Source organism: Cherax quadricarinatus, unplaced genomic scaffold (assembly GCF_038502225.1).
Source record: "Cherax quadricarinatus isolate ZL_2023a unplaced genomic scaffold, ASM3850222v1 Contig793, whole genome shotgun sequence".
Taxonomy (NCBI): Eukaryota; Metazoa; Arthropoda; class Malacostraca; order Decapoda; family Parastacidae; genus Cherax; species Cherax quadricarinatus.
In genome coordinates this window covers 1,031-131,472 of record NW_027195819.1, presented here as the reverse complement: position 1 = coordinate 131,472, position 130,442 = coordinate 1,031, and the positions used below count along the sequence as shown (strand labels likewise).

At 38.8% G+C, this 130,442-nt stretch overlaps 1 protein-coding gene and 1 long non-coding RNA gene across 2 annotated transcripts; both read left to right on the top strand.

The window, feature by feature from the left end:
• Positions 1–9,204: 9,204 nt before the first annotated feature.
• On the top strand, positions 9,205–112,819 carry LOC138851498 (mediator of RNA polymerase II transcription subunit 12-like protein; the record flags this gene model as incomplete). The annotated part of the gene is made up of 31 exons (XM_070080693.1): positions 9,205–9,329; positions 9,915–10,168; positions 10,332–10,470; positions 11,354–11,505; positions 12,748–12,842; positions 13,998–14,152; positions 17,285–17,603; positions 18,669–18,850; positions 19,115–19,312; positions 32,509–32,629; positions 32,977–33,092; positions 34,234–34,365; positions 43,888–44,014; positions 48,340–48,476; positions 56,143–56,273; positions 58,485–58,666; positions 59,022–59,234; positions 61,197–61,301; positions 63,502–63,623; positions 64,782–64,897; positions 71,738–71,891; positions 72,297–72,395; positions 80,827–81,011; positions 84,116–84,204; positions 93,888–94,198; positions 94,449–94,654; positions 100,203–100,332; positions 108,411–108,566; positions 108,990–109,138; positions 112,392–112,485; positions 112,625–112,819. Coding segments are annotated over 31 exons (4,889 nt in total), but the record flags the coding sequence as incomplete, so codon positions are not given.
• A 2,195-nt stretch (positions 112,820–115,014) lies between these two features.
• On the top strand, positions 115,015–127,149 carry LOC138851499 (uncharacterized). Its single transcript, XR_011391254.1, has 3 exons — positions 115,015–115,954; positions 119,200–119,335; positions 127,117–127,149. It is a non-coding gene; the product is annotated as an uncharacterized lncRNA (long non-coding RNA).
• The last annotated feature ends 3,293 nt before the right edge of the window (positions 127,150–130,442 follow it).

Sequence of the window (130,442 nt, the reverse complement as noted above, 5' to 3'; positions counted from 1 at the left end):
AATCCCTTCACTAAATATTACCCTGCTCACACTCCAACAGATCGTCAGGTCCCAAGTACCATTCGTCTCCATTCACTCCTATCTAACACGCTCACGCACGCTTGCTGGAAGTCCAAGCCCCTTGCCCACAAAACCTCCTTTACCCCCTCTCTCCAACCCTTTCGAGGACGACCCCTACCCCGCCTTCCTTCCCCTATAGATTTATATGCTTTCCATGTCATTCTACTTTGATCCATTCTCTCTAAATGACCAAACCACCTCAACAACCCCTCTTCTGCCCTCTGACTAATACTTTTATTAACTCCACACCTTCTCCTAATTTCCACACTCCGAATTTTCTGCATAATATTTACACCACACATTGCCCTTAAACAGGACATCTCCACTGCCTCCAACCGTCTCCTCGCTGCTGCATTTACCACCCAAGCTTCACACCCATATAAGAGTGTTGGTACTACTATACTTTCATACATTCCCTTCTTTGCCTCCATAGATAACGTTTTTTGACTCCACATATACCTCAATGCACCACTCACCTTTTTTCCCTCATCAATTCTATGATTAACCTCATCCTTCATAAATCCATCCGCCGACACGTCAACTCCCAAATATCTGAAAACATTCACTTCTTCCATACTCCTCCTCCCCAATTTGATATCCAATTTTTCTTTATCTAAATCATTTGACACCCTCATCACCTTACTCTTTTCTATGTTCACTTTCAACTTTCTACCTTTACACACATTCCCAAACTCATCCACTAACCTTTGCAATTTTTCTTTAGAATCTCCCATAAGCACAGTATCATCAGCAAAAAGTAACTGTGTCAATTCCCATTTTGAATTTGATTCCCCATAATTTAATCCCACCCCTCTCCCAAACACCCTAGCATTTACTTCCTTTACAACCCCATCTATAAATATATTAAACAACCATGGTGACATTACACATCCCTGTCTAAGACCTACTTTTACCGGGAAGTAGTCTCCCTCTCTTCTACACACCCTAACCTGAGCCTCACTATCCTCATAAAAACTCTTTACAGCATTTAATAACTTACCACCTATTCCATATACTTGCAACATCTGCCACATTGCTCCTCTATCCACTCTATCATATGCCTTTTCTAAATCCATAAATGCAATAAAAACTTCCCTACCTTTATCTAAATACTGTTCACATATATGCTTCAATGTAAACACTTGATCTACACATCCCCTACCCACTCTGAAACCTCCTTACTCATCCGCAATCCTCCATTCTGTCTTACCTCTAATTCTTTCAATTATAACCCTACCGTACACTTTTCCTGGTATACTCAGTAAGCTTATTCCTCTATAATTTTTACAGTCTCTTTTGTCCCCTTTCCCTTTATATAAAGGGACTATACATGCTCTCCGCCAATCCCTAGGTACCTTCCCCTCTTTCATACATTTATTAAACAGAAGTACCAACCACTCCAACACTATATCCCCCCCTGCTTTTAACATTTCTGTCATGATCCCATCAGTTCCAGCTGCTTTACCCCCTTTCATTTTACGTAATGCCTCACGTACCTCCCCCACACTTACATTCTGCTCTTCTTCACTCCTAAAAGATGGTATACCTCCCTGACCAGTGCATGAAATTACTGCCTCTGTTTCTTCCTTAACATTTAAAAGTTCCTCAAAATATTCTCGCCATCTACCTAATACCTCCATCTCCCCATCTACTAACTCCCCTACTCTGTTTTTAACTGACAAATCCATATTTTCCTTAGGCTTTCTTAACTTGTTTAACTCACTCCAAAATTTTTTCTTATTTTCATTAAAATTTCTTGACAGTGCCTCTCCCACTCTGTCATCTGCTCTCCTTTTGCACTCTCTCACCACTCTCTTTACCTTTCTTTTACTCTCCATATACTCTGCTCTTCTTATAACACTTTTGCTTTGTAAAAACCTCTCATAAGCTACCTTTTTCTCTTTTATCACACCCTTTACTTCATCATTCCACCAATCACTCCTCTTTCCTCCTGCCCCCACCCTCCTACAACCACAAACTTCTGCCCCACATTCTAATACTGCATTTTTAAAACTATTCCAACCCTCTTCAACCCCCCCACTACTCATCTTTGCACTAGCCCACCTTTCTGCCAATAGTCGCTTATATATCACCCGAACTTCCTCCTCCCTTAGTTTATACACTTTCACCTCCCTCTTACTTGTTGTTGCCACCTTCCTCTTTTCCCATCTACCTCTTACTCTAACTGTAGCTACAACTAAATAATGATCCGATATATCCGATATATCCGATATATATATATATTTATATATTTATTTTTTTTTTTTTCAACAAGTCGGTCGTCTCCCACCGAGGCAGGGTGACCCAAAAAAAAAAAGAAAGAAAATCCCCAAAAAGAAAATACTTTCATCATCATTCAACACTTTCACCACACACACACATTATCACTGCTTTTGCAGAGGTGCTCAGAATACAACAGTTTAGAAGCATATACGTATAGAGATACACAACATATCCCTCCAAACTGCCAATATCCCAAACCCCTCCTTCAAAGTGCAGGCATTGTACTTCCCATTTCCAGGACTCAAGTCCGACTATATGAAAATAACCGGTTTCCCTGAATCCCTTCACTAAATATTACTAAATATTAAATATTCAGCAAGTCGGCCGTCTCCCACCAAGGCAGGGTGATATGTTGTGTATCTTTATACGTATATGCTTCTAAACTGTTGTGTTCTGAGCACCTCTGCAAAAACAGTAATTATGTGTGAGTGAGGTGAAAGTGTTGAATGATGATGAAAGTATTTTCTTTTTGGGATTTTCTTTCTTTTTGGGTCACCCTGCCTCGGTGGGAGACGGCCGACTTGTTGAAAAAAAAAAAAATACACACAGTGGACCCTCGCCTAACAAACGCATCGCTTAACGTTAAATCCGCCCAGCGATACATTTTAACTCAAAAATTTCACCTCGGCTAGCGCTAAAAACCTTGCCCAATGCGATTCGTTCCGTTCGAGACGCGTCCACCTGTGGCCTGAGCGCGCCTCACATGTCCTGCGGGTGCCAGTGTTTACAAGCCAGCCACCGCGGTCGCATCCAAACATACAATCGGAACATTTCATATTATCACAGCGTTTTTAGTGATTGCACCTGCAAAATAAGTCACCATGGGCTCCAAGAAAGCTTCTAGTGCCAACTCTACAGCAAAAAGGGTGAGAATTACTATGGATATGAAGAAAGAGATCATTGCTAAGTATGAAAGTGGAGTGCATGTCTTCGAGCTGGCCAGGTTGTACACAAAACCCCAATCAACCATCGCTACTATTGTGGCCAAGAAAACGGCATTCAAGGAAGCTGTTCTTGCCAAAGGTGCAACTTTGTTTTCGAAACAGAGATCGCAAGTGATAGAAGATGTTGAGAGACTGTTATTGGTGTGGATAAACGAAAAACAGATAGCAGGAGATAGCATCTCTCAAGCGATCATATGTGAAAAGGCTAGGAAGTTGCATGACGATTTAATTAGAAAAATTCCTGCAACTAGTGGTGATGCGAGTGAATTTAAGGCCAGCAAAGGTTGGTTTGAGAGATTTAAGAATTGTAGTGGCATACATAGTGTGATAAGGCATGGTGAGGCTGCCAGTTTGGACCAAAAAGCAGCTGAAATATGTGAAGGAATTCAAGGAGTACAGAGACAGTGAAGTATTGAAACCCAGGACATAAGCCTATGAAAGACAGGCGTACTCTGTTGATGTGTGCTAATGCTAGTCGTGATTGCAAAGTGAAGACTTTATTGGTGTATCACTCTGAAACTCCCAGAGTGTTCAGGAAAAACAATGTCCTAAAGGCTAATTTGTGTGTGATGTGGAGGGCAAACAGTAAGGCATGGGTCACTAGAGACCTTTTCTATGACTGGTTACACCATGCATTTGCCCCCACTGTGAAAAATTACCTCCTGGAAAACAAATTGGACCTTAAGTGCATCCTGGTATTAGACAATGCTCCTGGTCATCCTTCAGACATGGCAGAGCGACTTTCTGGGGACATGAACTTCATTAAGGTCAAGTTTTTGCCTCCTAATACTACTACTCTCCTGCAGCCCATGGACCAGCAGGTCATTGCAAACTTCAAAAAACTCTATACAAAAGCTATGTTTGAAAGGTGCTTTGTAGTGACCTCAGAAACTCAATTGACTCTAAGAGAGTTTTGGAGAGATCACTTTAGCATCCTCAGTTGTGTAAACATTATAGGTAATGCTTGGAAGGAAGTGACTAAGAGGACCTTGAACTCTGCTTGGAAGAAACTGTGGCCAGAATGTGTAGACAAAAGGGATTTTGAAGGGTTTGAGGCTAACCCTGGGAATCCTATACCAGTTGAGGAATCCATTGTGGCATTGGGGAAGTCCTTGGGGTTGGAGGTTAGTGGGGAGGATGTGGAAGAGTTGATGGAGGAGGACAATGAAGAACTAACCACTGATGAGCTGCAAGATCATCTTCAACAGCAAGAGGCCAGACCTGAGGAAACTGCTCCGGAGGAGGGGATAGAGAAATTTAGGAAGTTGCCTACTTCAAAGATTAAGGAAATGTGTGCAATGTGGCATAAAGTGCAAACCTTTTTTGATGAAAATCACCCTCACACAGCTATTGCAAGCCGTGCTGGTGACTATTACACTGACAATGTTGTGAAACACTTTAGGAATGTCATAAAGGAATGGGAGGTACAGGCCTCTATGGACAGATATGTTGTGCGGCAGAGGTCCAGTGACTCTGAAGCTGGTCCTAGTGACATTAAAAGAAGAAGGGAAGTAACCCCGGAAAAGGACTTGACACCTCAAGTCCTAATGGAAGGGGATTCCCCTTCTAAACATTAACACCATCCACACTCTCTCATCCTCCCATCCCATCAATCATCACCAGATCTTCAATAAAGGTAAGTGTCATGTAATTGTACATGTCTTCTTCAGTTTGTGCGTATTAAAATTAATATTTCATGTGGTAAAATTTGTTTTTTTTCATACTTTGGGGTGTCAGGAACGGATTAATTTGATTTCCATTATTTCTTAGGGAAAGTTAATTCGGCTAACGATAATTTCGCCTAACGTTGAGCTCTCAGGAACAGATTAATATCGTTAGGCGAGGATCCACTGTATATATATATATACAGTGGTCCCTCACTTGTCGTCCATAATCCATTCCTGGAAGCGGGACTATTATCGAAATAGACGATTTTCAAATCAATTTTCCCATAAGAAATAATGTAAATACAATTAATCCGTTCCTGACACCCAGAAGTATTAAAACAAAAATTTTTTTTTACGTGAAATATAAATGTAGTACATAAACAATACAATGGGACATGATGAATGAAACATTAACAGCATAACACTTACCTTTATTGGCAATTCTTCTTAGTGTATGGAAGACTGGAGGAGGAGAGACATTGAATTACTGTTTCATATATATATGTGACCTAAGTGTAAGTAGAAGTAGCAAGACGTACCTGAAATCTTGCATGTTTATGAAACAGAAAAAAGGACACCAGTAATCCTACCATTGTGTAAAACAATTACAGGCTTTTGTTTCACACTCACTTGGCATGATGGTAGTACCTCCCTGGGCAGTTGCTGTCTACCAACCTACTACCTAGGATTTTTCCTGGTATACTCAGTAAATTTCTTTCTTTCTTTCGACACACAGGCCGTATCCCACCGAGGCAGGGTGGCCCAAAAGGAAAAACGAAAGCTTCTTCTTTTACATTTAGTAATATATATAGGAGAAGGGGTTACTAGCGCCTTGCTCCTGGCATTTTAGTCGCCTCTTACAACACTCATGGCTTACGGAGGAAGAATTCTGTTCCACTTCCCCATGGAGGTAAGAGGAAATAAACAAGAACTAGTAAGAAAATAGAAGAAAACCCAGAGGGGTGTGTACATATATATATGCTTGTACATGTATGTGTAGTGTGACCTAAGTGTAAGTAGAAGTAGCAAGACGTACCTGAAATCTTGCATGTTTATGAAACAGAAAAAAGGACACCAGCAATCCTAACATCGTGTAAAACAATTACAGGCTTTCGTTTCACACTCACTTGGCAGGATGGTAGTACCTCCCTGGGCAGTTGCTGTCTACCAACCTACTACCTAGGATTTTTCCTGGTATACTCAGTAAATTTATTCCTCTATAATATTTATAATCTCTCTTGTCCCTCTTCTCTTTATATAAAGGAATTATACGTGCTCTCTGCCAATCCCTAGGTACCTTCCCCTCTTTCATACATTTATTAAACAAAAATACCAACCACTCCAACATTATATCTCCCCCTGCTTTTAACATTTCTTTCATGATCCCATCAGTTCCAGCTGCTTTACCCTCTTTCATTCTACATAATGCCTCATGCACCTCCTCTCCCACACCTACATCCTGCTCCTCTTCACTCATAAAAGATGTACCTCCCTGTCCAGTGCATGAAATTACTGCCCCCCTTTCTTCATCGACATTTAAAAGTTCCTCAAAATATTCCCACCATCCTCCCAATACCTCCAGCTCCCCATTTATTAACTCCCCTACTGTTTTTAACTGATAAATCCATTTGTTCCCTAGGCTTTCTTAACTTGTTTATCTCACTTCAAAAGTTTTTTCTTATTTTTTTTTTTTTTTTTTTTTTTCAACAAGTTGGCCGTCTCCCACCGAGGCAGGGTGACCCAAAAAAAAGAAAGAAAATCCCCAAAAAGAAAATACTTTCATCATCATTCAACACTTTCACCACACTCACACATTATCACTGCTTTTGCAGAGGTGCTCAGAATACAACAGTTTAGAAGCATATATGTATAGAGATACACAACATATCCCTCCAAACTGCCAATATCCCAAACCCCTCCTTTAAAGTGCAGGCATTGTACTTCCCATTTCCAGGACTCAAGTCCGACTATATGAAAATAACCGGTTTCCCTGAATTTTTTTTTTTTTTTTTTTTTTCAACAAGTCGGCCGTCTCCCACCCTGCTCACACTCCAACAGATCGTCAGGTCCCAAGTATCATTCGTCTCCATTCACTCCTATCTAACACGCTCACGCACGCTTCCTGGAAGTCCAAGCCCCTCACCCACAAAACCTCCTTTACCCCCTCTTTCCAACCCTTTCGAGGACGACCCCTACCCCTCTTTCCTTCCCCTATAGATTTATATGCTTTCCATGTCATTCTACTTTGATCCATTCTCTCTAAATGACCAAACCACCTCAACAACCCCTCTTCTGCCCTCTGACTAATGCTTTTATTAACTCCACACCTTCTCCTAATTTCCACACTCCGAATTTTCTGCATAATATTTACACCACACATTGCCCTTAGACAGGACATCTCCACTGCCTCCAACCGTCTCCTCGCTGCTGCATTTACCACCCAAGCTTCACATCCATATAAGAGTGTTGGTACTACTATACTTTCATACATTCCCTTCTTTGCCTCCATAGATAACGTTTTTTGACTCCACATATACCTCAATGCACCACTCACCTTTTTTCCCTCATCAATTCTATGATTAACCTCATCCTTCATAAATCCATCCGCCGACACATCAACTCCCAAGTATCTGAAAACATTCACTTCTTCCATACTCCTCCTCCCCAATTTGATATCCAATTTTTCTTTATCTAAATCATTTGATACCCTCATCACCTTACTCTTTTCTATGTTCACTTTCAACTTTCTACCTTTACACACATTCTCAAACTCATCCACTAACCTTTGTAATTTTTCTTTAGAATCTCCCATAAGCACAGTATCATCAGCAAAAAGTAACTGTGTCAATTCCCATTTTGAATTTGATTCCCCATAATTTAATCCCACCCCTCTCCCGAACACCCTAGCATTTACTTCTTTTACAACCCCATCTATAAATATATTAAACAACCATGGTGACATTACACATCCCTGTTTAAGACCTACTTTTACCGGGAAGTATTCTCCCTCTCTTCTACACACCCTAACCTGAGCCTCACTATCCTCATAAAAGCTCTTTACAGCATTTAGTAACTTACCACCTATTCCATATACTTGCAACATCTGCCACATTGCTCCTCTATCCACTCTATCATATGCCTTTTCTAAATCCATAAATGCAATAAAAACTTCCCTACCTTTATCTAAATACTGTTCACATATATGTTTCAATGTAAACACTTGATCTACACATCCCCTACCCACTCTGAAGCCTCCTTGCTCGTCCGCAATTCTACATTCTGTCTTACCTCTAATTCTTTCAATTATAACCCTACCGTATACTTTTCCTGGTATACTCAGTAAACTTATTCCTCTATAATTTTTACAATCTCTTTTGTCCCCTTTCCCTTTATATAAAGGGACTATACATGCTCTCCGCCAATCCCTAGGTACCTTCCCCTCTTTCATACATTTATTAAACAAAAGTACCAACCACTCCAACACTATATCCCCCCCTGCTTTTTCTTATATTCAGCAAAATTTCTTGACAGTGCCTCTCCCACTCTATCATCTGCTCTCCTTTTGCACTCTCTCACCTTTCTCTTCACCTTTCTTTTACTCTCCATATACTCTGCTCTTCTTATAACACTTTTGCTTTGTAAAAACCTCTCATAAGCTAACTTTTTCTCTTTTATCACACCCTTTACTTCATCAATCCACCAATCACTCCTCTTTCCTCCTGCACCCACCCTCCTATAGCCACAAACTTCTGCTCCACATTCTAATACTGCATTTTTAAAACTATCCCAATCCTCTTCAACATCGCCTCCCCCACTATTCATACTTGCACTAGTCCACCTTTCCGCCAATAGTTGCTTATATCTCGCCCTAACTTCCTCTTCCTTTAGTTTATACACTTTCATACATACATACATATGTACATAGCCGTGATAAAGTTCAGTTGATAAATTATTCACAGTAAAAGGAGAAGTAGGAATTTTTCACTGATGGGAAGCACTTCCCTGTTACTCTTAGGTTTTGAAGAACTGCCATTATCACTACTTTTGCACTTTGGTGCCATTATTAAGCAAAATTAAGAGTTATTTTCAGGCCATGGTAAACCACAGATAACTGAAACTGCAGAAACTGAACCCATAGATATGAGGTTCTACTGTATGTGCTTGGTATAGGAATGATAACCTAAATGTCCATGGCATCTTGAATTTTTTTAATTTAAAATTTAGTTTGTCCTATTTTTCCCTATTTTCAGGACTCTCCGGTTCTGGGAGTGGAGCACCAGCGGCTACTGGAACAGGACAGCCAACTACTGCACAGCTGACTCATGTTCTTCGTAACTGGAATTACTGTCTTCAGTTAGCACACTTTATGTATCAGGTGCACATCCTGTATTGTGTTATTGAATTTATTGATGAAATTCAAGTTAGCTTAGGAATGAATCATAGCATTCACTTACTGTTGAAAGTGGATAAAAAAGGAAGGAATATTACTTACTGTACCTAAGTAATTACTGTAATGAATTAGAAGTCAGGGACTCATGGATAATCATTTTGCTCTAAACTTTGGAATATCTGTATTTACAAACCACTGATGTTTCTTTTGCAAACATTTTCATATAGTATCAGGCAGTGAACTCCCTGAATTGTATCAGAATAATATGTGCTCTGATTCTATTTGCCTACCAGGATTATAATCGTGGTAATGACAACAGTATTGTTATCTATATCTGTTGGAGCAGGTTTTGGAGAATAAAACTTCAAAATCCTAAGATGCTGTTATTGATAACTAGTGTAAAAAGCAGACTGGGCTTAGGGACCTATGTATGTCTAACATGAAGGAAAATTTTGTGATAACACTACAACACTAATATCCAGAAAGGGGGATGGGACAGCATGAGGTCATGCCAGATATTATTAATATAAAAGTAAGAATTATTCAGTAATTGTTTGTTTGCCATTGTAGGAAGGCTTACTGGATCGTCAGGAACTTTTAGAATGGATTGTGGAAACGTTTGTACGATGGCGAGGAACTGAGCATGACGTTGTTCTTCGTGTTGTGCTGCCTTTACCCTTGCAGTACCTTGATGACATCACACAGTCAGAGTACCTTTCACGTAAACTTGCGTATTATTCAGCGTCTAAACTAGCCCAGTTGTGTCACGACTCTGGATACTCTTCACCCAGGCCACAGTCTCCTGTCAACCACAGCAATAATGGGTAACAGTGTACATATGGCTGTCTCTTTTTTCCTGAATGTAATATATTTAAAATGCTAAAAATTAGTTAATATTTTAGTATTAATAAAAATTTAGACCAAAATCATGTGCAAGCTTCTCTCCTGTATTTTGTGAAAACTTGACAGAATACTTTTACTCTAAAGAATTGGTGTAAGTGGTCAAGGTTCTGGGACCAGTCAGCCATCAGGCCCAACAATAAACCCTCTGGCAGCAACATTCCAGGAGCTACTCTCTTGCCACCAGCATCGTCCAGTTGTCCTGGCTGCATCCTGCTTCATCCAGGTATTTCTTGGAGAAATCAACATACAGTATTGTAAATAGCACTGGTAGAAAAGATGTTTAAAATTTAACAGTGGTCTACTTTTAGGTCACATCTGAATGTTTATTGTAGAAACAAAAAATGGTTCTGATGTTATTGTATTTGTTAGCTATTTTTGCAAGTCAGTTTTTAATATTAAAATGTAAATGATAATTTTTGAGGTCCTGTCTTTCCCTGTATTTTATTTTCTTGTTATTATTAGATGTCTATATATATAATTAGTCTTCTTTCAACAAACCGGCTGTATATATACGGCTGTATCCCACGTTGGTGGAAAACAGCTTAAATGTTAAAAAAAATATATATATTATCATTTTAAGTTTTGTGGAGGGGATGGGATGGAGATGAACTCTAACTCCTGATCCCTTTCTTAACTTTTAATTGTTCAGTTTATAATAGTGTGGAGACAAGTGCTGAAGATAATTGCATGAGGAGAGAGGGTGACTGGTGTGTGGGTAGAGTTAGCCAAGCCATGGTAGGGAGAAGAAAAAGAGGGTGTCACCTGCTAGTCCCTCCATCCTCCCACCATGAACCATCCCACCCATTCCTTACTTTACTTTTCTGCATTGGTTTAAAATCCTTTCTTTTTTCATGACTCTCTAGCACCTTCCACAGTTGTTAAATGATTTCATTTTGAATTTTTCCCTCATCTTAGGATAATCTGTTTGGTTTAACTTTTATTTATGTTGCAGAGCTTTAAATGCAATAGTTTGTTTCTAACAAAAGTCACTGTACTATATTATTATTATAATTTTTATTATTTTATGTACTACTGTCTTTCTTATTTCCAGCAAAAAATAATTGCCATATTAAATAATCTCTAGTGTTACATTTTTTTATTAACAGGCAATTACCCTTGACTGTCCAACTGCACTGGTGTGGAACAATGCTGGTGAGGGTAAAGCTTCCTCTTGGCTGACTGGGTCTCCCCTTGATGTGCTTCCCTGTGCCCCCTCTGATCTGCCTATGCCTCCTCGCTACAACAACCAACATGTCCGGTGAGACAGCGTGATACGCTTTACCATCAATATTTTCTGACTGCGTTACAATAAAGTATTATTTTTTCTGATTTGGTAACTCCCATTCATGTCAAATGAAATAAAATAATATGTAGTTGCATGTGGAGGAATGCACCGGAGATTTTGTATATAGGTTACAGGTAACATACAGGTAATACCCACAAGTACAGATGTAAAGACAATATTCGGAACAAACTTTTATGGGTAATATGCCTTGCTCAGGGTTGAGTTTTGTCTAATCATGGAGTGGATACCTTTTACACGTATATATACTCATGGAGAGTGAGGTAAGAGCAATAAAAAAAAGTATGTCAGGTGCTGATGATACGAATAGTACGACATTGCAGTGAGCCCGCTAGTCAGGTGCTGATGATAGGGGTAGTAGGACATTGCAGTGGGCCTGCTAGTCCAGTATTTTGTATTTCCCATATGGGATAATGAGTGTGCCAAGGGTTTTGCTAGACTGAAGGCCAAACTTATTAAGGAAGGGGAAAATCTACAAAAACCACTTCACTAGAGGCTGCTGCAATTTTGATATCTTATTAATTAAATCATGCTAGCTAAAGCACTTGCCTCCTTCTTGAAAGGTACACAGCAATTACCATCCTTCCACAAATAACCACCCAGAGCAGTGCATGTGCACTGTGTTTGCATTCATCAAGGGATACTATATAAATAAGCAACTATCAACCATGACTCAACCAATATGTGGTTACTTTAAAATCTTGTGCTGACTTACCAGAACTAAAGTGATAGATCAGGCATATTAAATACATAATTGCTTACAGGTAAGAGAATTTGAATCATATTGCAAAAGTTAGCTCAGCTTTTCATAACTGTAAATGTTAATGGGTTTTCATGAGTGATCAAGTCACAGACCAATACACATCACAGGATCTGTCATTACTTCTGCCAAATATATACAGGTGGTATTAAAGTGGCTAGCAGTGCCACCTAGCCTTCACAGGAAATCACCAGAGGAGAGAGCAGTCAGCTCCTGGTATCTTCACATTTCACACCACTCTTTGCAGGGAAATCCTGACAGGATAAACAGGCTTGCCTGGTTTCTTTCCTACTGGAACCCAGGATGTGATCATCCTCTAACACTGGTTTATACAAAGCTTAAAAATGAAGAGCTGTATACACTTTTCTTTTATGAATCATTAATGTAATGTAAATGCTCGGTTTGTCAGTATCATTGGTGAGACTTTGAAATTTCAGGGTTCAGCTGAAAATGATGGAAGAGCACATCAGACAACGGAGTCGAGCTGCAGAGAATCGCTGGTCATTGGATAAATATGCTGTTAATGTAACTGGTAAGATTAAGTCCTGTGCTTTTAAATTGTTTTATAAGTCACTCATGAACAATATTATATGAAACTAGAGAAACCATAGTTACAGGTTTGTCTAAATTGTGGCTTTGATGAATAAATTAATCGTATAGTAGAGTTGAATGTATACAAAAATGTTTTCACTCCACATACATATTATACTCTTGTATTATACAGTAAACCCTGTAACCCCTTTTTCTTTCTGGTGCATGTTAACTCGACTCAGTTTTACTATACATCATCCCACTTCTGTGGCACAGGAAGTTCTTAACAGAATGTTAAGCCAGGGGTAGTTTCCTTTTACTAAGCTACTATTTTCATCTTTGTTACACCAGATAGCATTTGAATGCACTCTTCCTGCCCTTCTTTGCATACTAATTGCTTTATTTATATTGAGGGACAAGTTTTCTGTATCAATATTCATCACTTATACAATTACTTATTTGTGTGTTTCGCTCTGCATATTTCTCAGTCTTTTTCACTGTTTCACTCTCTCTTAAAATTGCTAACGTTGGGTGTGTATGAAGTACTGTATGTTTGGCTGTCAGCTTGAGTCACAATGCAGGCTCTAGGTAGCCTCAACTGCAACTTTGAACTACTAGCACATTCAGAAGCTTGGCATACGTGTTATGAATAATGTATTTTATTTTCTTTCTCTCCACTGAGCCATCAGAACTCATATTGATCATGCAGGCAGGTCATGTGTATATACTGGAACAGTTGTGACCCAAGTTCTCTAATTGCATGCATGACCTCTGCAAAGTAATTCTGATGCCATTACAGGTTGACTTCCACTCTCAATTTTAAAAGGATTTTTACCTTTTAGTGTGTATTTCCCGAAGTTTAGTGTCAATGGTTGACTAAGAGTCTGGTTAAGTCTGTAACAAGCATATATACTATCATATCAATTTCAAAATTAAACTACCCTTACTTTCTTCAGAGTCTTGGAGCATAACCTTATTTTTTCCATGTGTTCTTCAGTTTTTGCAACTATTTTTAAATGCGGCAGTTTTCCGGACTGTAACTACTGCCTTATGTGAGGGTTTGCTGTATTAATTCTTTTTATAGTGACACTTGAATATAAATGATTCTGACTTTATTATGAGATATTAACCCAGTATTCTTATCTTGGTGCTGTAGCATCTGTGCCTCTATCAACAGGATCTACAATAAATAGGGTCTTGGGAGCTCTCGATGCACTAGATCGCCACTGCTTCGATCGTGTAGATTCAAATAACTCTCTTGACACTTTATACAATAAGATTTTTGGCTCTACAAAGGAAGCAAATAATGAGGTAAGTATTTTTATTTTCAAATTTGGTTATTCCTAAAAAGCTTTTTTTAGCACACTGTCCATCTCCTTATTCAGGTAGAGTTTACACGTGTTGAGAATTACAAAAAATGCTTAAAATTAAGCTTCCCAGTTGCTTTTATTTATTAAATCTTCATGAGAGTACTCTGCTGAAAGTACTATAAATATAAATCCCTTCAGTGGGTGCCTTGGTGCTGATGAAGGGATCTTAATCTGAAGAATTGGAGCCACTCTCCACTTTATTGGAACAAGTCTGATTATCCACTACTCATCCCATTCCACAGGTGCTATATGGCCCTTATGTGTTTAGAGCATCCCCTTAAATATAATAATAGTAATAAAATTAATAACTCGTAGTAGTGCTCCAAAAGTAGATCTACATTTTTTTTTTTTTACATATTTTCAAATCTAACAAAAAAAAAAAACGTAGATCAAAGTTTTTTTACACGTTTTCAAAGGTAAAAAAAAAAAGGATCTACTTTTTTTTACATACTATCAAATGTTGAAAAAACGTATATACATATACATTTGGACCGTTTACGGGTTAAACATTGCAATGAGGAGGCAGCTGGAGGCAGTGGAGATATATTGTCTAAGGGCAATATATGGTGTGAATATCATGCAGAGAATTCTTAGTTTAGAGATTATGAGGGGGTGCGAGGTTCTTAAAAGTATTATCCAGAGGACTGAGGAGGGGTTGTTGAGGTGGTTTGGACATTTAGAGAGGATGGATAAAAATAGGATGACTTGGAGGGCATATAACTCTGTAGTGGGAGGAAAGAGGGGTAGGGGTCATTCTAGGAAAGGTTGGTGGGAGGGGGTCATTCTAGGAAAGGTTGGTGGGAAGGGGGTCATTCTAGGAAAAGTTGGTGGGAGTGGGTAAAGGAGCTGCTGTATGCAAGGGGCTTGGACATCCAACAGACTTATGTGAGCATGTTAGATACAAGTGGAGATAAGTGGTTTCTGTGACTTGACATGCTGTTAGTGTGTGAGTGAGGAAACATTTAAGAAAGGATTCAGGGAAAATGGTTAACCTATAGGTAGAAAGTACAATTTCTGCACTCTGAAGGAGGGGTGGGGATATTGCAATTTTTATGGGCATCAGTGCTGTAATGTCTGCGTGTCTGTGGCAAGATGGTGATGGCATGAGTGATGATTAATTTTTCTTCTTTTCAGGTCACTCTACCTTGGTGGGAGATGGCCAGTGTGTTAAAAATTAATAATAATAATAATAATAATTGAAAATACATGGAGCAGGGTTTTTTTCAGAATTTTTCTACTTTAGTCAGATCACATGATGCAATGATTTTTTTTTTTTCATTATTTTCCCATTGATTGTTACTCACTGCATATTTTTTATGTCTTGTACAGTGCTTGCATTCTGAAGAATATTGGAGTTTTGAAGGGTCACTTGATTTGCAGTGTCTATGTGCTTATGGCAAAACAGTGATTTCATGAGTGTTGGTGAGCATATTTCATTCTTTAGGTCATCCTATATTGATGGAAGATGGATTATGTAAATTTTGTGTATTGAGTGCTAATCTTTATGTTGGACTGTATAGTTATTCAAGTTTATTCTGAAGGTCTTCCTCAGAAAATGTATAAGGCTTAACCATTTTTCATCTTTTAGGACTCTTTGTGGAGGGGATGTTGCAGTCTGAATTGTGTATGTCAGCACACTTCTGGCAAATGTTGCAGTCAAAGGTTATTCTGAATTGTGATGCCAACACTTCTGGCAAAATGGCAATTGAGTGAATAATGTTGATTATGTTTTCCCTCATAGGGTCACCCTGCTTTAGCAAATGGTCTTTGAGATAAAAAATAATGACTATTTCTGATGTAATAAATATCATATTGGTAAATATCCTGTAGCAATAATAATGGAATCAACTTTTATGCACATTTGTGCTGTATCTTAAAATTTATTTGAAGAGATTTTGATATATTTTGGTAGACACTTCCAAATTTGAAATTCCTTTATTTGCATAGTTTCTACTCAGATTGGTAAATGTGTGGAACATCAATGAGGTATTTTTTTATGTAATGTTGTCATGTAAGCATGCTTCTGACAAGATAGTGATTAAACAAATGAGGGTGAGGTGCATCTTCTTTTTTATGGGTTACCCTACCTTGGTGGGAGATGGCCAATGTGTTTAAAAAAATTACATAATGTACATAGAGAAAAGGTGCAGGAAAACTCTGCTTTAGCAGTCACCAGTATAATACAGTATGTAATATGAGAAAGAGCATTGACCTTTTTTGTTAGTGCTCAGAGTGAAGTACAGATCTGTATTGTTTGTAAAATAACAGAAAGTTAAATGATAATTTATAAGTGAGGTTAGACTTTACCTTGAAACTGGTCACAGATATATGTATATATATTACAAGTACAGCAGTGTAATGTACTGTATATGTACTGTATATTGTATAATCTTATTGATGATAGAGAAAGTCAAACTACAATATTTTGTGATAGTTATGGTAGAAAAAGTCAAACTGTGGTATTATATACTGCAGTGATGTTAGAGAAAATCAAGTTGTAGTATTGTGTGCTACAGTGAGGGAACAGTAAGTATTGTGCTCAGTAATATAATGTATTGTACTCAGTAATATAATGCATCATTTTCAGTAACACAACATCATAGTTGCAGTGCCATCATATTCATATTCTTAACCATAATTATCTTCAGTGCACTATTACCACGCTTCTTGTCGTATCTCTACTTTTTTGGTATCTCATTTAATATTATGTACTTTATTCAGAATTAATCCACAATTTGGTTAGGAGTTTTTAGATGACTTTTCATTTCATCCTGGCCCATTATCAAGTTGCAAGTGAGGAAAAAAATTGGAGAAAGCCAAAAGACATGTCATGTTGAAGAGGTGAGGAGAATGCCTTAACTTTTGCTGTGCCTCCCCATTTGACCTGTGAATTGGGTTACTTATAAATAGCTCCAGTCATGGCATTGTGACTTCCATTCTTTATGTTCATTATCATTAGAGATTCCTTAATAATATTTTAAAATCTGATTCCTGAAAACCTCATAAAATGGGTGTGATAAACAGTTTGCTAACTAAACAATAATTGTGATCTTATTTTTCTTACTATGTATAGAACCCAAACAGCAACAGCAGCAGTGGTAGCAATACTTATACAATAAATAACGTCAGTGGCAATAATACTAGCAACAATAATGATGAGGCTATTGTGCGGACGCTGTGTGAGTGGGCAGTGTCGGTGCAGCGCTGTGGGGAGCACCGAGCTCTGGTTGTTGCTCGCTTGTTGGAGAAGAGGCAAAATAATGTCACATCAGCTGAAAATGATCTTCCAGATGAGAAAGATTCTGTCACCTCGAATCAAATGGTAACACCAGGCGGGTGCATCTTTCAAAACCTCCTGCTGAAGTTTTTAGATACCCAGGCTCCTGTGTATGGTAAATTCCCTGTGTTTGTTTGTTTGTTGTTAGTGTGCAAGCAGCTATGTAATGTGTTCTGAATATTTTGTGCTTGTTCCCATAATTACAGTGCCTGTTAGAGGTAATGATGGTAGCTTGAGCTTCAGCTTTTGAGTCCACTTCTTGATTGACATTGATTAGTTGAAATCACAATAATTTTTCATGTATTCATATATGAATCCCTGTGTAGAGTCTGGGTCAGCTTTTGTGTTATTTACATTGTTCCCTGCTATTACGTTGTAGAAATGCTTTTTGGTATCTGACTCATTTGGCTGTTCAGTTTTCATTCATGTCCTCCTGTTCTACATCATTCCCTCTAAAGTGCTCAGTTTCTGCCTCTGAGCATGTTGTATATTTTGATATCACCATGTGTTGTGCATTCCTTGAGGGCACAAGCTTTAGCTTACTTGGGTTTTTCTTGCAGTTGAAGCCTCACAGTTTCAGCACCAGTCAGGAGGCTTACCTCCTGATTGGTGCTTTTTGTCTTCACTTTCTTTGGTTCAATTTCAGCTGCACACTGGTGAGGCTGACTCGAGGCTTGGTCATGTATGGTAATGAGTGAAAGTTGTCTTTGTTTAAATTTCTTCAGGCTATTCATGTGTTTACTAACCTAGCATGTGCTGTGGTTGTTATCTGTTTATGTGCATTGTAGGGCACAGTATAGAATGTGAATGTATTTTTTGTGGACATTTGTTTTTGTATTTTTTAATATTTTGTATATGAAAATGTTAAAAATATACTTGTCAATTTTGGTAAAGTTTTTTTTAGGAAGAATTGTTCTTTGTTTTCATTAATATATTATAAAAATGACAAGCTCTATTTTTTTGCTTATATGTCAAAATACTTAAAATGCTTATGTGATATATACCATACTGTAGTTGCCATCATAATTTTGCATGTGATCATTAATTACCTTAAAGTCTGAATGCAATAGTTTAGTTAGGTTTAAGGCAGAAAATATGAATTAAATTATATATACAAGTTTTCATTTTTATAGATTATCATCATTGCATTTTGAGACCTCTTTGTATTTTCTGTCAACAGATGAGAATGCTTTATCAGTAAGATCACAGGAATTTGGGAACTTGGTTCTCTTGTTTTCGGAACTGATTCGTCAAGATGTGTTTAGCCATGATACATACATGTGTACTCTCATCTCTCGTGGTGACCTTGCTACAGGCACTCCAGATCTGAAGGCTGATTCTTCCTTTGGAGAAAAGAAAGAAGTAAAGGCTGTTTTTTATTTTAATATATTGCCTTGATACTGTCCAATACATTTGGTACAATTACTATATATATAATGCAATAGTAAAAACAGTAGGTGATGTAAAAATATAAATTTTTCTATGAAATGTGTTTGCAATTTTTTAAAATCTGCATTTCACTGCAAAAATAGAATAACTAAAAATGTAACAGAAGAAAGTATCATAGTTAGTGACTTTTGCAATAAGTAATTAAAAACAATTCAGATCTTAAATATATTGTCTTAGGATGGGACAGACAATATTGATGAAGATCTCGGAAAGATGGTTCAAAAAATTGCCGTAGACACTAGTCTGGAAGAGTCTGGCACGGGAGGAAGAGGAGAGCTTCGAGGAGAAGGTAAACAAAGACCTCCCAGACACTTGGTATACGCACAACATTTCCCTCTGCCACAAGATGATGCTTACATGCATGAGATAAATCAGGTGAGATCATGGCAGACAGTGCCAGATTCTTCTTTCTTTTAATGCACCGGCCGTATCCCACCAAGGCGGGGTGGCCCAATGGAAAGAACGAAAGTTTCTCCTTTTACATTTAGTAATATATACAGGCTAAGCTATGGCAGGAAAAGAGGGAGTATAAATGTATTAATTCAAGGATTATGTGGAGTAAAATAAAGGTTGGATGTGAAAAGTGGGTTATATTAAGTGTATATGCACTAGGAGAAGAGAGAAGTGTAGAGGAGAGAGAGAGAGATTTTGGGAAATGTTGAGTGAATGCATGGGGAGTTTTGAATCAAGTGTGAGAGTACTTGTGGTTGGGGATTTCAATGCTAAAGTGGGTAAAAATTTTGTGGAGGGAATAGTAGGTAAATTTGGGGTGCTAGGGGTAAATGAAAATGGGGGAGCCTTTAATTGAGATATGTGTAGAAAGAGGTTTGGTAATAAGTAATACACATTTTATGAAAAAGAGGATAAATAAATATACAAGGTATGATATAGCACGTAATAAAAGTAGTTTGTTAGATTATGTATTGGTGGATAAATGGTTGATGGGTAGGCTCCAGGATGTACATGTTTATAGAGGGGCAACTGATATATCGGATCATTATTTAGTTTTAGCTACAGTTAGAGTAAGAGGTAGATGGGACAAGAGGAAAATGGCAACAATAAGTAAGAGAGAGGTGAAAGTGTATAAACTAAGGGAGGAGGAAGTTCGGGTGAGATATAAGCAACTATTGGCAGAAAGGTGGACTAGTGCAAGTATGAGTAGTTGGGGGGGGGGGGGGGGGGGGTTGAAGAGGATTGGAATAGTTTTAAAAGTGCAGTATTAGAATGTGGGGCAGAAGTTTGTGGTTATAGAAGGGTGGGTGCAGGAGGAAAGAGGAGTGATTGGTGGAATGATGAAGTAAAGAGTGTGATAAAAGAGAAAAAGGTAGTTTATGAGAGGTTTTTACAAAGCAAAAGTGTTATAAGAAGAGCAGAGTATATGGAGAGTAAAAGAAAGGTGAAGAGAGTGGTGAGAGAGTGCAAAAGGAGAGCAGATGATAGAGTGGGAGAGGCACTGTCAAGAAATTTTAATGAAAATAAGAAAAAAATTTGGAGTGAGTTAAACAAGTTAAGAAAGCCTAGGGAACGAATGGATTTGTCAGTTAAAAACAGAGTGGGGGAGTTAGTTGATGGGGTGCTGGAGGTATTGGGTAGATGGCAAGAATATTTTGAGGAACTTTTAAATGTCGACGAAGAAAGGGAGGCGGTAATTTCGTGCATTGGCCAGGGAGGTTTACCATCTTTTAGGAATGAAAAAGAGCAGGATGTGAGTGTGGGGGAGGTGCGTGAGGCATTTCATAGAATGAAAGGGGGTAAAGCAGCTGGAACTGATGGGATCATGACAGAAATGTTAACCCTTTCAGGGTTTCGGCCGTACTAGTATGGCTTACGAGCCAGGGTTTTTGACGTACTAGTACGCCAAAATTCTAGCGCCCTCAAATCTAGTGAGAGAAAGCTGGTAGGCCTACATATGAAAGAATGGGTCTATGTGGTCAGTGTGCGCAGTATAAAAAAAATCCTGCAGCACACAGTGCGTAATCAGTAAAAAAAAAAAAACTTTGTATTTTTGGATTAAAACAGCGACTTTGCACTATATTTTCGTATGGTATTTATTGTTGTATTCTAGTTTTCCTGGTCTCATTTTATAGAATGGAAGACATATTACAGAAATTGAGGTGAATTTGACTGGTTTTTACAAAGAAAAGTACCTTGAAATTGAGCTCAAAGTAGCAGAAATGTTCGATTTTTACCAAAGTTCAAAAGCAAACAAATCATGCTATGTGTCCAATACACGTCAACTGGTGAGTCTAATATTCTTTCACAAGTGCGCTGATATTATTTATACCATTTCTACATCAATGCAGTAGTCTGCATAACCGTAAATCTTCTATTTTTTTGTGAGAATAAAAATTCAAAGTGGAAAGCAAAAGAATGTAAGAGGGGCATGGAGACATGACTAATGAACAGAAGAAATGTTATTTTACAGCCAAGAATGTATGTCTTGTTTATTCTGGACCCTATTCGGAAATTGGCATATTTTGAAATTTGTGTGAAATTGGCAAAATTGCTAAATTCTGACCACTGTATTGGATAGTTGAAATCGGTAAATGGGTGGTTTCTTGTACTCATTCGATAGAAAAAATGGAGTTCTAGCGAAATAGTTATGATATTTGAAAGAATTAGAGGTAAGACAGAATGTAGGATTGCAAATGAGCAAGGAGGTCTTAGAGTGGGTAGGGGATGTAGATCAAGTGTTTACATTGAAGCATATATGTGAACAGTATTTAGATAAAGGTAGGGGAGTTTTCATTGCATTAATGAATTTAATGAATTTAGGTAGTAGGTTGGTAGACAGCAACCACCCAGGGAGGTACTACCGTCCTACCAAGTGAGTGTAAAACGAAGCCTGTGATTATTTTACATGATGGTAGGATTGCTGATGTCTTTTGTCTGTCTCATAAATATGCAAGATTACAGGCATGTCTTGCTACTTCTACTTACACTTAGGTCACACTACACATACATGTACACATTTATTTATACACACTCATCTGAGTTTTCTTTGATTTTATCTTAATAGTTCTTGGTCTTATTAATTTTCCTTTTATATCCATGGGGAAGTGGAATAAGAATCTTTCCTCCGTAAGCCATGCGTGTTGTAAAAGTCAACTAAAATGCCGGGAACAATGGGCTAGTAACCCCTTTTCCTGTAAAGATTACTAAAAAGAATAAGAAGAAGAAAATTGTCAAAGTGGGAAGTCTGAATGTGCGTGGATGTTGTGCAGATGATAAGAAAGAGATGATTGTGGATGTTATGAATGAGAAAAAGCTGGATGTCCTGGCTTTAAGTGAAACAAAGCTGAAGGGGGTGGGAGAGTTTCAGTGGAGAGGAATAAATGGGATTAGGTCAGGGGTTTCAAATAGAGTTAGAGCTAAAGAAGGAGTAGCAATAATGTTGAAGGATAAGCTATGGCAGGAAAAGAGGGACTATAAATGTATTAATTCAAGGATTATGTGGAGTAAAATAAAGATTGGATGTGAAAAGTGGGTTATAATAAGCGTGTATGCACCTGGAGAAGAGAGAAGTGTAGAGGAGAGAGAGAGATTTTGGGAAATGTTGAGTGAATGCGTGGGGAGTTTTGAATCAAGTGTGAGAGTAATGGTGGTTGGGGATTTTAATGCTAAAGTGGGTAAAAATGTTATGGAGGGAGTAGTAGGTAAATTTGGGGTGCCAGGGGTAAATGTAAATGGGGAGCCTTTAATTGAGCTATGTGTAGAAAGAAATTTGGTAATAAGTAATACATATTTTATGAAAAAGAGGATAAATAAATATACAAGGTATGATGTAGCACGTAATGAAAGTAGTTTATTAGATTATGTATTGGTGGATAAAAGGTTGATGGGTAGGCTCCAGGATGTACATGTTTATAGAGGGGCAACTGATATATCGGATCATTATTTAGTTGTAGCTACAGTTAGAGTAAGAGGTAGATGGGAAAAGAGGAAGGTGGCAACAACAAGTAAGAGGGAGGTGAAAGTGTATAAACTAAGGGAGGAGGAAGTTCGGGTGAGATATAAGCGACTATTGGCAGAAAGGTGGGCTAGTGCAAAGATGAGTAGTGGGGGGGGGTTGAAGAGGGTTGGAATAGTTTTAAAAATGCAGTATTAGAATGTGGGGCAGAAGTTTGTGGTTATAGGAGGGTGGGGGCAGGAGGAAAGAGGAGTGATTGGTGGAATGATGAAGTAAAGGGTGTGATAAAAGAGAAAAAGGTAGCTTATGAGAGGTTTTTACAAAGCAGAAGTGTTATAAGAAGAGCAGAGTATATGGAGAGTAAAAGAAAGGTAAAGAGAGTGGTGAGAGAGTGCAAAAGGAGAGCAGATGATAGAGTGGGAGAGGCACTGTCAAGAAATTTTAATGAAAATAAGAAAAAATTTTGGAGCGAGTTAAACAAGTTAAGAAAGCCTAGGGAAAATATGGATTTGTCAGTTAAAAACAGAGTAGGGGAGTTAGTAGATGGGGAGATGGAGGTATTGGGTAGATGGCGAGAATATTTTGAGGAACTTTTAAATGTTAAGGAAGAAACAGAGGCAGTAATTTCATGCACTGGTCAGGGAGGTATACCATCTTTTAGGAGTGAAGAAGAGCAGAATGTAAGTGTGGGGGAGGTACGTGAGGCATTACGTAAAATGAAAGGGGGTAAAGCAGCTGGAACTGATGGGATCATGACAGAAATGTTAAAAGCAGGGGGGGATATAGTGTTGGAGTGGTTGGTACTTTTGTTTAATAAATGTATGAAAGAGGGGAAGGTACCTAGGGATTGGCAGAGAGCATGTATAGTCCCTTTATATAAAGGGAAAGGGGACAAAAGAGACTGTAAAAATTACAGAGGAATAAGCTTACTGAGTATACCAGGAAAAGTGTACGGTAGGGTTATAATTGAAAGAATTAGAGGTAAGACAGAATGTAGGATTGCGGATGAGCAAGGAGGTTTTAGAGTGGGTAGGGGATGTGTAGATCAGGTGTTTACATTGAAGCATATATGTGAACAGTATTTAGATAAAGATAGGGAAGTTTTTATTGCATTTATGGATTTAGAAAAGGCATATGATAGAGTGGATAGAGGAGCAATGTGGCAGATGTTGCAAGTATATGGAATAGGTGGTAAGTTATTAAATGCTGTAAAGAGTTTTTATGAGGATAGTGAGGCTCAGGTTAGGGTGTGTAGAAGAGAGGGAGACTACTTCCCGGTAAAAGTAGGTCTTAGACAGGGATGTGTAATGTCACCATGGTTGTTTAATATATTTATAGATGGGGTTGTAAAGGAAGTAAATGCTAGGGTGTTTGGGAGAGGGGTGGGATTAAATTATGGGGAATCAAATTCAAAATGGGAATTGACACAGTTACTTTTTGCTGATGATACTGTGCTTATGGGAGATTCTAAAGAAAAATTGCAAAGGTTAGTGGATGAGTTTGGGAATGTGTGTAAAGGTAGAAAGTTGAAAGTGAACATAGAAAAGAGTAAGGTGATGAGGGTGTCAAATGATTTAGATAAAGAAAAATTGGATATCAAATTGGGGAGGAGGAGTATGGAAGAAGTGAATGTTTTCAGATACTTGGGAGTTGACGTGTCGGCGGATGGATTTATGAAGGATGAGGTTAATCATAGAATTGATGAGGGAAAAAAGGTGAGTGGTGCGTTGAGGTATATGTGGAGTCAAAAAACGTTATCTATGGAGGCAAAGAAGGGAATGTATGAAAGTATAGTAGTACCAACACTCTTATATGGGTGTGAAGCTTGGGTGGTAAATGCAGCAGCGAGGAGACGGTTGGAGGCAGCGGAGATGTCCTGTCTAAGGGCAATGTGTGGTGTAAATATTATGCAGAAAATTCGGAGTGTGGAAATTAGGAGAAGGTGTGGAGTTAATAAAAGTATTAGTCAGAGGGCAGAAGAGGGGTTGTTGAGGTGGTTTGGTCATTTAGAGAGAATGGATCACAGTAGAATGACATGGAAAGCATATAAATCTATAGGGGAAGGAAGGCGGGGTAGGGGTCGTCCTCGAAAGGGTTGGAGAGAGGGGGTAAAGGAGGTTTTGTGGGTAAGGGGCTTGGACTTCCAGCAAGCGTGCGTGAGCGTGTTAGATAGGAGTGAATGGAGACGAATGGTACTTGGGACCTGACGATCTGTTGGAGTGTGAGCAGGGTAATATTTAGTGAAGGGATTCAGGGAAACCGGTTATTTTCATATAGTCGGACTTGAGTCCTGGAAATGGGAAGTACAATGCCTGCACTTTAAAGGAGGGGTTTGGGATATTGGCAGTTTGGAGGGATATGTTGTGTATCTTTATATGTGTATGCTTCTAGACTGTTGTATTCTGAGCACCTCTGCAAAAACAGTGATAATGTGCGAGTGTGGTGAAAGTGTTGAATGATGATGAAAGTATTTTCTTTTTGGGGATTTTCTTTCTTTTTTGGGTCACCCTGCCTCGGTGGGAGACGGCCGACTTGTTGAAAAAAAAAAAAAAAAAAAAAAATATATATATATATATATATATATATATATATATATATATATATATATATATATATATATATATATATATTATATTATATATATATATATATGTATACATATATATATTGGAATAGGTAGCAAGTTAATGAATGCTGTAAAGAGTTTATATGAGGATAGTGAGACTCAGGTTAGGGTGTGTAGAAGAGAGGGAGACTACATCCTGGTAAAAGTAGGTCTTAGACAGGGATGTGTAATGTCACCATGGTTGTTTAATATATTTATAGATGGGATTGTGAAAGAAGTAAATGCTAGGGTGTTCGGGAGAGGGGTGGGATTAAATTATGGGGAATCAAATACAAAATGGTAATTGACACAGTTATTTTCTGCTGATGATACTGTGCTTATGGGATGTTCTAAAGAAAAATTGCAAAGGTTAGTGGATGAGTTTGGGAGAGTGTGTAAAGGTAGAAAGTTGAAAGTGAACATAGAAAAGAGTAAGGTGATGAGGGTATCAAATGATTTAGATAAAGAAATATTGGATATCAAATTGGAGAGGTGTATGGAAGAAGTGAATGTTTTCAGATATTTGTGAGTTGACGTGTCAGCGGATGGATTTATGAAGGACGAGGTTAAGCATGGAATTGATGTAGGAAAAAAGGCGAGTGGTGCGTTGAGGTATGTGTGGAGACAAAAAACGTTATCTATGGAGGCAAAGAAGGGAATGTATGAAAGTATAGTGGTACCAACACTCTTATATGGGTTTGAAGGTTGGGTTGTAAATGCTGCAGTGAGGAGATGGTTGGAGGCAGTGGAGATGTTCTGTCTAAGGGCAATGTGTGGTGTAAATATTATGCAGAAAATTTGGAGTGTGGAAATTATTAGTAGGTTTGGAATTAATAAAAGTATTAGTCAGAGGGCTGAAGAGGGGTAGTTGAGGTGGTTTGGTCATTTAGAGAGAATGTATCAAAGTAGAATGACATGGAGAGTGTATAAATCTGTAGGGGAAGGAAGGCGGGGTAGGGGTCGTCCTCGAAAAGTTTTGAGGGAGGGGATAAAGGAGGTTTTGTGGGTGAGGGACTTGGACTTCCAGCAAGTGTGCAGGAGTGTGTTAGATAGGAGTGAATTTAGACGAATGGTATTTGGGACCTGACGAGCTGTTGGAGTGGAGCAGGGTAATATTTAGTTAAGGGATTCAGGGAAACAAAAAACCGGCTTAGAGATCTTTACTATATAGCCGGACTTGAGTCCAATTATCTGGAAATGGGAAGTACGACACTAAGTAGGGACCATCAGCAGATCCTCCACAAAAGTTACAAAACTCCCATACTACTGAATATAAGTTCAGCATAGGAAAAACCCTGACTGTGACAATACACAGAAACCAGTACAAAATTAGGTCAGAAGCTATAGCTAAGGACCTGAGATGTTCAGAGTGTCTAAGCGACACACAACCTCAGTACAACGTCGAAAATCACTAAGTCTATACAATGTTCTGTGAACAGAGTTCTACAGAACTAACAAGAATAATGAGACAGACAATCTGTACAACCACCAAGAGAGTCTTGAGCAGACTGAATACTTCACGAGAGGTGAGGACACCCCCCCCCCTCGATCACGTGATAGCCCAGTGGACAGCACAGCTCAGAAGCCGGCAGTATAACGAGCGACAAGCGATAATTACAGTAGTTTGACAATCAAGACTTGAACTGAGCACATATTATGTATATCCTAACAACATAAGTCAAATAAGAATATAAAGCAATAAATGGATTTGTCAGTTAAAAATAGGAGAGGAGAGTTATTAAATGGAGAGTTAGAGGTATTGGGAAGATGGAGGGAATATTTTGAGGAATTGTTAAATGTTGATGAAGATAGGGAAGCTGTGATTTCGTGTATAGGGCAAGGAGGAATAACATCTTGTAGGAGTGAGGAAGAGCCAGTTGTGAGTGTGGGGGAAGTTCGTGAGGCAGTAGGTAAAATGAAAGGGGGTAAGGCAGCCGGGATTGATGGGATAAAGATAGAAATGTTAAAAGCAGGTGGGGATATAGTTTTGGAGTGGTTGGTGCAATTATTTAATAAATGTATGGAAGAGGGTAAGGTACCTAGGGATTGGCAGAGAGCATGCATAGTTCCTTTGTATAAAGGCAAAGGGGATAAAAGAGAGTGCAAAAATTATAGGGGGATAAGTCTGTTGAGTGTACCTGGTAAAGTGTATGGTAGAGTTATAATTGAAAGAGTTAAGAGTAAGACGGAGAATAGGATAGCAGATGAACAAGGAGGCTTTAGGAAAGGTAGGGGGTGTGTGGACCAGGTGTTTACAGTGAAACATATAAGTGAACAGTATTTAGATAAGGCTAAAGAGGTCTTTGTGGCATTTATGGATTTGGAAAAGGCATATGACAGGGTGGATAGGGGGGCAATGTGGCAGATGTTGCAAGTGTATGGTGTAGGAGGTAGGTTACTGAAAGCAGTGAAGAGTTTTTACGAGGATAGTGAGGCTCAAGTTAGAGTATGTAGAAAAGAGGGAAATTTTTTCCCAGTAAAAGTAGGCCTTAGACAAGGATGTGTGATGTCACCGTGGTTGTTTAATATATTTATAGATGGGGTTGTAAGAGAAGTAAATGCGAGGGTCTTGGCAAGAGGCGTGGAGTTAAAAGATAAAGAATCACACACAGGGTGGGAGTTGTCACAGCTGCTCTTTGCTGATGACACTGTGCTCTTGGGAGATTCTGAAGAGAAGCTGCAGAGATTGGTGGATGAATTTGGTAGGGTGTGCAAAAGAAGAAAATTAAAGGTGAATACAGGAAAGAGTAAGGTTATGAGGATAACAAAAAGATTAGGTGATGAAAGATTGAATATCAGATTGGAGGGAGAGAGTATGGAGGAGGTGAACGTATTCAGATATTTGGGAGTGGACGTGTCAGCGGATGGGTCTATGAAAGATGAGGTGAATCATAGAATTGATGAGGGAAAAAGAGTGAGTGGTGCACTTAGGAGTCTGTGGAGACAGAGAACTTTGTCCTTGGAGGCAAAGAGGGGAATGTATGAGAGTATAGTTTTACCAACGCTCTTATATGGGTGTGAAGCATGGGTGATGAATGTTGCAGCGAGGAGAAGGCTGGAGGCAGTGGAGATGTCATGTCTGAGGGCAATGTGTGGTGTGAATATAATGCAGAGAATTCGTAGTTTGGAAGTTAGGAGGAGGTGCGGGATTACCAAAACTGTTGTCCAGAGGGCTGAGGAAGGGTTGTTGAGGTGGTTCGGACATGTAGAGAGAATGGAGCGAAACAGAATAACTTCAAGAGTGTATCAGTCTGTAGTGGAAGGAAGGCGGGGTAGGGGTCGGCCTAGGAAGGGTTGGAGGGAGGGGGTAAAGGAGGTTTTGTGTGCGAGGGGCTTGGACTTCCAGCAGGCATGCGTGAGCGTGTTTGATAGGAGTGAATGGAGACAAATGGTTTTTAATACTTGACGTGCTGTTGGAGTGTGAGCAAAGTAACATTTATGAAGGGATTCGGGGAAACCGGCAGGCCGGACTTGAGTCCTGGAGATGGGAAGTACAGTGCCTGCACTCTGAAGGAGGGGTGTTAATGTTGCAGTTTAAAAACTGTAGTGTAAAGCACCCTTCTGGCAAGACAGTGATGGAGTGAATGATGGTGAAAGTTTTTCTTTTTCGGGCCACCCTGCCTTGGTGGGAATCGGCCAGTGTGATAATAATAAAAAAAAAAAATATTTACGATTTAGCTATTATCGCAAATATAAGCAATATAAAATTATATGAAAAGATAATATACATTATATATATACATAATAATCATTGTAACCCATTCAGGGGTTGCAACAGGAAGTACAATGCCTGCACTTTATTAAAGGAGGGGTTTGGGATATTGGCAGTTTGGAGGGATGTGTTGTGTATCTTTATACGTATATTCTTCTAAGCTGTTGTATTCTGAGCACCTCTGCAAAAACAGTGATTATGTGTGAATGAGGTGAGAGTGTTGAATGATGATGAAAGTATTTTATTTTTGAGAATTTTCTTTCTTTTTGGGTCACCCTGCCTCGGTGGGAGATGGCCAACTTGTTACAAAAAAAAAAAAAAATACAGGAGAAGGTGTTACTAGCCTTTTGCTCAGACAGTGCCAGGGGGGCCAAGGAATTTAGGGGGCTGAAGCCCCATCCTTGGCACTGCCCCTGCTGTTTATATGTGTAATGCACATATTCAGTTTCATAAGATTTTGCAACTAATAGTGGTAAATGCTCTCATAACACAGGAGTGTTATGAGAGTATTCTTCACTTTACACAAGTGCCTTATATGAAGTGAAGAACAGTTTTTTTTTAAATATTCTTCTGTATACAGATTAATAGAGTTTATCTTACTTTACATTCTAGTTGTTATTTCTTGTTGATACTGAAATTTGTAGAGTGGGGCGATGTGGCTTTACTGGGCTGGGGTGGATGACTGTAGTTCTTGTGTTGATATGGATGCAGAGTTTTCAGTAGTTGTATTATTATAATAATGGGATACATTGCTGACAACAGTTGGATCAGTACACACACTGAGTAAGGCATGCCATGCTCCTAGAAAGCAACTGTAGGCAGCATGGGAGAGGGAAGGCATTGTGCCTCTTGAGTCCATGGCATAAAAATCTATGGCAGTGACAACCAAGAGTTTGCCCATAACTTAAGGCTTCTATTCCTGCAAGACTTACTGTTACATCATCCTTTTTTTTTTTAAGTTCAATGCAAAAAAAAAAAAGGATATACAGTGGAACCTCAAATATCGAACTTAATCCGTTCCAGGAGCTAGTTCTAAATTTGAAAAGTCTGAAAAGCGAATCATTATTTCCCATAAGAAATAATGGAAATACAATTAATCCGTTCCAGAAACCCAAAAATATTCACAAAAAAATACATTTTATAGATTAATTACAGTTTTACATACGCACAACAAATATAGTGTTCAATTATGTATTAATAAATGTAAATAAACATATAAAATAACATTTTTACTTACCTTTATTGAAGATTGGTGATGGCATCTGGAAGATAGGGAGGAGGAGAGAGGGAGTTGGGGTTAGTGTTTGGAAGGAGAATCCCCCTCCATGAGGACTTCAGGTATCAAAGCCCTCTCTGGGGTTACTTCCCTTCTCTGTCTTTTAATGCCAATAGGACCAGCTTGAGAGTCACTGGACCCCTGTTTATTATTTTTTTTTATTATCACACTGGCCGATTCCCACCAAGGCAGGGTGACCCGAAAAAGAAAAACTTCCACCATCATTCACTCCATCACTGTCTTGCCAGAAGGGTGCTTTACACTGTACTTCCCATCTCCAGGACTCAAGTCCGGCCTGCCAGTTTCCCTGAACCCCTTCATAAATGTTACTTTGCTCACACTCCAACAGCACGTCAAGTATTAAAAACCATTTGTCTCCATTCACTCCTATCAAACACGCTCACGCATGCCTGCTGGAAGTCCAAGCCCCTCGCACACAGAACCTCCTTTACCCCCTCCCTCCAACCTTTCCTAGGCCAACCCCTACCCCGCCTTCCTTCCACTACAGACTGATACACTCTTGAAGTCACTCTGTTTCGCTCCATTCTCTCTACATGTCCGAACCACCTCAACAACCCTTCCTTAGCCCTCTGGACAACAGTTTTGGTAATCCTGCACCTCCTCCTAACTTCCAAACTACGAATTCTCTGCATTATATTCACACCACACATTGCCCTCAGACATGACATCTCCACTGCCTCCAGCCTTCTCCTCACTGCAACATTCATCACCCATGCTTCACACCCATATAAGAGCGTTGGTAAAACTATACTCTCATACATTACCTTCTTTGCCTCCAAGGACAAAGTTCTTTGTCTCCACAGACTCCTAAGTGCACTTCTCACCCTTTTCCCCTCATCAATTCTATGATTCACCTCATCTTTCATAGACCCATCCCCTGTCTCACACAATAATTGTCCACAGTCCTCTGTTTCTGGCACCTCTTTAAGATTTCCCTAAAATGGGGCATGGTTTGTCACTGAACTTGTTGCAAAGTGTATGCCACTATGCTTCTTAAATCTGTCAAACCAGCCTTTGCTAGCCTTAAATTCACTATGAACACTGGTTCCAGGAGTTTTCTGTACCAGATCGGCATGCAACTTCCTTGCCTTTTCGCAAATAATGGTCTCTGAAACACTATCACCTGCCATCTCTTTATCCTTGATCCACACCAGCAACAACTTCTCAACCTGATCGATTGTCTGTGGTCTTTTTTTGGTTAGCATAGTAACACCTTTTGCAACATCAGCTTCCTTGATTTGTTCTTTCTTTGCCAGGATAGAACCGATGATCGACTTGTTTTTCCCATACATCTTGGCAAACTCAAGTCTCACACCACCCTCATACTTCTGTATTATTTTCTTCTTCACATCTATGTTGTTTCTCACTTTCTTTAGCACAGGGGTACCACTAGCAAATTTCTTTGTGCCCATGGTAGCTTATTTCACAGTCCCACAAGCACTAAACACTATGAAATAATCGTAAAATGTTTGAATGAGAGTGCAGATTAGTGTTCACTCAAGCATCAACAAAACCAGACTGGCTCATGGCACCTGTGTGGGGATGTGGACAGAGCAGGCTGCCAGGTAGGTCTGGTACCCGGCATTTGGAAAATAGGGGCGAGTTTGATAATAGGGACAAAGTTGGTTTGAAAAAAGTGTTTGATTTTCGAAGAGTTTGATAAGTGATACGTTCGAAATTTGAGGTTCCACTGTACTAACAGTACTAAAAAAAGTTTAATTATTTTTATAACTAACAATAGTTGATTATTATTTATTATTATTATTACGGTATTCATGGGAAAGCACTGAACCTGAAGAGATTATACATTGTCTGAGGAATGGGAGGTATTCATGTTTGATCCAAGGAATGGGAGAGTAGCTCCAGGTTCTTGTATGAAGCCTTTCACCAGTATCAAAGCACTGCTGTAGAGAGGCACTGAATTCATTTTGACATATATCTTTTTTGTTGGCAAGTACATATTAACTCATAAATTCTTCCAAATGTCTTTTACTTAATGTATTGTATTTTATATATCTGAATGTTGAAGATAAGATACTATTTTCAGCGGTACGTGTTGCTGTATGGTGTAGGCAAGACTAGGGATGAAGCACGAGCTGCAGTGAAGAAGCTTACTAAGGAAATTTGCAAGTTGTTTAGCAAGAAGTACAGCATTGATATTGCTGAAGGTAAACATCAACTGTGCATTGTTGGTTCTTCGAACCTGGGTTGGATGGACATGTTGGGCAGGTTTCCCTACATCTGCTGCTCTATTTACCTAACAGTAGGTAGGAACTTTGGCATTAGGCAACTGTTGAGGTATCTTGGGGAAGAAGACCAAAAGACTGCAAGGAAATAGGCCACACTGATTGATTTTTGTGTTATCCTAGGTTACTAACACTCTGGGTTAATAATCCAAATAGTCATTATCTTTGTCAATTAATAATGGGGAATAGCAGTGAGATTTCTTATGTTCTTCCATCTGATCTTTTTCTTTCTTTTAAATGTTTTTTGTAATGTGTAATATTTTTTTCAGGTGGCAAAGTTAAAAAATCTTCGAGGGGAGACTTCAACTTTGAGGCTATTTTGAGTAAATTTTGTGGTCTTTCTTACTTTGATCAGCATCACATCACTAGTACTGTGGCTTCTCAGGTCAGTCATTAAAACCTCTCCTTTTTTCCTAATACAGTATGACTGAATGATTCTTTGACTTATCATTACTCAGAGTTTTGAGTACATAGATTTCTTTGGATTTTGATGAGTAAAAATGTAAAAAATAGAGATTTTTTTTATTTTCTGAAATAGGTATTTTTGTTTTATTTATGAATTATGGTACTGTACACCGAATATTGAATAATGCAGGGTGTGGTGTGGGGCAAAAATTATGTTTTTGAGGATTAGGGTGGGGAGTACAGGAATACCTCTCATATTGCGGTTAACAGGTGCCGAAAAAGGTTCCATTCTATGCAAAACTGCTCTGTTTAAAAGATTTTTATAATGTGTTAAATAAGTGCACAAATTTATTCATTTTCTTTTATAATTTTGATCCCCAGTAACCTCTTTTTTGAATAAGTTCTTTGATCATCTTCAAGTAGATAATAACTCCTTCAGGAATGCTCAGATTGTATATGCTCTCAAGAATAGAGCTGAGAGATCTCAAATCTCTAAATGGAAAGTACTTGAATGCCAGGTATTTTATCAGCACACTAATGCATTATTATAACAATGCTAACATCTAAGGTTCTTGACTCTTCTATATTCTGCTAGCAAATACAATATAAGAAATAAGAAATAGGCTCAGCATAAATGTAGAAGTCTTCACAAGATAAATTGTACAGTTTTTTGCAGTAGTACCTGATCAGACAGGATGTAATGGTTTTGTAGGCTTGAGGGCCACAGGAAACGACAGCTGACTGATAATTCAGTTACCAGGGAAGTCTTGGTGCAGGCTGTACTATGGGAGTAGAGGAGCTCCTTTAACCTGTTGTGGATATGTCACAGGTCATTATTATCAGTTATAAATGGAAGATTAATAAGTAAATCTACACATTTAGAATAGGAATTGTATTCTATTTTGTTCACCATGAAAATATCTTTTATCTTCATCCAGATTCTCCACTTCATTGGTAGAAGCTATCTGGGCAGTCTTGTCCAATTGAATACAATAAGCTGGATCATTCGCATCAACCTCGAGCCATTATTCAAAATCATCCTTATTTTTTCTTAACAGCTCTCCTAAACTTCTCATTGATCTCATTATAGTATCATACTAATTAGAGGGTATTTTGTCCAGGTTCTCGAGATGTTGTCAGGCTGTGGTTCTGGCATGTCCAACTACCTGCCAACCCATGATCACATTGCCTTCCTGATGGACCTCATGGAAGTGGCACTCAATGTTCATGGTCTCATTGAACTCTGCATTCAGGTCTGTGAGCATTGTTTTCTGTAGATTATCTATTATTAGTTTTTTTTTTTTTTTTAACAAGTCGGCCGTCTTCCACCGAGGCAGGGTGACTCAAAAAGAAAGAAAAAATCCCCAAAAAGAAAATACTTTCATCATCATTCAACACTTTCACCTCGCTCACTCATACATATATATATATATATATTTTTTTCAACAAACCGGCCGTATCCCACCGAGGCAGGGTGGCCCAAAAAGAAAAACAAAAGTTTCTCTTTTCAAATTTAGTAATTTATACAGGAGAAGGGGTTACTAACCCCTTACTCCAGGCATTTTAGTCGCCTCTTACAATACGCATGGCTTACGGAGGAAGAATTCTGTTCCACTTCCCAATGGAGGTAAGAGGAAATAAGGACAAGAACTAGAAAGAAAACCCAGAGGGGTGTGTGTATATATGCTTGTACATGTATGTATAGTGTGACCTAAGTGTAAGTAGAAGTAGCAAGACGTACCTGAAATCTTGCATGTTTATGAGACAGAAAAATGGACACCAGCAATCCTACTATCATGTAAAACAATTACAGGCTTTCATTTTACACTCACTTGGCAGGACGGTAGTACCTCCCTGGGTGGTTGCTGTCTACCAACCTGCTACCTATATCATATATATCTTTCTTTCAACACACCGGCCGTATCCCACCGAGGCGGGGTGGCCCAAAAGGAAAAACGAAAGTTTCTCCTTTTACATTTATTAATATATACAGGAGAAGAGGTTACTAGCCCCTTGCTCCCGGCATTTTAGTTGCCTCTTACAACATGCATGGCTTACGGAGGAAGAATTCTGTTCCACTTCCCCATGGAGATAAGAGGAAATAAACAAGAATAAGAACTAGAAAGAAAATAGAAGAAAACCCAGAAGGGTGTGTATATATGTGCTTGTACATGTATGTGTAGTGTGACCTAAGTGTAAGTAGAAGTAGCAAGACATACCTGAAATCTTGCATGTTCATGAGACAGAAAAATGGACACCAGCAATCCTACCATCATGTAAAACAATTACAGGCTTTCGTTTTACACTCACTTGGCAGGACAGTAGTACTTCTCTGGGCGGTTGCTGTCTACCAACCTACTACCTAGAATTTTTATATCTTCTTTCAACACACTGGCCGTATCCCACCGAGGCGGGGTGGCACAAAAGGAAAAACGAAAGTTTCTCCTTTTACAGTTAGTAATATATACAGGAGAAGAGGTTACTAGCCCCTTGCTCCCGGCATTTTAGTCGCCTCTTACAACACGCATGGCTTACGGAGGAAGAATTCTGTTCCACTTCCCCATGGAGATAAGAGGAAATAAACAAGAATAAGAACTAGAAAGAAAATAGAAGAAAACCCAGAAGGGTGTGTATATATGTGCTTGTACATGTATGTGTAGTGTGACCTAAGTGTAAGTAGAAGTAGCAAGACATACCTGAAATCTTGCATGTTCATGAGACAGAAAAAAGGACACCTGCAATCCTACCATCATGTAAAACAATTACAGGCTTTCATTATACACTCACTTGGCAGGACGGTAGTACCTCTCTGGGCGGTTGCTGTCTACCAACCTACTACCTAGAATATATATATATATATATATATGGGAGCAAGGAGCTAGTAACCCCTTCTCCTGTATATATTACTAAATGTAAAAGGAGAAACTTCCGTTTTTCCTTTTAGACCACCCCGCGTCAGTGGGATACGGCCGGTGTGTTGAAAGAAAGATATATATATATATATATATATATTATATATATATATATATATATATATATATATATATATATATATATATATATATATATATATATATATATATATATATATATATATATATATATATATATATATATAGATAGATAGATAGGTAGTAGGTTGGTAGACAGCAACCACCCAGGGAGGTACTACCGTCCTGCCAAGTGAGTGTAAAACGAAAGCCTGTAATTGTTTTACATGATGGTAGGATTGCTGGTGTCCTTTTTTCTGTCTCATGAACATGCAAGATTTCAGGTACGTCTTGCTACTTCTACTTACACTTAGGTCACACTACACATACATGTACAAGCACATATATACACACCCCTCTGGGTTTTCTTCTATTTTCTTTCTAGTTCTTATTCTTGTTTATTTCCTCTTATCTCCATGGGGAAGTGGAACAGAATTCTTCCTCCGTAAGCCATGCGTGTTGTAAGAGGCAACTAAAATGCCGGGAGCAAGGGGCTAGTAACCTCTTCTCCTGTATATATTACTAAATGTAAAAGGAGAAACTTTCGTTTTTCCTTTTGGGCCACCCCGCCTCGGTGGGATACGGCCGGTGTGTTGAAAGAAGAAAGAAAGATATATATATATATATATATATATATATATATATAGATAGATAGATAGGTAGTAGGTTGGTAGACAGCAACCACCCAGGGAGGTACTACCGTCCTGCCAAGTGAGTGTAAAACGAAGCCTGTGATTGTTTTACATGATGGTAGGATTGCTGATGTCTTTTGTCTGTCTCATAAATATGCAAGATTACAGGCATGTCTTGCTACTTCTACTCACACTTAGGTCACACTACACATACATGTACACATTTATTTATACACACTCATCTGAGTTTTCTTTGATTTTATCTTAATAGTTCTTGGTCTTATTAATTTTCCTTTTATATCCATGGGGAAGTGGAATAAGAATCTTTCCTCCGTAAGCCATGCGTGTTGTAAAAGTCAACTAAAATGCCGGGAACAATGGGCTAGTAACCCCTTTTCCTGTAAAGATTACTAAAAAGAATAAGAAGAAGAAAATTGTCAAAGTGGGAAGTCTGAATGTGCGTGGATGTTGTGCAGATGATAAGAAAGAGATGATTGTGGATGTTATGAATGAGAAGAAGCTGGATGTCCTGGCTTTAAGTGAAACAAAGCTGAAGGGGGTGGGAGAGTTTCAGTGGAGAGGAATAAATGGGATTAGGTCAGGGGTTTCAAATAGAGTTAGAGCTAACGAAGGAGTAGCAATAATGTTGAAGGATAAGCTATGGCAGGAAAAGAGGGACTATAAATGTATTAATTCAAGGATTATGTGGAGTAAAATAAAGATTGGATGTGAAAAGTGGGTTATAATAAGCGTGTATGCACCTGGAGAAGAGAGAAGTGTAGAGGAGAGAGAGAGATTTTGGGAAATGTTGAGTGAATGCGTGGGGAGTTTTGAATCAAGTGTGAGAGTAATGGTGGTTGGGGATTTCAATGCTAAAGTGGGTAAAAATGTTATGGAAGGAGTAGTGGGTAAATTTGGGGTGCCAGGGGTAAATGTAAATGGGGAGCCTTTAATTGAGCTATGTGTAGAAAGAAATTTGGTAATAAGTAATACATATTTTATGAAAAAGAGGATAAATAAATATACAAGGTATGATGTAGCACGTAATGAAAGTAGTTTATTAGATTATGTATTGGTGGATAAAAGGTTGATGGGTAGGCTCCAGGATGTACATGTTTATAGAGGTGCAACTGATATATCGGATCATTATTTAGTTGTAGCTACAGTTAGAGTAAGAGGTAGATGGGAAAAGAGGAAGGTGGCAACAACAAGTAAGAGGGAGGTGAAAGTGTATAAACTAAGGGAGGAGGAAGTTCGGGTGAGATATAAGCGACTATTGGCAGAAAGGTGGGCTAGTGCAAAGATGAGTAGTGGGGGGGGGGGTTGAAGAGGGTTGGAATAGTTTTAAAAATGCAGTATTAGAATGTGGGGCAGAAGTTTGTGGTTATAGGAGGGTGGGGGCAGGAGGAAAGAGGAGTGATTGGTGGAATGATGAAGTAAAGGGTGTGATAAAAGAGAAAAAGGTAGCTTATGAGAGGTTTTTACAAAGCAGAAGTGTTATAAGAAGAGCAGAGTATATGGAGAGTAAAAGAAAGGTAAAGAGAGTGGTGAGAGAGTGCAAAAGGAGAGCAGATGATAGAGTGGGAGAGGCACTGTCAAGAAATTTTAATGAAAATAAGAAAAAATTTTGGAGTGAGTTAAACAAGTTAAGAAAGCCTAGGGAAAATATGGATTTGTCAGTTAAAAACAGAGTAGGGGAGTTAGTAGATGGGGAGATGGAGGTATTGGGTAGATGGCGAGAATATTTTGAGGAACTTTTAAATGTTAAGGAAGAAACAGAGGCAGTAATTTCATGCACTTGTCAGGGAGGTATACCATCTTTTAGGAGTGAAGAAGAGCAGAATGTAAGTGTGGGGGAGGTACGTGAGGCATTACGTAAAATGAAAGGGGGTAAAGCAGCTGGAACTGATGGGATCATGACAGAAATGTTAAAAGCATGGGGGGATATAGTGTTGGAGTGGTTGGTACTTTTGTTTAATAAATGTATGAAAGAGGGGAAGGTACCTAGGGATTGGCAGAGAGCATGTATAGTCCCTTTATATAAAGGGAAAGGGGACAAAAGAGACTGTAAAAATTATAGAGGAATAAGCTTACTGAGTATACCAGGAAAAGTGTACGGTAGGGTTATAATTGAAAGAATTAGAGGTAAGACAGAATGTAGGATTGCGGATGAGCAAGGAGGTTTTAGAGTGGGTAGGGGATGTGTAGATCAGGTGTTTACATTGAAGCATATATGTGAACAGTATTTAGATAAAGATAGGGAAGTTTTTATTGCATTTATGGATTTAGAAAAGGCATATGATAGAGTGGATAGAGGAGCAATGTGGCAGATGTTGCAAGTATATGGAATAGGTGGTAAGTTATTAAATGCTGTAAAGAGTTTTTATGAGGATAGTGAGGCTTAGGTTAGGGTGTGTAGAAGAGAGGGAGACTACTTCCCGGTAAAAGTAGGTCTTAGACAGGGATGTGTAATGTCACCATGGTTGTTTAATATATTTATAGATGGGGTTGTAAAGGAAGTAAATGCTAGGGTGTTTGGGAGAGGGGTGGGATTAAATTATGGGGAATCAAATTCAAAATGGGAATTGACACAGTTACTTTTTGCTGATGATACTGTGCTTATGGGAGATTCTAAAGAAAAATTGCAAAGGTTAGTGGATGAGTTTGGGAATGTGTGTAAAGGTAGAAAGTTGAAAGTGAACATAGAAAAGAGTAAGGTGATGAGGGTGTCAAATAATTTAGATAAAGAAAAATTGGATATCAAATTGGGGAGGAGGAGTATGGAAGAAGTGAATGTTTTCAGATACTTGGGAGTTGACGTGTCGGCGGATGGATTTATGAAGGATGAGGTTAATCATAGAATTGATGAGGGAAAAAAGGTGAGTGGTGCGTTGAGGTATATGTGGAGTCAAAAAACGTTATCTCTGGAGGCAAAGAAGGGAATATATGAAAGTATAGTAGTACCAACACTCTTATATGGGTGTGAAGCTTGGGTGGTAAATGCAGCAGCGAGGAGACGGTTGGAGGCAGTGGAGATGTCCTGTTTAAGGGCAATGTGTGGTGTTAATATTATGCAGAAAATTCGGAGTGTGGAAATTAGGAGAAGGTGTGGAGTTAATAAAAGTATTAGTCAGAGGGCAGAAGAGGGGTTGTTGAGGTTGTTTGGTCATTTAGAGAGAATGGATCAAAGTAGAATGACATGGAAAGCATATAAATCTATAGGGGAAGGAAGGCGGGGTAGGGGTCGTCCTCGAAAGGGTTGGAGAGAGGGGGTAAAGGAGGTTTTGTGGGTAAGGGGCTTGGACTTCCAGCAAGCGTGCGTGAGCGTGTTAGATAGGAGTGAATGGAGACGAATGGTACTTGGGACCTGACGATCTGTTGGAGTGTGAGCAGGGTAATATTTAGTGAAGGGATTCAGGGAAACCGGTTATTTTCATATAGTCGGACTTGAGTCCTGGAAATGGGAAGTACAATGCCTGCACTTTAAAGGAGGGGTTTGGGATATTGGCAGTTTGGAGGGGTATGTTGTGTATCTTTTTATGTGTATGCTTCTAGACTGTTGTATTCTGAGCACCTCTGCAAAAACAGTGATAATGTGCGAGTGTGGTGAAAGTGTTGAATGATGATGAAAGTATTTTATTTTTGGGGATTTTCTTTCTTTTTTGAGTCTCCCTGCCTCGGTGGGAGACGGCCGACTTGTTGAAAAAAAAAAAAATATATATATATATATGCAAAACAACCACTCTGAAAGAATAGAGAAATTCCAAGCGCTTTCGTGACTACTCACATTATCAAGGAACTATGAAAGTAAAGCATCAGAGAAGCTATATAAGGGGTCTGGTCGGCACCTCACTATCAGATCCCACAACGGTTTAAACACGTGACGCGCGGCGAGCCAACTTGGAAAGGTCCTTGGCACAACTCACCCCACAAACTATTCTACCCAAGAAATAAGAAATTTTAAAGATTATTTGTCCAGTGTATTATTAAATTCTTCCCAAATTCTATTAATTATAAATGGATCTAATTTATATAAACCAAAGGAAATATTCATATTATTGTCAAAACTGCTTTTTATGAAACAAGATTCAATTATATTCCTGTCGACCATGGACTTGCTTGATACTACTTTCTCAACTTTTTGAAAATCAATTGGATGGTTAAAATCTCTTACATGAATAAATAGAGCATTGGAATCTTGTCCAGTTCTAATGCTATATTTATGTTGTTTTAATCTTAGTTCGAGATTTTTACCAGTTTGACCGTAATAAACTTTATCGCAAATTTTACAAGGAATCTTATAGACACATCCATCAGCATTTTGGGGGGAATTCTTTATCAAAAGTTTTTTTACTGTATCGAGATTTTTGAATACAACTTTAATATTAAAAGTCTTAAGAAGAGAAGGCATATCAACCAAGTTTTTATGGTAAGGGAGAACTAACATATTTTTATTTGAATAAGGCTGGTTGTCCCTTTTTGGATTGTAAAAAGTATTTCTGGCAACTTTAAAAGATTTATCAATTACATTTCTTGGGTATTTTAAATCATTACCTATTTCATAAATTTTGGATATTTCCTCATCTATGAACTCAGGACTACAAATTCGTAAAGCTCTCAGAAACATTGATGAGAAAACAGACAGTTTGACTCTATCTTGATGCGAGGAATAATAGTGGACATAGGAACAGTTATTAGTAGGTTTTCTGTAAATTTTAAATTTGAATTCATTATTACCCTTAATAATTAAAACATCTAGAAAAGGCAATGAGTTATTTTCTTCAAACTCAACAGTAAATTTTATTGAATGGGCTAAGCTATTTAATCCATCTTTGCCTTACATGTATGGACTAATAAAAACACACAAACCAGGGAATCCAGTCAGACCAATTATTAGCTCCATAGGGTCAGTTTCATATAAATTATCCAAATGGCTTGTTGATATTTTGAGCCCTATTGTTGGCAAAATTTCTAACTTTAATGTTAAAAACAACATAGACTTGGTTGATAAATTAAGCTCCTTGACTGACCTAAATGATTTTAACATGGTTAGTTTTGATGTTACTTCCTTGTTTACGAAAGTTCCTGTTGATGATTTATTAAGTTTCTTATCTGAAGAACTCGTTAACTATGATTTACCATTGCCAGTTCCTACTATCATTAAACTTATTAAACTTTGCATTGTTGATGCAAAATTTGTATTTAATGATAAATTTTACACTCAGAAGTTTGGTATGGCAATGGGAAATCCTCTTTCACCTGTTCTTAGTAACCTATACATGGAATTTTTTGAAACAAGGTTACTTAACACAATCCTCCCTAATAGAGCTAAATGGTTCAGATATGTTGATGATATTTTGTGTCTTATGCCCAAAAATGTAGATATACACCATTTCCTTGGAAAATTAAATAGCTTAGCCCATTCAATAAAATTTACTGTTGAGTTTGAAGAAAATAACTCATTGCCTTTTCTAGATGTTTTAATTATTAAGGGTAATAATGAATTCAAATTTAAAATTTACAGAAAACCTACTAATAACTGTTCCTATGTCCACTATTATTCCTCGCATCAAGATAGAGTCAAACTGTCTGTTTTCTCATCAATGTTTCTGAGGGCTTTACGAATTTGTAGTCCTGAGTTCATAGATGAGGAAATATCCAAAATTTATGAAATAGGTAATGATTTAAAATACCCAAGAAATGTAATTGATAAATCTTTTAAAGTTGCCAGAAATACTTTTTACAATCCAAAAAGGGACAACCAGCCTTATTCAAATAAAAATATGTTAGTTCTCCCTTACCATGAAAACTTGGTTGATATGCCTTCTCTTCTTAAGACTTTTAATATTAAAGTTGTATTCAAAAATCTCGATACAGTAAAAAAACTTTTGATAAAGAATTCCCCCCAAAATGCTGATGGATGTGTCTATAAGATTCCTTGTAAAATTTGCGATAAAGTTTATTACGGTCAAACTGGTAAAAATCTCGAACTAAGATTAAAACAACATAAATATAGCATTAGAACTGGACAAGATTCCAATGCTCTATTTATTCATGTAAGAGATTTTAACCATCCAATTGATTTTCAAAAAGTTGAGAAAGTAGTATCAAGCAAGTCCATGGTCGACAGGAATATAATTGAATCTTGTTTCATAAAAAGCAGTTTTGACAATAATATGAATATTTCCTTTGGTTTATATAAATTAGATCCATTTATAATTAATAGAATTTGGGAAGAATTTAATAATACACTGGACAAATAATCTTTAAAATTTCTTATTTCTTGGGTAGAATAGTTTGTGGGGTGAGTTGTGCCAAGGACCTTTCCAAGTTGGCTCGAAACGCGTCACGTGTTTAAACCGTTGTGGGATCTGATAGTGAGGTGCCGACCAGACCCCTTATATAGCTTCTCTGATGCTTTACTTTCATAGTTCCTTGATAATGTGAGTAGTCACGAAAGCGCTTGGAATTTCTCTATTCTTTCAGAGTGGTTGTTTTGCATATTCTGAAATCACCTGTTTACTGTGATCTTATTGCATATATATATATATATATATATATATATATATATATATATATATATATATATATATATATATATATATATATATATATATATATATATATATATATATATATATATATATATATATATATATATAATGTATATACACCTACCATCCGACTTACGACCTGCTTGACTTACGACCACTCGACTTACAACCGTGTTTTTTATGCCAAATTTCTGGGAAATAAACAACTGTTTGTGTTGTACTCATTGTTTATCCTAATCCTTACAGTATAAAATACAGTACTAACAGCATAAAAAGTAAAGTAAAACATGAAATACCAAAATAAAACAATAAAATAAAGTCATTACAGAAATGTTTTGTTGATATTCAGTAGTAAAGTTCGACTTACGACCATTTCGACTTACGACCGGTTTCTCGGAACCGAACTCGGTCATAAGTCGGATGGTAGGTGTATATATATAAATTTCTTGATGATTGCACGTATCTATTTCCTTGGTAAGGTTACCTTTGTGTTGCGAGTGTGTACTGGTACACAGTATGCAGGAACATATGTACATCTAAGGAATAACGTGAGAGATTCAGAAATAAATATTGTTATCCTGTAATGTTATACATTTCAGATGATCAAAGAGGTTAGTGAAATAGAGGCTCAGCTGGTAGAGCGGGGCTGCTTAGCTGGCTGGTATTGCCCAGCTCTTCTCCTTCATGTTGTTGGTGTTCTCAGGAAGTATCATTGTTGTTTGCTTGGTAAGTCAGTCATTTTTTAAGATTTTTTAAATTAAATTCCATGTGGTGTGAATATTATGCAGAGAATTCAAAGAGTAGAAATTAGAAGAATATGTGGGGTTTGCAGGTATAATTCAGAGGGCTGTGGAGGAGTTGTTGAAATGGTTGGGGCATTTATAGAGAATGGAGGAGAACAGGATGACCTAGAGGGTGTATAAGTCAGTGTTGAAAGGAAGGAGGGGTAGAGGTCTCAGGAATGGTGGGTGAGAGGGGGGGGGGGAAAGAGGCTGAGTTTCAGAGGCTTGATCATCCAGAAGGCTTGTGTGAGTGTGTTAGATAGGAGTGAATGGAGACAGGTGGAAGATAGGAGTGAATGGAGACATGTGTAAGATAGGAGTGAATGGAGACAAGTGGAAGATAGGAGTGAATGGAGACAAGTGGAAGATAGGAGTGAATGGAGACAGGTGGAAGATAGGAGTGAATGGAGACAAGTGGAAGATAGGAGTGAATGGAGACAAGTGGAAGATAGGAATGAACGGAGACAAGTGGAAGATAGGAATGAACGGAGACAAGTGGAAGATAGGAATGAACGGAAACAAGTGGAAGATAGGAATAAACAGAGACAAGTGGATGTTCTGTTGGAGTGTGACCAAGGTAACTTTTGTGAAGGGATTCAGGGTAAACTGATTAACTGGATTGAGTCCTGGAAGTGGGAAGGGCAGAGCCTGCACTCTGAAGGAGGGGTGAGGATGTTGGAGTCAGAGGTGTAATCTAAATTTTGACAGCATGCTTCTGGAGAGACAGTGATTGAGTGAATGATTGTGAATGTGTTTTTTTGCTTGGGTCAACCTGCCTTGGCAGAAATGGTCACTGAGGAAAAAAAAAATATACATTTATATTTTCTTCTTTCTTTCAATGCACCGGCCGTATCTCACCAAGGCAGGGTGGCCCAATTAAAAAAACAAAAGTTTCTCCTTTTACATTTAGTAATATATACAGGAGAATGAGTTACTAGCCCCTTGCTCCTGGCATTTTAGTTGCCTCTTACGACACGCATGGCTTACAGAGGAGGAATTCTGTTCCACTTCCCCATGGAGATAAGTGGACATAAACAAAAACAAGAACTAATAAGAAAAAATAGAAGAAAACCCAGAAGGGTGTGTATATATATGCTTGTTAGGTAAGACACATATTCAACAGTTAGACAACTTTATTCCTGACTAAGGAATTGAACTTCTCCAGGCTGAGGGACTGACAACCTCAAATTCTACGACTTCAAGGGTGATGGACTGATTACGTCGTCTTCACATCTCTACTGTTCCTGCCTACTTTCTGTATTCGACTGAAGAAGCCTACTCTGTAGGTGAAATGTTTCGGAATAAAGTTGTCTAACTGTTGCATACGTGTCTTACCTAACAACCTGTCGGTATTGTATACCATTTTGATGTTCATATATATGCTTGCACAAGCATGTGTAGTGTGGCCTTAATGTAAGTAGAAGTAGCAAGATGTACCTGAAATCTTGCATATGTATGAGACAGAAAAAAAAGACACCAGCAATCCTACCATCATGTAAAACAATTACAGGCTTTCGTTTTACACTCGCTTGGCAGGGCAGTAGTATCTCCTTGGGTGTTTGCTGTCTACCAGCCTACTACCTAGGACATATCTACATACATTTATATCTACATACATAGGTTAAGAGAGTGGTGAAGCAATGTAAAAAGAGAGCAAATGAGAGAGTGGGTGAGATGTTATCAACAAATTTTGTTGAAAATAAGAAAAAGTTTTGGAGTGAGATTAATAAGTTAAGAAAGCCTAGAGAACAAATGGATTTGTCAGTTAAGAATAGGAGAGGAGAGTTATTAAATGGAGAGTTAGAGGTATTGGGAAGATGGAGGGAATATTTTGAGGAATTGTTAAATGTTGATGAAGATAGGGAAGCTGTGATTTTGTGTATAGGGCAAGGAGGAACAACATCTTGTAGGAGTGAGGAAGAGCCAGTTGTGAGTGTGGGGGAAGTTCGTGAGGCAGTAGGTAAAATGAAAGGGGGTAAGGCAGCCGGGATTGATGGGATAAAGATAGAAATGTTAAAAGCAGGTGGGGATATAGTTTTGGAGTGGTTGGTGCAATTATTTAATAAATGTATGGAAGAGGGTAAGGTACCTAGGGATTGGCAGAGAGCATGCATAGTTCCTTTGTATAAAGGCAAAGGGGATAAAAGAGAGTGCAAAAATTATAGGGGGATAAGTCTGTTGAGTATACCTGGCAAAGTGTATGGTAGAGTTATTATTGAAAGAATTAAGAGTAAGACAGAGAATAGGATAGCAGATGAACAAGGAGGCTTGAGGAAAGGTAGGGGGTGTGTGGACCAGGTGTTTACAGTGAAACATATAAGTGAACAGTATTTAGATAAGGCTAAAGAGGTCTTTGTGGCATTTATGGATTTGGAAAAGGCGTATGACAGGGTGGATAGGGGGGCAATGTGGCAGATGTTGCAGGTGTATGGTGTAGGAGGTAGGTTACTGAAAGCAGTGAAGAGTTTTTACGAGGATAGTGAGGCTCAAGTTAGAGTATGTAGGAAAGAGGGAAATTATTTCCCAGTAAAAGTAGGCCTTAGACAAGGATGTGTGATGTCACCGTGGTTGTTTAATATATTTATAGATGGGGTTGTAAGAGAAGTAACTGTGAGGGTCTTGGCAAGAGGCGTGGAATTAAAAGTTAAAGAATCACACATAAAGTGGGAGTTGTCACAGTTGCTCTTTGCTGATGACACTGTGCTCTTGGGAGATTCTGAAGAGAAGTTGCAGAGATTGGTGGATGAATTTGGTAGGGTGTGCAAAAGAAGAAAATTGAAAATGAATACAGGAAAGAGTAAGGTTATGAGGATAAAAAGATTGGGTGATGAAAGATTGGATATCAGATTGGAGGGAGAGAGTATGGAGGAGGTGAATGTATTCAGATATTTGGGAGTGGACGTGTCAGCGGATGGGTCTATGAAAGATGAGGTGAATCATAGAATTGATGAGGGGAAAAGGATGAGCGGTGCACTTAGGAGTCTGTGGAGACAAAGAACTTTGTCCTTGGAGGCAAAGAGGGGAATGTATGAGAGTATAGTTTTACCAACGCTCTTATATGGGTGTGAAGCATGGGTGATGAATGTTGCAGCGAGGAGAAGGCTGGAGGCAGTGGAGATGTCATGTCTGAGAGCAATGTGTGGTGTGAATATAATGCAGAGAATTCGTAGTTTGGAAGTTAGGAGGAGGTGCGGGATTACCAAAACTGTTGTCCAGAGGGCTGAGGAAGGGTTGTTGAGGTGGTTCGGACATGTGGAGAGAATGGAGCGAAACAGAATAACTTCAAGAGTGTATCAGTCTGTAGTGGAAGGAAGGCGGGGTAGGGGTCGGCCTAGGAAAGGTTGGAGGGAGGGGGTAAAGGAGGTTTTGTGTGCGAGGGGCTTGGACTTTCAGCAGGCATGCGAGAGCGTGTTTGATAGGAGTGAATGGAGACAAATGGTTTTTAATACTTGACGTGCTGTTGGAGTGTGAGCAAAGTAACATTTATGAAGGGGTTCAGGGAAACCGGCAGGCCGGACTTGAGTCCTGGAGATGGGAAGTACAGTGCCTGCACTCTGAAGGAGGGGTGTTAATGTTGCAGTTTAAAAACTGTAGTGTAAAGCACCCTTCTGGCAAGACAGTGATGAAGTGAATGATGGTGAAAGTTTTTCTTTTTTGGGCCACCCTGCCTTGGTGGGAATCGGCCAGTGTGATAATAAAAAAAAAATAACAACATTTATATCTACATACATTCAGAACTGGTGGAGGCAGACTCCATACATAGTTTTAAGAATGGGCCCATGAGACTAGGAAAGAGTTAATCTGGCAAGCAGTAAATTGAGAGGTAGGGCCAGGAGTTGAGACTCGGCCCCTGCAACCACACACAGGTAACTTCATATATACATACATGCATAACTACATATATGTGCGGTGAAGACTTTCATGATACAAAAATGAGAAATAATGGTTGTCTATGTATTTTGACCTCCAGCTGAGCTCCTCCTCAGCACATACAAAGGAATGAAGAGAGAGAGACCAGGTATTTATGAGGGTTGCAAGATTAGGTGGTTTCTTGCCTTGCCGGTTAAAAGGAGCATCTTACTTTTGGGGCAGAGCTTCTTGAGTCCTCAAAGTGCCTCTTTTTTTGTGTGTGTGAAATTGTGAGTGTCTGTGTATTTGTTGTGTGTGTCATGAGATAATTTTGAACATAAAAGAATGAAGGAACAATGCAATACAGCATTTGTATGTATAATTTAAACTTTAATATTGCTGATCTTGAACTTTTCTCAGTGTCACAGGAGCAGACTTGTGCTATCTTCGAAGGTTTGTGCCGCCTGGTGAAGGCTAACCCTTCAGACTGTACCTCCCCTGAACGAGTGGTTTTTGCATACCTTTATGAGCTTTATGCTTCATGTTCCTTCCTGAAGGTAAGTTATATGCTATACTGGTCTTCATTTCTTGGAAAATCTAAAGTATAGTATCTTAATTTGTTATTTACCAACCACTTTGAGACATATTTTAGAATTGAGATATATTTTTGAATGTATTAAGTAGCTGTAATTTTAAAGTTCTGCAAGGCTCTTCCTGGAAAGGGCTGCCTTCATACTGGTTAAGGGCTCTTGTATTAATCAATTGGAAATACAGTGGACCCCCGCATAACGATATTATTTCAATCCAGAAGTCTGTTTGGGTGCCGTTATAGACCGAATTTGTTCCCATAAGAGATATTGTGAATTAGATTAGTCCGTTTCAGACCCCCAAAAATACACCTACAAAAGCACTTGCAAAAATACACTTACATAACTGGTCGAGTTGGGAGCTGATCATTATGCGGGGGTCCACTGTACTCTTCCCTTGGATCAAACCTGATCACCTCCTTCCCTAGGTCTGTGTGATCCTGTATGTGTAGTGCTGCCCCTAGATACGACAATTATTTGATCATCACTTTATTTGTACTAGTCCCTTTTATATTTGCTCATTTATTTTACCTAAAAAAAAAAAAAAAAAAAAAAAAAAAAACTACCTTAGCTCATTATTTTACATTTGTTAAATAATTCAGGTGCTATTTTTTAGCTTAAGACTATTTACTTTGTTTTATACTTAATTCTAACTATAGATTCACTACAAATCTTATGATTACAAGCATTGATCCAGATACCAACCTCTTATTTAATGACTTAAATGAATCAAACAGTTACTGTAATTACTACACTGCAGAACAATCAAAGGCACTTCTCAGTGCCAACAACAACATAACTATCTTTAACTACAATATCAGATCTTTAAGCAAGCATTACGATGACCTCATAGCATTACTAAATTCCTTACATGCCAATATGTCCATCATTACACTAACTGAAACCTGGCTAAAGCCTGATACTACAGATGTCTATACCATTCCTGGTTACACAGCCATACACAACTGTAGGCCAGACCAACAAGGGGGTGGCACAGCCATATACTACTCAGACCAACTAGAATGTATCACTAATACTTGCACAAGAGATGAACATGGGGAATATATAATAGCCAAATTCAAATCCAAATACCTACGAAAACCTCTCACATTGATAAACATCTACAGAGTTCCACAGTCAAACATTAGCCAATTTAGTCAAAACCTAGGAAGTATGATAACTGATGCACGCATGAACAAAGATCACTTACTACTCTCAGGTGACTTCAATATAAATCTCCTGCAAGACCAGGACCCACACGTTACTGAATTCACAAACACAATGAGTAACTGTATGTTGCTACCAACAGTAACAAAACCTACAAGAGTTACAGAGACTAGTGTTTCCCTACTTGACCACATCTGGACCAACACCATATCCCCTTTAAAATCAGGCATAATTACAGATAATACCACAGACCACTACCCTACTTTCCTCATAACAACTCTTGGTAAATTACCCCAAGACACTACTAAAGTCACCTTCAGACTTCACAATGAGGCAGCCATTAATAACTTCACAACAGCATTAGCAAACATTGATTGGCACACTGAGCTAGAAATCAATACAGATATTGACGAATGTATTAATAATTTTCTAAAAAAGACTCAATACCTCTATAACAAGCACTGCCCTAAAAAAACTAAGCAGATGACAGCTAAGAGACTGAACAGTCCCTGGCTAACACCCAGCATTCTCAAATCCATAAATACAAAACACCAATATGAAAAACAGTACAGAATGGGTCACATAACCAGAGACCAAACAAAACGTTACTCGTCAATCCTAACCAGCCTGATAAGAAGGGCAAAAAAATTGTATTATGAGAACAGATTATCCAACTTACGAGGTGATATAAAAAAGACCTGGAAAACCCTATCAGAAATTCTGGGAACAAAAAAGATATCACGAAATAGCGAAATAAAATTAGCAAAATCAGATGAACCCCAACTCCCACCAACAGAAACAGCAAACAGACTCAATGATTTCTTCTCCACTATAGGACAAAACCTTGCCAATAAAATCCCAAGCTCAGATACCCCACCAAATGACTACCTCACCGGCAACTACCCGAACACACTGTTCCTAGCTCCGACTAACCCATACGAAGTCTCCCTTATTATCAACGCACTAAAAAACAAGGCAGGAGATTTAAATACCTTACCACCCTTTATATACAAAAAAGTGTCACAAGTGCTATCACCAATCATTGCAACACTCTTTAACAAATCCATTGAATCCTCCACCTTCCCTACAGTACTCAAAATAGCAAGGGTCACCCCGATCCACAAAGGAGGAGACCAAACAGAGTTGAATAACTATAGGCCAATATCCAACTTACACCCTCTCTCAAAAATCTTCGAAAAATTAATTCATAAACGAATCTACTCCTACCTTATCTCCCAAAACATACTCAACCCCTGCCAATTTGGATTCAGGCCTAATAAAAATACTAATGATGCTATTATACACATGCTAGAACATATATACACTGCAATAGAGAAAAAAGAAGTCCCACTGGGGATCTTCATTGACTTACGTAAAGCTTTTGATACAGTTGACCATGACTTGCTCCACATAAAATTATCACACTATGGTATAAGAGGGCACTCCCTCAACTACCTCAAGTCATACCTCAGCAACAGAAGCCAATATGTGTACGCAAATGGGGCAAACTCTTCTGCACAACCAATTACAGTTGGTGTCCCACAGGGAAGTGTCCTTGGCCCTCTTCTCTTTCTCCTATACATAAATGACCTACCAAATGCTTCTCAATTACTCAAACCCACACTATTTGCTGATGACACAACATACGTCTTCTCCCACCCGAGCCCAGTCACGCTAGCCAATACTGTAAATACCGAATTACAGAAAATATCTACCTGGATGAGTACTAACAAACTTACACTAAACATTGACAAAACCTACTTCATTCAGTTTGGTAACAGAGCTACAGATGTCCCTCTTAACATAATGATAAACGGATCACCTATCACAAAGCTAACAGAGGGAAAATTCTTAGGAATCCACCTTGATAATAGACTCAAATTTCATACACATATACAACAAATTTCTAAGAAAATTTCCAAGACTGTAGGCATACTATCGAAGATACGGTACTATGCTCCACAGTCAGCCCTCCTGGCCCTATATCACTCTCTTATTTACCCCTATCTCACCTATGGAATTTGTGCATGGGGCTCAACAACAAGTAACCATCTCAGACCACTAATTACCCAACAAAAGGCTGCAGTTAGAATGATAACAAATTCTCACTACAGGCAGCACACTCCACCAATATTCAATACACTCAACCTACTCACCATACAAAACATCCATACTTATTACTGCACCTATTACATACATAGAACACTCAACTCTGATATTAACCCTCCCCTCAAACATCTCCTTGCCAACCTCAACAGAACACATGACCATAACACAAGGCACAGATCACTCTTTGATATTCCTCGTGTCCATCTCACGCTATGCAAAAACTCAATGCACATAAAAGGCCCTAAAATCTGGAATTCATTACCTGTAAATATAAAAGAAACACTACCTGTTTATAAATTCAAGTCTCTTCTCAAAGATCACTTACTCACCCAAAACCAAATAAATACTGAATAACTGAACCTTATAAATTGTATATCTTAAATGTTTCTCACAATTTATTTATTTATTATCACACCGGCCGATTCCCACCAAGGCAGGGTGGCCCGAAAAAGAAAAACTTTCACCATCATTCACTCCATCACTGTCTTGCCAGAAGGGTGCTTTACACTACAGTTTTTAAACTGCAACATTAACACCCCTCCTTCAGAGTGCAGGCACTGTACTTCCCATCTCCAGGACTCAAGTCCGGCCTGCCGGTTTCCCTGAATCCCTTCATAAATGTTACTTTGCTCACACTCCAACAGCACGTCAAGTATTAAAAACCATTTGTCTCCATTCACTCCTATCAAACACGCTCACGCATGCCTGCTGGAAGTCCAAGCCCCTCGCACACAAAACCTCCTTTACCCCCTCCCTCCAACCCTTCCTAGGCCGACCCCTACCCCGCCTTCCTTCCACTACAGACTGATACACTCTTGAAGTCATTCTGTTTCGCTCCATTCTCTCTACATGTCCGAACCACCTCAACAACCCTTCCTCAGCCCTCTGGACAACAGTTTTGGTAATCCCGCACCTCCTCCTAACTTCCAAACTACGAATTCTCTGCATTATATTCACACCACACATTGCCCTCAGACATGACATCTCCACTGCCTCCAGCCTTCTCCTCGCTGCAACATTCATCACCCACGCTTCACACCCATATAAGAGCGTTGGTAAAACTATACTCTCATACATTCCCCTCTTTGCCTCCAAGGACAAAGTTCTTTGTCTCCACAGACTCCTAAGTGCACCACTCACTCTTTTTCCCTCATCAATTCTATGATTCACCTCATCTTTCATAGACCCATCCGCTGACACGTCCACTCCCAAATATCTGAATACGTTCACCTCCTCCATACTCTCTCCCTCCAATCTGATATTCAATCTTTCATCACCTAATCTTTTTGTTATCCTCATAACCTTACTCTTTCCTGTATTCACCTTTAATTTTCTTCTTTTGCACACCCTACCAAATTCATCCACCAATCTCTGCAACTTCTCTTCAGAATCTCCCAAGAGCACAGTGTCATCGGCAAAGAGCAGCTGTGACAACTCCCACTTTGTGTGTGATTCTTTATCTTTTAACTCCACGCCTCTTGCCAAGACCCTCGCATTTACTTCTCTTACAACCCCATCTATAAATATATTAAACAACCACGGTGACATCACACATCCTTGTCTAAGGCCTACTTTTACTGGGAAAAAATTTCCCTCTTTCCTACATACTCTAACTTGAGCCTCACTATCCTCGTAAAAACTCTTCACTGCTTTCAGTAACCTACCTCCTACACCATACACTTGCAACATCTGCCACATTGCCCCCCTATCCACCCTGTCATACGCCTTTTCCAAATCCATAAATGCCACAAAGACCTCTTTAGCCTTATCTAAATACTGTTCACTTATATGTTTCACTGTAAACACCTGGTCCACACACCCCCTACCTTTCCTAAAGCCTCCTTGTTCATCTGCTATCCTATTCTCCGTCTTACTCTTAATTCTTTCAATTATAACTCTACCATACACTTTACCAGGTACACTCAACAGACTTATCCCCCTATAATTTTTGCACTCTCTTTTATCCCCTTTGCCTTTATACAAAGGAACTATGCATGCTCTCTGCCAATCCCTAGGTACCTTACCCTCTTCCATACATTTATTAAATAATTGCACCAACCACTCCAAAACTATATCCCCACCTGCTTTTAACATTTCTATCTTTATCCCATCAATCCCGGCTGCCTTACCCCCTTTCATTTTACCTACTGCCTCACGAACTTCCCCCACACTCACAACTGGCTCTTCCTCACTCCTACAAGATGTTATTCCTCCTTGCCCTATACACGAAATCACAGCTTCCCTATCTTCATCAACATTTAACAATTCCTCAAAATATTCCTTCCATCTTCCCAATACCTCTACCTCTCCATTTAATAACTCTCCTCTCCTATTTTTAACTGACAAATCCATTTGTTCTCTAGGCTTTCTTAACTTGTTAATCTCACTCCAAAACTTTTTCTTATTTTCAACAAAATTTGTTGATAACATCTCACCCACTCTCTCATTTGCTCTCTTTTTACATTGCTTCACCACTCTCTTAACTTCTCTCTTTTTCTCCATATACTCTTCCCTCCTTGCATCACTTCTACTTTGTAAAAACTTCTCATATGCTAACTTTTTCTCCCTTACTACTCTCTTTACATCATCATTCCACCAATCGCTCCTCTTCCCTCCTGCACCCACTTTCCTGTAACCACAAACTTCTGCTGAACACTCTAACACTACATTTTTAAACCTACCCCATACCTCTTCGACCCCATTGCCTATGCTCTCATTAGCCCATCTATCCTCCAATAGCTGTTTATATCTTACCCTAACTGCCTCCTCTTTTAGTTTATAAACCTTCACCTCTCTCTTCCCTGATGCTTCTATTCTCCTTGTATCCCATCTACCTTTTACTCTCAGTGTAGCTACAACTAGAAAGTGATCTGATATATCTGTGGCCCCTCTATAAACATGTACATCCTGAAGTCTACTCAACAGTCTTTTATCTACCAATACATAATCCAACAAACTACTGTCATTTCGCCCTACATCATATCGTGTATACTTATTTATCCTCTTTTTCTTAAAATATGTATTACCTATAACTAAACCCCTTTCTATACAAAGTTCAATCAAAGGGCTCCCATTATCATTTACACCTGGCACCCCAAACTTACCTACCACACCCTCTCTAAAAGTTTCTCCTACTTTAGCATTCAAGTCCCCTACCACAATTACTCTCTCACTTGGTTCAAAGGCTCCTATACATTCACTTAACATCTCCCAAAATCTCTCTCTCTCCTCTGCATTCCTCTCTTCTCCAGGTGCATACACGCTTATTATGACCCACTTCTCGCATCCAACCTTTACTTTAATCCACATAATTCTTGAATTTACACATTCATATTCTCTTTTCTCCTTCCATAACTGATCATTTAACATTACTGCTACCCCTTCCTTTGCTCTAACTCTCTCAGATACTCCAGATTTAATCCCATTTATTTCCCCCCACTGAAACTCTCCTACCCCCTTCAGCTTTGTTTCGCTTAGGGCCAGGACATCCAACTTCTTTTCATTCATAACAATTTATCACAATTATATCACATAAATGTTAAACCTAAAACCCAATCTAACTTTATTATTTTTTAAATTCACTACCTAACAGAATACTCCATTCTACTGAATTTACAACAATGCATGCAACCATATGACCTGTCTTTGTAATACTCACTTGTGCTTTATAGTAATCAGTTTACATTAATGTTTTTCACTGATTTCATCATTGCTTAGTTAATCTTAAGTTAATTTTAAGCCAGCCCGTAATGCTATGCATAGTATAAGTGGCTTTGGCATGCTGCTCTTATCTGTATTTTTTTTTGTACCTCTGTAAGTGTGCTCAAATTATAAATAAATAAATAAATAAATAAATAAATAAATGATCATAATTACATATAGGCAGTGGCATGGAGACAATTAGTTGAAGTTTGACAGGGTAACTTTTATGAACGGATTCAGGAAAACCAGGTAGTGCCTGCACTTTGAAAGGGGGTGAGGATGTTGATATCGGAAGATACTCTGACTGTGATGTCAGCACACTTCTTGAAAGACAGCAGTTGAGTGAATGTTATTGAATGCATTTTCTTCTTTGGTTCACCCTGCTTTGGCAGGAGATGGCAGTGAGTTAAAAAAGTAATTATAATAATTACAATAATAAGATGGCAGTGAGTTAAAAAAGTAATTATAATAATTACAATAATAATCTGGAAGAGCATTCTTCCATATAATTATGTAATTCATTCCTTATAGCATAGTATATGCAAAAAAAAAAGAAAAAAGTATTTTCTGTTTTAAATCTTTGAGGTTCCTATGAATTGGTAGCCTATTAGTGAAGATATATTTACTGTAGCTAATGTTTACTATTCTATTTTTCCAGTCAAAACATCATGAGCTATTCTCAGTAGTGTACCCAAAAATCAAACAAGCTCTTTATGCTAGTATCAGCCCAGCACAGGGAACATACCGATGGTCTCCACAGTTTATGGAGGAGTACATAAAAAATCCTAAGTAAGTTTTAGAATGGTCTTACATAAATCTTGTCATCAATCCTTATGTAGTTTTTGGAGCTCTTATTACTACACTTGATCACTTTTATAAGCATTCAGGGCCTGGATCTTTCTAAAAAAAAATTATGATCTGATATGAAACAGTGACAGCACATATAAAACTGATTGAAAAATGAAACGTGTTTCCTTACTGCTAGTTTACACGGTTAATTCTTAAAATGGGACTGAATTTGCTCTTTGTTTTATGAAGTATTTGTCTTGAATTATTACAGTTTTTATTTTCACGGTGAACTAGTTTATTAAAATAAGGAATAATTCTATTATAAAGTATGCAGATGTTGCATCATGAATGGGATTTTCCCTTCTATTTTCATATCTGCAACATGGTTTTCTGGCTCATTACATTGATCATACATGTATATGTGCTTTCTAATGTTATCTCTCACCTCATGTTAATTTTTAAGATTGCCTGAAATGCCTGCATAACCAGAAGCTTTCTATATATGCTGTTAAATGGCATTCGGTTTTGTAAAAAAAATGTGCCTTGTGGAAATAAATTATTATTATTAGTTGTAGTAGTGTTTTTATTACACCAACACACCAGTATGGGCATTCCAAGCCTCAGTTCAGATGACTTCTCTACCATTCAAGCACATTTCTCACTACACATGCCATTAAGAAAAAACCTCACAACCTTAATATTAACTCAAAACTTTACACTTCTAGTGCCATTCCTGACCACTCTCCTCCTCCTTCCAGCTTTTCTCCTTTTCCTTTCTCCTCTTTCCCCTTCTTATCCCTCCCTTTCCTCTCCCTCCACTCTTATTCATTCCCTCTATCCTCCCCCCCTCCATAGTCCTCTATATTTTCTATTGATCTGCTATCTCTACGAACAGTTCCTTCAGTCCTCATATTCACACAGCTCATTACCTCATTCTTGATCAACCTCCAATTCAATCCACTACAGTTGCTTCACCCTTTTTTTTTACTTCACTTCACCTCTGATACATTCAACCCTAATCACAAACCCCCTCAGTATTATTCACTCACAGTAAATGTCAATAAATCTGTAATTACTCCCCCATCAAGGAAGGTTCCTTGATGTTGGTAGGGGGCTCTTGATTTAGGGAATTGGATCTGTGCATGCTCCAGTTCCCCGAATTAAGCTTGAATGCCTTCCACATCTACCCCCCCAGGCGCTGTATAATCCTTCGGGTTTAGCGCTTCCCCCTTGATTATAATAATAATAATAATGTAATTACTCCATTATTTGTTAGGTTCACAGTAGTTTGAAATCTTGGTTGCTTTGACAGAGTTTTAGATTACATGTCTAAATCCTTAGCCTAAATTCAAGTGTGGCTGTTTATTGTGTAAAATGTGATTTTATGCAACACTGGAGCCCATCATGACCAATAATATACTGGAATTAAAATCCTTTTCTCAGTACATTGTATACCATCATGGTTTGCCACTTGGCCAACCCTGGTTCATGCTCACATGATTCCTTCTTTACACAATATTTTTTTTTATTTATGTAAAGATGTACTAACAAAACTAAAAAAAAATTATTGTAATATTATTAAATTTTATGAAATTTACAAATGATTTAGTGTCACAACATACAGCTTCCTGGATGAATACTTTATCACATAACATTAACTAACTATAGATCCGTGCTTTCCTATTAATTATACCACTTTTATTTTTTATCGTCTGATGTTGAAATTATCCATTATTTATCATGGATTTGTTTATTACTATTTATTATGTATTTTTTTCTGTTGGATGATATTTTTAGATATGTTAACAAGCAGCATCTGACAAAACTGAAGTATTTATATAGTTTACAATATTCATTGCTCAAAAAAGAGAGAGAAAGAGAGAGAAAAGAAAAAGAAAGCCCTTAGTGTTATGAAACTGCTGTACTTAAGACTTTAAGCCTGTGGATAATTTGCTGATGTGTGGATATTCAGATGCTCTGTAGTGCTGCTGATAGTAAAATGTATTTTGAAATGTTAAATGTTACACCCAATATCTTGACTTCCTCTTTATACAATACCTTTACATCATCACCAGACAGTATTTTCCCATCTGCTTACTGTGGGATTTAAGGTGATGATAATGGCTACAATGACCTTACTCCTACAACTAGGAGGTGGTATATAAGCTACAGTACTTTTTAACAAGATTTACTGTTTATATTTTCTTCCAGGTTAAAAGTTGATTCCAGCATAATCAAACAGCTGTCTGACCCTAGCAACCGGTATAGTTTTGTATGTAATGCAATCATTGATGCTTGTGCCTCCAAAACTTCCAATGAAAAGCTGAATGACATGGCTGTCCTATGTGCAGAACTCACTGCTTCATGTAATGCTCTCTCTGCAGAATGGTTAGGTATGTTCAGACATTTATTATTTTAATGAGACTTAAACATGCATTTATATTTGGACGAGATACACAAATAGCCTGCATATGAGAGAATGAAGCTTATGATGACATTTCTGTCTGACTTGGACCATTGGCTAGTCATGTGGTGTGACCAGTCAATGGTATGACTACTCAATAGTCCAAGTTGGACCGAAACATCGTCATAACCTTCTTTTTCCTATGTGCAGGTTATTTGTGTATTGTTCCAGTCACAATATTGTGTATTTTTGTTCCTTTTGGTTGAGATACTCTTGATACTAGTGAACATTTACTCTTCCACCCCTTCACAGATTGTACTAATTTTTTTATATTGTTTACATAGGGGTTCTGAATGCGCTGTGTTGCTCATCCATGGAGAGTCACGGTTACATTGAAGTTTTGTCACAAGTTGCTCTTCGGGATCCACATTCAACGCCAACTATTCACAGCTCCTTGGCTGTATTCACTGCGATTCTTATTGCTCGCCATTGTTTCACACTTCCTGATTTTCTCAAGTGTGTTGTTCTTCCCTCTCTGATGGCAGCATGGAACTCAGGTTGGATCATATTTTCCTAGCCATATATTCATGTGTTTGCATCTTTGTTCCATCTGAAACTGTCAATGACTGTTTGTCCATGTCTAAAGTTATTGCTTATGTCATAACTTTACAGGCATTGTGGACAATCTTTGCACTACTCATTAATGCATATATTTATAACTAGCAGACACAGTAGTCAGAGAATGGCTTCTTTATATCTTTAAATTCTGTTTTTGGTCTCATTATTGGTTTTACAATTTAAAAACCATTCATCTTTATTTGTTGTAAAATTTAAAAACCATTTATCTCTAAAATTCGAGTACTTGCTTTCAATCAATAGTGTCCCTACTATACTGAAACTTGAGGCACATTACCTTTGTTTAAGCTTGACATTGAACAATAAAATGGTATAAAATACCGACAGGTTGTTAGGTAAGACACATATGCAACAGTTAGGTACCTTTATTTTCAAAACGTTTCGCCTACACAGTAGGCTTCTTCAGTCGAGTACAGAAAAGTTGACAGAAGCAGAAGAGACTTGAAGATGATGTAATCAGTCCATCACCCTTGAAGTTTTGAGGTGGTCAGTCCCTCAGTCTGAAGAGTATTGTTCCATAGTCTGAAACTATATAAGGCTCCATCCTATCACTTCAACTCCATATTGTTTCAGACTATGGAACAATACTCTTCTCCAGACTGAGGGACTGACCACCTCAAAACTTCAAGGGTGATGGACTGATTACATCATCTTCAAGTCTCTTCTGCTTCTATCAACTTTTCTGTACTCGACTGAAGAAGCCTACTGTGTAGGCGAAATGTCTTGAAAATAAAGATACCTAACTGTTGCATATGTGTCTTACCTAACAAGCTTGACATTAAGTTCATGTTGCAATATTATGGTAATTTTTATAATTTTTTTTTTTTTTTTAACAAGTCGGCCGTCTCCCACCGAGGCAGGGTGACCCAAAAAGAAAGAAAATCCCCAATAAGAAAATACTTTCATCATCATTCAACACTTTTGCCTCACTCACACATAATCACTGTTTTTGCAGAGGTGCTCAGAATACAACAGTTTAGAAGTATATACATATAAAAATACACAATACAGTGGACCCCCGCTTAACGATCACCTCCAAATGCGTCCAATTATGTAAGTGTATTTATGTAAGTGCGTTTGTACGTGTATGTTTGGGGGTCTGAAATGGACTAATCTACTTCACAATATTCCTTATGGGAAAAAATTCGGTCAGTACTGGCACCTGAACATACTACTGGAACGAAAAAAGTTCGTTAACCGGGGGTCCACTGTATATCCCTCCAAACTGCCAATATCCCAAACCCCTCCTTAAGAGTGCAGGCATTGTACTTCCCATTTCCAGGACTCAAGTCCAGCTATATAAAATAACCGGTTTCCCTGAATCCCTTCACTAAATATTACCCTGCTCTCACTCCAACAGCTCGTCAGGTCCCAAATACCATTCGTCTTCATTCACTCCTATCTAACATGCTCACGCATGCTTGCTGGAAGTCCAAGCCCCTCACCCACAAAACCTCCTTTATCTCCTCCCTCCAACCTTTTCGAGGACGACCCCTACCCCGCCTTCCTTCCCCTACCGATTTATACGCTCTCCATGTCATTCTACTCTGATCCATTCTCTCTAAATGACCAAAGCACCTCAACAACCCCTCTTCAGCCCTCTGACTAATACTTTTATTAACTCCACTCCTTCTCCTAATTTCCACACTCTGAATTTTCTGCATAATATTTACACCACACATTGCCCTTAGACAGGACATCTCCACTGCCTCCAACTGCCTCCTCGCTGCAGCATTTACAACCCAAGCTTCACACCCATATAAGAGTGTTGGTACTACTATGCTTTCATAAATTCCCTTCTTTGCCTCCATAGATAACATTTTTTGTCTCCACATATACCTCATTGGAGTATTAATTGCTTTTATTGTTCATTTTTTTTACAGGGGAGGGCAATCCAGAAGCAGAGCCAGGCGCACGCTTGACATGTCATCTGTTGCTGCGTATTTTCAAGAGTGTTGACACTCCACAACCAGCACAGTATTCAGCAGGTGAGTTCACCCTGAAAAAATATTTTGTTATTTAAAAGTTAAAATAATTAAAGTAAATGGCTTATACTTTGTCCAATATTATGGTAACCAGGACAAGGACAGGCTGTATTAGTTTAGGAAAAAATGCATTTATGTTTGACAGCTCATACATTAACTGTGGACATGGGAATTGCTTAATTTAATTATATTTCTTTATTACATCAGGAAATGTAAATGTGTTGTAAACTGAGGCATATTTTTTCCTCAACTCACTGGCTGCATCCCACCAAGGCAGGGTGACCCAAGAAGAAAAACAAAAGTTTTTTCCTTTTACATTTAGTAATTTATACAGGAAAAGGGAGTTACTGCATCCTTGCTCCTAGCATTTTAGTTGCCTCCTACAACATACATGGCTTATGGGTAAAGAATTATTTTCCACTTCCCCATGGAAATTAAGAAGAACAAGTGCTATTAAAAAATTGAAAAAACCTAGCTGGGTGTGTGTATATATGTTTGTACATGTATGTGTAGTGTGACCTTAGTGTAAGTAGAAGTGGCAAGACATACCTGAAATCTTGCGTGTTTATGAGACAGGAAAAAAGACACCAGCACTCCTGCCATCATGTAAAACAATTACAGGTTTCCATTTTACACCCACTTGGCAGGACGGTAGTACCTCCCTGGGTGGTTGCTGTCTACCAACCTGCTCCCTATATGAAGCATAAGTCTTTCTTTCTTTCAACACCCCAGCCGTATCCCACCGAGGCGGGGTGGCCCAAAAGGAATAACGAAAGTTTCTCCTTTTCTTTCTTTCTTTCAATACACCGGCCGTATCCCACCGAGGCGGGGTGGCCTAAAAGGAAAAACAAAAGTTTCTCCTTTTACATTTAGTAATATATACAGGAGAAGGGGTTACTAGCCCCTTGCTCCCGGCATTTTAGTCGCCTCTTACAACACGCATGGCTTATGGAGGAAGAATTCTGTTCCACTTCCCCATGGAGATAAGAGGAACTAAACAAGAACAAGAACTAGAAAGAAAATACGTAGAAGAAAACCCAAAGGGGTGTGTATATATATGCTTGTACATGTATGTGTAGTGTGACCTAAGTGTAAGTAGAAGTAGCAAGACGTACCTGAAATCATGCATGTTCATGAGACTGAAAAAAGGACACCAGCAATCCTACCATCAATATAAAACAATTACAGGATATCGTTTTACACTCACTTGGCAGGACAGTAGTACCTCCCTGGGCGGTTGCTGTCTACCAACCTACTACGTAGATGAAGCATAAGTATGTGCACTAAAATTATTACCTACATAGTAGTGTAAGTTCTAAATGAGAGTCATTATTTATTTATGAGTTCAGCATTAGTACAAGTGCTTATGTAAAAAAAAAACATACCACGGGTGGAGTTAGAACCCGCGATCTGAGAGTCATAAAACTCCAGACCGATGCGTTAGCCACTGGGCCAGCTAGCTACAATAAGATTTATCCAACTAGGTATATTTATACACCATAGGAAGGTTAGCATGGGCACCACTGCGACCACAAATGCATTTGTGGTCACAATGTATGGTGTATAGAATTGCATCATGTTATTACAATTTCGTGGGTCAAGTACTTAATGTAATTCTGAAGTTTACTGCTTGGAAAATTTCCAGTGATTAAAGTGTTCATGTGGTATTAACAATGTGTGTGGGAGGTGTGGTGGTAGCGCTGAAAGTCATAATCACACTATTGTGCATTCACACAACCATTGTGTTTGCTGCAATATATCACTCTATGATTACACATCCCATGTGTATCCAAGATGATATTTAAATGTTTTACTGATATTTAAATGTTTTATTGATATTTAAATGTTTTACATCTATACTTCGGCTGCATGTTGGTGATTCTTAAGGAACATAATAAGCAAAGGGAAAAAGAGAAAGCTATTAGGAAATATAGTGTGGTGATGGTGACCTAACCCAGTAGATACCCAGCTATTTTGGAGGAAGGAGAGATTGGCTAAATATTGTTCCCCTGTGTTTACTGAAAACAAATTGGTCCCGCAATATTAAGTTTTATATTGAGTATTTATTAACCATGATTTTTTTGTCACAGATATAGCAAACCTACATAAAACAAAAGATTATTGTACAGTACATGTATTTCTGCACACACATATAAAGACTAAAGTGAAATAATGTTATTGAAATATTGTCTTATATCTGCAGGCTCCTCTCAGAGTGTTCCACCAGGCATGTCTCAAAGGAACATACGTCTTAGCTGTGACCGTCACTTGTTAGCCGCGGCCCACACTGCTATCACCCTCCTTCCCCTCCTTGCTGTTCTTAAGGTAATATTCCACCTACCTACAATATTTGATCATGTATAAAACTATTGTTGTACAGTGTTCAGATAAATTTATATTTTCATTTCATGGTGAATTTTATATAGTATTAATTTTCATAAATAATTTATTTAATTTTTTTTTTCAACTATTACGTTTTCATTTTGGAATAAAAAGCATACCCTAAATAGATTACATTATTAATTACTATTTAGTTTAGTTGTGTCTTGTAGCAATTGATTTGTATATAACTGTGCTACTTGCTATCTGTTTTCATCTTGTATATCTTGCTGATCTTTACCTATGCTCCTGGTGTGTACTCTGTTTCTTATTCCTACTGTCCTCTTCAGTACTTTGGAGAAGCTGGCCAATCTCTTTCTGACAGACTTAGAGAGCACATGAGTAGTGTTAGGCTTGCCGATGCCAACAATGCTCTTTTCTGTCATGTCAGAGATTACAGTCATCCTATTGACTGGTCTTCTGCTAAAGCTGTCTACCCTACTTCCAACTTTTATAGTCGCCATCTGGTTAAATCCTCCCTTATACACAACTTTCCTTGCGTGACTCTTAGTCATGGCTTTGTCTCTGTAGATGCCTTCCTTTCCCACTACATTGTAGAATGTTCCGAACTTCAGAACACCCATGAGTTAACCTGATTCCTTTTTCTTCTTCTCCCTCTTCCCCTTTTCTCTTTTCTCTTTCTCCTTTGGGTTGTCTTTCTTCTGCCTCGGGTATTTGTTGCTTCATTATTTTCCCCCCTCTGTGTTCTTGCTCTTAGCCTCTGTAGGCCCCTAGCTCCCTTTCAGTGCTTCTCTTAGTATTTGACTGGCCCCACCACTACCATTATTACCTCCATCACTACTACCTTCTACCTCCACTACTACTATTACCACCTCCTGGCCTATATATACTCCCTCCCTCCTCTCCTTTTCATTAGTGTGACTTTGTAAATAGTCCAAGTTGGACCGAAACGTCGTTATAAGCTCCTCTCTTCTATGTGTGGGTTATTTGTGTATCGTTCCAGTCACGGTATTGTGTCTTTATTTGTTGTTGATCTTTACCCAGTGATCCTTATGTCTAAATAGCTAGAAGACAGTACACACAGATCTTCCTCAAACATTTTACTTAACATGCATTTTATCTTTTTTTTTTTTTATCTTGCAGGCAATGCTTATTGTTGGTGATGTTTTGAGTGGGCAGACTAAGAGCCAGGCCTCCATATCTGACATACTTGGCACATCTGACATGGGTAGTGGCTCCAATGATTCAGATATGATGGGGTAAGCATAGTTTTGTTTTTATTGAAACATCAGCCATTTCCCACCAAGGCGGGGTGACCCAAAGAAGGAAACACATTCACCATCAATCGTTTTCTAGGTGTTTTCCATAAGTGTATGGACATTACACTTCAAATAATACTCTTAATTGCAACATCCCTATCTGTCCTTCAGAACACTGGTAATGTACTTGTCTTAGCCTTACTTAAGAAATTCATGCATTTCTAAAGTTTAAGCTAATCTTTAGTATGCCATTCCCCGCTGTCTTGGGAAGCATCAACCTCTAAATGAAAAGCTCTTGCATTCTTTGATTGTTGTACTTCTGTACAACCCTTTTTGGAAATAATGCATAAAGTGCAATGGTCCCTCAATAATCGTAAGGCTCGGTAGTCGTAATTTTCGAAAATTGTAACGATATTTTCGTCAAAACATTGGCTCGCTAATTGTAGTTTGACTTGCGAATAGTCATTCGTCTGGGACGCGTACTCACACTCTGAGCTGCCCCAGCCTCCCTTCCCAGCCAGTGTGCCATTGTTTACCAGTGAGCGACGGTCCCCTCACTTGCTCATATGAAATACGTACGTATTTCATAATATTCCATTCATTTTAGTGCTTGCAGCTACTAAATAAGCTACCATGGCTCCAAAGAAAGCTCCTAGTGCCAAGCCTTTGGTAAAGAAGGTGAGAAATATGATTGAATTTAATAAAAACATCATTGAATAGTTTTAAAAATGCAGTATTAGAATGTGGGGCAGAAGTTTGTGGTTATAGGAGGGTGGGGGCAGGAGGAAAGAGGAGTGATTGGTGGAATGATGAAGTAAAGGGTGTGATAAAAGAGAAAAAGGTAGCTTATGAGAGGTTTTTACAAAGCAGAAGTGTTATAAGAAGAGCAGAGTATATGGAGAGTAAAAGAAAGGTAAAGAGAGTGGTGAGAGAGTGCAAAAGGAGAGCAGATGATAGAGTGGGAGAGGCACTGTCAAGAAATTTTAATGAAAATAAGAAAAAATTTTGGAGTGAGTTAAACAAGTTAAGAAAGCCTAGGGAAAATATGGATTTGTCAGTTAAAAACAGAGTAGGGGAGTTAGTAGATGGGGAGATGGAGGTATTGGGTAGATGGCGAGAATATTTTGAGGAACTTTTAAATGTTAAGGAAGAAAGGGAGGCAGTAATTTCATGCACTGGTCAGGGAGGTATACCATCTTTTAGGAGTGAAGAAGAGCAGAATGTAAGTGTGGGGGAGGTACGTGAGGCATTACGTAAAATGAAAGGGGGTAAAGCAGCTGGAACTGATGGGATCATGACAGAAATGTTAAAAGCAGGGGGGGATATAGTGTTGGAGTGGTTGGTACTTTTGTTTAATAAATGTATGAAAGAGGGGAAGGTACCTAGGGATTGGCAGAGAGCATGTATAGTCCCTTTATATAAAGGGAAAGGGGACAAAAGAGACTGTAAAAATTATAGAGGAATAAGCTTACTGAGTATACCAGGAAAAGTGTACGGTAGGGTTATAATTGAAAGAATTAGAGGTAAGACAGAATGTAGGATTGCGGATGAGCAAGGAGGTTTTAGAGTGGGTAGGGGATGTGTAGATCAGGTGTTTACATTGAAGCATATATGTGAACAGTATTTAGATAAAGATAGGGAAGTTTTTATTGCATTTATGGATTTAGAAAAGGCATATGATAGAGTGGATAGAGGAGCAATGTGGCAGATGTTGCAAGTATATGGAATAGGTGGTAAGTTATTAAATGCTGTAAAGAGTTTTTATGAGGATAGTGAGGCTCAGGTTAGGGTGTGTAGAAGAGAGGGAGACTACTTCCCGGTAAAAGTAGGTCTTAGACAGGGATGTGTAATGTCACCATGGTTGTTTAATATATTTATAGATGGGGTTGTAAAGGAAGTAAATGCTAGGGTGTTTGGGAGAGGGGTGGGATTAAATTATGGGGAATCAAATTCAAAATGGGAATTGACACAGTTACTTTTTGCTGATGATACTGTGCTTATGGGAGATTCTAAAGAAAAATTGCAAAGGTTAGTGGATGAGTTTGGGAATGTGTGTAAAGGTAGAAAGTTGAAAGTGAACATAGAAAAGAGTAAGGTGATGAGGGTGTCAAATGATTTAGATAAAGAAAAATTGGATATCAAATTGGGGAGGAGGAGTATGGAAGAAGTGAATGTTTTCAGATACTTGGGAGTTGACGTGTCGGCGGATGGATTTATGAAGGATGAGGTTAATCATAGAATTGATGAGGGAAAAAAGGTGAGTGGTGCGTTGAGGTATATGTGGAGTCAAAAAACGTTATCTATGGAGGCAAAGAAGGGAATGTATGAAAGTATAGTAGTACCAACACTCTTATATGGGTGTGAAGCTTGGGTGGTAAATGCAGCAGCGAGGAGACGGTTGGAGGCAGCGGAGATGTCCTGTTTAAGGGCAATGTGTGGTGTAAATATTATGCAGAAAATTCGGAGTGTGGAAATTAGGAGAAGGTGTGGAGTTAATAAAAGTATTAGTCAGAGGGCAGAAGAGGGGTTGTTGAGGTGGTTTGGTCATTTAGAGAGAATGGATCACAGTAGAATGACATGGAAAGCATATAAATCTATAGGGGAAGGAAGGCGGGGTAGGGGTCGTCCTCGAAAGGGTTGGAGAGAGGGGGTAAAGGAGGTTTTGTGGGTAAGGGGCTTGGACTTCCAGCAAGCGTGCGTGAGCGTGTTAGATAGGAGTGAATGGAGACGAATGGTACTTGGGACCTGACGATCTGTTGGAGTGTGAGCAGGGTAATATTTAGTGAAGGGATTCAGGGAAACCGGTTATTTTCATATAGTCGGACTTGAGTCCTGGAAATGGGAAGTACAATGCCTGCACTTTAAAGGAGGGGTTTGGGATATTGGCAGTTTGGAGGGATATGTTGTGTATCTTTATATGTTTATGCTTCTAGACTGTTGTATTCTGAGCACCTCTGCAAAAACAGTGATAATGTGCGAGTGTGGTGAAAGTGTTGAATGATGATGAAAGTATTTTCTTTTTGGGGATTTTCTTTCTTTTTTGGGTCACCCTGCCTCGGTGGGAGACGGCCGACTTGTTGAAAAAAAAAAAAAAAAAAAAAAAAATCATTGAATAATATGAAATTGGCATACGTGTGGCCGAACTGGCCAGGATGTATAACAAACCCCATACAACCATAGCTTCCATCGTGGCCAAGAAAAAAGAAATCAAGGAAGCTGTTGTTTGCAAAGGGGATAAATATGCTGACAAAAATGAGATCACCAGTACTCGGAGATGTTGAGAAGTTATTATTGGTGTGGGTAAACGAGAAACAATTATCAGGAGATAGTCTTATGACGTCGATTATTTGTGAAAAGGCTAGGCAGTTGCACGACGATCTGGTAAAGAAATTGCCTGCAACGAGTACTGATATTTGTGAATTTAAGGCCAGCAAAGGTTGGTTTGAGAGATTTAAGAACCGTAGTGGCATACACAGTGTGGTAAGGCATGGTGAGGCTGCCAGTTCGGACCAAAAAGCGGCTGAAAAATATGTGCATGAATTCAAGGAGTACATAGAGGCTGAAGGACTGAAACCTGAACAAGTGTTCAGTTGTGACAAAACAGGCCTCTTTTGGAAGAAAATGCCAAAGAGGACCTACATTACTCAGGAGGAAAAGGGACTGCCAGGACACAGGCCTATGAAAGACAGGCTGACGGTCATGTTCTGTGCTAATGCTAGTGGGGATTTCAGAGCGAAGCTGTGAAAATCCCAGAGTGTTCAGGAAAAACAATGTTATGAAGAGTAAATTGTGTGTGTTTTGGAAATCTAATAGTAAGGCATGGGTCACGAGGGAAATTTTCGTCGAGTGGTTCAATGAAGTGTTTGGCCCTAGTGTGAAGAATTACCTCCTGGAAAAGAAATTGGATCTCAAGTGCCTCCTAGTAATGGACAATGCACCTGCTCATCCTCCAAACTTGGATGACCTAATTTTGGAGGAGTTTGGGTTCATCACAGTAAAGTTTTTGCCCCCGAATACCACTCCTCTCCTCCAGCCCATGGACCAGCAGGTCATTGCAAACTTTAAAAAACTTTACACCAAAGCAATGTTTCAAAGGTGCTTTAATGTGACCTCAGACACTCGCTTGACCCTAAGAGATTTTTGGAAAGAACACTTCAGCATCCTCCATTGCATAAGCCTTATAGGTAAGGCTTGGGAGGGAGTGACTACCAGGACTTCGAACTCTGCTTGGAGAAAATTGTGGCCAGATTGTGTCCACAAGAGGGATTTTGAAGGGTTTGTGGCTGACCCTGATGAGCCTATGTCAGTTGTTAAATCCATTGTGGCACTGGGGAGTTCCATGGGGTTGGATGTGAGTTTGGAGAATGTGGAAGAGTTGGTGGAAGACCACAATGAAGAGCTCACCACTGAGGAGCTGCAAGAGCTTCAGCAGGAAGAGCAACAGATCGCAGCTCAGAATCTTGCTGCAGAGGAGGAGGAAGAGAGATGGAAGAAGTTGCCTTCTTCAGAAATTAAGGAGATTTTTGAAATGTTGGGTAAGATGGAAAGATTTATGGAGTAACATCACCCTCACAAGGCTGTTGCAAGCCATGTTGGCAACATGTACAGTGACAAAGTCTTGGCCCATTTTAGGGAGGTGTTAAAGAGACACCAGAAACAGAGCTCTCTGGACAGTTATTTTGCTAGACAGGACTCCAGTGACTCTCAAGCTGGTCCTAGTGGCATTAAGAAACAGAGAAGAGAAGTAACCCCAGAAAAGCACTTGGTACCTGAGGTGTTGATGGAAAGGGATTCCTCTTCCAAAGAGTAACTAATGCAATCTGTCTCCTCCTCCAGTCTTCCATACACTAAGAAGAATTGCCAATAAAGGTAAGTGTTATGCTGTTAATGTTTCATTCATCATGTCCCATTGTACTGTTTATGTACTACATCTATATTTCATGTAAAAAAATTTTTTGTTTTAGTACTTCTGGGTGTCAGGAACGGATTAATTGTATTTACATTATTTCTTATGGGGAAAATTGATTTGAAAATCATAAATTTCGATAATAGTCACACTTCCAGGAACGGATTAATTACGAGAAACGAGGGACCACTGTATGTTATTTACAGAATTGTTCATTACTGACATGATATTGTGTTCAGGCCCCATCCTTGAGTCATGATGGTGGCTTTGAAGCAACTTGAGCTAGAGTACCCCACAGACATGAAGGTGTGGGATTCGTCTGTAAAATTCTGCAATTGCAGTCACAGTGGTTGGTTATGCTAACTTCCCTATGGTGTATAGAAATATACCTAGTTAGATGAATTCTATTAGAACCAGCCGGTCCAGTGGTTATTTCAATAGCCTGGGAGTTTTAGGACTCCCCTGCCATGGTCGCAAACCCCACCCATTCAGTGACTTGTCCATTACTGTTATAGTCCACTGGGTAATTGATTCTGGAAATGACAGCAGTGTTCGTTGTTTACAGAATTGTCCATTATTGTTACAATCACAGCAAAACAATCAGGACTGCTAAATAATCAGCTTAACAGAGCATCATCTTTATCCTCTATTATTCTGGTAAATGGAGATTCACTGTACAGTATTTTATAAGAAGTTTTTATTGTTACTAATTGACTTGTCACATAAATTAGAAATAAAAGTTAGGGAATCCTTATGTGGGAACAAAAGGAGAAGCCTTTCCGGATAAAATAATACTGTATGTTGACTTTACTGGTAAGATTGGATCGAAGGCTTTTAAAGTACATAACCCTTCAAGGGAAAGGGGGGTTCCTTGATGCTAGTGAAAGGTTTTTGATCCAAGGAATTAGGTGCCCTCCTATTCCTTGGAACAGACATGTGTGCATTCTATTTCTCAGATGCTGTATCACCCTTACAGGTTTATCATTTTACAATGAATGTAATATGTGAACATAAGATAGCAAAATTTACAATTTTTTTTTTCCAACAAACTGGCCGTATCCCACCGAAGTAGTGGGGCCCAAAAAGAAAAACGAAAGTTTCTCTTTGTAAATTTAGTAATTTATACAGAAGAAGGGGTTAATAGCCCCTTTCTCCCGACATTTTAGTCGCTTCTTATGACACACATGGCTTACAGAGGAAGAATACTGTTCCACTTCCCCATGGAAATAAGAGGAAATAAACAAGAACAAGACCTAGTAAGAAAATAGAAGAAAACCCAGAGGTGTGTGTATATACAGTGGACCCCCGGTTAACGATATTTTTTCACTCCAGAAGTATGTTCAGGTGCCAGTACTGACCGAATTTGTTCCCATAAGGAATGTTGTGAAATAGATTAGTCCATTTCAGATCCCCAAACATACACTTACAAACGCACTTACATAAATACGCTTACATAATTGGTCGCATTCGGAGGTGATCGTTATGCGGGGGTCCACTGTATATGCTTGCACATATATGTGTAGTGTGACCTAAGTGTAAGTAGAAGTAGCAAGACATACCTGAAATCTTGCATGTTTATGAGGCAGAAAAAAGACACCAGCAATCCTAATATCATGTAAAACAATTACAGGCTTCCGTTTTACATTCATTTGGCAGGACAGCAGTACCTCCCTGGGTGGTTGCTGTCTACCAACTTACTACCTAGGTTACAAATTAATTATGCAAGATAATTTTGCTAAATCAAAATAAGTTTGGGGATTTTGATATTGAACACAGAGAAATGGAAATAAGGAAATAAAATTATGCTGATGAAAGGTTATTAATATAGATACAAATTAGTGCTAAATGGGCTTGTAGATGATAAAAAGCTTTTATTGAAACATAAATTTGTAGAAACAAATATGTATATAAATAACTGTATTTTTCTGTTACAGCAAAGATGCAGACAAGGCAAGTCTGGCAGATTTTGCTCGGTATTCTTTAAGACAAATATGCTCTCAGGAGTGGGTGAGAGAACGATGTCTAAAAATTCCTGAGGAGCTCTGCAGTGCTGAGAATCTCCTAGACAGTGCTATAACTCCTAGACAGGTGACAAGTAGCACTTCACTTCATTACCGATACTGTCATATTTTTACTTTTTAAACATATTTATGTGTAGTTTGCAGCACAGGATATGCAAATCCAAAATACAGTTTCTAGGGTAAAAATTTTTTGTACTATTTGAAATTTTTTGATTAATTTTTGAATGTTAATGGAGAGTCATCATTGTAATGTATCTGTCAATATTCTTCCAGTTCAGCATCTTTAATTTTTATTTTTTTTTAAGAAGCTGATAATAAGAAATTGCCAAAAATTGCACAAAAGTATTGAGACTAAGATTTTGGTGAGCAGCAGAATTCCTCATGAAATGTGAATGTTGAATCGTATAACACATTTTATCTCTAATTCTCAGGCACTTTTGTTATATATTTGTGTGTGTGTGTTGTATTTCAGGCCCAACGACTTCTGCATCAGATATGCCATCCAGACTCTCCTAGTACTCACAATGATGCTTCACAAGATCAGCGAACTATAATTTCCCATATACTTCAGGTTGGATCTGATCTTTTATGTTTAATACTTTTCAGCAAATTTACTAAAATACTGATTCCTTCAGTCAGTCTTCCTGCTCATGACATAAAATTTCTCTTTGGCATTCTCATTCATTTTGTATACTTTTCCTTCTGATTTAATGACTATCCAGTTACCCTTTTTTTTAACCCTTTGACTGTTTCGGTCACACTGTATATATACGTTTTGCAAGCCACCATTTGTGACGTATATATACTCATAAATTCTAGCGGCTTCAAATCAAGCAGGAGAAAGCTGGTAGGCCCACATGTGAGAGAATGGGTCTGTGTGGTCAGTGTGCACCATATAAAAAAAATCCTGCAGCACACAGTGCATAATGAGAAAAAAAAACTCCAACTTTTTTTTTTAATTAAAATGCCGACTTTGTGGTGTATTTTCATATAGTATTTATGGTTGTGTTCTCGTTTTCTTGGTCTCATTTGATAGAATGGAAAAGATATAGAAATAGAGATGATTTTGATTGGTTTTACTATGAAAAGAACCTTGAAATGGAGCTCAAAGTGGGGTAAATGTTTGATTTTTGCCAGTGTTCAAAAGTAAACAAATGATGTCATTTTCCAATAAATGTCCAAGTAGCCATTCTAATATGCAGTCATGAATGGGTTGACATTATTTATACAATCATTACAATATTGCAGTAGTCTGCATAACAGTAAATCTAGTTTTTGTTTGAATAAAAATTCAAAATAGAAAGCAAGAGTAATATCAGAGGGGCCTGGAGACGTGACTGATGAACAATGAAAATGTTATTGTAGAGCCAGGAATGTCTGCATTGTTCATTCTGGACCCTATTTTTAAATTGTCATATTTTTTTTAATTTTTGTGAAATTGGCTAAATTGCAAATTTCTGACCACGTTATTGGGTAGTTGAAATCAGTAAATGGGCAGTTTCTTGTACTCAATCGATAGAAAAAATGGAGTTCTAAAGAAATAGCTATGAATTTGGTCGACTGGAACAATGGAATTAGCCGAAAATAGGGCTCAAAGTGGGCGAAATCGCCGATTCGTAAATATAGCCGAGGTCGCTAACTTTGCAAGAGTGTAATTCCTTCAGTTTTTCATCAAATTTCATTATTTTAGTGTCATTATAATTGAGAAAAGATTCTCTATCATTTCATAAGAATTTTTTTTTTTTTTTTTTTTTTTTTTTTTTTAAATTTTGCAACACCAGGAAGACACCTCAGGATTTGGGGTTGACAGTCAAGGGGTTAATAATGTCTCATTCAGATGCTTTTTGTCCCGTCTTGCCACATAGTTCCCATGGCTGTGTTGCTTAACTCTTTCAGGGTCCGTGCCGTAGATCTACGATTTTACGTTGAGGGTCCAAACCGTAGATCTACGCCAAAATTTTAGCTGCGTCAAATTTAGCGCGAGAAGGCTGGCAGGCCTACATCTGAGAGAATGGGTCTGGGTGGTCAGTGTGCACACTACAGAAAAAATCTGGATGCCCGCATGGCATTGTGGGAACGCTGCCAAATTAGCCTTGTTCATCGTGCCTGGCGGCAAGGAAGCTCTCACTCCCCACTCACTCTCCGTGCGAATTCTGACTCTCCTCTTCACAACTTACAGTTCTAAGACTGATGGAAGTAGAGCTGAAGAGGAATTCTATGGTTTTGAACCATATACAGTGGACCCCCGGTATTCGATAAATCCGGTATTCGATGCATTTTATCGCAAAAATTTTGATTCGGTATCCAATCGAAAACCCGGTATTTAATGCGATTCGTACGAGACGTGCCCACGTGTGGCCTGAACTGCCCCGTGTGTGCCAGTGTTTACAAGCCAGCCAGTGTGTGCGCATCTAAGGATACATTCGGTACATTCCACATTATCATTGTTTTTGGTGCTTGTTTCTGCAAAATAAGTCACCATGGGCCCCAAGAAAGCTTCTAGTGCCAACCCTTCGAGGAAAAAGGTGCTAGTGACTTGAAATGAAGAAAGAGATAATTGCAAAGTACGAAAGTGGAGTGCGTGTGTTGGAGCTGGTCAGGTTGTATAGTAAACCCCAATCAACCATCTCTACTATAGTGACCAGGAAAAGGGCAATCAAGGAAACTGTTCTTGCAAAAGGTGCAACTGTGATTACGAAACAGCGACCGCAAGTGTTAGAAAATGTTGAGAGACTGTTATTGGTGTGGATAAATGAAAAACAGATAGCAGGAGATAGCATCTCTCAAGCGATCATTTGTGAAAAGGCTAGGCAGTTGCATGACGATTTGGTAAAGAAATTGCCTGCAACTAGTGCTGATGTGAGTGAATTTAAGGCCAGCAAAGGTTGGTTTGAAAGATTTAAGAATCATAGTGGCATACATAGTGTGATTAGGGAATTCAAGGATTACACAGACAGTGAAGAATTTAAACCTGAACAAGTGTTTAATTGCAACGAAACAGGCCTGTTTTGGAAGAAAATGCCAAGCAGGACCTACATTACTCAGGAGGAAAAAGCACTCCCAGGACATAAGCCTATGAAAGACAGGCTTACTCTGTTGATGTGTGCCAATGCTAGTGGTGATTGCAAAGTGAAGCCTTTATTGGTGTATCACTCTGAAACTCCCAGAGTGTTCAGGAAAAACAATGTCCTCAAGGCTAATTTGTGTGTGATGTGGAGGGCAAACAGTAAGGCATGGGTCACTAGGGACTTTTTCTATGACTGGTTACACCATGCATTTGCCCCCACTGTGAAAAATTACCTAATTGAAAAGAAATTAGACCTTAAGTGCCTCCTGGTATTAGACAATGCCCTTGGTCATCCTACAGACTTGGCAGAGCGACTTTCTGGGGACATGAGCTTCATTAAGGTCAAGTTTTTGCCTCCTAATATCACTCCTCTCCTGCAGCCCATGGACCAGCAGGTCATTTCCAACTTCAAGAAACTGTACACAAAAGCTATGTTTCAAAAGTCCTTTGTAGTGACCACAGAAACTCAGCTGACTCTAAAAGAGTTTTGGAAGGATCACTTTAATATCCTCAATTGTATAAACCTTATAGGTATGGCTTGGGAGGGAGTGACTAGGAGGACCTTGAACTCTGCTTGGAAAAAACTGTCGCCAGAATGTGTAGACAAAAGGGATTTTGAAGGATTTGAGGCTAACCCTGAGAAGCCTATGCCAGTTGAGGAATCCATTGTGGCATTGGGGAAGTCCTTGGGGTTGGAGGTTAGTGGGGAGGATGTGGAAGAGTTGGTGGAGGAGGACAATGAAGAGCTAACCGCTGATGAGCTGCTAGATCATCTTCAACAGCAAGAGGCCACACCTGAGGAAACTGCTTCGGAGGAGGGGAGAGAGAAATTGAGGAAGTTGCCTACTTCAAAGATTAAGGAAATGTGTGCAGTGTGGCTTAAAGTGCAAACCTTTTTTGATGACAATCACCCTAACACAGCTATTGCAAGCCGTGCTGGTGACTATTACACTGACAATGTTGTGAAACACTTTAGGAATGTCATAAAGGAACGGGAGGTACAGGCCTCTATGGACAGATATGTTGTGCGACAGAAGTCCAGTGACTCTCAAGCTGGTCCTAGTGGCATTAAAAGAAGAAGGGAAGTAACCCTGGAAAAGGACTTGCTACCTGAAGTCCTAATGGAAGGGGATTTCCCTTCTAAACAGTAACACCTCTCCCCTCCTCCCATACCATCAATCATCACCAGATCTTCATTAAAGGTAAGTGTCAATTATTCTATTGCTATTGTTGTTATTGTAATTATTCTATTGCATTAAACTTAATATTTCATGTGGTAAATTTTTTTTTTTCATACTTTTGGGTGTCTTGCATGGATTAATTTGATTTCCATTATTTCTTATGAGGAAAATGGATTCGCTTTTCGATATTTTCGGTATTCGATGAGCTCTCAGGAATGGATTAATATCGAATACCGGGGGTTCACTGTAGTACCATTGTACCATATGGTACAGTTGTACCATATGGTTTTCCTAGGTTTTCCTAGGTTCTCCAAACATATGCTGCTAAGTATGATATTCTATGTAACTTTATTTGTGTATACCTAAATAAACTTACTTACGATGCCACATGCACTTGAGTAAGTTTATTCAGGTGTACAGAAATACAATTACAGGGATTATCATACATAGCAGCATATGTATAAAGTCCTAGGATAACCCAAAAACGTCAGGGTGACTTATTTCCATAGGGATCCCTGTATCTGTACCATATGGTGTCCTGTACTGTATGGTACCCTGTACCATATGGTATCCTGTACCATATGGTACCCTGTACCATATGGTACCCTGTACCATATGGTACCCTGTACCATATGATACCCTGTACCATATGGTACCCTGTACCATATGATACCCTGCACCATATGGTACCCTATACCATATAGTACAATGTACCATATGGTACCCTGTAACATATACCATGCACCATATGGTCAATAGGAAGTGTTGGTGGCAAGACTGAGTGAGTGGCAACGCAAGCTAGTGACTCAGCAGTTTCCAAGACAAAGCGCTTTGTCATCCACCTCAAGGAACATGTCGAGTGGCTGTACATTTGTAAATATATAATAGAACATTACTAATATACAACATTTTTGCATATTTTTGTTGTAAACAATTATTGTAAACGAAATAATGATGAAAATATTAGTGTGTTTATTATGTTGAATACAACAGTACCATATGGTACAATGAACCATATGGTATCATTGTACTGTATGGTACAATGTACCATATGGTACCATTGTACCATATGGTACCATTGTACCATATGGTACCAATAACTAACTTACCACTACTCTCTAAAATCTTTGAAAAATTAATTCATAGACGGATTTATTCCTACCTCGTTTCACACAACATATTAAACCCTTGTCAGTTTGGATTCAGGAATAATAAAAGCACAAATGGCGCTATCATACACATGCTAGAACTAATATATACCGCACTTGAAAAGAAAGAAGTCCTGCTGGGCATTTTCGTTGATTTATGTAAAGCTTTCGATACAGTCGACCATGAACTACTATACTCCAAATTAATGCACTATGGTATCAGAGGCCACTCCCTCAACTACCTAAAGTCATACCTTAGTGACAGAACTCAATATGTGTATGCAAATGATGCAAACTCCTCCACCCAACCAATCACAGTAGGAGTCCCACAAGGAAGCGTCCTTGGACCACTCCTCTTTCTCATCTCTTCAATGATCTACCAAATGCATCACAGCTACTCAAACCCATTTTATTTGCAGATGACACTGCATATGTATTTTCCCAACCAAACGCAGTCATACTAGCAAACAATCAATGCTGAATTACAGAAAATATCTGCCTGGATGATGACTAACAAACTTACCCTGAACACTAATAAAATCTATTTCATTCACTTTGGAAACAAAGCTGCAAATGATCCAATTAACATTACGCTAAATGGATCATCAGTCACAAGACTCACAGAGGGAAAATTCCTAGGTATCCACCTTGACAGTAACCTTAAGTTCCGGACATACATACGACAAATCACCAAGAAAATCTCCAAGACTGTAGGCATACTATCAAAGATAAGGTACTATGTTCCACAATCAGCTCTCCTGGCATTGTACCATTCACTCATATACCCTTATCTTACATATGGAATTTGTGCATGGGGATCAACAACATCCAATCACCTAAAACCCCTAATAACCCAGCAAAAGGCAGCAATAAGAATGATAACAAATTCCCACTCTCGCCAGCATACTCCACCAATTTTCAAAAGTCTGAATCTGCTTATCATTAAGAACATCCATACTTATTCATGTGCCTACTACATACACAGAACAATATAACCCCCCCACTCAAACTTTTCCTCACCAACCTAAACAGGACACATGACCACAACACAAAGACACAGATCTCTTTTTGATATACCTCGTGTCCATATCACACTGTGTAAAAACTCTATGCACATAAAGGGCCCCAAAATATGGAATTCATTACCAGAAGGTATTAAAGTAACCCAGTCTGAAAATCAATTTAAGACTCTTCTCAAAAGCCACTTAATCACCCTAGACTAAATGCTAAATACTCAGTACCCATTTACTCACCTATGTACTCCCACATCATAACTGAAACAATCACATTGAACCTTTTATCCATTGTTGACAGGAATATAATTGAATCATTGTTTTTCACAAAAGCATTTTAGAATAAAAATATATATATCTTTGTATTATACAAATTTTGATTCATTTATAATTAATATTCCTCTGTACAACTATGAAATAATTACTTTCCTGCTGTACAACTATGATATACTACTCCTTAGTATTAAGTAGAATGTAAGCCAATAATGTTAAGTTGGCCCATAATACCAAGGCATAATAGAGGCTCTCTTTGCATTGCAACCCACTATTGTATATACACAATCTCTCTGTACTGTTTGCAAAGACATTTAATAAATAAATAAATAAATAAATAAAATAAATAAATTGTATCATATGGTACCATTGTACCAAATAGTGCCATTGTACCATTCTACCATATGGTACCATTGTATCATATGATACCATTGTATCATGTGCCATTATACCATATGGTACCATTGTACAATATGGTACAATTGTACTATATGGTACCATTTCACCCTATGGCACCATTGTACCATATGGTACCGTTGTATTCAACACAATAACTGCACTAATATTTTCATCATTTTGTTTACAATAAACTTGTAAACAAGTTTTGTAAGCAATATAATGATAAACAAATTAGTGCAGTTATTGTGTTGAATACAATGAGTGTACACTTATGCAATGTTCATTATATTGGTCTCACAGGCTACAAATGTTACTAGAAAAAGAAAAAAAATAGAAAAGAAAAGAAAAAAGTATAATAAACGTAAAATAAAAAAATGCAAATTTGCGGAAGTCACTGATGTTGCCGCCACCCGGTCATTTTGGGTCAACTTCCCGCCACTGTATCTCGGTAAATACTGATCAGAATTTTTTTTTTTGTTTTATTACCTTCACAAAAATATTATCTTTAATTCTTTAATTCAGATTTTGGCCTTGGACCCTGAAAGGGTTACTTATATCAGTTTATTCATTATTAGCCTCTCATTTGTTGACAAAGTATCTTCCTCTGAGATTATCAATCTTCATTATGCTTAATCTCCCAGTGAGGAGTTAACAGTGGTGAGGATGCACTCAACATTTGAACTTTGGTAACTTGTGTGGCCTGCAAACACTATGGTAATGAAATTGATAAATTAATTGTATGTTATATTTCTGCTGCTTTTAATTTTAAATTTTCAGTCTTCTACTTGATCACTTTTATTTTAGCAGGAAATTTGAATCAAGTGTCTCATGCATGTACATCCATAGGCTATGTGATTATAGTGTGTAAATTTCTTACTATGCCATCCTCCAAAATGTCTTTAGTGATGGTATATTTTGCTCATTTATGGTCATTGATGATTTTATTTTTAATCTGGTGAAATTTCACTCATAACTGTTTGATGGTTTAGACACTTGTATAGCTGTTCCCTGTAAAAGTTACTTTGTGTCTAAAATACAGTAATGTAATTTTTATTTTTTTTTTAACACTAGCAATCTCCCACTGAGATAGGGCGACCTGGAGAAGAGGATACACTTTCACCATTCCTCATTCTGTCACTATTTTACCAGAGGCATGTAAACATTACATCTTAGATGCCCCTCCAAACTGCAACATTCCCACCCTTCCTCTAGAGTGCAGGCACTATACTTCTCACCTCCACAACTCAAGCCTGGCTAACCGGTTTTCCTGAACTCCATTATAAATGTTACCTTGCTCACACTCCAACAGCACGTCAAGTCGTACAAATCACATGGGTGCATAAATACTGCCGTATCTACACGCCTCTGGCAAGACAGTAACAGTGTGAATAATAGTGAAAGTGTTTCTTTTTCGGGTCACCCTACCTCAGTGGGAGATAGCCTATGTGTTAAAACGAATGATTTCAGCTTTGAATTTGTTTAGGAACTGCATTGAATTTCTGCATTGCTTTCTATTCACAAAGATAACATTTTAAGAACTATATATTTCCTTGTAGTGTTAGTTTTATCTAAATTTACATTTCTTTATTTGTATAGGGGCTGTGGGTGGCCTGGTGGCTAACGCTCGCGCTTCACATGGCGAGGGCCTGGGTTCGATTCCCAGCCAGAGTAGAAACATTGGGCGTGTTTCTTTCTGCCCATTGTCTATGTTCCCTATCAGTAAAATGGGTACCTGGGTGTTAGTCGTCTGGTGTGGGTCACATCCTGAGACACTGACCTAATTTGCCCGACATGCGGAGCATTACAAGGGGCTTTCTATATAGTAGTATGTCATTGATGTCAGCTAGGCCTGTATACCATGTACATGCACTTGTAGTAAATAAAGATATTATTATTATTATTATTATTATTATTATTATAGGATTTAGATGAATGGAGTTTACGCATCTCTTGGCTGGACCTCCACCTCATGTATGAACAACAGAGAATTTCCACCCAGGAGCTCAATACATGGCTTGATAATGTAGCTCAAGCAGCTATTGAAGTGTTCCATCTTAACCTTGATCCAGATGGATCACCCATGTCACCCTCGCTAACTGGTCACAGGTAATGTTTGGGTCACATCGTAAAAGGCCACGAATTGGAAATGAAAACTGGCCACATTCACAGTGAGCTAAGATGGATCAAAATTTCATCTTTCTTTCATTTCCAATTTATGGGGATATTGCAATTTGCTCCAGCCATATATTGTGTGATTTTTATTCTTATTTAAACAGCACAGAGACAAAGTTTTTTATGTGTATATATAAAGTTTGGGAGTGTGTGTAAAGGTAGAAAGTTGAAAGTGAACATAGAAAAGAATAAGGTGATGAGGGTATCAAATGATTTAGATAAAGAAAAATTGGATATCAAATTGGGAAGGAGGAGTATGGAAGAAGTGAATGTTATCAGATACTTGGGAGTTGATGTGTCGGCGGATAAATTTATGAAGGATGAGGTTAATCATAGAATTGATGAGGGAAAAAAGGTGAGTGGTGCATTGAGGTATATGTGGAGACAAAAAATGTTATCTATGGAGGCAAAGAAGGGAATGTATGAAAGTATAGTAGTACCAACACTCTTATATGGGTGTGAAGCTTGGGTTGTGAATGCAGCAGCGAGGAGGCGGTTGGAGGCAGTGGAGATGTCCTGTCTAAGGGCAATGTGTGGTGTAAATATTATGCAGAAAATTCGGAGTGTGGAAATTAGGCGTAGAGTTAATAAAATTATTAGTCAGAGGACTGAAGAGGGGTTGTTGAGGTGGTTTGGTCATTTAGAGAGAATGGATCAAAGTAGAATGACATGGAGAGCATTTAAATCTGTAGGGGAAGGAAGGCGGGGTAGGAGTCATCCTAAAAAAGGTTGGAAGGAAGGGATAAGGGAGGCTTTGTGGGCGAGGGGCTTGGACTTCCAGCAGGCTTGCATGAGCGTGTTCGATAGGAGTGAATGGAGATGAATGGTATTTAGGACCTGATGATCTGTTGAGTGTGAGCAGGTTAATATTTAGTGAAGGGATTCAGGGAAACCGGTTATTTTTATATAGCCGGACTTGAATCCTGGAAATGGGAAGTACAATGCCTGCACTCTAAAGAAGGGGTTCGGGATATTAGCAGTTTGGAGGGATATGTTGTGTATCTTTATAAGTATATGCTTCTAAACTGTTGTGTTCTGAGCACCTCTGCAAAAAGTGATTATGTATGAGTGAGGTGAAAGTGTTGAATGATGATGAAAGTATTTTCTTTTTGGGGATTTTCTTTCTTTTTGGGTCACCCTGCCTCGGTGGGAGACGGCCGACTTGATGAAAAAAACAAAATGTGAAGTTTGTTCTAGGTAGTAGGTTGGTAGACAGCAACCACCCAGGGAGGTACTACCATCCTGCCAAGTGAGTGTAAAATGAAAGCCTGTAATTGTTTTACATGATGGTAGGATTGCTGGTGTCTTTTTTTTCTGTCTCATAAACATGCAAGATTTTAGGTACATCTTGCTACTTACACTTAGGTCACAATACACATACATGTACAAGCATATATATACACACCCCTCTGGGTTTTCTTCTATTTTCTTTCTAGTTCTTGTTTCTGTTTATTTCCTCTTATCTCCATGGGGAACTGGAACAGAATTCTTCCTCTGTCAGCCATTTGTGTTGTAAGAGGCAACTAAAAAGCAGGGAGCAAGGGGCTAGTAACCCCTTCTGTATAAATTACTAAATTTAAGAGAGAAACTTTCATTTTTCTTTTTGGGCCACCCTGCCTCAGTGGGATACGGCCGGTGTGTTGAAAGAAAGATGATGATTTAACGTTTCTTAAATTTCACAATTGAACACTTTTTTTTTTTTTTTTTTTTTGTGTGTGTGTTTGTGTGTTTTCTCTTTGCTAGTGTATTCCTGTACTTATGTGCATTAAGTTTTCAGCTCCAGGTGTATACCTTACACTTTCTTTAAGGGACGAGTAATAAAGTACTGAAATAATAAAGCTCTCTACATTTATATTGTTCTATTCACTTTACTTGTCTGTTAGCTTATTCTCAAAAAGTTTTAACATGAATCTAAATGAGAGAAAACCTATTACAGATGATTTAGACCAATGCAGGTGTTATCCCAATTAACTTATTACTTTGCTGATACAACTTCTACAGTAGCTAACACCACTGCCACCACCACCACCATCATCATCAGTCATCATCCCCATCCACATCCCCAGACCCTCCTGACATTCATCTTGATATTTTCATCATTGATTCGATTTCTAAGTTTTACCTCCCCCTTTTTTGTTTTTACAAGCTTTTCTGGGTTTCTCCCTATTTTCTTAGTTGTGACTTGAGAATGATGCAGAATGAACCAAAACATCGTCTAAAGTTTCCTCTCCAAAATGTATTGTTATTTGTAAATTGTTTCAAACTTTTATTCTACATAAACAGTGTCTAATATACAAAGTTGACCAGGAAACTGCTTGCATGGACAAATATGTTTGCATTTATGTGGATAACCCCTTTTTTTTTTTTTCTATTTATTTTTTGATAGTGTACACCCAAATTCAAACTACATTTATGCCCACAGATTTTGTATTTCTTTTTGTTTCTCATTTTATTATAGCACTATGCAAAATCCTCTAATATGAGAACCAAGACCACAAGAATGTCCTCAGTTGTTCATTTTAAATATATTTTTGACCAGAAATTCAGTTCCAGCTGAGGTGATCTTGAGAGATGTCTGCACTAGTTTGAGCCTTCAATTATTGTTCTTTCATGATTTTTTGCTTTAGTGTAGAATTTCAGAACTGATCTACATTCTCAGGAACTTTGCTTTATAATAATTGGATAAAATAGTATGGTCATCCTTTCCTTTGGCTTCAGAAAGTGTACAGTTATGTAAAAAATGTAAGGAGGGAGAGAGAAGTCTTTTAGACATAATTAACTCTGTGCACAAATGGAAAAATTTGTAAGTTTTCAACATATATGGAAGATTTTCACTTTAGTTTGTACTACTATGTATTTTTTGGTCAATTATATGATTTATGATGTGAAGACGTTTTTATGTGAAGTTCACTGAATCATCCACTCCATGTAGTTGGAAAGGGATCAGTGATAAAACATTAGAAATAGTATATTCATTATAAATTTACACTTAATATTTATACCAAATGAAATTAAACTGATTTAGTGTGTATTTTCAGACCTCGAAAGCCTCAATCCATATGTTTAGTGGCTCCACTGATTTCAAAACTGCCTAAAGCTGTGCAAGGAAGAGTCTTGAAAGTGGCAGGTAAGTCTTAAGTGTAACTTGTTAAGATAACTTCATATGTCTTGGGTACTGTATTAATTTTCCAAAGAGGGAGCCTCTTTGGTAAGGCATTAAATACCTGTATATTAACCCTTTGAGGGTTTTCGTCGTACTAGTACGTCTTACGCGTAGGGGTTTTTGACGTACTAGTACTCATAAATTCTAGCGACCTCAAATCTAGTGGGAGAAAGCTGGTAGGCCTTCATATGAAAGAATGGGTCTATGTGGTCAGTGTGCACAGTCTAAAAAAAATCCTGCAGCACACGGTGCATAATGAGAAAAAAAAAACTTTTTCCATTTTTTTTTAATAAATCAGCGACTTTGCAGTGTATTTTCGTATAGTATTTATTGTTGTATTCTAGTTTTCTTGGTCTCATTTTATAGAATGGAAGACATATTACTGAAATTGAGATGATTTTGACTGGTTTTACAATGAAAGGTGCCTTGAAATTGAGCTCAAAGTAGCAGAAATGTTCGATTTTTACCAAACTTCAAAAGTAAACAAATCGTGCCAAGCGTGCAATACACGTCAACTGGTGAGTCTAATATTCTTTTACAAGTGCACCAATAATATTTATACCATTTTTTACACTAATGCAGTAGTCTGCATAACAGTAAATCTTATATTTTTTGTGAGAATAAAAATTCAAAGTGGAAAGCAAAAGAATATAAGAGGGGCTTTGAGACGTGACTAATGACTAGAGGAAATGTCATTTTAGTGCCAGGAATGTCTTTCTTGTTTATTCTGGACCCTATTCCGAAATTGGCATCTTTTGAAATTTGTGTGAAATTGGCAAAATTGCTAAATTCTGACCACTGTACTGGATAGTTGAATTTATAAATGGGTGGTTTCTTGCACCCATTCGATAGAAAAAATGGAGTTCTAGCGAAATATTCATGTTTTTTGTCGACTAGTACAGTGAAATTGGCCGAAAATGGGGCTCAAAGTGGGCAAAATCGCCGATCCGTAAACATCACCGAGACCGCTAACTTTGCGAGAGCATAATTCCGTAAGTTTTCTATCAAATTTCAAACTTTTGGTGTCGTTATGATCGGGAAAAGATTCTCTATCTTTTCATAAGAGAAAATAATTTTTTTTTTGTTTTTAAATTTGGCCGACCCTGAGAACGAGTTTCGGAGAGGGCCTGTCGACCCTCAAAGGGTTAAATGATATAAATTGTTTTTTTGTCACATGGTTTCATATATAAAACATATTGGGTGGAACTCATAATTATTGGAGCCATTTTGTGTCTGTTTATTAACAATAAAACATTTACAGAACACTATTAAATTATTTTTTTTATTATTAGTATAGGCAGTAAAGCATTTACAGGGCAATAGTTAGTAAATAAATGCCTGTTTATTTTTTTATTAGTAAAGTGGCAAAGGAAGTTTGAGTGTTAGGGGCTTGAGCATTCAGCACTCTTGTTTGAGCAAATTTGATTGGAGTCAGTGGAGACAAGTAATTTTTTTGGTTTAATATGCTATGGGAGTGTAAGGAAGGTAACATTCATGAAGGGATTCAGGAAAACCAGCGAGGTGGACTAAAGTCCTGGAGGTAGGAAGTACAGTATCTTTCCTCTGAAGGAGGTGTGGGGATGTTGCAGTTCAGAGGGTAATTTGAGTTGTAATGTCTGTGCACTTCTGGCAAGGCCAGGTAATTTGAATGAAGGAATGACAAGGAAGTCTACAAATTGAAGAACATACAATTTAAAGCAGACTACTCGGTGAAAACTGGCAACGCCAGAGTATCTGGTGAAAAAGAGTATACACATCATACACACAATAGGTGAAGAGGTAACATTAGTGGAGATATATCAAAGGCAATGGGACTCGAGAAGGTGCCACCATGGATTATGGGAGGAGCAGAAACATTGTCGGAACCACTAGCTAAAATTTACAAGTCAGTGGACAGAGGATAGTTGCCATAGATCTGGAAGACGGCAAATGTAGTCCATATATTTAAGAAAGGAGACAGGCAGGAAGCAATGAACTGCATACCAGTTTCACACTCATACCATGCAAGGTAATGGAAAATATAATCAGAAACAAATTGGTAGAGCATTTGGAGAGAATATTTATTTTTTTATTATCACACTGGCCAATTCCCACCAAGGCAGGGTGGCCCAAAAAAGAAAAACTTTCACCATCATTCACTCCATCACTGTCTTGCCAGAAGGGTGCTTTACACTACAGTTTTTAAACTGCAACATTAACACCCCTCCTTCAGAGTGCAAGCACTGTACTTCCCATCTCCAGGACTCAAGTCCGGCCTGCCGGTTTCCCTGAACCCCTTCATAAATGTTACTTTGCTCACACTCCAACAGCACGTCAAGTATTAAAAACCATTTGTCACCATTCACTCCTATCAAACATGCTCACGCATGCCTACTGGAAGTCCAAGCCCCTCGCACACAAAACCTCCTTTACCCCCCTCCCTCCAACCTTTCCTAGGCCGACCCCTACCCCACCTTCCTTCCACTACAGACTGATACACTCTTGAAGTCGTTCTATTTCGCTCCATTCTCTCTACATGTCCGAACCACCTCAACAACCTTCCTCAGCCCTCTGGACAACAGTTTTGGTAATCCCGCACCTCCTCCTAACTTCCAAACTATGAATTCTCTGCATTATATTCACACCACACATTGCCCTCAGACATAACATCTCCACTGCCTCCAGCCTTCTCCTCGCTGCAACATTCATCACCCATGCTTCACACCCATATAAGAATGTTGGTAAAACTATACTCTCATACATTCCCCTCTTTTCCTCCAAGGACAAAGTTCTTTGTCTCCACAGACTCCTAAGTACACCACTCACCCTTTTCCCCTCATCAATTCTATGATTCACCTCATCTTTCATAGACCCAACCGCTGACACGTCCACTCCCAAATATCTGAATACATTCACCTCCTCCATACCCTCTCCCTCCAATCTGATATCCAATCTTTCATCACCTAATCTTTTTGTTATCCTCATAACCTTACTCTTTCCTGTATTCACTTTTAGTTTTCTTCTTTTGCATACCCTACCAAATTCATCCACCAATCTCTGCAACTTCTCTTCAGAATCTCCAAAGAGCACAGTGTCATCAGCAAAGAGCAACTGTGACAACTCCCACTTTATGTGTGATTCTTTATCTTTTAACTCCACACCTCTTGCCAAGACCCTCGCATTTACTTCTCTTACAACCCCATCTATAAATATATTAAACAACCACGGTGACATCACACATCCTTGTCTAAGGCCTACTTTTACTGGGAAATAATTTCCCTCTTTCCTACATACTCTAACTTGAGCCTCACTATCCTCGTAAAAACTCTTCACTGCTTTCATACACCTGCAACATCTGCCACATTGCCCCTCTATCCACCCTGTCATATGCCTTTTCCAAATCCATAAATGCCACAAAGACCCTTTAGCCTTATCTAAATACTGTTCACTTATGTGTTTCACTGTAAACACCTGGTCCACACACCCCCTACCTTTCCTAAAGCCTCGTTGTTCATCTGCTATCCTATTCTCCGTCTTACTCTTAATTCTTTCAATAATAACTCTACCATACACTTTACCAGGTACACTCAACAAACTTATCCCCCTATAATTTTTGCACTCTCTTTTGTCCCCTTTGCCTTTATACAAAGGAACTATGCATGCTCTCTGCCAATCCCTAGGTACCTTACCCTCTTCCATACATTTATTAAATAATTGCACCAACCACTCCAAAACTATATCCCCACCTGCTTTTAACATTTCTATCTTTATCCCATCAATCCCGGCTGCCTTACCCCCTTTCATTTTACCTACTGCCTCACGAACTTCCCCCACACTCACAACTGGCTCTTCCTCACTCCTACAAGATGTTATTCCTCCTTGCCCTATACACGAAATCACAGCTTCCCTATCTTAATCAACATTTACCAATTCCTCAAAATATTCCCTCCATCTTCCCAATACCTCTAACTCTCCATTTAATAACTCTCCTCTCCTATTTTTAACTGACAAATCCATTTGTTCTCTAGGCTTCCTTAACTTGTTAATCTCACTCCAAAACTTTTTCTTATTTTCAACAAAATTTGTTGATAACATCTCACCCACTCTCTCATTTGCTCTCTTTTTACATTGCTTCACCACTCTCTTAACCTCTCTCTTTTTCTCCATATACTCTTCCCTCCTTGCATCACTTCTACTTTGTAAAAACTTCTCATATGCTAACTTTTTCTCCCTTACTACTCTCTTTACATCATCATTCCACCAATCGCTCCTCTTCCTTCCCGCACCCACTGAACACTCCAACACTACATTTTTAAACCTACCCCATACCTCTTCGACCCCATTGCCTATGCTCTCATTAGCCCATCTATCCTCCAATAGCTGTTTATATCTTACCCTATCTGCCTCCTCTTTTAGTTTATAAACCTTCACCTCTCTCTTCCCTGATGCTTCTATTCTCCTTGTATCCCATCTACCTTTTACTCTCAGTGTAGCTACAACTAAAAAGTGATCTGATATATCTGTGGCCCCTCTATAAACATGTACATCCTGAAGTCTACTCAACAGTCTTTTATCTACCAATACATAATCCAACAAACTACTGTCATTTCGCCCTACATCATATCTTGTATACTTATTTATCCTCTTTTTCCTAAAATATGTATTACCTATAACTAAACCCCTTTCTATACAAAGTTCAATCAAAGGGCTCCCATTATCATTTATACCTGGCACCCCAAACATACCTACCACACCCTCTCTAAAAGCTTCTCCTACTTTAGCATTCAGGTCCCCTACCACAATTACTCTCTCACTTGGTTCAAAGGTTCCTATACATTCACTTAACATCTCCCAAAATCTCTCTCTCTCCTCTACATTCCTCTCTTCTCCAGGTGCATACACGCTTATTATGACCCACTTTTCGCATCCAACCTTTACTTTAATCCACATAATTCTTGAATTTACACATTCATATTCTCTTTTCTCCTTCCATAACTCATCCTTCAATATTACTGCTACCCCTTCCTTTGCTCTAACTCTCTCAGATACTCCAGATTTAATCCCATTTATTCCCCCTACCGAAACTCCCCTACCCCCTTCAGCTTTGTTTCGCTTAGGTCCAGGACATCCAACTTCTTTTCATTCATAACATCAGCAATCATCTGTTTCTTGTCATCCGCACTACATCCATGCACATTCAAGCATCCCAGTTTTATAAAGTTTTTCTTCTTCTCATTTTTAGTAAATGTCTACAGAAGAAGGGGTTACTAGCCCATTGCTCCCGGCATTTTAGTCGCCTCATACGACACGCATGGCTTATGGAGGAAAGATTCTTTTCCACTTCCCCATGGACAATAGAAGAAATAAAGAAGAACAAGAGCTATTTAGAAAAAGGAGAAAAACCTAGATGTATGTATCAGTGTTCAGTGGTCAGTCGTCACGTGAGGTCACAGACCCTGAGCTGCTTGGGGATTAGCGTGGACGGTTACAAAGCATGGCTTGCTTCTACAGTGTTTTAAAAGCTGAGGTTGGAGAGTTGAAGGAGGAGGTCTTGCTTCTCCAGGAGGAGATTAGGAGGCTGAAGGTCCACCTCAATGGGCCTGGGAGAGAGTGTGAGGTGGTTGGAGATGTGGGGAATGAGGCTTCTAGCAGTGAGGTGCAGTCTGTCTCTCACTGTGAGGAGGCTGTAGGTGGGGTGGTAGCAACGGCTACCAGCAGTGAGGTGCAGCCCAGCACCTGCTACAAGTGGCGAGTTGTTCACAGTAATGGGAGGCGCATCAGAGTAAGGAAAGTTAAGAGTGCAGATCTGAAGGTAGGAAATCGCTTCTCTGTTCTCCAGGATGAATGTACTTCAGTGGCCAGTGAAGGTAAGGGTACTACTGCCCCTGCTAATGAAGGTAAGCGCATTCTTGTGGTTGGTGACTCTCAGGTAAGATATGTTGATCGTGCTTTTTGTAATAGGAATAAGAAGATGAGAGATAGAGTGTGCTTCCCTGGAGCTGGTGTTGGGGACATTGTCAACAGACTGGATAATATCATGTCAGGTAATGGGAACAAGCCCATTATCTGTCTCAGTGCTGGTGGAAATGATATTGGGAAGGGTAGGAGAGAAGAGCTGCTAGATAAGTACAGGTCAGCTATAGATTTCATTAAGTCTAAGGGAGGGATCCCAATCATATGTAGCATCTTGCCTAGAAGGGGAGTAGGAAATGAATGGTTGTCTAGGGCAATTGGTGTAAATTGCTGGCTAGACAGATACTGCAAGGAACATGCAATCCCATTCATTGACAACTGGAACAACTTTTATGGCAAACATGATATGTATGCAAGGGATGGGGTTCATCTCTCTGGGGCAGGGGTGGTAGCACTTGCAGACTCGATTGAGAAGGCCATTGGTGAAATGCCTATGATTTTAAACTGATGGAAGATAGAGGTATGGGTGTGTGTGGGAAACAAGCAGGTTGCAACACTAGGGTTGGAAACAGTAAATGTATAAAAGGCATTCAGCATGAAGTTATAAATAAAGACAATAGAACAGGTCAGCAAACAAAGGGGGACAGCAGAGGGCAGCAAGGGACTAGCTCCCTTAAGGTTTACTATACTAATAGCAGGAGTGTTAGAAATAAGATAGATGAGCTAAGATTAATTGCAAGTGCAGGAAACATAGATATTATTGCTATAACAGAGACCTGGCTCAATCTGAAAGATAGAGAGATGCCCTCTGAATGTCACATACAAGGCTATAAATTATTCCACACTGACAGGGTCAACAGGAAAGGTGGTGGAGTAGCGATGTATGTCAGAGACAATTTAAATTGTTGTGTTATACAAGATATTAAATTAGAAGCGTCAGCCACTGAATCTGTTTGGTTACAGCTTCTCGAGGGCCGAGAAAAACTAATTTTGGGTGTGATTTACAGGGCCCCAAATCTTGATAGGGAGTGCAGTAAACTTCTATGGGACGAAATTCGTAAGGCATCTACATACGAAAATGTTGTGCTAATGGGAGATTTCAACTATAGACAGATTGACTGGAGCAATTTGACAGGAAATTTAGAGTCGGGTGACTTTCTTGATACGATCCAGGATTGTTTTTTAAAACAGTTTGTGACAGAGCCAACTAGGGGAAATAACCTCCTTGACTTGGTTCTTGCCAGTAGGGAAACACTAATTAATAATCTTGAGGTTAATGATGAGCTTGGGGAGAGTGATCACAAATCACTCAGTTTTAACATATCATGGAATTCCCCTAATAATGGCAATCAAGTCTCCGTCCCTGACTTTCGCTTGGCTGATTTCATAGGACTGAAAAATTACTTAGGTGGGCTGAACTGGAATGACCTGACTAGGGGTCAGGTAGGTGGTGATGGTTGCCGATATGATGCTTTCCAGGGCATAGTTCTAGCTGCTCAGTCAAATTATGTTCCAAATAGGGAAATCAGATCAAACAAAAATGATCCTAAATGGATGAACAATAGATTAAAATATCTGATTGGTCAAAAGAGAGGCATATATAGGCAAATCAAAAGAGGAGAGGGGCAATTAAGAAATCGATATATTCAGTTAAAGAGAGAAATAAAAAAGGGAATTAGAAAAGCAAAAAGAGATTATGAGGTTAAAGTTGCAAGAGAATCGAAGACTAACCCAAAAGGATTCTTTCAGGTATACAGAAGTAAGATCAGGGACAAGATAGGCCCACTCAAAAGTTCCTCGGGTCAGCTCACTGACAGTGATAAGGAAATGTGTAGAATTTTTAACACATACTTCCTCTCAGTTTTTACACAGGAGGATACCAGCGATATTCCAGTAATGATAAATTATGTAGAACAGGACGATAATAAACTGTGCACTATTAGGGTCACAAGTGACATGGTCCTTAGGCAAATAGATAAATTAAAACCTAACAAATCCCCAGGCCCTGATGAACTGTATGCAAGGGTTCTAAAGGAATGTAAAAAGGAGCTTAGCACACCTTTGGCTAATCTTTTCAACATATCACTACAAACTGGCATGGTGCCAGATAAGTGGAAAATGGCAAATGTGATACCTATTTTCAAAACAGGTGACAGGTCCTTAGCTTCGAACTATAGACCAATAAGCCTAACCTCCATAGTGGGAAAATTTATGGAATCAATAATTGCCGAGGCAGTTCGTAGCCACCTTGAAAAGCATAAATTAATCAACGAATCTCAGCATGGTTTTACAAAGGGGCGTTCCTGCCTTACGAATTTATTAACTTTTTTCACTAAGGTATTTGAGGAGGTAGATCATGGTAATGAATATGATATTGTGTATATGGACTTCAGTAAGGCTTTTGACAGGGTCCCACATCAGAGACTATTGAGGAAAATTAAAGCACATGGAATAGGAGGAGAAATTTTTTCCTGGATAGAGGCATGGTTGACAAATAGGCAGCAGAGAGTTTGCATAAATGGGGAGAAGTCAGAGTGGGGAGGCGTCACGAGCGGTGTTCCACAGGGGTCAGTGTTGGGCCCCCTGCTGTTCACAATCTACATAAACGACATAGATGAGGGCATAAAGAGCGACATCGGCAAGTTTGCCGATGACACCAAAATAGGCCGTCGAATTCATTCTGACGAGGACATTCGAGCACTCCAGGAGGATTTGAATAGACTGATGCAGTGGTCGGAGAAGTGGCAGATGCAGTTTAATATAGACAAATGCAAAGTTCTAAATGTTGGACAGGACAATAACCATGCCACATATAAACTAAATAATGTAGATCTTAATATTACGGATTGCGAAAAAGATTTAGGAGTTCTGGTTAGCAGTAATCTGAAACCAAGACAACAGTGCATAAGTGTTCGCAATAAAGCTAATAGAATCCTTGGCTTCATATCAAGAAGCATAAATAATAGGAGTCCTCAGGTTGTTCTTCAACTCTATACATCCTTGGTTAGGCCTCATTTAGATTATGCTGCACAGTTTTGGTCACCGTATTACAGAATGGATATAAATTCTCTGGAAAATGTACAAAGGAGGATGACAAAGATGATCCCATGTATCAGAAACCTTCCCTATGAGGATAGACTAAGGGCCCTGAAACTGCACTCTCTAGAAAGACGTAGAATTAGGGGGGATATGATTGAGGTTTATAAGTGGAAGACAGGAATAAATAAAGGGGATGTAAATAGTGTGCTGAAAATATCTAGCCTAGACAGGACTCGCAGCAATGGTTTTAAGTTGGAAAAATTCAGATTCAGGAGGGATATAGGAAAGTACTGGTTTGGTAATAGAGTTGTGGATGAGTGGAACAAACTCCCAAGTACCGTTATAGAGGCCAGAACGTTGTGTAGCTTTAAAAATAGGTTGGATAAATACATGAGTAGATGTGGGTGGGTGTGAGTTGGACCTGACAGCTTGTGCTAACAGGTCGGTTGCCGTGTTCCTCCCTTAAGTCAATGTGACCTGACCTGACTAGGTTGGGTGCATTGGCTTAAGCCGGTAGGGACTTGGACCTGCCTCGCATGGGCCAGTAGGCCTTCTGCAGTGTTCCTTCGTTCTTATGTTCTTATGTTCTTATGTTCTTATTGTATTGCAAAGAACTCTACAAAATTTTGAGTAGAGAAATGAAAATATAATTTAAGATTACAAATATTCAGTATTTAGTATCACATACATTATTAGTAAACATTTGTTTGTTGCAGGTCAAGTTCTTGAGTCAGTGAATTTTGGGGCCTATTCTGGTAATTCCAAGCCAACAGATGATGAGAATGCAACAGGTGAGGGACCTGTAGCAAGTCCTCCACCAAGTCACAGTCAACCCAGTAGTGTGAGTAGCAGTAATGGAATGGAAAATCCTCCTGGAGGAAGATCACTGGGACACTGGCCGCTGGCATCTCACCGGCCATTTCTTCAACTTGTGCTCATGTGCCTTGATGGTCAGGATGATCAGTTAACTGAACTACTTGAATCTCTCAGGACACAGCTCACACAGTCTCTCTTCTCTCCTAAAGAGGTATGACATTGACAATGTACACATATATGTTGTGTTATACTCTTGCAAATTTGTAAACATTTCATCCATTTTTGTGATGGTCAGAATCACTTGCAGATTATTTCATTAAATGTCTGCATAATACTGCAGATTATTTAATTAAATGTCTGCATAATGCTGTTAGTTCTTCCTTACCCAAAAAGGTAGTGATTTTGTATTAAATTATTTAATATTTTACCTGGTTGTATATTAACATTATTTAATTAATTAGGAAAAACCTGGGGCTCTTCAAGTGACATTTCCTGAAGATGGCAGAAGCCGTCAACTGATGCTGGAGGCCTTGAGCCTGAGATTTGCCCTTGTAGGAGGCCTCTTTGACGTGATAACTTCTTCTTATTCAAACTCTATTATAACTGAGTGGGCTCTGCTCCTAGTTAATCTCATTATATTTGCTGTGATTGATCTCTCCAATAATAGGTGAGTAGCATTATAAATAGTTCCACTTGTATTGTACACTACAGGTAGGACATAAGAACTTCAAATCCGTACATAAAAATTAATCTTTTTGGACCATACACAAATAACCCGCACATAGAAGAGAAGAGCTTACGGTGACGTTTCGGTCCGACAGTCACTGTCTGGTTGAATCCTTCCTAATACACAACTTTCCTTGTATGAATCTTAGTCCCGGCTTCGTCTCTGTAGATGCCTTCCTCTCCCACTACATTGTAAAATGCTCCTCCTTTTTTCTTCTTCTCCCTCTTCCCCTTTCCTTTTTGCTCCTTGGGTTGTCTTTCTTCTGCCCTGTGTATTTGTTCTTTCTTTATCTACTTATTTATTTGTTTTCCCCCCTCTGTGTTCTTGCTCTTACACTCTGTGGGCACCAGCTCCCTTGCAGTGCTCCTCTTTCTTAGTACAGTGGACCCCCGCATAACGATCACCTCCGAATGCGACCAATTATGTAAGTGTATTTATGTAAGTGTGTTTGTACGTGTATGTTTGGGGGTCTGAAATGGTCTAATCTACTTCACAATATTTCTTATGGGAACAAATTCGGTCAGTACTGGCACCTGAACATACTTCTGGAGAGAAAAAATATCGTTAACCGGGGGTCCACTGTATTTGATTGGACCCCCTCCTACTCTTACTGCCTCCCTACTACTACTTCCTTCCACCTCCACTACTACCACTACTACTACCACTACCACCTGCCTATATATACCCATACTGCTCTCCTTCTCGTTAGTGTGACTTTGTAAATGGTCCAAGTCAGACCGAAACCTCGTCGTAAGCTCCTCTCTTCTATGTTCGGGTTATTTGTGTATCGTTCCAGTCATGGTATTGTGCCTTTTTATGTTATTCTTTTTGGGCCACCCTGCCTCGGGGAATTACGGCTGGTTTGTTGAAGAAAGGAGTTTCAAAATTTTCTTGTATGACTTTAGTAACTGAATACTGAAGAAGGAGTTTAAAGCCCTTTGCTTCTGGAATTTTGGTCACCTTTTACAACATTCATGGCTTACTGGGAAAGAATTCCAGCACAATACAAGAGGGCCCTGGCTTACAGCACTTCTCTTATTGGCGCTTCACTGATACAGATATTTCAAATTATAACCAAAATTTTTTTTATATGGTTCCTGATTTGCTATCACTGCCTAAGCTCCCAGCTGGGCGTTCACACATCATTTTCTTTCTCTCAGTTTGTTTATATCCTCTGTGAGCTCTGCATCTCTGGATTCTGTCTGGAAACCTTCCAGAGTTTCGAGTGTTTTAAAGTTATTGCGTATTTTATATATACATGCTCTTTTTATGTTAAAATAGCATCTAAGGGTAGTTGTGATAAAAAGAGGAGTCGTCTTACTTTAAGTGCCAAGTTAGAAATGATTATACTCGGTGAGCAAAGTATGTCTGTGGGAGAGATAGTGCTAATAATTGTACTTATGTGTACCTGTACCTAAATAAACTTAAACACTGTAGAGTAGGAGTAGCTATGCCAGGTGAAGAAGTAGCTAAGAGTGTCTCACTGGTGTTGAAGACACAGTAACATAAGGAGCATAATAATAATAATAATACTCCATGGGGAAGTGGAACAGAATTCTTCCTCCGGCAACTAACATGCCGGGAGCAAGGGGCTAGTAACCCCTTCTCCTGTATACATTACTAAAGTTCAAAAGAGAAACTTTTTTTTTTCTTTTCGGTCACCCTGCTTCAGTGGGATGCAGCTGGTGCATTAAAAGAAAGAAGAAGAATAATAATCTCTTTGGAGCACTCTAAATGTCATATATTATGTTAGACATTTTCATTAATCCATCTATGACAATTTTTTCAAAATTATATGAGAAATATGCTATGTATCATATAAACATAATACGTACAACCATACTAGAACAAATTGACATCATTGTGGGGTATGGTATCCTGGCGACTCGTAGGAGTGTATGGCAAAAATTACAATAAGATGTTCTCTATACATGTAGTTCAATACCTCCAGAGAAACTGTTTATTAATAAGGATAACTGAAGAAAAACACTCCTAAGTAGCCTGGAACCTAACCCACTGTGTACTCAGGGCCCTCCTCTGTGTGTGTGTGTGTACTCACCTAGCTGAGGTTGCAGGGGTCGAGTCCAAGCTCCTGGCCCATGTACTCACCTAGTTGTACTCACCTAGTTGAGGTTGCGGGGGTTGAGTCCGAGCTCCTGGCCCCGCCTCTTCACTGATCGCTACTAGGTCACTCTCTCTGAGCCGTGAGCTTTATCATACCTCTGCTTAAAGCTATGTATGGATCCTGCCTCCACTACATCGCTTCCCAAACTATTCCACTTACTGACTACTCTGTGGCTGAAGAAATACTTCCTAACATCCCTGTGATTCATCTGTGTCTTCAGCTTCCAACTGTGTCCCCTTGTTACTGTGTCCAATCTCTGGAACATCCTGTCTTTCTCCACCTTGTCAATTCCTCTCAGTATTTTGTATGTCGTTATCATGTTCCCCCTATCTCTCCTGTCCTCCAATGTCGTCAGGTTGATTTCCCTTAACCTCTCCTCGTAGGACATACCTCTTAGCTCTGGGACTAGTCTTGTTGCAAACCTTTGCACTTTCTCTAGTTTCTTCACGTGCTTGGCTAGGTGTGGGTTCCAAACTGGTGCCGCATACTCCAATATGGGCCTAACGTACACGGTGTACAGGGTCCTGAATGATTCCTTATTAAGATGTCGGAATGCTGTTCTGAGGTTTGCTAGGCGCCCATATGCTGCAGCAGTTATTTGGTTGATGTGCGCTTCAGGAGATGTGCCTGGTGTTATACTCACCCCAAGATCTTTTTCCTTGAGTGAGGTTTGTAGTCTCTGACCCCCTAGACTGTACTCCGTCTGCGGCCTTCTTTGCCCTTCCCCAATCTTCATGACTTTGCACTTGGTGGGATTGAACTCCAGGAGCCAATTGCTGGACCAGGTCTGCAGCCTGTCCAGATCCCTTTGTAGTTCTGCCTGGTCTTTGATCGAGTGAATTCTTCTCATCAACTTCACGTCATCTGCAAACAGGGACACCTCAGAGTCTATTCCTTCCGTCATGTCGTTCACAAATACCAGAAACAGCACTGGTCCTAGGACTGACCCCTGCGGGACCCCGCTGGTCACAGGTGCCCACTCTGACACCTCGCCACGTACCATGACTCGCTGCTGTCTTCCTGACAAGTATTCCCTGATCCATTGTAGTGCCTTCCCTGTTATCCCTGCTTGGTCCTCCAGTTTTTGCACCAATCTCTTGTGTGGAACTGTGTCAAACGCCTTCTTGCAGTCCAAGAAAATGCAATCCATCCACCCCTCTCTCTCTTGTCTTACTGCTGTCACTGTCATAGAACTCCAGTAGGTTTGTGACACAGGATTTCCCATCCCTGAAATCATGTTGGCTGCTGTTGATGAGATCATTCCTTTCTAGGTGTTCCACAACTCTTCTCCTGATAATCTTCTCCATGATTTTGCATACTATACATGTCAGTGACACTGGTCTGTAGTTTAGTGCTTCATGTCTGTCTCCTTTTTTAAAGATTGGGACTACATTTGCTGTCTTCCATGCCTCAGGCAATCTCCCTGTTTCGATAGATGTATTGAATATTGTTGTTAGGGGTACACATAGTGCCTCTGCTCCCTCTCTCAGGACCCATGGGGAGATGTTATTTGGCCCCATTGCCTTTGAGGTATCTAGCTCACTCAGAAGCCTCCTCACTTCTTCCTCGGTTGTGTGCACTGTGTCCAGCACTTGGTGGTGTGCCCCACCTCTGTGTCTTTCTGGAGCCCCTTCTGTCTCCTCTGTGAACACTTCTTTGAATCTCTTGTTGAGTTCCTCACATACTTCACGGTCATTTCTTGTTGTCTCTCCTCCTTCCTTCCTTAGCCTGATTACCTGGTCCTTGACTCTGTGTGTGTGTGTGTGTGTGTGTGTGTGTGTGTGTGTGTGTGTGTGTGTGTGTGTGTGTGTGTGTGTGAGAGAGAGAGTGAGAGAGAGTGAGCATGAGAGAGAGAGTGAAAGTGAGAGTGAGTGTGAGTGAGTGAGTGAGAGAAATGCTGGTGGCTTGATCTTCTTTAATAACCTTTTCAGGGTTGCGACCCCGGCTTTTATACTTGCTCTCAGGGTTACAAAATTTAAAAAAAAAAAATTATTTTCTTATGGAATGGTAGAGAATCTTTTCTGAGGGTATTAAAAAGAAAAAATACTAAATTTGATGGAAAACTTAAGAAATTACGCTCTTGTGAATTTTGCTGTGTCAATGATGTTTACGCATCGGCGATTTTGTCCTTTTTGAAACTGATTTTAGCCCTATTCTTAGCTATTTCACTAGCATGTCTTTCATTCTGTCAACTGAGTACAAGAAACTGCCCATTCAACTGTTTAAACTACCCAGTAAAGTGATCAGAAATTGGTAATTTGACCAATTTCACACAAAAATTAAAAAAGTGCCCGTTTCGAAATAGGGTCCAGAATAAATAATGCAAACATTCCTGGCACCAAAACAAAATTTCTGTGTTCACTGGTCATGTCTCCAGACCCCTCTTATATTACACTTGTTTTCCATTTTGAATTTTTATTCATACAAAAAATAGATTTATTGTTGTGGAGACTACTGCATTGTTGTAATAATTGTATAAATAATGTCAGTTCATTCCTAAATGCACATAAGACTGGCCAGATGGACATGTATTGGACAAGTGATGTCATTTGTGTACTCTGGAATATTGGCAAACATCAAACATTTCCACTACTTTGAGCTCAATTTCAAACTTTCAGTCCTGAAACCAGCCAGAATCATCTCTATTTCTGTAATATATTTTCCATTCTGTCAAATGAGATGAATAAACTGAGAATACAGCCACAAAACCATACAAAAATACACTGCAGTCATTGTTTTAAACTAAAAACACGGTCGCAGTTTTTTATTATTATGCACCGCTTGCTGCAGTATTTTTTTTATATGGTGCACACTTACCGCATAGACCCATTCTCTCATATCTAGGTCCATATTTACTGCTCGCAGGTTATCTGAATGAGCTGAGCTCATGGCATTGTACTATGAGACCAACACAGGCTTCAAAGCTGTGATACAATGGGACTGGCCCTCATCTGAATTCCCAGATGAGACTGGCAAGCATGGGAAACTGGTAATAGCAACACATGTGTGAGCATGGTTAATAAGAATGATTGGAAACGAGTGGTTTTTTATGTTGTGTGAACAAGGTAACTCTTATGAAGGGGTTCAGGGAAAACTGGTTAGCTAGACTTGAGTCGTGGAGGTGGGAAGGGCAGTGCTTGGACTGAAGGAGAGGATGGAGATGTTGCAGAGGGTAATCTGATTATGATGTCAGCACTTCTGGAAAAACAGTGATTGGATGATTGATGATTAATGTGTTCTTTTCTTCGGATCACCCTACCTTGGTGGGAGATGGCTGTTAAATTAAAAAAAAATGTTTTGTGATTTTGTAATTTATGCTAAGTACTATTAAGTCTCTACATTACTGTACATTATTTTTCACAGTGAACTCTTCAACACAGTACTGGACATGTTAGCAACACTAATTCATTCCACTTTAATGTCTGACGGACCATCTGAATCTCGTGAAGAGAACAGAAGACATTACTACAATCTAGTCAAAAAGGTTAAAAAGGTAAGGCAGTGTAAAATTGGTGTAGGTGGGATTTTGCAAAAATTGGTAATGGGTGCAGTTTTTTTTTTTTTATACAGCCCAGAATTCTAGAATGATATTTTGCTCTGATATCTCAGTGTGTTAAGCAACAGAATTTTGGTAGCCCCTATGAGGAATTATCTCTGAGACTTCATATTCCTGTTGATTCCAAAGGTGTGAATGAAGATGCATTTTTTTATTCAGTATATTATGCCATTATATTCCAATACATGTAGAATAATAAAAGTATTAGTCAGAGGGCTGAAGAGGGGTTGTTGAGGTGCTTTGGTCATTTAGAGAGAAGGGATCAAAGTAGAATGACATGGAGAGTGTATAAATCTGTAGGGGAAGGAAGGCGGGGTAGGGGTCATAATCGAAAAAGTTGGAGAGAGGGGGTAAAGGAGGTTTTGTGGGCTAGGGGTTTGGACTTCCAGCAAGCGTGCGTGAGCATGTTAGGAGTGAATGGAGATGAATGGTTTTTGGGACCTGATGAGCTGTTGGAGTGTGAGCAGGGTAATATTTAGTGAAGGGATTCAGGGAAACTGGTTATTTTTATATAGCCGGACTTGAGTAATGGAAATGGGAAGTACAATGTGTGCACTTTAAAGGAGGGGTTTGGGATATTGGCAGTTTGGAGGAATATGTTATAATCTTTATATATGCTTCTAAACTGTTGTATCTGGGCACCTCTGCAAAAACAGTGATTATGTATGAGTGAGGTGAAAGTGTTGAATGATGATGCAAATATTTTTCTTTATGGCGATTTTTGAGTCACCTTGCCTCAGTGGCAGACGGCCAACTTGTTGAAAAAAAAAAAAAGTGTAGAAGAGAGGGAGATTACTTCCTGGTAAAAGTAGGTCTTAGACAGGGATGTGTAATGTCACCATTGTTGTTTAATATATTAATAGGTAGGGTTGTAAAAGAAGTAAATGCTAGGGTGTTGAGGAGAGGGGTGGGATTAAATTATGGGGAATCAAATACAAATTGGGAGTTGACACAATTACTTTTTGCTAATGATACTGTGCTTATGGGAGATTCTAAAGAAAAGTTGCAATGGTTAGTGGACTTTTGGCATGTACAGCCAACTATTATATTCTTTTGTACAACCATGTATCATGACAAAAATTATTATAATTATTATTTTTTTCAACCCATCGGTCGTCTCCCACTGAGGCAGGATGACCCAAAAAGAAAGAAAATCCCCAGAAGGAAATACTTTCAATCATCATTCAACACTTTCACCTCACTCATACATAATCACTGACTTTGCAGAGGCACTCAAATACGACAGTTCAGAAGTCCCTCCAAACTGCCAATATCCCAAACCCCTCGTTTAAAGTGCAGACATTATACTTCCCATTTCCAGGACTCAAGTCCGGCTCACCGGTTTCCCTTAATCCCTTCACAAAATATTACCCTGCTCACACTCCAACAGCTCGTCAGATCCCAAAAACCATTCGTCTCCATTCACTCCTATCTAACACACTCATGCATGCTTGTTGGAAATCCAAGCCCCTCACCCACAAAACCTCCTTTACCCCCCCTCTCCATCCTTTTCGAGGATGACCCCTACCCCGCCATCCTTCCCCGACAGATTTATACGTTCTCCAGGTCATTCTACTTTGATCCATTCGCTCTAAATGACCAAACCACCTCAACAACCCCTCTTCAGCCCTCTAATACTTTTATTAACTCCACACCTCCTAATTTCCACACTCCGAATTCTCTGCATAACATTTACATCACACATTGCCCTTAGATAGGATATATCTGCTGCCTCCAGCTGCCTACTTGTTGCAGCATTTTCAGCCCAAGCTTCACACCCATATAAGAGTGTTGGTACCACTGTGCTTTCATACATTCCCTTCTTTGCCTCCATGGATAACCTTTTTTTGTCTCCACAGATACCTCAATGCATCACTAACCTTTTTTCCTTCATCAATTCTATGGTTAACCTCATCCTTCATAAACCCATCCACTGACAAGTCAACTCCCAAATATCTGAAAGCAATTACTTCTTCCATACTCCCTCTCTCCAGTGTGATATCCAATTTTTCTTTATCTAAATCATTTGATACCCTCATCACCTTACTCTTATCTATGTTTATTTTCAACTTTCTACCTTTACATACCCTCCTAAACTCATCCACTACCCAGATGTTGCACATGTGTCTCAATTTCATCTTGTCGGTATTATATACCATTCTTGTACAACCTGTGAGACACTGCAACATCATGGAATCTTGATTCTGAGGACATGTACTTAACCTTCACGACTACGACAACTACTACTACTACAACTAACCCATCTCTTTGGGTAGGACCTACTTCCACTGGGGAATCCCACCTACCAGTGACTATGCCCTCGTCTGCTACCCATCCCATTTCCACCTAACATTACTATATAAACGTCAGGCGCCTTGCTTCTGCTTCAGAATCTCCACGACTGTGGTGCTCTTCGCACCTACTGCTAGGTTGAGGGACTGATTACCTCATCTTCTGTACATAGTTCTCCTGTCTTCAAGTTATGTCCTGGAATTTGTACTGATAAAGCCACTGGATGGCGAAACATCTACAATAAAGATACCCAGATGTTGCACATGTTTCTCAATTTCATTTTGTCGGTATTATATACCATTCTTGTACAACCTGTGAGACACTGCAACATCACGGAATCTTGATTCTGAGGACATGTACTTAACCTTCACGACTACGACAACTACTACTACTACAACTAACCCATCTCTTTGGGTAGGACCTACTTCCACTGGGGAATCCCACCTACCAGTGACTATGCCCTCGTCTGCTACCCATCCCATTTCCACCTAACATTACTATATAAACGTCAGGCGCCTTGCTTCTGCTTCAGAATCTCCACGACTGTGGTGCTCTTCACACCTACTGCTAGGTTGAGGGACTGATTACCTCATCTTCTGTACATAGTTCTCCTGTCTTCAAGTTATGTCCTGGAATTTGTACTGATAAAGCCACTGGATGGCGAAACATCTACAATAAAGATACCCAGATGTTGCACATGTTTCTCAATTTCATTTTGTCGGTATTATATACCATTCTTGTACAACCTGTCAGACACTGCAACATCATGGAGTCTTGATTCTGAGGACATGTACATAACCTTCACGACTACGACAACTACTACTACAACTAACCCATCTCTTTGGGTAGGACCTACTTCCACTGGGGAATCCCACCTACCAGTGACTATGCCCTCGTCTGCTACCCGTCCCATTTCCACCTGACGTTACTATATAAGCGTCAGGCGCCTTGCTTCTGCTTCAGAATCTCCATGACTGCAGTGCTCTTCGCACCTACTGCTATGTTGAGGGCCTGATTACCTCATCGTCTGTACATAGTTCTCCTGTCTTCAAGTTATGTCCTGGAATTTGTATTGTTAAAGCCACTGGATGCCGAAACATCTACAATAAAGATACCAAATGTTGCACATGTGTCTCAGTTTCATCAATAACTCTACTGTACACTTTATATGGTATACTCAGTAAACTTATTTCCCTATAATTTTTACATTCTCTTTTGTCCCCCTTCTCCTTATATAAAAGAACTATACACACTCTCTGCCAATCCCTAGGTACCTTCCCCTCTTTCATGCATTTATTAAACAAAAATACCAACCACTCCAACACTATATTATCCCCTGCTTTTAACATTTCTGTCATGATCCTGCCAGTTCCAGCTGCTTTACCCCCTTTCATTCTACATAATGCCTTGCACACCTCCCCCACACTCACATCCTGCTCTTCTTCACTCCTAAAAGATGTTGTACCTCCCTAGCCAGTGCATGAAATTACCACCTCCCTTTCTTCATTGACATTTAAGTCCCTCAAAATATTCCTGCTATCTACCCAATACCTCAAGTTCCTTATCAGCTAACTCCCCTACTCTGTTTTTAACTGACAAATCCATTCGTTCCCTAGGCTTTCTCAACTTGTTTATCTCACTCCAAAATTTTTTATTATTTTCATCAAAATTTCTTGACAGTGCCTCTCCCACTCTATCATCTGCTCTTCTTTTGCACTCTCTCACCACTCTTCACCTTTCTTTTATTCTCCATATACTCTGCTCTTCTTATAAGACTTCTGCTTTGTAAAAACCTTTCATAAGCTTCCTTTTTCTCTTTTATCACACCCTTTACTTCATCATTCCACCAATCACTCCTCTTTCCTCCTGCCCCCACCCTCCTATAACCACAACCTTCTGCCCCACATTCTAATACTGCATTTTTAAAACTATCCCAACCCTCTTCAACCCCCTCCCCCTACTGTTCATACTTGCACTAATCCACCTTTCTGCCAGTAATTGCTTATATCTCACTTCCTAGCTTCCTCCTCCCTTAGTTTATACACTTTAACCTCTCTCTTACTTGCTGTTGCCATTTTCCTTATGTCCCATCTACCTCTTACTCTAACTGTAGCTATAACTAAATAATGATCCCATATATCTGTTACCCCTCTATAAACATGTACATCCTGAAGCCTACCCATCAACCTTTTATCCACCAATACATAATCTAACAAACTACTTTCATTACGTGCTATATCATACCTTGTATACTCATTAATCCTTTTTGTCATAAAATATGTACATATTACTCATTACCAAACCTCTTTCTACACATAGCTCAATTAAAGGCTCCCCATTTTCATTTATCCTCTGGCACCCTAAATTTGCCTACTACTCTTCCACAACATTTTTACCCATTTTAGCATTGAGATCCCCAACCACAAGTACTCTCTCACTTGGTTCAAAACTCCCCATGCACTCACTCAACATTTCCCAAAATTTCTCTCTCTCTCCTCTACACTTCTCTCTTCTCCAGGTGCATAATCACTTACTATAACCCACTTTTCACATACCCCCCTTATTTTACACCACATAATCCTTGCATTTATACATTTATATTCCCTCTTTTTCTGCCTTAACTTATCCTTCAACATTATTGCTACTCTGTCTTAAGCTCTAACTCTATTTGAAACCCCTAACTTAATCCCATTTATTTCTCCCCACTGAAACTCTCCTACCCCCTTCAGCTTTGTTTCACTTAACGCCAGAACATCCAGCTTCTTCTCATTCATAACATCCACAATCATCTCTTTCTTATCATTTGCACATCATCTCTGCACATTCAGACATCCCACTTTGATTTAAGAAAAGCTAAAAGGGACTATGAAATTAAAGTTGCTAGGGATTCTAAAACTAACCCAAAAAGTTTTTTCCAGGTATATAGAACAAAAGTCAGAGATAAGATAGGTCCCCTTAAAAATAGCTATGGGCATCTTACTGACAACGAGAATGAAATGTGCTCGATTTTAAATAATTATTTTCTCTCGGTTTTTACACAGGAAGACACTAATAATATTCCGGTAATTAATTTTTATAGTGGGCCAGACGAAGATAAATTATGTAACATCACAGTCACTAGTGAAATGGTTGTGAAGCAGATAGACCGACTGAAGCAAAATAAGTCACCGGGTCCTGATGAGGTTTTTTCAAGGGCTCTTAAGGAATGCAAAATGGAAGTCTGTGAACCATTAACTAATATTTTTAATTTATCTCTTCAAACAGGTGTAGTGTCTGATATGTGGAAGATGGCTAATGTAATTCCTATTTTTAAAACAGGGGACAAGTCGTTACCGTCAAATTACCGCCCAATAAGCCTGACCTCAATTGTAGGCAAATTACTAGAGTCAGTTATAGCTCAGACTCTAAGAAGCCATCTCGATAAGCATAGCTTGATTAATGATACTCAGCATGGATTCACAAGAGGCCGGTCTTGTCTAACTAATTTATTAACTTTCTTCAGTAAAGCTTTTGAGGCTGTTGACCACGATAAAGAATTTGATATTATTTACTTAGATTTTAGTAAGGCATTTGATAGAGTTCCGCACCAAAGACTTGAAGAAAGTAGCAGCTCATGGCATTGGGGGAAGGGTGCTCTCGTGGATCGAATCATGGCTCACAGACAGGAAGCAGAGAGTGTCCATAAATGGGGTTAAATCCGAGTGGGGATCAGTAACAAGTGGCGTTCCACAGGAATCAGTCTTGGGCCCGTTGTTGTTTATAATATATATCAATGATCTTGATGAAGGAATTACTAGTGATATGAGCAAATTCGCCGATGACACAAAGATAGGTAGGATAATTGATTCAAACGTAGATGTTATGGAACTTCAGGAGGATTTAGACAAACTCTATTCTTGGTCAGAAAAGTGGCAGATGCAGTTCAGTATAGATAAATCCAAAGTTCTGACACTCGGGAGTGTCCATAACCCTAGCACTTATAATTTAAATAATGTAGAACTTAGCCATACAGATTGCGAAAAGGACTTGGGGGTTATGGTAAGCAGAAACCTTAAACCAAGACAGCAATGCCTAAGCGTATGTAATAAGGCAAATAGATTACTGGGATTTATATCAAGAAGTGTAAGCAACAGAAGTCCAGAGGTCATACTGCAGCTTTATACATCATTAGTAAGGCCTCACCTAGATTATGCAGCTCAATTCTGGTCTCCATATTACAGAATGGACATAAATTCGTTAGAAAACATTCAGCGTAGGATAACTAAATTAATACATAGCATTAGAAATCTTCCTTATGAAGAAAGATTGAAGACTCTTAAGTTACATTCACTTGTTAGACGAAGAATGAGGGGAGACCTGATCGAAGTGTATAAGTGGAAGATAGGTATTAATAAAGGGGATATTAATAAGGTCTTGAGGATATCTCTCCAAGAGAGAACCCGCAGTAATGGATTTAAATTAGATAAGTTTAGATTTAGAAAGGACACAGGAAAGTATTGGTTTGGAAATAGGGTAGTTGATGAGTGGAACAGTCTACCTAGTTGGGTTATTGAGGCTAGGACTTTGGGTAGTTTCAAATTTAGGTTGGATAAGCACATGAATGGGAGGGGTTGGATTTGAGTGGGATTTGCACATCAGAGCTTATTTCTTGGGTAGCATAGAAAATTGGGTTGGGCAAATGTTTTGTTAGTGGGATGAATTGTAAAGGACCTGCCTAGTATGGGCCAACAGGCCTGCTGCAGTGTTCCTCCTTTCTTATGTTCTTATGTTCTTATGTTCTATTTAGCAAGTTATACGGGAAAAGGGGTTACTAGCCCATTGTTTTCGGCATTTTAGTTGACTTTTAAAACACACATGGTTTACGGAGGAAAGATTCTTATTCCACTTCCCCATGGATATGACAGGAAAAGCAATAAGAAAAAAACTATTAAGATAAAATCAATGAAAACTCAGATGAGTGTAGACACATAAATGTGTACATGTATGTGTAGTGTGACCAAAGTGTAAGTAGAAGTAGCAAGACACACCTGAAATCTTGCATGTTTAGGAGAGAGAAAAAGACACCAGCAATCCTACCATCATGTAAAAGAAATACATACAGGCTTCCTTTTTACACTCACTTGGTAGGATGGTAGTACCTCCCTGTATGGTTGCTGTCTACCAGTGGAAATACTGCCTGTGATCAGTGTATGATATATTTGTTATGCAGAGAACGAGAAATTAAGAAATGAAAATACTGGATGATAGTTTAGTCCTGTAAAAAAATGAAGATAGATTCATTAAGGGGATGTATGTAAGAAGAGATGGTTGTGGAATGGTTGGAAAGAGGTATTTTTAGGTAAAGGACTAAACATCCAACAAGCATATGAAGGAGTTAAGTCAGGTTTAGTGGAGGCGAGTTAAATTTAGGAATTGATTTGCAATCTGAATATTGTTGTATGTAATGGTATTCAAGAAAACTGGTTAGTCAAGACTTAAATTTTATTGTATAATACCTTCACTTGATAAGACAAATGGGGACATTATGGTCAGTGAGTCATCACTGGACCACTATGTTTATGGTCTTCTGGAAAGACAGCTAAGAAACAATAGGCAAATGTTTTCTTTGGGCCACCTTGCCTTGGTGGGAAATGCTATTGCATTAAAGTGATGTTGGTGGGAGACAACAGATGTGTTAAAAAATGAAGTATACAGTATAACAAATATTTCCATTTGTTTCTTAGGAAATTGGGGAGCGTAACAATGTGTCATTGCGCTTGGTGCGACAGTTGATTCCACTGCCTAAGTTGCAGGCAGAGGTCATAACTCTTGAACCCTGGGGATCTGTCACAGACACTAAAGGCAATCGCTTACAAGAATTTGACAAGGACAAGAAACATGTAAGTCTCTAAGAATTAATGTAATATTTGCTAAGAAAGAATGATATATGTAATTATATAACCACATTATTTACATTCACTATAAACTTTCTTTTTTCTTTCCTGTGTGCTTCTTAATAGTACTTATTTCTATATTATTTACTTGCCAATTTAGGAGACCTGGGTCTGAAACTAGGTCATTGGGGTGAAGATTCCTGGAACCCTTAAGGATTAATCCTATCAATGGTTCCTGCTAGCACCACGTATATATACTGTGTATCCTTTAAGCTTCTCCATACATCACTATGAATTAAATATATGTACTAAAGTAAATAATGTAACTTTAAACAAACAAAAAATATATTTTAAAGAACTTGCTTTTAATCTAATAAGGTTTTAACTGTTTACCTGTCACTTTTTTAATGTCACTGAATTGCATTAAAGGGTTTGCAAGCAGCAGAGAAACAAAAGCTTAGTCCATGGGATATTTTAGATGGTCATCGTAATCCTGCTCCTCTGTCATGGGCATGGTTTGGTGCCACTAGACTTGAGCGCAAACCTCTCAAATATGAAGAAGCTCATCGACTACTAAGGTGAGCCATCATTATTTTTTCTTTAATAAGGAGATCTTTCCAGTTATTTGATTTGTAATAAAAACTGTACTACCTTAAGTACAGTAGGTACTTAAGGTAGCTATATTTTTTTGCTATATTCCTCCATTTTAGGTGCCTTAAGTTGAAATCCCCCAGGAGCAAGATGTTGGGTGCAGGAGCTGGAAGATTTTCCACACAGTGGTCAATTTTTAACAGCTGTTCCTGGAATTGCTGGGATGTTGCATCTGGAGGCTTGTAGACTACCACAATGACTAGGTTTTGGTTCTTGACCTTTACTGCTAAAACTTCCACTACATCATTTGAGGCATTAAGCAGTTCGGTACAAACAAGTGACTCTGCAATGTACAGGCCAACCCCCCCCCCCTTTTGCCTGTTCACTCTGTCACATCTGTATAGGTTGTAACCTGGGATCCATATTTCGTTGTCCAAGTGATCCCTTATGTGGGTCTCAGTGAAAGCCGCGAACGTTGCCTTTGCCTCTGCAAGCAGTCCACGGATGAAAGGTATTTTGTTGTTTCTTGCTGGCTTTAGACCCTGTATATTTGCAAAGAAGAATGTCATCGGACTGGTGGTATTGTTGGTACTGGGGGGGGATTTTTTTTCCGGCATTAGTATCTGTATCTGTTGGTTTGGAGTGGAGGCCATCGACTGTGGTTCCACTCCAGGAATGACTGGATTTGGTGTACGATTTCTGCCATTTCCTGCCAGTTTTTTTTTCCTTCCTGGCACTAAAAAACCTCTCCCTCTTGAGTGGCTGTGACTACCCAGGTTTTCCCATGGCCTGGATGTTTTGTATCTTTTTGTCCCCTTTAGATGGTGTGCCTGGCAATTTAAGTTATAGCACAGTCTTTCCTGTACTGAAGAGGTACACAGTTCAGGGTGAAAAAGCTTACAGGAAGGGAGTTTGCATTTTCCTGTTGTCATATGGGCATGGCATTTTCTAGGGTGGTCATAGTTGCACGTCCCGTCTGTTTTTCCAGATTTCCCATGCCTCAACATCCTTTGTTCCAACAAAAGATCATGCACTTCATCAGTTACCAGTGCTGCTTGCTGCTTTACCCACTTGATCAGTCACTTGTGCTGCTTGCTTCTTACCCACTTGTGCTGCTTATTATTTGCATTAATGTGACCACTACTAAATTATTTGCTAAAAATTGGTAAATTATAGTTTTTATAACTATTTTCTCTACTATATTTGCAAGTACAAGGTTTTATAGGCATTTTTAATTATCTTTAATATGACAATAATGTAACCCAGATAAATCCTACAAATCCGTGAAGGAAATAATTGAAGAGACTTTTTACATCTTGCAGAGAGTTTGTCAAACATTTGAACTGTAGTGATTAAATGGTGAATGAATGAATGATGTGCATCTGGAATGACAACATTGACATGATTGATATGATCATCATAAGGCTCACTAGAAATAACAAAAAAAAAGGCACAATACCGTGATTGGAACTATACACAAATAACCCGCACATAGAAGAGAGGAGCTTACGATGACGTTTCGGTCTGACTGGGACCATTTACAAAGTCACACTAACGAGAAGGAGAGCAGGATGGGTATATATAAGCAGGAGGTGGTAGTGGTAGTAGTGGAGGTGGAAGAAAGTAGTAGTGGGGAGGTAGTAAGAGTAGGAGGGGCCAATCAAATACTAAGAAAGAGGAGCACTGCAAGGGAGCTGGTGCCCACAGAGGGTAAGAGCAAGAACACAGAGGGGGGGGGAACAAATAAATAAGTAAATAAAGAAGGAAAGAATACACAGGGCAGAAGAAAGACAACCAAAAGGAGAAAAAGGAAAAAGGAAAGGAGAAGAGGGAGGAGAAGAAAAAAGGAGGAATCAGGTTAGGTCACGAGTGTTCTGAAGTTTGGAGCATTTTACAATGTAACCTGATTCCTGATTCATGATCTAACCTGATTCCTCCTTTTTTCTTCCTCTCCCTCTTCCCCTTTCCTTTTTCCTTTTTCTCCTTTGGGTTGTCTTTCTTCTGCCCTGTGTATTTGTTCCTTCTTTATTTACTTGTTTTTCTTCCCCTTTGTGTTCTTGCTCTTACCCTCTGTGGGCTCCAGCTCCCTTGCAGTGCTCCTCTTTCTTAGTATTTGATTGGCCCCTCCTACTCTTACTACCTCCCCACTACTACTTCTATCCACCTCCACTACTAATACCACTACCACCTCCTGCCTATATATACCCATCCTGCTCTCCTTCTCGTTAGTGTGACTTTGTAAATGGTCCAAGTCGGACTGAAACATTGTCGTAAGCTCCTCTCTTCTATGTGCGGGTTATTTGTGGCTCACTAGATGCATTTTTGATAATAAATGGGCTAGAGATTTCATGATTTTCACCAATTTTAGGAGTTATAGTATATATATATATTTTTTTTGCAGAATTGGCCATTTCTCACTATGAAAGTGAAACCCAAAGAAAGAGAGACATTTCACCATCACTCATTTAATAGCTATTCTGCCAAAAGTGTGCAGATACCACAGTTTGAATGACCTTTTGAATTGCAACATCCCTAAACATCCATCAGGGTAAACCATACCATGGGCGGGATTTGAACCCGCAGTCAGAGAGTCGCTAACGTGATGGTCTGGAGTTTTGAGACTCTCTGACCGTGGGTTCAAATCCCGCCCATGGTATGGTTTGTTTGCAATCGTGTCATTACGATTTCGTGAGTCATCCTTCAGGGTGCAGGCACTATACCTAACATGCTCCAGGACTCAAGTCCAGTTAGCCAGTTTCCCAGTTATTTATACCAGTTTTATTCAATTAAAAGCTCTTATTGTTATATAAAAATTATGTCTGGCTCTTCTTTTCCAGTTCCATGGACAAGGTGGTTAGAGTTATTGCTCTGTAAACCATACATACCATGGTTTTGGTGGGGCCTGAACTTGTGGCAAGTGAGTCATAAAACCCCAGGCCAGCGTGTAAGCCACCTTCTGCAAGTTCAAGCCCCACCCATACCATGGTTTGTTTACAGTTGTCTTATTACGATTTCATGAGTCAAACCATGCAGGTCATAGAATGTGACTCAAATGCTGAGAGCAGTTATCTGAAAATCCTCCCTTTTTTATGCAGTTCCTAATAAAAAAATTAATATTTTGGAAAGTGAGTGTATTTTTTCTCTATGGGTCTCCCTGCCTTTGTAGGAAATAGTCGATGAACTAAATCTTTTTAATCCTTTTTCTTACATTGTATTTTACTTCTGTTTTACATGTTGTAGATTCCATACACATACAGTGACGAAGCCTGTAGCCTTTTACCTTGAACCTCCTCCACTACCTCCAGAAGATTTGGAGCCTGTAACAGACAAGCAGGTAAGTCATTTAAGATCTCTAGATATTACATCATCTTTCATGCATGACTATTCTCGTCACTCTATTTGTGCTTTAAAATTGTTGAGTTTTTATATTTCTTTGGTTAATGTGCTTAAAATTTTTGTTTTTTTTATTATAGCAGGTGAAGGAAGAAGTGAAAGCTCCAGATACCCCTACCTCAGACCAGTCACCACGAGCTGCATCAAAACGTGGAGGCAAAGCGCAGCGTAACAGGCGACGAGCGCCCAGACAAGTGGCCAGTGTCAACAACATGGCTAGTGTAAGTGTTTTTTTTTTTTTAACACACCAGCTGTCTCTCACCAAGACAGGGTGACCTGAAAAAGAAGAAATTCTTTCATAAAATTTTTCTTCTTTTTACATATAGTAATATATTGTACTTATCTTAGCTAAATTGTTTCTTTGGGTACTGTGTGTATATTTTTAGGTGGTTCGAACATGTAGAGAGAATGGAACAAAGCAGAATGACTTCAAGAGTGTATAAATCTGTATTGGAGGGAAGGCAGGGTAGGGGTCAGCCTAGGAAGGGTTGGAGGGAGGGGGTAAAGGAGGTTTTGTGTGCGAGGGGCTTGGACTTCCAGCAAGTGTGCATGAGCGTATTTGATAGGAGTGAATGGAGACAAATAGTTTTTAATACTTGACATGCTGTTGGAGTGTGAGCAAAGTAACATTTATGAAGGGATTCAGGGAAACCGGAAGGCCGGACTTGAGTCCTGGAGATAGGAAGTAGTGTCTGCACTCTGAAGGGTGGGTGTTAATGTTGCAGTTTTATAATTGTAGTGTAAAGCACCCCTCTGGCAAGACAGTGATGGAGTGAATGATGATGAAAGTTTTTCTTTTTTGGGCCACCCTGCCTTGGTGGGAATTGGCCGATGTGTTAACAAAATAATTATATGTGAGAAAAAAATGCAGTTTAGGAAAGAAGGAATGGAGAGTAAAATGGATATGACAGAAAATAGGAAGTTTGTAATATGGAAGAATATTTGGATAAAAAATCACCAGGAATATTAATAAAGCCTGAACATCCCAAGTGGTAATGCCTCCTCCCATTTTTGCCAACTTTCAGTGTTTGGAAACAAATAAAAATTACAAAGTTAACTACACAAATGGGCTCCTCACAGAAGCTAATACACACTTTGTCATGAGCATTCACAAGGGACATTTTGGACAGTGAGGTATGGGTCAAAAATTACGTACAATATTTATATATGTGAGAGAATAAGTAAGTCACAGGGAGGAGTAGGGCTCTGTTAAAGACACACTATGCTGTGCTGAACTGAGTAATTCATCAAATAATACACTAGAAATGCTAGGTATTGAAGTGGAGAACAAAAATCTAATAATTATCTTTGTATAAACCACTGTCAGTAACAGCTAAGGAACTCACAGAGTCCTGAGCACTCTAATCTACACCAGTGCATGGAAAGGTTAAATATAAATTATGTTCCACTGAGCCTACAAAAAAGCTGCAGAATAGAAAGGAAACATAAAGGAAAAAATAGTTATTGAATTGCTTAAAAACAAGAATATACATCACATTGAAGGAACGAGAGATTACTAATAAATAGCAAAAACTTAAACACTCATACCAGATGGAAGAAGCACAAAGAGAACAAAAACTATCCTAGGAATAACAAAAAAAAAAAAAAAAAGCTAAATATTTGTACAAAAATTAACATTTGCTAACGGGAAGTTCATACACTCAAAACGAAAAAGAAATGAGCAAAATCTCAAAAGACCAGTACGACTCAGTGTTCAGCAATACACTTAACAAAAGTGGAGTGAAGCATACATTAAACTTTTTTCATTACCTCTGACTGCCCTATGAATTATATAAATATCTTAAGCACTAATCCCATAGAATTAAAAAAAAAAAGAAATAAAAAATGGGCTGGATTTGGGGAGTTTCTTATTTATGAAGAAGTGTAAAGTACTGTTAGCATGAACACTCGATATTCTTTGAAAAAAAAATGAACTTATATCAATGTAAAATCCCAGAGGCCTTAAAAAAGTGCAGCCATATTTCTCTTAGAGTACTCATGGCTGTGTTCTTTTTCTACTCACTGTCTTGATGTGTGCAAGTAGATGTTTCTAGGACTGCATATTGATTTGATGTAGTTTTTTCATGCATTTAAAAATATTTCATGTTTGCTTTTAAGATTATTGATTTTACTATTTAATAAGAGTACATTTGTACTACAATATGACGAAACAAACCTATGGCATTCAAATGGTGGCTTTTGTATATTACTATTGTATACCAGTATGTGTCATTATTTGAACCCCTTTTGACGTACAACAATTTTACTTTTGCTTTTTATATCTGATAATGATCCCTTAACCCTTAAACGGTCCAAACATATATATATATACGTTCTCTCGCCCAGTGCCCTGAAATATTTAAAAAAATAAAAAAATGTTTTTTTTTTTCCATTGAAACACAGAGAAAAATTTTCTAAGTGTGATAGGATTAAAATAAAAAAAATAGGGTCAGTACTTACTGAGATATGAGGCTGCAAAGTTGGCACTTAATGCTCACCTGACAGCAACATCGAGTCCTGTCCTTTGAGAAAGTGTTGCCAAAATACCATTTTTTCTCATTTTTATATTTTATATAATTTTTATGTTCTGATAATTGCAATTTATTGTATTTCTTGGCATTTCATAAGCAATCTTTGTTCTGACACTAATATTAGGCATTGAAATTGTACTCAAATTGTCACAAACACATTGACAGGTGGACATTTAAACCTGCCTTGGTCATTTACTATTGTCTAGGAATATATACAAAGCATTTATAGGTCCCAGCAATGTTTTGGATACATGGGAGTATAGAAGAAGAAGAAGAAGAAGAAGGAAGAACAAGGAGGAGGAAGGAAGAAGGAAGAAGCTCCCTTGAAGCAATGTGACAAGCATCCGAGAGGGCAGTGATGAGGTATGGGATGACATTTGATGGGTGGGCACCAGCGAGGGTGCAGAGATAAGATGAGATAGTGCAGAGATAAGGGATGACATTTGATGAGCTGGTATCTCTGTCTCTTTGTCTTGTCTCTCTGTCTGCTTGTCTCTCCATCTCTCTGCTTGTCTCTCTCTCTGTCTCAGAGAGAGCCACTGTGAACCAACGGGTATTCACATGCATTATATCTACAAGTACAGTAGAGCACTTTGGATTTTTTTAGGTTATCCTAGGTAATATACACTATGTATAATTGCATTTGAGTGTACCTGTGAGACAGATAAAAAGAGATAGAGAGACAGATAGACAGAGACAGATAGATATAGACAGACAGAGATAAATAGAAAGAGACAGAGATAGACAGACCCTAAACTTGGGGTTAACATCACTTTCCTCTTAAAAGGGGAGTGTTAATATGACATTACATCAGTGAATCCTTGGTGTATGCCACAGTTTGCTCTAGCTGGCACTCAATTTAACTGGCGCTCCCACAAGGTACTAAGTGGTCCCAGATTTTTTAATATGGTGGTGCACACCGAGTGTTAAGACCCATTCTATGCTGACCAGGCATCTCAGGCCAATTGTGCCAAATTTGGAGGTAGGAAAATTAAAATGTATATATACGTTTGGGGCGCTACGCGTAAGAGCGTATATATACGTTTGGACCGTTTAGGGGTTAAATATCCAACTTAATATATTGATAAACAGTTCCCCTGTTACAAGACACACTGAGGGGAAATTTCTAGGTCTTCTTTTTGATTGTAATCTTAAATTTCATTCCCACATCCAGCATATCTCCAAGAAAATTTCCAAATCAGTAGGCATCCTTTCCAAGATACAATACTATGTACCCCAAATGACACTGCTTACCCTATACCACTCTAATATATCCCTATCTCACCTATGGTATTTGTGCCTGGGGATCAGCCACAACCAACCACCTTAAACCTTTAATAACCCAGCAAAAAGCTGCTGTGTGGGTGATTACCAGCTCCTGTGCTAGACAGCACACCCCACCACTTTTCAAAAACCTGAACTTATTAAATATACAAGACATACTACATATACTCATATTATTATGCCTACTACATCTATAACATCTTGTAGGAGTGAGGAAGAGCCAGTTGTGAGTGTGGGGGAAATTCGTGAGGCAGTAGGTAAAATGAAAGGGGGTAAGGCAGCCGGGATTCATGGGATAAAGATAGAAATGTTAAAAGCAGGTGGGGATATAGTTTTGGAGTGGTTGGTGCAATTATTTAATAAATGTATGGAAGAGGGTAAGGTACCTAGGGATTGGCAGAGAGCATGCATAGTTCCTTTGTATAAAGGCAAAGGGGACAAAAGAGAGTGCAAAAATTATAGGGGGATAAGTCTGTTGAGTATACCTGGTAAAGTGTATGGTAGAGTTATTATTGAAAGAATTAAGAGTAAGACAGAGAATAGGATAGCAGATGAACAAGGAGGCTTTAGGAAAGGTATGGGGTGTGTGGACCAGGTGTTTACAGTGAAACATATAAGTGAACAGTATTTAGATAAGGCTAAAGAGGTCTTTGTGGCATTTATGGATTTGGAAAAGGCATATGACAGGGTGGATAGGGGGGCAATGTGGCAGATGTTGCAAGTGTATGGTGTAGGAGGTAGGTTACTGAAAGCAGTGAAGAGTTTTTACGAGGATAGTGAGGCTCAAGTTAGAGTATGTAGGAAAGAGGGAAACTTTTTCCCAGTAAAAGTAGGCCTTAGACAAGGATGTGTGATGTCACCGTGGTTGTTTAATATATTTATAGATGGGGTTGTAAGAGAAGTAAATGCGAGGGTTTTGGCAAAAGGCGTGGAGTTAAAAGATAAAGAATCACACATAAAGTGGGAGTTGTCACAGTTGCTCTTTGCTGATGACACTGTGCTCTTGGGAGATTCTGAAGAGAAGTTGCAGAGATTGGTGGATGAATTTGGTAGGGTGTGCAAAAGAAGAAAATTAAAAGTGAATACAGGAAAGAGTAAGGTTATGAGGATAACAAAAAGATTAGGTGATGAAAGATTGGATATCAGATTGGAGGGAGAGAGTATGGAGGAGGTGAATGTATTCAGATATTTGGGAGTGGACGTGTCAGCGGATGGGTCTATGAAAGATGAGGTGAATCATAGAATTGATGAGGGGAAAAGGATGAGCGGTGCACTTAGGAGTCTGTGGAGACAAAGAACTTTGTCCTTGGAGGCAAAGAGGGGAATGTATGAGAGTATAGTTTTACCAATGCTCTTATATGGGTGTGAAGCATGGGTGATGAATGTTGCAGCGAGGAGAAGGCTGGAGGAAGTGGAGATGTCATGTCTGAGGGCAATGTGTGGTGTGAATATAATGCAGAGAATTCGTAGTTTGGAAGTTAGGAGGAGGTGCGGGATTACCAAAACTGTTGTCCAGAGGGCTGAGGAAGGGTTGTTGAGGTGGTTCGGACATGTAGAGAGAATGGAGCGAAACAGAGTGACTTCAAGAGTGTATCAGTCTGTAGTGGAAGGAAGGCGGGGTAGGGGTCGGCCTAGGAAAGGTTGGAGGGAGGGGGTAAAGGAGGTTTTGTGTGCGAGGGGCTTGGACTTCCAGCAGGCATGCGTGAGCGTGTTTGATAGGAGTGAATGGAGACAAATGGTTTTTAATACTTGACGTGCTGTTGGAGTGTGAGCAAAGTAACATTTATGAAGGGGTTCAGGGAAACCGGCAGGCCGGACTTGAGTCCTGGAGATGGGAAGTACAGTGCCTGCACTCTGAAGGAGGGGTGTTAATGTTGCAGTTTAAAAACTGTAGTGTAAAGCACCCTTCTGGCAAGACAGTGATGGAGTGAATGATGGTGAAAGTTTTTCTTTTTCTGGCCACCCTGCCTTGGTGGGAATCGGCCAGTGTGATAATAATAAAAAAAAAAAAATACTACATTGTGAAAATGCAATGCACATAAAGGACCCGAAGATCTGGAATTCACTACCTGAATTGGTAAAGGATCCCCTGACTGTATTTATAAATTAGGGCCTTGCTTAAAAATCATCTCATCTTTCAGTACCAGCCAAACCAACCGAAACAACTTCTAATCAGTTTGAATCAACTCTCCCAAATATTATACTATATGATCTCTAGTCTATTAAACATCTGCCAATCCATGAAATATTACTGTGTGAACCATTATTTGTAATACTATTGTTTTTATTTTGTGCAACTTCAAGATTATTATTCTTATAAACCTCCACCTTGACTACCTTGCATTAGTATTAAGATTAAATAAAGATTTTAATACAAGTTAACCACTCTTATGTTGTCTAGATTTAAGTAGTTATTATGTACTAGGATTAGTCTGCCCTAAATGCCCTGGCATGATAAAGGCTTTCTTTGTACTTAGCACATTGTAACCTTTACCACTACTCCCTTCTTATTATAACCTTTGCCGCTTCTGCCACCACCACCACCACCATTGCCACCATCATCTTCAGGAGCTAACTCAATTGCTACCTTGCATAAGTGCTTGATAAACCAGGCTGTGATTGATAGGTGAGACAGTTGGCTACCAGTGACAACAGCCTGGTTGACCAGGCAAGCACCAGAAAAGCTTAACCCCTAGGCCAGATTGTAGGAATAGGAACTCAAAACTGGTCATGGGTATACATAAGGACTAGTGAGTATGTGTGAGGGTAGGGGAGAAAAATTTGTACAAATGAGTAGGACACTTGTTAAATTATAGTACTGACAGAATGTATTGCTGCAGCCCACTATGCCAGCTATGACATACCAGAGCCCTGGGTTCAGTGGACCAGCACCAGCACAGTGGGCCTCAGGATTTGGGCAGCAACAGCCACCTCAGCAGCAGCAGCCATTCTACACTCAGCAGCCTTTACCACCAGGTGGGTCTACGCCTTGATGAAACAGAATATACACATTATATCCATTGAGTGTCTGCCTGTGGTAAAAAGTATTTTCAGGTATTTTGACTGCATTGCAAGTACTGTAATAGGTAAGTACTGCATTCAGAATATTTAGAACTCAAAATTAATTTTCCATAATTTTTAATGTTAGATAAGGCGATTTAGTGGCCATGGAACAAAACTTTCCCTAAATTAACTAACATGCATGTTAGGTGGATGCTCTACTTTTTCGAGTAGAGTGTAAAGGTGAAAATATAAGTGCTTGGCACTGTATAACAGTGAACAAATGTTAACCTCTTGCATGATATATACCTTAGTAAGCAGTTGGTGATGAACAAAAATCTTGGCTCAAGCTGATCATAGGTCCTTATGTGGCACAATTAATACCCAAGTTTTATATGATAAACTTTAGCTTACTACCGTTAAGAATTAGTCAGCTCCTTGGTTGGAACAATTAACAACTAAGCCACAAATTGGAAATAAGAACAGGTTAACATTTTAGTCTGTCATGGACTGTTATCGAGTTGCGAATAACAAATAAAGAGGAAGACAATGAAAAATTAAGTGAGGCTATTGAGAAATAATTGGAGGTTAATGTCCAGTAGGCCTGCAGCAATGCTCCTTCCTTCTTAATTAAGTGGGTGTGACTGATATATCTGTGGCCCCTCTATAAACATGTACATCCTGAAGTCTACTCAACAGTCTTTTATCTACCAATACATAGTCCAACAAACTACTGTCATTATGCCCTACATCATATCTTGTATACTTATTTATCCTCTTTCTTAAAAAAATGTGTTACCTATAACTAAACCCCTTTCTGTACAAAATTCAGCCAAAGGGCTCCCATTATCATTTACACCTGGCACCCCAAACTTACCTACCACACCCTCTCTAAATGTTTCTCCTACTTTAGGCCCCCTTCCACAATTATTCTCTCAGGTGATTCAAAGGTTCCTATACATTCACTTAACATCTCTCAAAATTTCTCTCGCTCTTCTACACTCCTCTCTTCTCCAGGTGCATACATGCTTATTATGACCCACTTTTCTCATCCAACCCTTATTTTAATCCACATAATCCTTGAATTTACACATTTATATTCCCTCTTCTCCTTCCATAACTGATCCTTCAACATTATTGCTACCCCTTCCTTAGCTCTAACTCTCTCAGATACTCCTGACTTAATCCCATTTATTTCTCCCCACCGAAACTCCCCTACCCCTTTCAGCTTTGTTTCGCTTAGGGCCAGGACATCCAACTTCTTTTCATTCATAACATCAGCAATCATCTCTTTCTTGTCATCCGCACTACATCCACGCACATTCAAGCATCCCAGTTTTATAAAGTTTTTCTTTTCTTTTTAAGTAAATGTTTACAGGAGAAGGGGTTACTAGCCTATTGCTCCCGGCATTTTAGTCGCCTCATACGACACGCATGGTTTACGGAGGAAAGATTCTTTTCCACTTCCCCATGGACAATAGAGGAAATAAAGAAGAACAAGAGTTATTTAGAAAAAAAGAAGGAAAACCTAGTTGTGTGTATGTATATATATGCATGTGCTTGCCTGTGTAGTGTGACCTAAGTGTAAGTAGAAGTAGCAAGATACACCTGTTATCTAGCATGTTTATGAGACAGAAAAAGACTCCATTAATCTTACCATCATGTAAAACAGTTACAGGTTTCTGTTTCACAGTCATCTGGCAGGATGGTAGTACTTTCCTGGGGGGTTGCTGTCTACCAACCTTAGTTAAAATGTATTTTTAACCCATAAATGGTCCAAACGTATATATATGTTCTCTCCCGTAGTGCCCCAACTTTTTTGAGAAAAAAAAAGTTTTTTTTTTTTAATAGGAAAAAAGAGCATATGGTACCCAGGGATCCCCAATTATTTTAATATGGTGCACAGTGAGTGCGCACACCCATTCTCTCATGTCTAGGAGACTCAGGCTTATCGTGGCAATGTTGAATGTATGGCAAATAAAACGTATACAGTGGACCCCCGGTTAACGATATTTTTTCACTCCATAAGTATGTTCAGGTGCCAGTACTGACTGAATTTATTCCCATAAGGAATATTGCGAAGTAGATTAGTCCATTTCAGACCCCCAAACATACACGTACAAACGCACTTACATAAATACACTTACATAATTGGTCGCATTCGGAGGTAATCGTTATGCGGGGGTCCACTGTATATATGTTTGGGGCACTAGCGGTAAAAACGTATAAATACGTTTGGACCGTTTACGGGTTAACAGCGCATTAATTTGCTATTTACAGTTAAAAAGGCACATTTACCTAAACCTAATTATTGGGTTTGTATGTTTTTCTCGAATAGTGTGGAATCTACTTCTCCATTACATTTTGCATTTTTATAAGAAAATAAATTCTGAGTACAGCACACTTAAGAGTTACAAATAATTTTCAGGAACTCAACTTGTTCGGTTAATTGGAGGGCCTTTGATTTTTTTTCTAGTGTGATGCCTATGTTCTTTGTTACTTTTCTCTTAGATCTAGGCCAGATCTGCAGTTCAAGGGCCTGAAAATATACCAAACTGTTTGATGTGTCTATTGTACTTGTGGTATAAAGTAAATTTAGAGCTATGAATAAAAGGATATTGTGTGTTGTCTAATGCTTGAGTTTGTTATGGTCCTAATGGGTGCTTTCTATTGTGTGATGATTGATCATAGGTAATTTGCTGCTGTTGATCTTTCGCAAATCCATACAAGTGATATGAATAGAACAGTATGAAGTACAACATTTTGCAAGCAGTATAACATGGAGAATGTAGCAAATTTTGGAGAAATACCTTCTGATATTTAAAATTTCTTTGATATGCCCTTGAGTGTTAAATTTGAATTTGTCTAGGAATTTATCTTTTACCTTTTTTGTTCTTTAGTATTTGGTACTTTTTAATAAGATTTACTTGGTTGTTTGGTTTATTTCCAAATGCAATGTACAAAATGTAACTTTGTCAGTTGTCATCCAAATGTAGGCATTTTTTGATCATTAACTATGTCATCTAAAGCATTTTGATTTGTATTTCATAAGATAAAAGTGGTGTGATCAGCAAAGAGTATTGACTTACAATGTGTGGCATTCAGCAGTTCATTGTTATAAAGGAGTAGAAAAGGGCCTAGGATGCCACCTTGGTGGTCACCAATATGTATTGGTAGAGTAGATGATGGTATGTTCTTTATGGTTATGTTGCGTAGTAATCTGTGTGTGTCCTTACTGCAGTTCTTCAGTTTGAAGACAAGTGTTAAAAACCTTTTGCAGATCAATAAATAGCCAAGAGAACATCCATTCCTGTTAAGTAGTTTGTATTTCATATTATTTATTTTTTTATTATTATTAACACATTAGCCATCTCCCACCAAGGTAGGGTGGCCTGAAAAAGAAAAACTTTCATCATTCACTCCATCACTGTCTTGCCAGAGGCATGCTTATACTACTACAGTTATAAAACTGCAACATTAACACCCTTCTTTCAGAGAGTTTTTTTTTTTTTTTTTTTTTTTTGGGGGGGGGGGGTGTCTAGAGTGACATGATAGATTAATCACTGAAGGTGGGATAGCATGAGCATAGCTCTGTTTCTGTAGCTAGAAGAGGGCGTTGTACTGTAATAACAAATAGATAATCTGCATCAGCTAACAAGAACCATTTACACCTTGTTTTAAGGTAGCTAAAAATCTTTTAAATTCTCTTCTTTTCTGCAGTGCATCAGGAGATTTTAAGTGAAAACCAGTGCTGATTTGCTGCTTACAGAATCCTGAATTGGCAGGAGGGAATATGGAGGAAGTGAATATATTCATAGATGTAGGTGGTGTGTCGAGGAAGTTAATGGTATCTGTGAAGGCAAAAAAAAAAAAAAAGAATGGGAATATACCATATTACAGTATATTGATAACAACACAGAGTAGGAGGTTGGAGACATTGACAGTGTCATGTTTGAGAGCAATGTGTAGTGTGAATATTTTGCAGAGGATTCAGAGTGTTGAAATCGAAGAAGAGTGTGAGGGTTACCATTGGTAAGATTCAGAGGAATGAGGAGGGGTTGAAAAGGTGTTTTCTACATTTACAGAGAATGGAGCAAAATAGGATAATCAAGTGGTATATAAATCTGGCATGAAAAGAAGAAGGGGTAGGGATCATCCCAGGAAGGATAAAGGAGAGTGTGAGTGCTAGGGGGCTTGAGTATCCAGCAGCTTATGTGGGCATGTTAAATTGGAGCAAGTGGAGACAATTGTTTTTTTTATGGCCCGATGTGCTGTTGGAGTGTAATCAAGGCAACATTTATGAATTATTCAGAGGACTTGAGCCCTGTTGGTAGGAAATCAAGTGCCTTCACTCTGGAGGGATGGGAATGTTGTATTTTAAAGGGTCATTTGAATTGTGATGCCTGTGCATTTCTAGGTCACCCCTACCTTGGTGGAACATAGCCAGAGTGTTTAAAGAAAAAATAAGTGCCCTGAGAGGTGATTAAAACTTCTTTACCCATTGTTTGGTTGTCTTAACAAGAGGTCATACATAATATCATCCCTGTTTGCAGAATCATAAGGAAAATGTACAAGTTTTTTATTTTTACTACTCCACATGGCCTCTTTAATATCTTTAGTTGATCAGAAACTTATAAGGAATCTCAGATACACCTATGTAGGTAGAATCATGAAAAAAGCTTATAAGCATGATGAATGAAAATTCAAATCTTCTGGCATAGGTTCACCATTGTAAATACACTTACGCACATCAAGATAGTCATGGATTGAAGTGACACAATCAGTTCAGATTGCTGGGTAGTAACAATTACTGGTAGAGCCGCCTCTGCTTCCTGATTTTCGAGGTATTTCCTTGAAATTAATGAGGTGAAGAAGCTTATGTACCTGGCAAGAACTTTGAGAGGTAAGGGTTTCAAGAATTATAAAGCAAGTGGATATGTTGGAAGAAGGCAACATTAAACCTTCTGGAAAAGGATTGCTGGGGATGATCACTTCCAGGAAAAAGAGAAACAGCATGAGGATAAGGGAAAGAAGAAAATGCTAAAATTACAACCAATATGTGAGAATCTGCTTGCACATAATGAAGTTACAAAAGTGTTCTTTGATACTGATCCTAATATGGAAAAAAAAAGTCTTCGTCTGAAATAAGGATTTTGGAGCAGTTGAAACTGTTTTTATCATCAGGTCTATACTACTGTAATACAAGGAACACAGACTGGAGGTATAATAGGATGCAGTACTTTGCCACTCCAAAACTGCCATTAACTACTGACAGTTCTCTTTCAAAATCTACTCTTGGGCCCAGTAGACTGAGATCAATACACCTCATTCTCCAAGATGTTCAACTGCTACATGTAAGGGCAGTATAAATGTGGGGTAAGTTAACTTTGAGATTTGTGAGACCTACAGGTAGCCTCGTGTTTTGCTCATGTTATTCGTTTCATTTAGCACAAATTTAGGGTGCATGCACATTTGCAGAAATGTAATTGCCTTGTTAAATAAGTATTTATTGGATTTCATGAGTAACATGAAAGATATCAGTGACTTTTTATTGGAAACGAAAACACTAAATGTAAAGTTTTAAAAAATTGAGTTGAGCAAGAGCAGACATGATAAACCCAATAATAGACAACAAGAGTAGTCGAGACAAAATGGATGTAAGTACAGGAACACAACAATTAAGGTATGTATGTCACATATTACTGTGGGGGAATAAACAGAATGATGTGTTATGAAAAGATTGCTTAGTGTTGTAATAGAACATAGTTTGCCATGTACAGCATCCCAGTGGTAGAATTATAGCAAGGTGTTGACTGTTTCATCTCAATACACCATTGTACTGAAAGCAGTTTGTTACTCATATAATTAAAAATTTGAAACTTTGGAAAAAAAAGTTTCTCTGGGTATTTAATTTTATCATACTTTAAACCCTTGCTTTTTAACCACTTAATAAAATATGCTTGTAGTATTGAGCACAGCTCTAGTGATTGTAGAATGGTCATCAGTTTGTAGATTGCAAGCATGGCATAACAAAACATTTTGTTGTGATGGGTAAAAGGGTTACTTTAGAAAGTGATGTAAATATTATAGGATTCAGCTTAATACAGATGGACTCATTTTTTATGTACATACTGTACTTAGTAAACATTCTAGAACAACGTTACTGTAAAGGTTGGCTAATTCTTTGACTCTTGGCTTGTTTTTTCTTTCTTATTTTCATAAATTATTCTTTCTTTTTATTTCCACAGAACCTTGGCCACTTACAAGCAAGGTTTAAAAAAATCCTAGTAATGCATACAAAGAAAAAGTGATGACCAATCTCCACTGAAGACAGGAACAGAGTTTAATATAAGGGATATTAAAACCAGTAGCCTTGAGACTGCTGAAGGTATTATACTCACAGTAATTGCATATTTGCCCCCAAAACACTGGCACAAAACTGCTTATTTGCTGCTTTTTTTGCTGCACTGAGATGGGTGGGTGCTGGAAGTAAACAGGTGTTAAGCATGTGTGTGTGAACCCCTTGACTCACATTAGTCAAATTAAAATGGTGTTACTCTGCTTAAACTGCTTACATCCAGTTTAGATCAGCTATTATAAATGAGAAAATTCTGTTTCCTCAGGAGAGATGTTTAAAAACCTCAAAAAAAAAAAAAAATTTTAATTATGCTAATTTCTGCCAATTTGAAAATGTTAGTAGTCAGTGCCCAAAGTGGCAGTTGGCACTTGTATAATGTGTTTGTGCATAGGTAAATCTCATCAGTCTTTACACAGCAATTATCCACAAAATCATTCAGCAAAGTTTGATTCAGAGATGTAATTTAAAGAAAAGACTGAGTAATTGCTAGAGAACTTGTCATTACTGAGAAAAGATCATAATTCTCTCTCCCAGTTACTGCATATACTCTATCGGAATTCACATTTTCTCGCCCCATTAAGTAGGGTTACAACTCTTGTCTCTTTTTTTTTATTATAAGACACTAGTTGTCTCCTACCTTGGTAGGAGACGAGGCGGTGTTTTAAAAAATAATACTTGTATCAAATGGACTATTATAGCATAGTTTTTGTAAAAACAAAAAAAAATAAGGAAAAACATTCATTATTCAATATCCTTGTAAGCTATTAAAGAATTATTATTATCCTTATAAGTGTGACTATGCATACAAAGGTATTTAAGATAAATAATGCCTTGAATTTGGGTTTTTCTCTTGGTCCATGCAATGTGTATTCATATATATCACTGAGATTTTATTACTTGTGATCTGTTTGTAGTATTAACTAAAATATACGTAGATATTCAGAACATTATATAGTATAATTGAATGTTCTTGCAAATGTGAGTTTAAAGAAAGTATTACTTTGATACTGTATATGCACACTAATGCAGTGCAGCTGTGATTTTTCTCTGATTTTTTGTGTAGTGAAGATTAATGTTCTGTAAAGACAGTTGTATAGGAATTGTTACTAATAAAATTAAAAAATAAGATTGTCTATATAAAGTGCATACTTAATTTGTGTTTTTTTTTTTAAATACTTGGTCTCCCATTAAGGTAGGGTGACCCAAAAATGGAAACACTTTCACCATCATTCATTCAGTAGCTGTCTTGCCAGAAGTGTGCAAACATGACAAATCAAATGCATACTTAATATTTTCCTGATAAGAAATATGAAGCTTTTGTAACTTTCATTTGAGAAGTTTATCAAGTGCTCATTACAAAGTTTTTAACATTACAAACCTGAATTTCTTGTTTTTCCAGCTGGTGGTGTTAGGTTCCAGGCCTCTATTTCACATAGTCAGTAGCAAGTTCGACAAATGCTCTGTCAGCGCCAACCAGGACCACCAGGAATCATGTAGGGTCAGTCTACCAACCCAGGATTTACAAACATGGCTACTGGACCCATGGCTACTATGATCGTCAGGGGCCTATGATAGTAGTACCCCATCTGTTGTTATAATTATTGCTTCCTTGACAATTGTATATAAAATTTACCGTCCATTTTGCTTTATATTTATTTATTTTTTTTTTTTATTATCACACTGGCCGATTCCCACCAAGGCAGGGTGGCCCGAAAAAGAAAAACTTTCACCATCATTCACTCCATCACTGTCTTGCCAGAAGGGTGCTTTACACTACAGTTTTTAAACTGCAACATTAACACCCCTCCTTCAGAGTGCAGGCACTGTACTTCCCATCTCCAGGACTCAAGTCCGGCCTGCCGGTTTCCCTGAATCCCTTCATAAATGTTACTTTGCTCACACTCCAACAGCACGTCAAGTATTAAAAACCATTTGTCTCCATTCACTCCTATCAAACACGCTCACGCATGCCTGCTGGAAGTCCAAGCCCCTCGCACACAAAACCTCCTTTACCCCCTCCCTCCAACCCTTCCTAGGCCGACCCCTACCCCGCCTTCCTTCCACTACAGACTGATACACTCTTGAAGTCATTCTGTTTCGCTCCATTCTCTCTACATGTCCGAACCACCTCAACAACCCTTCCTCAGCCCTCTGGACAACAGTTTTGGTAATCCCGCACCTCCTCCTAACTTCCAAACTACGAATTCTCTGCATTATATTCACACCACACATTGCCCTCAGACATGACATCTCCACTGCCTCCAGCCTTCTCCTCGCTGCAACATTCATCACCCACGCTTCACACCCATATAAGAGCGTTGGTAAAACTATACTCTCATACATTCCCCTCTTTGCCTCCAAGGACAAAGTTCTTTGTCTCCACAGACTCCTAAGTGCACCACTCACTCTTTTTCCCTCATCAATTCTATGATTCACCTCATCTTTCATAGACCCATCCGCTGACACGTCCACTCCCAAATATCTGAATACGTTCACCTCCTCCATACTCTCTCCCTCCAATCTGATATTCAATCTTTCATCACCTAATCTTTTTGTTATCCTCATAACCTTACTCTTTCCTGTATTCACCTTTAATTTTCTTCTTTTGCACACCCTACCAAATTCATCCACCAATCTCTGCAACTTCTCTTCAGAATCTCCCAAGAGCACAGTGTCATCAGCAAAGAGCAGCTGTGACAACTCCCACTTTGTGTGTGATTCTTTATCTTTTAACTCCACGCCTCTTGCCAAGACCCTCGCATTTACTTCTCTTACAACCCCATCTATAAATATATTAAACAACCACGGTGACATCACACATCCTTGTCTAAGGCCTACTTTTACTGGGAAAAAATTTCCCTCTTTCCTACATACTCTAACTTGAGCCTCACTATCCTCGTAAAAACTCTTCACTGCTTTCAGTAACCTACCTCCTACACCATACACTTGCAACATCTGCCACATTGCCCCCCTATCCACCCTGTCATACGCCTTTTCCAAATCCATAAATGCCACAAAGACCTCTTTAGCCTTATCTAAATACTGTTCACTTATATGTTTCACTGTAAACACCTGGTCCACACACCCCCTACCTTTCCTAAAGCCTCCTTGTTCATCTGCTATCCTATTCTCCGTCTTACTCTTAATTCTTTCAATTATAACTCTACCATACACTTTACCAGGTACACTCAACAGACTTATCCCCCTATAATTTTTGCACTCTCTTTTATCCCCTTTGCCTTTATACAAAGGAACTATGCATGCTCTCTGCCAATCCCTAGGTACCTTACCCTCTTCCATACATTTATTAAATAATTGCACCAACCACTCCAAAACTATATCCCCACCTGCTTTTAACATTTCTATCTTTATCCCATCAATCCCGGCTGCCTTACCCCCTTTCATTTTACCTACTGCCTCACGAACTTCCCCCACACTCACAACTGGCTCTTCCTCACTCCTACAAGATGTTATTCCTCCTTGCCCTATACACGAAATCACAGCTTCCCTATCTTCATCAACATTTAACAATTCCTCAAAATATTCCCTCCATCTTCCCAATACCTCTAACTCTCCATTTAATAACTCTCCTCTCCTATTTTTAACTGACAAATCCATTTGTTCTCTAGGCTTTCTTAACTTGTTAATCTCACTCCAAAACTTTTTCTTATTTTCAACAAAATTTGTTGATAACATCTCACCCACTCTCTCATTTGCTCTCTTTTTACATTGCTTCACCACTCTCTTAACCTCTCTCTTTTTCTCCATATACTCTTCCCTCCTTGCATCACTTCTACTTTGTAAAAACTTCTCATATGCTAACTTTTTCTCCCTTACTACTCTCTTTACATCATCATTCCACCAATCGCTCCTCTTCCCTCCTGCACCCACTTTCCTGTAACCACAAACTTCTGCTGAACACTCTAACACTACATTTTTAAACCTACCCCATACCTCTTCGACCCCATTGCCTATGCTCTCATTAGCCCATCTATCCTCCAATAGCTGTTTATATCTTACCCTAACTGCCTCCTCTTTTAGTTTATAAACCTTCACCTCTCTCTTCCCTGATGCTTCTATTCTCCTTGTATCCCATCTACCTTTTACTCTCAGTGTAGCTACAACTAGAAAGTGATCTGATATATCTGTGGCCCCTCTATAAACATGTACATCCTGAAGTCTACTCAACAGTCTTTTATCTACCAATACATAATCCAACAAACTACTGTCATTTCGCCCTACATCATATCGTGTATACTTATTTATCCTCTTTTTCTTAAAATATGTATTACCTATAACTAAACCCCTTTCTATACAAAGTTCAATCAAAGGGCTCCCATTATCATTTACACCTGGCACCCCAAACTTACCTACCACACCCTCTCTAAAAGTTTCTCCTACTTTAGCATTCAAGTCCCCTACCACAATTACTCTCTCACTTGGTTCAAAGGCTCCTATACATTCACTTAACATCTCCCAAAATCTCTCTCTCTCCTCTGCATTCCTCTCTTCTCCAGGTGCATACACGCTTATTATGACCCACTTCTCGCATCCAACCTTTACTTTAATCCACATAATTCTTGAATTTACACATTCATATTCTCTTTTCTCCTTCCATAACTGATCATTTAACATTACTGCTACCCCTTCCTTTGCTCTAACTCTCTCAGATACTCCAGATTTAATCCCATTTATTTCCCCCCACTGAAACTCTCCTACCCCCTT